General features: G+C 40.2%; 4 protein-coding genes across 8 annotated transcripts in view; 1 reads left to right on the forward strand and 3 right to left on the reverse strand.

Moving 5' to 3' along the window:
* LOC114668477 (serine/threonine-protein kinase WNK2-like) overlaps positions 1 to 16,752 on the reverse strand; it is a 264,794-nt gene extending 248,042 nt beyond the window's left edge. For all 3 annotated transcript variants that reach the window (XM_028824240.2, XM_051921400.1, XM_028824239.2), the window contains exon 1: positions 15,333 to 16,752. In XM_028824240.2, the coding sequence (XP_028680073.1) occupies positions 15,333 to 15,914 (582 nt within the window). In that variant the 5' untranslated portion in view covers positions 15,915 to 16,752. The remainder of the gene's footprint in view (positions 1 to 15,332) is intronic.
* Positions 16,753 to 41,838: 25,086 nt separating this feature from the next.
* ninj1 (ninjurin 1) lies at positions 41,839 to 80,889 on the forward strand. Its single transcript, XM_028825517.2, has 3 exons — positions 41,839 to 42,270; positions 76,883 to 77,123; positions 78,987 to 80,889. Exons 1-3 carry the CDS (start codon positions 42,238 to 42,240, stop codon positions 79,139 to 79,141), a joined length of 429 nt encoding a protein of 142 aa, XP_028681350.1. The 5' UTR covers positions 41,839 to 42,237; the 3' UTR covers positions 79,142 to 80,889.
* A 1,547-nt stretch (positions 80,890 to 82,436) lies between these two features.
* card19 (caspase recruitment domain family, member 19) lies at positions 82,437 to 103,827 on the reverse strand. 2 transcript variants are annotated; one of them, XM_028825515.2, is made up of 6 exons: positions 103,692 to 103,827; positions 99,752 to 99,891; positions 98,858 to 99,014; positions 89,068 to 89,136; positions 85,638 to 85,706; positions 82,437 to 82,984 (listed from the first exon to the last, which is right to left on the reverse strand). In XM_028825515.2, the coding sequence occupies exons 1-6, from the start codon at positions 103,696 to 103,698 to the stop codon at positions 82,869 to 82,871; spliced, it is 558 nt and encodes a 185-aa protein (XP_028681348.1). In that variant the 5' UTR covers positions 103,699 to 103,827; the 3' UTR covers positions 82,437 to 82,868. The 2 variants fall into 2 exon arrangements, with proteins under 2 accessions (XP_028681348.1, XP_028681349.1); XM_028825516.2 differs by lacking the exon at positions 89,068 to 89,136.
* Positions 103,828 to 111,891: 8,064 nt separating this feature from the next.
* Positions 111,892 to 127,875, reverse strand: LOC114668917 (sushi domain-containing protein 3). 2 transcript variants are annotated; one of them, XM_028824943.2, is made up of 5 exons: positions 127,782 to 127,875; positions 125,724 to 125,912; positions 113,299 to 113,446; positions 113,040 to 113,201; positions 111,892 to 112,766 (listed from the first exon to the last, which is right to left on the reverse strand). In XM_028824943.2, the coding sequence occupies exons 1-5, from the start codon at positions 127,792 to 127,794 to the stop codon at positions 112,571 to 112,573; spliced, it is 708 nt and encodes a 235-aa protein (XP_028680776.1). In that variant the 5' UTR covers positions 127,795 to 127,875; the 3' UTR covers positions 111,892 to 112,570. The 2 variants fall into 2 exon arrangements, with proteins under 2 accessions (XP_028680776.1, XP_028680775.1); XM_028824942.2 differs by lacking the exon at positions 127,782 to 127,875 and adding an exon at positions 127,475 to 127,694.
* Between the last annotated feature and the right edge of the window lie 16,304 nt (positions 127,876 to 144,179).

Consider the following 144,179-nt stretch of genomic DNA (forward strand, 5'->3'; position numbering starts at 1 on the left):
CACACTAAAAAATAAGAACTCGCATCCTGCGAGACAAGACTTTGTGCCAACAGATTTAACCATGCCCATGGCCAGAAATAAGAGTAAATGACAAAGACAGCTGCTGTATAGGCTTTTAAATGTTCGAAGCGCCATGAGAGATGCAGATTACGCAGCAAACCAGTAGCTGATCGAGCAAAGAGGAGGTAAAAAAGAAACTGTTTCCCATTGTATCTCCATTTAAAAGGGGGTTTTGGAGGAGCGACCATGTCTCCTTGGGGTGCATTCAGTCCTCCTCTTCACAACATAAGTTGCAGAGACGCAAAGTGGCTGGCGTGTAGCGCAGGCAAGGGGGGTTGGCGATACAAAGAGAGCAGGGGGTAAGCCCCCTAGTATGTATGTATGTATGTATGTATGTACATACATCTCAGAGGGTATCATTAGTCTTCTCTTAAATATACATATTCCTAGTACATGTAATCCTTGAACAAAAAAACTACACAAGATTATACTCATAACTAAAATCTTTATTGCTTAGAATGACAAACATCTTTTACTTTAACAAATTCAGAATGAACGAGTCACAGACTAAGAATTTTTTTTGGGGGACTCAAGTTTCCTTTGGTTTTGGGTCTCATGTTCAAAATCCCCTTCTCAAACAATCTGTCCAACTGTAATCGGTGTTTTATTCACCAAAGTTCTATAAAATGTATTTTTACTGAATCTATCTCATCTTCATTGTGCAAAACAATATCTTCAAAAGACACTGGGTTAAGCCCGGTCTGAAAAGTAATCATCAAAATTAGCTGCTTATATAATAAGTATGTGCATTCTGCCTTAAAAGAATGACCCACTTTTAGCCAAACTTCATGAAGTATAAGCTGTGCAACATGAGAAGGTTGTGTTTGAGTCCAACGGTAATCAACACTTATAAATTATTTTACAATTCACTGTGTGGAGCCACCTGAAGTAATATAAAATCACTAATGAAGTGATAAAGCAAATGTCAAAACAGGTTTTTCAGAGGGAGGGGTGTTTTGTTTTTTTGTCATTTTATGGAATTCAAAGCAGACATAATGTGCACTTCACCAAAAACCTGAAACTCCCATCTAAAAAATTAACCGTCCTACATTTGTTAAAGTGTATTTTAAGTACCGGTAAATCCATATTTATTCCTGGCATCAAACTATGCCTAAACAAGACTAATTACAGATAATCCTCAGTAGGAGCATATTCATGTATTTCTACTACAGTTACTAAGCAGACCCTTTTAAAAATGACAAATGTGTAGATTACGATTTGCAAGTTAAACAGCCAGTCTTATGACATACAGCTTTCTCTTCTAATTAATCTTCCTTGAACAACTTTGCTGAAAGTGATGTGTGTATGCAGGAAAGGCAGTTTCAATTTTAATATTCAAATACTGAGATCAATTTATATTAATATAATCCTGTAGCATTTTTTTCTTTAAGGAAAGTACTAGTTTATGGCCATAGACTATTAAAATGACCAAAGGTAAATGAAGCCAGTAAATAAGCATTTCATATTCATACATGATCAAGGGTGTAAAATGGTTATATTCATATTAAAAAGTAATGTTCATAAGCTCCTAGAAGAATAATAAGACTGTCATTCTACAGTGGTTTTTAATAATTTTATTAGGATAAACAAATATTAATTAATGCTGTGGAAGATCAGCTCGGACACAGACCAAGATGCAGACCGAAGTCCCAAAAGCACATACATTCATTTCTCTTCAAGGCTTTAAAGCACCACAATGCAAAGATCACCCACAATAGCTCAGTCTTTATCCTTTTTCTCTCTCCTTCTTCCCTCTACTCTACTACCTTCACTCCTCCACTCACAAGCTCTGTCCACCACCTCCCGACTCCAGCACCCCAAATGGAGTGAGATGGCCCCTTTAATGTCACACCCAGATGTGCTCCAGGCAGCACATGATCTTCCTGCAGCACTTCCTGGTGTGGTGGAAGTGCTGCAGTCCAGGGCTCCGGGGTGGTCCAGGTGCCCCCTGGTGGTAGCCATGGACCCCCAACAGGGTTGTTCCTCCAAGCTCGGCTTCCATGGCCCTAACGCCAACCAGGGCTGCTGCACTCCCGTGTCCCGGGGGAGATATTGCTTCTCTCCCGGTCCTTCCACTCTCCAGTAGTCCTGGTTAGGCAAGGGTCCCAGCCGTCCACCACAATGCAAAGGAAATTTTAAAAGCCACCACACAGTCTTAAACATTTGTTTAACCCCTTAACCGCCCTCTGCCGGATATATCCGGCACCGTTGTTTTATTGCTAACGCCATACTGCCGGAATTATCCGGCACATTTGCCTGTGGTTATATGAATGCCTGGCAAGTAGTATAACTGACGGTTTGGCGTGGGTATTATTACTACGTTGTATTTCGACAAGTCTGTGGTTGTTTTGGCCAGTCATGTGACGTGATTCGCATGTAACAGCTGTGAATATGGCGAAACGTAAACTGACTTCAAGTGAGGCTTTGCAGGCGATTTTGGACAGTTCTGATCATGATTGTAGCAGTTCTGAAGAAGATTTTAGCGACAGTGATGAGCAGCAACGTGCGCTGCATGATTCTGTGAATGAAGACGCATCGGATGACGGCGCTGAGTGGGTGTATCCCCAGCATCTCAGCTGGGCTGCTGCCCGTGGTGAACTACCTTTTCTGCATTCGTTTGAGGGAACGTGTGGCTTTATTGTTGATGTAAACAATTACACTGCTGAGCAGTTTTATGAGCTGTTTGTGTCACCTGATTTGATCAGACATTTTGTTCATCAGACAAATCTGTATGCAGCACAGTTTATTGAGAAAAATCCCAATTTACCTCCACATTCCCGTGTTCGTGCTTGGTTTGACACTGATGAAAACGAAATGAAAAAATTCATTGGGATTTTGATGTTGATGGGAATAATCAGAAAACCAGATATTGAGATGTACTGGTCTACAGATCCTATGTATGCAACACCTATTTTTGCAGCTGTCATGACACGTAACCGATTCTCTTTGCTGCTGAAATTCTTTCATTTGAATGACAACAGAAACGAGCCAGATAAGAAAGATCCAAACCGCGACCACTTGTTCAAGCTACGTCCTTTGATTGATCATTTATTTGAAGCATTTCAGTTGCCCTACATGCCAGGACCGTCAGTTGCAGTTGATGAAAGTTTATTGTCGTGGAAGGGCCGCTTACAGTTTCGACAGTATCTACCATTGAAAAGGGCACGGTTTGGTATCAAGATGTTTTGCTTAGCTGAGAATTCAGGTTACATTTATAGATTTCGTGTATACACTGGCAACTTGCACAACATTTAGTGGTCAATACTGCTTGAATAAATGTAAAAAATGTAAAAAAAATGTAAAAAAGTAAAAAAACGAAAATTGTTCAGATTTCGCCTGGCTTGGGGAATATTTAGGGAGTTGGCGGTTAAAGGGTTAAATACATAATATGGTGTACAACTGAGCTGTGACAATAGATCTAACTGCTCTGTGGATGATTCATTCAAGCATTTCAAAGTCAAATTCGTTGTAATGAAAGTATCTGCTGAATGTACTTCGTAGTAACACGATTTCTATAGACTCGTGTCATATGGGGAAACTGTCAGGACCATAAAAATACTTTGTTGTAATACTCTCTCACCTCGGTCTCTCTCCTCTCTCTGCGCCACTGCAAAGCCCCGCCCGCCAAGCATTCTGAAAAGTCTGAGTGAGTCTCCGTTGTTGGCAGTTCTCTCTTGGCCCGGCTGTCAGACAGCTGCGGCCCGGGGGTTGGGGACCCCTGAGCTAGCTACTGTCACACAAAATCACTAAGACCACTTACTTTATGGTAGAGACAGATTACATATTTTGAATCAGGCACAACTACAGTATTCAGATCCTTTAACGTGCCTTAAAAACAACAATGTTAAATAAACAGGGACCCGATACCCACTTAATGTGGAAATTAGCTTAAAACTCTTGAGGTTTCAGGACATATTGTAGCGTGCGGCTGGGGCTCTTGCCAAGCTGGGACGCCTCCACGCTGAGAAGACCGGGGTAGCAAGTGTGGCCAGGGCGTTACCCTCCTCGGGACGCTACATGGCAACCCCCATGGGTTGCAGCAGTGCCACAGACTCCCACAGGACTGCATGGGAGTTGGAGTGTGGTGCAGCCCTGTTGGGATCCACAGGCGCCACCAGGGGGTGCTGCAGCAGGAGCTGCTGAGCCCTTATGGGCAGTTCTTCCACCACACCCAGAAGTGCTGCCGAAAACAAGTAATCAAGCAGCTGGAGCACTTTCAGGTGCATTATAAAAGGAGCTAGCAGCTGCCACTAAGAGCCAGGGTCGGGAGGAGGAGCGACGAAGTTTGACCCGAGGACTGAAGAGTAAAAAGAAAGGAGTAATGTTGTGCTTGGACTGTCATACTTCTGGGAAACGCCTTCCCCGTTCCCCACAAGGGAAAAAAGAAAATAAACCTACTTTGCATTGAACTTGTGTCCCACACGTGTCTGTCGGGTTCACCTGGTGGACCACACTATCTAGTGCATTCTTCCATGAAAACAGTTTGACATCTGGATGCTGACAGAACTCACTAACATGATCAAAATAATGACTTTGCTGAACCTAAACTGTTATATACAAGGCAATGGCTATAGTACTACTAAATACAAATACTTAAAGTAGTGCAATCTTTTTTGTAAAAGTAACGTTCTGTAAACAAAAAGTGAAGTTTAAATCTGGTCAACAGTTTTTTTGTTTTTTTTTTTATAATGACGAAAACAAAATGCTATTATGGTTGTAGTACAATGAATTATCACAATGCCATTTGTAACAAGTATTGCAATATTTTGTAAACAGTATACATGAAAATGTTACATTAACATTCCAGTAACAACAACATGAATGATGCATTTTGTAAACAACTGTTCAGAAAAGTAACACACAAACAGACCACTAACACATTTAAATGTTTTGCGCAAATGCAAAAAGTGCAGAATGCATTTTTGTGACATTATGTCTTTGTAAATTTCAGATTTTTCAAAAACAGACTAGCATGTCAACATGCTCTTCTTGGGATGCAAGTAAGCCCTGATTAACTAAATACACTCTTTGAAGCACAGCTAGAAGTACTGTATATTAACACAGAAAAGAGAAGCACTACTGTTTTCGCAATTGAGCACTGAAAAGTTATAGCATCTTACATTATATGATAATGTGATCAAATTAAAAATTGCACATAAAATAAAAGTACCATGCTACTGCACCACACTTTGTGGACAAGATTTAAAAACTCCAGTGGTTAAGACTATTGCCCCTGAATGAACAACACAGAATAAAACTAGTATGCTGGTAAAAGTAACGGTAGAACTGTGACTCAATGCGTTAAATGTTTAACTGACTACAAAAAAAAAAAAAATAAATGTTTAAACCTGTAGAGAAAAAAAAAAAGTCCTCCTCCAAACAACAGTTTACAGGTTTGTTTGTTTTTTTTGTTGTTTCCGTAACTAAGAAATAAGGTACCACTCTAAATGACTTGAATGTTCCTTTAATCCGAGATGGTCAACCCATTATTGAGACATTAGCAAGCTGCCTTGGATACTCTATTGGTTACTCTCATCAGTTTACTTAAATATTTGAAAGCCAAAAACTGCAATTCTTGGTGAGTTTAGCCATATCAGGAATTTTATATACATATATATATATACACACATACATACATACATATATATACACACACACACACACACACATACATACATATATACACACACACACACATACACACACACATATACACACACATACATACATATATACACACACATACATACATATATACACACACATACATACATATATACACACACATACACACATATATACACACACATACACACATATATACACACACACATATATACACACACATACACACATACACACACACACACACACACACACACACAGAGTCACTGGCATGACATCAAAAAAAAAAGTGATCAAATTTAAAATGTTTTGGATAAAATTACAATTACCTATAAAACAAATACTATGAGTACAAAAACAAATATGCGCATTCAACTATATGTTTTACTTCTATTGGGAACAAAACAGTTTTGATTGGGCACCAGTGCAATACCAAGCTTCAGGTAACCATCTATAATATAAGTTGGCATCTCTAACGTAGTCACAGCTCCATCCATTAACTAACATTAAAAAAAAAAAAAAAAAAACAAACCCAAGCATACACATACACACACACAAACAGCATTGCCCCCGGAACTCTAACAACTTAGAATCTGATTGAAAAATTCAAGCAATTTTTGCCCCGGAATCCGAACGCCCAGCACATTGTTCATGTGTGTTTCTGCGTATGTTTCCCCGACCACCCATATGGGTGGTAAATTTTCTCTGAATTTACTGTCTTAATCTTCTTTATTTATTTATCTGGTTTGTACAATGCTATATATTAGTGCTGGGCGGTATACCGGTTCATACCTAAAACCGTTTTTTATTTTTTTTATGATATGGATTTTTCTTATACCGCAACACCGGTTTAAATTGCCTAAACGACGTTCGGAACGTGGCGCAGCGGGAAACTGTTCAATTGGGGACCTTTTTCACTGCTACACCGCTAAACACAAATTTGTTGCGCGGGGGCTCTTTTTCACTGCTACAACACCAAATAGGTAGCGGTAGCGTAGGTATTGCGCGGTGAAAATGGACAGAGAACATGCCGAAACTGAAGCTGACGATAAAGTTCAACATGATGAACAGAAGAACTTTTGCCGAAAAAAGGAGTCACGTCCATCGCCTGGAGATACTTTAGTTTTAAAAGGTCAGATGTGTAAATAATGTTTCTATACTACTGGATAATACTGCAAGCCAAGTTGTACTTGTTTTATTTGTTTTCAATACAGTGTAATGTACCTGGGTACTGTGTAATAGTGTGACGACATGTTGACTTTATTCTCGACATTTCCACTTTAATCTTGACGCTTATGACGAGAATAAAGTCAACATGTTAACTTTATTCTCGTAATTTGTCATTAAAGTAGAACATCGTAAACTAAACTTCACTCATAAAATGAATATTTAATTTACTAGATTTTCTCAAACCCCGTCATAAGTTATATAGCACATTAAACGCTTTGTGTTAAGTGTTCTCCGAGATTCTTAACCTGACTTCTTCTTGCACTAAGAGGAGGCGCCGGCAGCGATCGCCACACAGAATACATTCACTTAATGATCTTCCTGCTCTCTGAACATTTAGAATGCTAAGATAAATACTTAATATAATTTTCATGGTGAACTGCATTAAAGCATGCATTAATCACATGGGGGAACGGCAGCGTGCCTGCCTTGCATTTGCATGTTTTTCTGGTGGGTTTACTCGGCGCTTCAGTTTCCTTTCAAAGTCATGTAGGATGTGGGGTTTGGTTATGGTATATTGACCCTGCTAGTGTATGTTTTGCTTGTATTCATCCTGCGATGTGCTGGCGACTCGTTCAGAGATGGGCGCAACTCTGAATGGATGGAATAATTAAACATGTATAAAGAAGATATTTTTAAAGTTCTGAACACTCCGTGAGCTAAGTTTATAACTAGTTTTAATTTCACAAAGACGTTTATCGTGTGGTGATTGGTTATGTGGTGAAAGAAAAAGGATAGGATAGGAACTGGGGTTTTTGTACGTCAGAAAGAGACAGCATGTACGCAATAAAGATAGCCCACTCAGAAGAACATGCATTGAATTCTGTGTTCGTGTCTCCGACCACCAGATCACAAACCCAACATTTACACAATATTTAAGTTAAACCGGTGCGATAGCCATTCATACATCCAGTTTTTTGGAGCCTCGTCACACCTGCCATAAAGTTCTCTACACTGAACATACACCTGGGGACCCCTTACAGCGAGGGAGCAGCACTACCGCCTCACTACCGTGCATGTGTAATACCTGCTTTAATGCATTTCATCATGAAAATGATATCAAGTATTTATCTTAGCATTCTAAATTTTCAGAAAGCAGGAATATCATGAAGTGAATAGATTCTGTATGGTGATCGCTGTCTCCTCTTAGTGCGGAGGAAGTCAGTTTAAGAAGCGTAGTGATCAACAACTGGGTCGGGGAACGCAACACAAAGCATTTAATGTGCTGCATTAATTTATGACGGGGTTTGACAAAATCTAGTAAATTAAACATTGATTTTAGGAAGAAGTTTACGATATTCTACTTTAATTATGAAGTAAACTATGAGAATAAAGTGGAAATGTTGACTTTATTCTCGACATAGTTTTTTTTCTTCCCTGTGTCTGTATTGTTTTTTTCTTCACCGTGGCCCTAATACGATTCCGTAGGGCTATACCACAAAGAGCATTATAAATGCAACTTGCAGGTTTATTATTTATGCATATAGCTTAGCTTAGCTAGGTCCATATTAATGCAGTTTGCCTAAATGATGGTTCAGTTGGTAAAGATGTCATCACCAAGTTGCACTTGTTTTATTTTATTTTAATTTGGTGAATACTGTGTAATGTACCTGGGCTTGAAGTCCTGAAGTAATAGTGCAACTATCAGTAATAATACTATTTATTTTATTGTCATTATTTATTAATTTAAATATTATGCAGTTTAATGATGATAAAGTTGTTTAAAAAGTCACTAACGTGTCAGTGGACAGAGATTGTTAACATTAACGGAAAGTGTGGTTGGTTTACAAAAAATATTTACTATTTATTCCTTTTCTAAGACATTCAGTGCAATACAACTTTTGACAAGCACTTCTGGATATTTTACTAAGTCTAAATGCCTCTTTGTATGGTTGAAAATATGTTGTCAAAATTGGTTTTTATAAAATTTGTTCAATAAAAAGGTTCTATTTTTTGACTGCATCTGTCATGCAATGTGATACCTTCTCCATTAGTGCCACCCCCTTGAAAACTATCACTTTATGGGGCAATGCAAACCTGTATTAATACTTGCGTGCACATTAAAATGTTTTTTTTGTACAATGTACAATACTCTTGACAGTGGAATAGGTTATTCTTAGCCAGTAATTGCAGTGGAAAATGTGGTTAACATCCACTCATGCATGGGGAAAAAAATACCGTCGAATACCGTGAAACCGGGATAATTTAGAAAAACACCGTGATATAGAATTTTGGACATACCACCCACCCCTACTATATATACTGTATACTCTGCCGTTCTCTCTTAAACTCTGAAGTGCCTTGAGCATGGGAAAGGCGCTATATAAATAAAATGTATTATTGTATGCTTTGTTGTTCAGTTAGATGTCGGAAGCTGCAGTGAAAGCATCTTGTGTGATTTTCGCTGCTAATTTTATGCTTTTGTGTTTGATATTTAAAAAAAAACAAAAAAAAAAAAAAAAACAAACAACTTGGTGTATTAGCCATGGGTCCTAAAAAGTGTAGTGAGGATAAATAAGAGTAAGAGGAAAGCTGTTAGAGCTACAATTTTTAATTTTATTAATTTACATTTTTATTCAAATATTATTTGTTAATATTTTACCTTAAAATTCAGTGTATTTACTGTTAAAATCATTTTGAAAATTCAAGTTAGGGGAATAATTGTCTTGGAACTTTAACGATTTGGAACTCGAACAGGGTTCTGGAACGGATTAAGTTCTGATTCCAAAGTATCACTGTATACAGTACTGTGCAAAAGTTTTAGGCAGGTGTGAAAAAATGCTGTAAACAAAGAATGCTTTCAGAAATATAAATAATGATTATTTATTGTTATCAATTTACAAAATACAAAAAGTGAGCGAACAAAAGAAAAATCTAAATCAAATGAATATTTGGTGTTACTACCTTTTGCCTTCAAACCAGCATCAATTCTTATAGGTACACTTGCACAAAGTCAGGGATTTTGTAGGATTCTAGTCAGGTGTCTGAGCACCCAATTATACCAAACAGGTGCTAATGATCATCAATGTCACACGTAGGTTGAAACACAGTCATTAACTGAAACAGAAACAGCTGTGTAGGAGGCTTAAAACTGGGTGAGGAACAGCCAAACTCTACCAAGGTGAGGTTGTGGAAGACAGTTTCATGTCATGGCAAGACTGAGCACAGCAACAAGACACAAGGTAGTTCTACTGCATCAGCAAGGTCTCTCCCAGACAAAGATTTCAAAACAGACTGGGGTTTCAAGATGTGCTGTTCAAGCTCTTTTGAAGAAGCACAGAGAAACGGGCAACGTTGAGGATCGTAGACGCAGTGGTCGGCCAAGGAAACTTAGTGCAGCAGATGAAAGACACATCAAGCTTATTACCCTTCGAAATTGGAAGATGTCCAGCAGTGCCATCAGCTCAGAACTGGCAGAAACCAGTGGGACCCAGGTACACCCATCTACTGTCCAGAGAAGTCTGGCCAGAAGTGGTCTTCATGGTAGAGTTGCAGTCAAAAAGCCATACCTCCGACGTGGAAACAAGTCAAATCGACTCACGTATACACAAAAACATAGGAACTGGGGTGCAGAAAAACGGCAGCAGGTGCTCTGGACTGATGAGTCAAAATTTGAAATATTTGGCTGTAGCAGAAGGCAGTTTGTTCGTCAAAGGGCTGGAGAGCGGTACAATAATGAGTGTCTGCAGGCAACAGTGAAGCATGGTGGAGGTTCCTTGAATATTTGGGGCTGCATTTCTGCAAATGGAGTTGGAGATTTGGTCATGATTAATGGTGTTCTCAATGCTGAGAAATACAGGCAGATACTTATCCATCATGCAATACCATCAGGGAGGCATATGATTGGCCCCAAATTTATTCTGCAGCAGGACAACAACCCCAAACATACAGCCAAAGTCATTAAGAACTATCTTCAGCGTAAAGAAGTCCTGGAAGTGATGGTATGGCCCCCACAGAGCCCTGATCTCAACATCGAGTGTGTCTGGGATTACATGAAGAGAAAGAAGGACGTGAGGAAGCCTACATCCGCAGATCTGTGGTTAGTTCTCCAAGATGTTTGGAACAACCTACCAGCAGAGTTCCTTCAAAAACTGTGTGCAAGTGTACCTAGAAGAATTGATGCTGTTTTGAAGGCAAAGGGTGGTCACACCAAATATTGATTTGATTTAGATTTCTTTTTTGTTCATTCACTGCATTTTGTTGATTGATGAAAATAAATGATTAACACTTCCATTTTTGAAAGCATTCTTTGTTTACAGCATTTTTTTCACACCTGCCTAAAACTTTTGCACAGTACTGTACATATACACATATCAGGGTTGGGCAAGTTAACGAGTTCAGGGCTGGGCAAGTTAACGAGTTATCGTGTTAACGCATTGACGCCAACAATTATTTTATTGCGCGTTAGAGCAGTTTGTTATTATTTTGAAAGCCTCAGTCTCACTAGAGTTCTATAGAGATTAGTGATCTTGTTAGTGTTTTTCGATATGCTTTTGCCAGAAGGAAAGTTAGCTTTGTTGATTTGACCGCTATTCCCTACGTGTGCATGAGCACCGAAGAGCAAACAGCTTCTAAAATGACATATTGAGTGTTACCAAAGTGAATGCTCAAAGGAAAATAATCCGTGGATGACTTTTTTCATATTAATTGCTGAATCAGATTGATTTGTCAGACTCAGATTTTCATGCAAGTGATCTTGAGATGTACATCGAAAACAAAAGCTGATTGTGGTGCTAAACACGTTTGTGTTGCTGATGCACCTATGGCAACATTCGCCTGGGAGGACAGACACGATGACAGGAGGTACAAACCATATTACGTCTCGCTGCCACTGCCACCCTTTATGCACCTGTCTCTCAAAGACAGCCAGCCCACCGTGTATTCCTGCTGGCCGTCAAGCCCCAACACACAGCTACTGCTGCCGCAAACTGCAGACGTCGACAGCAGACGCAACAGGCAGCAACAGACATTTTATGTTGATTTATGTGTGAAACCATTGCTTTGTGCGCTTTCAGAAAACAGTTTTTTGGGAAAAATTAGCCCTCAAAGAGTTGCTACTGAACATAATGACGGTTTATGCTGCTCCCTGATAAAAGAAAAGGTTTCTGCTGGTATATGTTCAGATAAAAAAGAAAACAGATTTAGAAATGTTAACTTGCTGTTGCTCGGAAGGTGCCTGTTATAATGTTATGATCGTGGCTCTAGACTCTGAGGGTAACTTGTTCTTCTATAACAAGCTGGATAAAACATGCCCTGGCAGTGGCAAATAACTTTGGCTTTATATTTGATTACATTAATGTTTTAAAAAAAATATTTTAAGTGCTGCTATGTAAAGGGAATACTGCTATTAAAAAGCACCTTATTTGTTTAAAGTGTTTGCAAACCAAATACACGCACTACTTTAAGTTCGTTATTGAATAACTAGTCATTAAGCCCGTTACAATAACGGGCGCTAGAACAGTAGTGCATAAACATTAGTAGGAACAATTTATATTAAATGGCAAGGGAGCTTAATATTTTTGCAAGAAGCCTAAAGTAAAATAATAAAAATTAAATAGAAACATATGACAATACAGTAACTATAATATAACATTTATCCTCTCCTCTGTGGCTGTTGATTGATGTGTTGCGTCTGTTTGAAGATCTCTTATCCTGCCTCTCATTATTTTAGCTTGTTGCTGACGCAGTGATTTTCGTTCATCCGCAGTAAGACTTGCTCTCTTAGCTTGGTGTGTTTTGGCATTTTTCTGACGCTCATTTTCCCGTTCTTCAATAGATCTATTTGCTCAGCAATGGATTTTATGTGCGGGAAAATAAATCTTTTAAAAGTCATCCTATTGTAATCTCATGAAATTCGTATATTTAGGAAAACCCCTTCAATGACTGACACTTTACCAGACCACGCTTCTTAATCCAAATCTGACATCCTCAGAGTGAGGAATCTGGTCTCCGCGTCTCAGTACCAGATTGGATTTTTCGTGCGTTGTTTTAGGTCTTACCTCATTTACCGAAATCCGATTGGATCGGCCACGCGATATTTTATAGGTCCCGCCCTCTCTGTCTTGTGGGACGTATCAGGCAGCCTTTGAAGCATCTGCTAGAGGCCGGTGACTCTGACACTCATTCCGCCCTTCCCTGTACTTCCGCCTTGTCCGTAATATGCGTTGAAGAGTGCCCCGCGCATGCGCACTTCACCAGGACACACACACACACACGGACACATGGACGCACACAGGGGTTTTATTAAAGAGGATGTTGGGCATAATGTGATTGCAATTAAAAAAAAAAACGTTGCACAGCAACCTAAAGTAAATAAATACATACACACATACCTATACATACACACACACAGATACAAAGTGTACAAGGGGCTGTGAAGTGTGTGTTCTTGATTTTTTTATGGCTCATTTGCACTAGTCCATATTTGCATATCAAAAAAAAACACCTGATCACAAAAAAGCACCGCATTTACCTCATTAATCACTCTTGTATTTATAATGTTTCAAAAGCATGAACCAAGCAGAGAACTTATTTATAACCATTAGAAAGGAAGGAAATGCAACATTTTTCATCACTTGCTTAAGTTTTCCAATCCTACAGTTCATACTGATTAGAACTCTCAAATTCAGATCATGGAGGGCCACAGTGGTTGAAGGTTTTCATTCCAGCCACGTTAATTAGTAAATTACTGCTGCTAATAGAAAACACATCTTGCCTTAATTTAACCTTCTTGCCTTTTAAGATCCAGAACCTTGCCTCCTAAATCAGCAGTCAGACCTGCAAACCGAGCCAACAGACGACCAGCTAACTCAAAGGCAGTTGTTGGTGGGACTATTTTTTATCTAACCTCTTGCTTAATTTGAAGCCAATTTTTGATGTTAATTAAACATTAAGTACACAGCTTGTCATTGTTCAACATACCACACCTGTCTTTTCCAAAACTATCGATTTTCTTTTGCCGAGAGCACCACAGAAATGTTGTGTACCAGAACAGATTAATATGTCAACGTTTCGTCCATTTCAAATAATTTTATTGAAAACCAATACTGTAACAATGGACAAATAGGTGCAAAGATCACCTCAGACATCTGTTAATTTATTTAGCATCTCACTGTTTATTGTTTAAGAAGGAAAAATAAAAATGAAAGGCCCAGAATGTTAAAGCAATTCCATCAAAATTTTGATAAAAGCAGGATGTTCCATTAGCAGCAGCAAGGGTTTACTAATTAAGAAACTGGCTCAGACAAACCTGTGACCCTCCATGTAGAGTTTGACACCTCTGGATTAGAGATTGCACACAATACCGAAAATAATGTTCAAAATATCCTTAAAGTCCATTCACCACTTATACGGATGTAGGCTTTTTTTTTTTTAATGCAAGAAAGATATCCCATATTAAGAACATCCATTAATGGCATTAATGGTGAAGTGAAGTTCAAGAGACTACAGGAGATTATTCAAATACATACTGAATGCTTGAACAAGTGGATTGGATCTCACTTCTTGAGAAAAAAAACAAAAGTAGATTTGTGAATCACGCCAAAATACAATGGAAAACAGGCACAAGCATTATGAAATTCATAATTTAGAAAAGACTAAAACTACAACACTGGTCAGATAAAGTCAAAGGGTTTAAAAACCATTAAGTATAAGATACATGACCCTCCAAATTCTTTGCGTAGATAATTATAATCACAACGAAACAAATGGCAGAACTCAAAAAAAGCGACTGTGCAACATGTGGAGTAATTATGATTTTAAAAAAGCTCACAGGTTCTACGTTGAGTTTTGCAAGTTATCAAAACCTATCAGGCCAAAACGTATGCTATACCTACCTCCTGACAGGTTAAGAACAGCTCGGTGCATTTTTTTTTTTTTTTCTTTTTTAAATCACGGCCTACATCCTTGTGTAAAGCATGATGAGGGTGCGTTCCGTTATGGAACACAACATTCTACACTTTAAGCGAACGACAGCAATGCCATTTCTAATCTTTCTAGACAATATCTTGCAGAGCTTTGAGTGACACACAGTGCTACAATCGAGTGGACGGAAACACTTATGTTGGTGCAACTGCTTTCATGGACCACAGCAGCCCAGGACATCACTTCCACATGACACTCCCCTTTTCCTGAAGGAAGCCAGTCACAACTAGGATAGACCCCAGGCTCATCCCGTGCGCACCAAACGTGCTCCAAAGCCTGGCTATTACTTATACATTTACACAGAATAGGGGTATTTAATTCCCTCTTTTACCCTCAAACTCAGAATCCCGGGCGCAGATCTTGTCTACACTAGTTAGTCATATAGCCACCTCTCAAAAACAGTTAACATAAAAAGCAGAGATTTAACAGAAAACCGCAGCATTTTCTAAAGCAAACCTTTCCTCATGCAAGGCTATATTCGCACAGCATCACCATACCTGTAGTTCGCACCACGCAACCTCCACCGATGAGTCGGTGTCCAAGCCCTTAAAGACGGTCTTGAAAGAGCCCCTCCCTAGCTCAATGTCAAACTTGAGGAAGCGACCATCAGGAGAGGTAGCCACAGCTTTCATCTTTGCTTCATCCTCTTCATCGTTATCCTCTGTGGCAGACGGAGTTGCAGTATGGGCGCGAGGTCCAGGTAGTGCGCGGGGTTGCTGCTGCTGTTGCAGCTCCTCCTCCGCACTTGCACTGCTCTCAGTGGCGCTGCCCTTGCGTTCCGGGCGGCTCTCGGTGCTCGAGCCTTCCTCATGCCGCAGATATGACCGCTGTACCAGGCTGCGCAGGTGAATGTTCAGAGCTTTGCTCTTGTCACAGTAATCCGGGGCCTCAAATGTAATCTCCTCATTGTCGGAAAACAGCAAACTTCGACGAACAAAGCGCTGGCGCACGACTCTCTGATAGCCGGCCGGGGGGTCGCTGCCCCCACGAAGTATCTCTGCGGTGTCCGACTTGCTGAACACCTCGCAGGCGTGTCCCTCCGGTGGAGGTTCGGGGTTCGTGTCGCCTGCAGATTCCATTTTACAAGTCAAGCTTGCGATTTCCAGATGATAGTCGGCAAAAAGCGGGGGCTGATGGTGCTGACGCAGTCTGCAGCACGGAGCAAGACAGTTGGGATCACTACTCGCGCGTCAACACCGTCCATCCAATGAGTCAGGGGTTTGCGCTCCTCCTTTGAATTAATCTTTTAAGAATTAAAAAAAAGGACCGTCAAACATGCTAAAGTCGGGGGAGATGTCGGCAATAAATGTCCAGCAGATCTAAAGACAAGAGTTATGTGCTTTCTGGACTTGCATCCGAGTTCTAGCAATCACCAAGGGCAGAGGCCCTGGTGTCGGTCGTCGGAGAAAAAAAGGCAACAGGATAGAATTGAGAAGGTGCAGACACAAATCACTAAACGTAACACAACATGAAAAGGGCATGGAGTATTGAGGCGCTCCGAGTCTCACCTTCCCTAAAAATGTTTGTGTTCTTAAAATTGAAGGCTCTCCTCTGTCGAACAAACAAAACCACAATTTCATTTAGATTTTTAAAAAATTGGCACGCGTTTCATTAAAAATCCTTATTCCAGTTATCATGTCTGCTTTCCCCTGCCGACTTAGTTTTTCAACTGACTAATAATGACAGGTTTAATTGTGGTTAAAAGAAGAAAGGAAAATTCCACTCCCGTTCATTCAAAGAACCACAGCTCCTCTCCTCCTCTTGCGCATGCAATTTAAAAACTGTAAAAAAGACTGAACACTGGGCAGAACGAATTTTAAGTTTAAAAAAAAATACAAATCCTGCAGCCTTAGTCATGTCCGTTCTTTCCACAAACGTACATCACCACGTAAAGCAATTGATTAGCCTGAATTCGTCTAGTGCACATATTTTTACGTTTTGGTCCACGCCCCGGTGCATTTCCCCCAATCACGAGACAGTGTCTCGCGGTGCCAAACTCACCTTCCTCGCCGATTGGCTACCAAATAATTAATTTCTCATAAACCACGCCCCTTAGTTATCTAAAGTCACTCCCATTATGATGCCTTTTAATAAGCACCACCCATTAGTGCTATTGTGTGAAACACACCCTGGATCCTTCGGTTGGGTTCACGGTGAAAGATTTTGGAAACCTTTGTTGTAATATACAGTACAACCATGTCACGATATGATGTACAGTTAATGACTAATATACAGATATTTAGTCTTCAATTATATGTTACGTTATCTGACTAACACTTAAAGTTAATTAATGTACACTTTTCGTCTTGAGAGGTTTCTTAAAGGGGTCTCACCCGCTTTTATTGATTTTTTTTTCCTGGGCATTTGCTTTAGCATGATAATGAGGACAGTCTTTTAAAGGCACCAATGACGGATTGCTTACTCTGTTTCAATACCTATACAATTTACATGACAATATGTAACTATTTATTTAGGAATGGAACTTTAAATCAAAATTACCCAGCTCTGGCCTTAAGAGTGACCTGACCGAACTGTTTAAACTGCCCGTGTCCCAGTTAATAAAATACACCTTTAAATAACTATGCAATCTACACTTCCACTTTAAAACAAATCTTTACATATGCAATATGAGTTCTGGGTAACCGCGATAGTTCGAAAGCCGTAGAGCGCTTCCGATTAACGTCCATAATTTAGAAGCGTTTTTAAAAGTAACAGCTGCAAGAAAAATCGTGGAGAATTATAAGTAGCTGTTACTCTACATTGTTTCGCGTAATTTAAACTAAAATCTAAACAGTGAAAGTGAATACCGCATTTACCGTTTATCATAAAGTACTAAGCAGAAACGCACAGCTTGGTTTGGTCGGCTTAATGTTTTTATCAGTCAATTGTTATTTTTTTAACTTTCGTGTTTTCTTTAGGGAGTCATTGGGGCGAAGAAGACAGCCTGATTCAGTTTGACTCACCGCTGATGGAGCTTGCACGTCCTTTTAGTATTCTCATAGGGTTTATTTTGAAGTCTAGTGTCATCTCTTGTCATGAAGGTAGCTGTTGGGCCAACTGGTGACTCGAGTGTGCCCTGAGATGAACAGGCGTCCTGACAGGAGTTGGTTTTGTCTTCATTACTGCAGATACATGGTCCACATGACTCCATGACCCTATACTGAAAAAAAGTCACAAAATGGACTGTCACAGTTGACTACTAACAATGTTTTGGGGAGTATACATTGGTCATTGTATTTTTTAACATTAGGATCTGCTGTTCTGAATTACCCCTCTCTTTCCATGCACTATATACTGAGCTCAATGCTTGATTCATTTTGATTTTTCTGTCCGTCAATCTAAAATCTTGAACCTGCTTATTCTTTTACCAGACAATTTTAGAATAGTCAATGAATCTAACTTGTGGGTTGTTGAAAAGTGTGAGAAATTTTAATTGAAATATAATTGTGGTGTTGAACTGCTTGAAATTATTAGATTTTACTATGATTACAATTGATTGTGTCTGGATTTTTCAAAATTCCATTTTTTTAAAACTTGAGTTTTGTTCTGTAGTTCATAATATCCAACTTTGAACGTAGATGACTGGTCTTATGTATACAAAATAGGATGCACTATAACGCTATAATGTTATATATAACGTATCATAGTGAAGATGTTGTCTGTTTCTTAAATGATGATATAATTAATTCCAGGACAGTGTTCCATGAAAGCTGGCAATGGTGGGTCAAAACACTACCAAACAATCCAGTAGACAAATAAAGTTTGTTAAAGATGCTAGAAGCTTCCTAAACGACTAAATAACACAATGGGAGGTCTTGGCCATCTGTTTATCTGTAAAGGTGGATAAGTGACTCAGGATCATCTTGGTAAAGTGTATATTGAATATAGCAGCCTCTCTCTCTATAGGCCTGTATATATATATTAAGTTGCGTTTTCTAGGGCTCGTATTGTCGGCAAATTCTCAGGAACTTTAGGTTTCCCGATTTATAAAGGCACAATTTTTGCTATGCTTCTATCTGCGCGTTTTTTAACCGCTAAAATGAACATTCATTAAATAACGTTGCACATTTTTCTCTTAGCAGCGTGTTTCTATCAAACTGACCTTTACTAATAAAAATGATTTACGTAATTATACAATTTCCTAAAAAAAAAAAAAAACAAACAAAAAAACCTTCTGGGCCACTAGTATTGTTTTATTGGTTTAAAAAAGTTGTATCCATCCTGATTTTTTTGTAGATCACAAGTTCTGTACCATTGCTTTCCTAACTTTTCCACATTCAGCTTATTAGGGTGATAAAAAAAAATAAATTGATACACAGATATAAAGACAAATGATTAATATTTCAAATCCCACTTTTTTCCTTCCTGTTAACAAAATGAATTGTTTAATAGTTTAATGTTATGTATACTGTTATGTCTCTACAAAACTAGCTAATGGTGAGCTTATAAAAGTTCAAACTCGGGTCCTTGAATCCGCGAAGCAGCAGCGCTAACCTCTTCTTTACGGCTAAAGGTAATTACATTAGTTAGCCAACTACATGTCCATATTAGGCGCTTCCGGCTTCTTATCTCGCAAAACGTACGGCAGCCTCGAATACTGTATTCTACATTTTGAATTTTGGGCTCACTAATTGAAGTCTCTGGCAAACTTGGCACAATTGCATATCTAGCCCACGGAAGCTCAGAACTAGACCAATGGAGAGTCGCATCTGGCCACTTCAGTAGCCACCGTTTTGGAACAATAGAGATGTCCTTGTTAACATGAGTGGAACATTACCTGGCCAAACCTAAATATCCTAGTTTAACCTGACTCATTGGGTCATTTGAGATAGTTTTTATTATTACGTTTTTGACGAGGAGGATTCCTATGTTAAATTACAGGTTATTTTAATATTTTTTGGGGGGTAATCTGCCACGCTTGCAGTCTTGCGAAATAAAACACCTTTCAGTTTTACGGTTTTACACATCACACAGGTGTTGTATCCAGTTCATTCTCGTATGTTCCCCCTAGCAAAATGTCAATCAAATCACAAAATCAGTGACTTTTCACGTTCAGGGCTTTCACAAAAATCAATACTAGACTACGCCCTACTCTACGGGTCATTACAAGGTCCAAATTCTATTCTCTTAAAAAATTAAAAAGTTATTCGCCTTTATGAACGACCATCCCGCAGCACGGAACCCTTGACAACGAGCGTTTCTGTGGCTCATTCACAGATGACAGCAGCGCGCGTAGTGCTTTACTTTTTATGGTGTCGAGATCAGAATATTAACAGAAGGAAGCAAGCCTTTATTGTCATTGTACTAGTACCATACAATAGTAAAAGCTACATCTATAACCGGTGCAAGCACACTAACAACGAAAAAACAACATAAAAATCATACATCATACGACAAGTAAATATTTACATAAATAAATAAGGGACGGAAATTATTATTTACTAAAGTAATCATCGTACATACAGGGGTAAAATTTAGAACAGAACAGCTCTATGAGTTTTTAACATTTAAAATTCTGATGGCTCATAGATAAAAAAAAACTATCTGCAAATCTTTTTGTTCTACTTTTAATGCTCTTGTACTGCCTGTTAGAGGGCAGTGTTGTGAAACAGTGAGTGCCCAGGATGGGAAGGATCATTTAATGATTTTCTTGGCTCCGCAGAGGTACTGGGCACTGGAGATATCTCCCAGGGAGGCCAAAGAGCAGCCAATGATTTTCTCTGCCCTGGATATTACCATCAAAAGAGCTTTCCTGTCTGCTGCTGTACAGCCACCATACCATGCTGAGATTCAGTATGCTAAAAACACTCTGGATGGTTGAGTGGTAGAAGGTCAACAGCAACTTTTAATTCATTTCCACTTTCCAGAGAAGTCTCAGGAAATGCAGTTGCTGCTGGGACTTTTTGACCACCACCAGAGTGTTTGCTGTCCAGGACAGGTCCTTAGAAATGTAACTTCCCAGGATCTTAAAGGAGGTGACCCTCTCCTATTGATGTATAGACTTGCTGGCTCTGCTCTGTGCCTCCTGAAGTCAATGACCATCTCTTTAAGTTTTGCAGGTGTTGAGTGAGAGATTATTCCTGTAGCACCACATTGCCAGCTTCTGCACCTTGTCCCTGTATGCGGACTCATTGTCATCTGCTATGAGGCCTATCACAACGGAGTCATCAGCGAACTTGATGATAGTGTTGCTGGAGTAATTAGATGTACAGTCTTAAGTGTACAGTGCATAAAGAAGGGTGCTCAGTACACAGCCCTGAGGGGAGCCGGTGCTGAATGTGAGGGTGGAGGAGCTGTGGGTGGCCAGTGAGGAAATCCTTATTCCAACTGCAGAAGCGGGGTGGGGAGGGTGGAGAGTTCAGGCTATGCAGCTTATCGATTAGTATGTTAGGGATGATTGTATTAAATGCAGAGTTATAATCGAGAAATAGCATCCTTACATAGGTCCCTGACTGTTACAGGTTGCTCACCACTGTATGGAGGGCTGTACTGATGGTGTCTTCCGTGAATCTATTTGATCTACAAGCAAACTGGTGAGGGTCGAAGGTGGGAAGGAGGCTGGCTATAATGTGCTGAGCAATAAGTCTTTCGAAACATTTCATGATTGTTGACGTCAATGCAATCATTCTACAGTCATTAAGGTTATTGATAACTGACTTTTTTGGGACAGGGATGATAACAGCTGACTTAAGACAGGGGGGAATGGTGGTCTGTGTCAGTGACAGATTAAATAACTTAGTAAGGACTCCTGCCAACTGGTCAGAAATAGCTTTAAGTACCTTTAAGCATAGTTGGCTTTATACATTATATACTGTGTATATATATATAGCTATATATGAGATGAGACTTTGTGCTAAGAGATTTAACCACGCACGAGGCTGGAAATAAATGACAAAGAGTAGATGACAAAGTAGAATGTCATAAAGAGCTTCAAAAACATTGGCGTGATTCACATGCAGAGCAGGTTAGAGATGATGAAAGTACTAAAATTCGAAAGTCTCAAAAAAATGACAGTAAAGATCACATTAGCACAAACAAATGGAAATTACTACTCAGTGAAACAACAGAACAGCGAAAAGAGATTGAATATATTGTTCGGATTTAAACTTTAAGTTGGAGACATGTAAATCGTGTAATTCGTGTTGCCATCAGGGAAAAGTAGTGTTTCTTCCCAATGAAGAGGCGTATCTGCGAGAATTAAAAGATTTGTCATTTAGTGAAAGTGAAATCCACATACGCGAGCAGCAGAGGCCTGAAGTGGCTGGTGTGTAGAACAGGCCTAGGGGGGTTGGTGAGCAAAGCGAGCAGGGGGAAAAGCCCCCTAGTCTGACAAAAAGATCTAAAAACACTGAAGCAGCAAACTTTTTGTAAACCAATACTTGTGTCACTCTCAAAACTTTTGACCATGACTGTACTAGCTCACCACAGTGGACACTAGAGGGCACTGTTGCTCCTCAAACCCAACACACAGACACGGAGGACACAAGTTAAAAGCACCACAAGTTTGTTTATTCTTTGTCAGACTCTAACAGTGCTTTTCTCAGCAGTACAGCCACAAGTAAATAAATAATACTTCCCACATGATTATTCTTTCTTAATTTCTCTCCCTCTCTCTTTCTTTCTCCTCCGCTCCTCCCAGCAAGCTTTGTTCACCATCCACCCGAGTCTGGCTCCTCCCTGTGAGGTTGGTCCATTCCTTTTACATTGGCCAACCCGGAAGTGCTTCAGCTCTTCCGCCCATGGCCTGCCAGCTCTTTGGTTTAGGCGGAAACCTTGTGCCATATGGCTCCTGTATATTCATAGCACCTCCTGATGGCACCTATAACATGCAACAGGGCTGAGATGTGGAACTCCAAGTCCCATGGTGCCCTGTGGGAATCCGGGGCACTGCTGTCATCCAAGGGAGCTGCCATCTAGTGTTCTGAGGGAGGCAGTGTCCTAAAAAAAGCTTCCTTCCCCTATTCTTCCATTCTCTGGGCTGTCCCTTACTATACAGTATATACAGTACATCTGGAAAGTATTCACAGCACATCACTTTTTCCACATTTTGTTATGTTACAGCCTTATTCCAAAATGCATTAAATTCATTTTTTCCTCAGAATTCTACACACAACACACCATAATGACGTGAAAAAAGTTTACTTGAGGTTTTTGCAAATTTATTAAAAATAAAAATATTGAGAAAGCACATGTATATAACTATTCACAGCTTTTGCCATGAAGCTCAAAATTGAGCTCAGGTGCATCCTGTTTCCCCTGATCATCCTTGAGATGTTTCTGCAGCTTCATTGGAGTCCACCTGTGGTAAATTCAGTTGACTGGACATGATTTGGAAAGGCACACACCTGTCTATATAAGGTCCCACAGTTGACAGTTCATGTCAGAGCACAAACCAAGCATGAAGTCAAAGGAATTGTCTGTAGACCTCCGAGACAGGATTGCCTCGAGGCACAAATCTGGGGAAGGTTACAGAAAAATTTCTGCTGCTTTGAAGGTCCCAATGAGCACAGTGGCCTCCATCATCCGTAAGTGGAAGAAGTTCGAAACCACCACGACTCTTCCTAGAGCTGGCCGGCCATCTAAACTGAGCGATTGGGGGAGAAGGGCCTTAGTCAGGGAGGTGACCAAGAACCCGATGGTCACTCTGTCAGAGCTCCAGAGGTCCTCTGTGGAGTGAGGAGAACCTTCCAGAAGGACAACCATCTCTGCAGCAATCCACCAATCAGGCCTCTATGGTAGAGTGACCAGACGGAAACCACTCCTTAGTAAAAGGCACATGGCAGCCTGCCTGTAGTTTGCCAAAAGGCACCTGAAGGACTCTCAGACCATGAGAAAGAAAATTCTCTGGTCTGGTGAGACAAAGATTGAACTCTTTGGTGTGAATGCCAGGCGTCACGTTTGGAGGAAACCAGGCACCACTCATCACCAGGCCAATACCATCCCTACAGTGAAGCATGGTGGTCGCAGCATCATGCTGTGGGGATGTTTTTCAGCGGCAGGGACTGGGAGACTAGTCAGGATAAAGAGAAAGATGACTGCAGCAATGTACAGAGACATCCTGGACGAAAACCTGCTCCAGAGCGCTCTTGACCTCAGACTGGGGCGACGGTTCATCTTTCAGCAGAACAACAACCCTAAGCGCACAGCCAAGATATCAAAGGAGTGGCTTCAGGACAACTCTGTGAATGTCCTTGTGTGGCCCAGCCAGAGCCCAGACTTGAATCCGATTGAACATCTCTGGAAAGATCTTAAAATGGCTGTGCACCGATGCTTCCCATCCAACCTGATGGAGCTTGAGAGGTGCTGTAAAGAGGAATGGGCGAAACTGGCCAAGGATAGGTGTGCCAAGCTTGTGGCACCATATTCAAAAAGACTTGAGGCTGTAATTACTGCCAAAGGTGCATCGGCAAAGTATTGAGCAAAGGCTGTGAATACTTCTGTACATGTGCTTTCTCAGTTTTTTTATTTTTAATAAATTTGCAAAAACCTCAAGTAAACATTTTCACATTGTAATTATGGGGTGTTGTTTGTAGAATTCTGAGGACAAAAATGAATTTAATGCATTTTGGAATAAGGCTGTAACATATCAAAATGTGGAAAAAGTGATGCGCTGTGAATACTTTCCGGATGCACTGTATATATATACATATATATATATATATATATATATATATATATATATATATATATATATATATATATATATATATATATATATATATATATATATATATATAAATCTCAGTGGCTTTTTCACAGTTGTATAGCACAAATCCTCCCAAGTACAAAGGATCACTAGCAGAGGGGAATCTGAACAATTTCTCAATTTTATCTATAATAATAAAAGGCAAAGCCCTCACTGACTGACTGACTCACTGACTCACTCATCACTAATTCTCCAACTTCCCGTGTAGGTGGAAGGCTGAAATTTGGCAGGCTCATTCCTTACAGCTTACTTACAAAAGTTTGGCAGGTTTCATTTCGAAATTCAAAGCGTAATGGTCATAACTGGAACATATTTTTTGTCCATACACTGTAATGGAGGAGGCGGAGTCACGTATCGCGTCATCACGCCTCCTACGTAATCACGTGAACTAAAAACAAGGAAGACATTTACAGCACGAGTCACACGCGGGAACGAAGGTAAATTACGTTAATTTTTGACTGTCTTTTAATACTGTGTGAGCATACATATTAACACATGTGCAATTAAACGTGTGCATTTACGGGGTGATTTCTCAGGCTTAAAAGCTCACCTTTTATCAAACGCGGGAAGAAAGGTAACTGACGTTGTTCACTGTCTTTTAATACTGTGTAACCATACATATTAACACATGTCCAATTAAACGTGTGCATTTACGGGGTGATTTCTCAGGCTTAAAAGCTCGCCTTTTACTAAAAAGGTAAATGCAAAACTATTTTCAATCAGTTTATTGAAACGCTCCCGTTAAGGATTGCAATAACATATTCGCGAGATAAAAGAACGAAGTAGGGGGAAATGGAGGAACAGCCGCAAACAGCGAAGAGCAAAAAATTAATTAAACAATTGACAACGGAGCAAGTTAAGCATACAAGCATGTTCATAAGGGAAACAAAGCACGGTGTAAAACGTAACTTTAAATTAAGTTAATAGAAACGCTCCCGCTGCGGATTGCAATAACATATTCGCGAGATAAAAGTTTAATGAGAAGACACGAGGTATAAACGAAGCACACGCCGTGGCGCAACGTTAGGGGCAACACTTTCAACCATTCTATGATCTGCTTCTCGCAACTGAAAGACGGCACATGGCGGATGTTAGCCGACTTGCTGACCGCAACGTTAGGGGCTTCAACTATGGCGCTGACGCAACATCGCAGTGCCAACACTTTGCAGACTGTACTTAAAAGACACGCCCTCCTCACTGGACAGTTAAAAACACCAATCAAACTAACGATGACATCAAGTATTACCCAATCAAAAGTAGGAAAGGAGGCATATTCATAAAATGCGTGTGGGATGATTTGCATGAGACGCTGCTTTAAAAAAAAAATGATAAAAAAAATACGGGATAAATCCCGTCCAGTATTGATTCAAAATGGGACGCGCAATTTCATTCTCAAACGCGGCATGATTCCGTATTTTAAAGGACGGGTGGCAACCCTACAGTGCCAGGTAACCACCCATACAATCAGATTGTGATTCAGACTAGGAATGCAATGAATGTAATTACCCCGATCTACATACAAGGCGAAAGTCTTGCAACATTCAAAGATGATGGTTTGGGATAATTAGTACTTATTAAGTATAACATTGAACATAAAAGAGCTTATGAAGCCTTGAACCGAAAAAAGCAAGATCTGAGAGATCGTAAAAAAAAAAAAGGAGGTAATGTCGTTTTACTCGCTGTACATTTTAGTCAAACATTACCATTTATTCCACGAGGGAGACCAACAGATGAACTGAACGCGTGTTTAAAATCCATGCTTCTCCCACAGTCGGTTATATGTCGCGTGTTCTCGGGTAGGTACACCAAAAAATCTATACATTTAAGCATGTAATGGGCAAAGAAAAAATGAGGTATACCCGAAGGCACTGCAGTAGTACTCAATGTAACTTTACTTCTTAAATGTTAATGTTTTACTGTTTAATAATTTATACGCTTCTTATATATTGTTCAAATTCTTTTATCAAAATACCAGTGACAGCGCAATGCACGATAACATGGAGTGAATACACCATACGCATCTGCCCACGGCCGCCCTGGTGTGCGCAGATAGGAGTTGATTCTAAAATAAAATAAACATAAAAAGAGTAATACATTCATCACCCATAAAGCGGATAGCAGACGTGACGTATTATATGTGTACCAGATTTCAAGTCAATAGGTGAAACGGTTTGCAAGCTACAGGTGATTTAAAATCCTGGACAGACCAACGAAAAGCCACGGTAGCAAATTATAGAAGAAGATTTTACTGTTTAATAATTTATATTTATATGAAATGTGCTTCTTATATATTACTTCATATTCTCATATGATAATGATGTTAATGTTGTTTATATTGATTTCTATGTTATTGTAAGTGCATCTATGTGTGTATATGTATGTATGTGTATATATATATATATATATATATATATATATATATATATATATATATATAAAAAATATATGTGTATATGTATATATAATATATCTGTATATGTGTGTATATGTGTGTGTATATGTGTATATGTATATATATATGACAGCAACACTCATAACAATGACAACACAATTACATTGACAATCATGTTACGTTATTTTTAAAATGTTTCCTTTACTTTTTCATAACCTCTTTAACACACTACTTCTCCGCTGCGAAGCGCGGGTATTTTGCTAGTCCTTAATAATTCCGTCCATTAATTTACCTTTGAGGCACGTTAAGCTTATTGGCCTATAATTGCTTGGATTTGCCTGGTCACCCTTTTTATATAACGGGATAATATTTGCGATTTTCCACTTCTTAAATATATGTGTCAAGGGTTTATATATATACTCGCTAACCTCTTTAAGCACTTAAAATATTATCTGGCCCTGGTGATTTATTTGATTTCAGCCTATTTAATCTAAGCAGTACTTCTCCTTCTAAAATTCCAAAACACTCAGTACCTCCTTAGTAGTCCCTGTTACTGCTGGGAGGTTATCTACATCCTCAAATGTGAAGACCTCAGAAAAGTGTGAGTTTAGAGCATCTGATATTTCACTGTCTGTATTTATTAATTCCCCTTTACTATTCCTAATGCATGTCATCTCCTACTTGATGGTTCTACTATTACTAAAATACTGAAAGTAAAGTGTTATTAAATACAATATGCTCATGTCAAAATAGGGGATCTGACCCTTGTAAAATTCAACAAGTCTATTTTTTTTGTGCAGATGATCTGTTCTGTTCTCAAAAACACATTATAGTAATACATATGTACATAATTAACTGAGAAAAGACATTGCTACAAAAATATCACTTTGTTATTTTCATAAGTTAAGAAAACCAAGTTCTTACTGGCATATTCTTAATCAAAGTTTGAAAACTTGTTTTTAAAGATTTTTGTCTATTGGATTTTAACCTCCACAGATTCACCTCTGTTTTAATGGATTATTTATTTAAAGATTTGTGAAGCACCACGCTATTTATTTGGACAGTTTTTTTTTGTTTGTTGATTTTAAATAAAAGCACTTGGCACTTTTGCACCATCCTCTTGCTCCATTTGTTGTGCCTCACTGCCTAGCTCTTGTCGGGTTCAAGAGCTCCCAAAAGCTGCATGGGAGCCTGGAGTAGAACCCGCATTGTCATAGGCTCCGGCAACCTTCCAGCGTCTGGTGGACAAAGTGCTCAGGCCTCATAACTCGTACAGTGCTGCCTACCTGGATGACGTGGTCATCTATTCCAGCACATGGACAGAACACCTACAGCAGATAAAAGTGGTATTGCACACTTGGTGAGGCCGGACTTTGGATTAATCCCAAGAAATGTTTTTACTTTTACAGTGGATGGCCCTGCACAAGGAGTCAAATCCATGGGTCACCTGGTGGTTTCTTAACCTACAGCCGTACAAGTTTTCACTCGTTCATCGTTGGGGCTCCTTCCACACCAACATCGATACTCTTTCTCGGGTTCACAACCTCTCGGTCAGGGTCGCCTGACCCGATGGATCTGGGATGACCGGGGAGGCCTTGTAACACACATGTGCATGGGAGGCAGCTAAAGGGCTTGAGTAAGGGCAATTCCGTTTCAGACCGGGATGTGGCAGAGTTCACTGATTTTTTTTCTCAGTTTCCTGCAGACCATCCACGGGAGATTCCGTCTGGCCCTGTTGATGTTACTTCCGGGTCCGAGCCTATGTAGGAAAACCTTGTTGGCTCTGGCCCCTTTGATGTCACTTCTGGGCTCGAGCCTATGCCTGAAGACCCTTCTGAGCCCGAGCCTTCTGACTTCACTTCCTGTCTTTCCCTTTTAAAGCCTCCACCTTTTCCTTATTCCCTCAGTTCTGTTTTGGACTCGGTTTTCTGCACATCAGTGCTATCATTTACTTACAATTTTCTGCCAGGAAACCAAATATACTGTATGGGTGGCTGCCCCAAACCTTGCTATGGCTCTTTGTGGAGTTTGTGACAGCATATAAACTCTTACTCTGTTATCTTGTTTTATTAATTGAAATGGCACTTACCTGGATCATCTGTGGCTCAGTTACTCAGACAGATGAGTTATAGTTGAAACGTAAAGGGCACACACGCTGACAGATGTGTGAACCTTCTTATATATTATATAATTTCCTGTGGTTATTAACTGACAGGCTGTTAGATAGATAGATAGATAGATAGATAGATAGATAGATAGATAGATAGATAGATAGATAGATAGATAGATAGATAGATAGATAGATAGATAGATAGATAGATAGATAGATAGATAGATAGATAGATAGATAGATAGATAGATAGATAGATAGATAGATAGATACTTTATTAATCCCAAGGGGAAATTCACATCAGGTTTTGCCCTGCTATAATTTATTGTATAAATAAGAAATAAGAAATCAGTTTGTACATGTTTTGTATCATTCTTGTCTTTCATAATATAAAAAGAATAAACCTTCACTTTATTTCCTTTTTTGACCTGAAAATAAACTGATCTGTAGGCAGACTGATCTGTAAGCAATTTGAGTTCACTCAACAGATGTTTTATGTCTGAAATACAGATAATACACCAATCCTAAGTAAAATCTGCTGTTTTGAATTAATTTGGAGAGAATTTAAAAAAATGTATTTTCATCTACTGTACAGCAACATTTTGAATGGCCAGAAAAAGGGTTTTTTTCCCATCTGTAACAACAGGGATTTAAGGTGAATTTGTGAAAGTGCATTTTTTTCACAATAGGGTTAAACATTTAGAGCATTTTGTTTCAGCTGAGAGGTTACAGACTGATTCTGATAAGGTAGCTGTGGTGCGAGAAAGACCTACACCAGTTCGTTTAACAAATCTTTGGTCTTCCTGGGGTTTGCCAGTTATTGTTGGCAGTTTGTTGAAGTTTTTGCCAAGATGGCTGCACCATTGCATTACCTTGTGGCACAGCTTAGTGTCCTTAAATATAAAGGGAAGACTCCTTATGTATCACTGACAATGTCCTCGAATAGGTACTGAGAGATCGCCCTTCGGCCATTAAAAAGACTTTGATAGAATCTCCAGTTTTGGCATATGCCGATTTTCAGAAACCTTTTGTATTGGAGATTGATGCTAGCCTTGGGGAACTTGAGGCAGTTCTTTCCTAAGAGCAGGGAGGAGGGATGAAACCTATAGCATTTGCAAGCAGACAATTAAAGCTAACTGAGAGGAATATGAAAAATTACAGTTCCTTTAAGTTGAAATTTTAGGTCTTGAAGTGGCTGTTGCTGAAATGTTTCAGAAATATTTACTGGAAAGCCAGTTTACTGTGTATACTTATAATAATCACTTAAGCTATTTATAAATGGCTAAGCTAGGAGTACTGGAACAACAGTGAGCTTCACAGTGGGGTCATTTCATTTTAACATTAAATATATCCTGGGTGTTGTAACAGCAATGCTGATACTCTCTCACAATAAAATATGAATGACAGAGCAGTTGTTAGGAAAGGATCCTGCTGCGGAGATGGGGGTAATGAGTGAAGAGGTGCAGGCAAAGATAGTAGTTTTGCCTGACTGAAATCCTGCAGATATGAGATTGTTGTAAGAACGGGATCTAGTTATCAGGCCTTTATGGAAAAACTGGCATGATGGTCAAATCACTTCTGGAGAGGTATGAGAGCAGATGTCTCCAGGTAGTAAGAAGTTGCTTTGGCAGTGGCAATGGATGGTTGAGTCTAATGGAGTTTTGTATCAAAGAATTGATTATCTGGGTAAAGGTCTTAAATCACAATTATTATTACCCCAGTATTTACAGTAGTGAGTTTATTCATCTTTATGATTCTCATGGCCATCAAAGGGTAAAATGAACAATACAGGTGGTACAAGATTGTTGTTATTGTCCTGGCATGGCAAAGGATGTCACAATTGTAACAGATGTGTCTTGGCCAAGGTGGTATAGCCAAAAGTTCATTCATATATATATGTACATTACAGGTTACAAGGCCAAATGAGAGCTGGCTAGTGATTACAGTTAAAAGGTGTTCATTTTTACTGATATTTTTTCCGGGTATACACAAGTGTTATTGTGAAGTTTGTGAGATTTACCAGGAATGCTTATTGGATTCATCTACTCCCACCCTAGAAGATTGACACACACAAAGTGGTGGCTCTGTTGCTAAAGGATCTGGGCTCATAACTTGAAGGTTGCCGGTTCAAATCCTGACAGTGACAGAAGGAATGCTAGTCAGTTGGGCCCTTGAACAAGGCCCTTAACCTGAAATTGCTCCAGGGGAGCTGTACAAATAGCTGACCCTGTGCTCTGACCCTTACCCCCACCCCCACCGAAATAAACTCTAGGTGTGCCTGTGGAGAGTAAGTTGAGGTATGTGAAAAATGACAAATTCCTAATACAAGAAATTGTATGTGGCAATTAAATGGATTAAAACAACTAATAAAATATACATTGTGATCTTACCCAGACAAAGTCTCAGGTGATCCTAATTCCCGCAGTATTCCAGATAGGACACAGCTACACACATACACATATATAGAGAGATCCTAGCCAGACAAAGTCTCGAGTTATGCTAAATGCCAGTCACTCTAAGGGACTCACTAACACCAGCACTAACAAACATGCTGGTGCCTTTGCAACACACATAAAAGCACAACTCTTTTGGTTATATGCCTCTTACTGCAAACTATGTCTTGCTTTTACTGCAGTTGTTCTAGTTATTAAGGGGGAACCCAATAGCCTTAATAACCCCTTAATACATTATCTTGTTTTCTTTTTGTCTTCTAGATAGATAGATAGATAGATAGATAGATAGATAGATAGATAGATAGATAGATAGATAGATAGATAGATAGATAGATAGATAGATAGATAGATAGATAGATAGATAGATACTTTATTAATCCCAAGGGGAAATTCATAATTCTTTTCAATTTGCCTTTTAGGAAGGCATTCAAATTCAGGTTGTACTTACTCAGGTAGCATTTTGTTAAACATTAAGGGTTAAGGTCATCATTTAAGTTTAAACTATGCCATTATTTTTTTAATTCCTTTGACTTGATTCTATACTAAAATTTGTGATTCAGTAGGTATTTACTTCATTATTTATGTACTAATCTTATGATTACATATTTTAATGTTAGATGTGATTAATCGAGAAAAATTACATACATTTATGTGATTTATTAGTTAATATTTTTTTAATCGATTCCCAGCCCTAATATAAAAGCATTGTGGTATTTATTAACATATAACAATACCAAATAGAAAAAAAATATAATAGAAAATAAAACAGATAGCAAAGCCTGGAAATAAACAGTTTTAGAAAAGTTTACTGAAAGTCAGAAATGTCAAGGAGTGGATGTTGACCTGGGCGGCTTTTTGATTTAGTGATCTGTGTTCTTCATAGATTATGTTCTCAGATGTCAAGATGAAATAGTTACTTGTGTCACAATCTCTGGTGTCATTTCTCTGTTGCCCTTTCTGTCCTTTTTTTTGGTCTCTTGGACAAGCCCTATTTATGTTAAAATGCACATGTGGGGTTTCAGGACATGTGACATGGCAAATATAGGAGTCAAATCCATGGGTCACCTGGTGGTTTCTTAACCTACAGCCGTACAAGTTTTCACTCGTTCATCGTTGGGGCTCCTTCCACACCAACATCGATACTCTTTCTCGGGTTCACAACCTCTCGGTCAGGGTCGCCTGACCCGATGGATCTGGGATGACCGGGGAGGCCTTGTAACACACATGTGCATGGGAGGCAGCTAAAGGGCTTGAGTAAGGGCAATTCCGTTTCAGACCGGGATGTGGCAGAGTTCACTGATTTTTTTTCTCAGTTTCCTGCAGACCATCCACGGGAGATTCCGTCTGGCCCTGTTGATGTTACTTCCGGGTCCGAGCCTATGTAGGAAAACCTTGTTGGCTCTGGCCCCTTTGATGTCACTTCTGGGCTCGAGCCTATGCCTGAAGACCCTTCTGAGCCCGAGCCTTCTGACTTCACTTCCTGTCTTTCCCTTTTAAAGCCTCCACCTTTTCCTTATTCCCTCAGTTCTGTTTTGGACTCGGTTTTCTGCACATCAGTGCTATCATTTACTTACAATTTTCTGCCAGGAAACCAAATATACTGTATGGGTGGCTGCCCCAAACCTTGCTATGGCTCTTTGTGGAGTTTGTGACAGCATATAAACTCTTACTCTGTTATCTTGTTTTATTAATTGAAATGGCACTTACCTGGATCATCTGTGGCTCAGTTACTCAGACAGATGAGTTATAGTTGAAACGTAAAGGGCACACACGCTGACAGATGTGTGAACCTTCTTATATATTATATAATTTCCTGTGGTTATTAACTGACAGGCTGTTAGATAGATAGATAGATAGATAGATAGATAGATAGATAGATAGATAGATAGATAGATAGATAGATAGATAGATAGATAGATAGATAGATAGATAGATAGATAGATAGATAGATAGATAGATAGATAGATAGATAGATAGATACTTTATTAATCCCAAGGGGAAATTCATAATTCTTTTCAATTTGCCTTTTAGGAAGGCATTCAAATTCAGGTTGTACTTACTCAGGTAGCATTTTGTTAAACATTAAGGGTTAAGGTCATCATTTAAGTTTAAACTATGCCATTATTTTTTTAATTCCTTTGACTTGATTCTATACTAAAATTTGTGATTCAGTAGGTATTTACTTCATTATTTATGTACTAATCTTATGATTACATATTTTAATGTTAGATGTGATTAATCGAGAAAAATTACATACATTTATGTGATTTATTAGTTAATATTTTTTTAATCGATTCCCAGCCCTAATATAAAAGCATTGTGGTATTTATTAACATATAACAATACCAAATAGAAAAAAAATATAATAGAAAATAAAACAGATAGCAAAGCCTGGAAATAAACAGTTTTAGAAAAGTTTACTGAAAGTCAGAAATGTCAAGGAGTGGATGTTGACCTGGGCGGCTTTTTGATTTAGTGATCTGTGTTCTTCATAGATTATGTTCTCAGATGTCAAGATGAAATAGTTACTTGTGTCACAATCTCTGGTGTCATTTCTCTGTTGCCCTTTCTGTCCTTTTTTTTGGTCTCTTGGACAAGCCCTATTTATGTTAAAATGCACATGTGGGGTTTCAGGACATGTGACATGGCAAATATTTCATTGGCTATCTTGTCCTAATGACGAATGACTCTGAACAAAGTGTTTGATTTTTTAAATACCTCCGCACTCCTCCTTTCTCAAGCCCTAAACTGATTCTGTAATTCCTAAACATACAGTATATATTCTTTCCCAGGTTATAAATCAAATAAAACAGGTTCCATGACATCTGTACTTATTTCCCATTTCCAGGTAGTAAACTAATTGAAAATGAAACTGGCTGGAACAAGTGATTCAATTACTGGTACAATGCATGGAGAAAATACGAGAAAGGATGCTTACAATGCCTGCAGTTAAAGTCCCGTAAATTCAGATCATCCTGGTTCATCTAAGCAAAATAATAAAATTTAATATAGTTTAAAAATTGGAGATTTTCCACTCCAGGTCAGCAAAAAATCCCTACCATGCCCTTGTTTGACATTTGGTTAAAGAACTTTGGAATGGACAGTGCCAATATTTTAATCATGCATTGCATGACTTATTGAGAACTTTGCCTCCAGCACAGTAATGATATTGGCCTCGGTATCTTTCTCAACGTACTAATGCTAATAATACTATGGTGTATAATGCCAGAGGCCACGGCCCACATTATTTGATGTTTGGGTGGCATCAGCTGTTGCCAATAGATCTTCTTTTAGGTTATGAATGAAGAGGGAATAGACCTCCAGTGATACATGAATGGGTATTGGAACATCAGGAGCAGCTTTGGGTGGTATATGACCAAATGCAGGGACAGTTGGCTAAAAAGGCATTACAGAGTTATCGTAAGTATGGTGGAAAGGTGGAAGATTCTAGGTTGTTGAAAATTCATTTGGTGTATGTTAGGAATCATGCAGATCGGGGTCAACCCAAGATCCAAGATTATTGGAATTCTTTTTCATTCAAAGTAGTGTGATACCCTGAGAATTAGGGTGCTGTATATTCTGTAGCCTTGTTGGATAGTGATAGTCCAAAAAATGGGTACATAGACTTCACTTAAGGCCTGCACTTTGAAGACCTAACCCTGAAGAGGGTGTTTTAAATGTTCCATTATTGGATATGTATAAATGTTCTGTGTCTTCAGAGGAATCTGAGAGTATGATTGTTTGGAGGGAAATGGATTTTGTATCTGTAGTGAATATCCCAAGTTGTGAGATTTGAGAGTGACACAAGTATTGGTTTACACAAAGTTTGCTGCGTCAGTGTTTTCAGATCTTTTGTCAGACTAGGGGGCTTTGTGCCTCCGCTTCTCGCGTATGTGGATTTTACTTTCACCAAACAACAAATCTTTTAATTCTTGCGAATACACCTCTTCATTGGGAAGAAACACTACTTTTCCATGATGGCAACACAAATTAGACGATCTATAAGTCTCTGACTTAAAGGTTAAATCCAAACAATGTATTCAATCTCTTTTCGATGTTCCCTTATTTCTCAGAGTAATAATTTCTGTTTGTTTGCGCTAATGCGATCTTTACTATCGTTTTTTTCAGACTTTGGAATTTTAGTACTTTAATTATCTCTAACCTGCTCTGCATGTGTCTCGCATCAACGTTTTTGAATTCTTTACGACGTTCTACTTTGTCATCTACTCTTTGTCATTTATTTCCGGCACCAGGTGTGGTTAAATCTCTTGGCACAAAGTCTCGTCTTGCAGGACGTGAAAGTATCTCTCTGAAACAATCACGTCTTGTCCCAGGCTAAAAAGTCTCATCTCATCCCAGGATTTTTTAATATAATAGAAAGATATGAATCAGTGACTGTTATCCTGGATGAGCTTCTGGAGTTAGATTCCATTGAGATAGCCCAACTCAACCTTGTGATTTCTCAGAGCAAATATTGAATATCTCAAGGCAGGGATTACCTATTTGAGAGACACTTATGGGGTGAGGTGGAGTGGGGCTGGTGAAAAGAATTATAAATTTAATCTTTGTTCTCTTGTACCCTAAGGCACTATTGCCCAGTATCTTCCTGTAACCAAACAAGCGTCAGTTACTCTTGAGAAGGTTCCTAGATGTTTGGACCATGAAAAAAGACATAATGGCTATGCTAGCACATCATAATGTACTACCAAAGAGGTACCAATCCATTAGTGAGACTGATGGGTATAGCCTTCAAAGAGGGCTGTCATCAAGGAACATATGTGTGTGAGATGCTTGTGGACAGCTTTATCAAGGCATACAGCTTGCTTTCCTGGTATTGACAGCTGATGGATTTTCAGGGAGTAAATACCAACATTTTCCAGAATGCTTGTTCTATTCCTTTCCCTTTATGAAATTGTGAAGGCCTCCAGAGAGTTTACATGTTCAAGGCTCTGTAACTACAAAACTAGTATTGATAGTTGAAGATGACTGAAGATTCCATGCAGAAGACTTATGTCATCACCACAGAGGGCACCCAGGTAACAAACTTTTTTCTTTACAATGGTAAAGCCCATTTTCAGGGCATTGTGTACAAACATATTTGGGGAGTGTAAAAGCAAGTTTAGTTTTATTTATACTGTAAATGATCTGATTGCTTTCTTCCTAGCATAGACAAAAACAGGAAGGTTCTGGATGCTGTAATGAACAAGCTCTGCCAGGACCGACTAACCCTGAACATTCAGAAGTCTCACCTTGGATAGGCCTATTATCTGTTCTAAGGGTATATTGTGTCTGGTAACAGTCTGAAAACTCTGTGAAGGGTGGTTAAATGGTATACAAGTAGTACTACAATTTCATCCCACAAACTGAAGAGGTTGAAGTACTGAAGAAAACCTTACTATCACCTATGCATTTAGGATTCTAATTGGTGAAGAGTTGAATTATTCCACTTTGAAAGAGAAGAGTCTGGTGATTGCTGCGGCCACAGAATAGTGGTTCAACCTTCTGGGTTTGGTTTGAGATGTACACTGCCATTAATTATTTCTTTCCTTGAGATTCATCTGTCTTTAATAATATTCATAAACTGCAACAACTGCACAGACTGGTTATAGAGAAATTACATTATGCAAGGACCAGACTGAATAATTACTATAACAGTAAAAGAAGACAGGCTAAGTATAACAACAATGATCTTGTTTGGTTCAAAGGCAACCTCTCCAATAACTCTAACACATACCTATCAAAAATAGCCACAGAATGTCTTGACAATAATCAGGATGCTAATAATTATAGGATCAGATGATTTAAGGATGGAGTAACTAAAACACACTCATCTGATACAGTCAGTATGAAACTACACCTCCCTCATTTTGAGCTGCTAGCTGGAATCAAAATCTTTGTTTGAGGACATAGCTCTGTTTGTACTGTACTGCCACAGTATGATATGATCATACTATTGTCACTGTGGTGCTAATCTGTCGATTAATCTCCCAGTCTCCTCAGTCCTTGCTCATGAGCAAGACTCCAAGGAACCTGCACTCCTCTGCTTCTTACAGCCATTCTGCAGAGAAGAATTTACTCTTTTCTCTGAAGTCACATGGAGTTGCTGATTTTCATCATAGTCATGACACACTTCTACTGTAGTATGCACTAGAGATATTCTCAAACTGGACACTCTAAAAATCTTAGGTATCCTTTCCATGAAAATCAGAAATAGGAGAAAAGAAAGGGTGCACCATTTGCCAAGATCTAAACTTAATTTTAAACCTCATGCTCTTTTAGCACCTTCTACAGCATACACCAAGGAACACAGTAATAAGTTGTTTTTTTTTCCAGCCTACTAAGCACAGGTAGAAAAGATGGACAAACTCCCACAACTAATCAAATACCTTTTCAAGGACCATCTACTGTTCCATACAGTGTGGATTCAACATTGATCCACCTATATCTGAAGATAAAAAAACAATTGGACTCTAGTTCTTAGTACCCTTGTACATGCTTTCACTGGGAGAATTAGAAGTGAGACCCCTCAATAACATGAATACACCTCTCATCCCATTTTAAAATTAGAGATCTCTCCCAATGTGTCAGCCACAAGAAGCTGTTCAGACTTTCAATTAGGGAAATTTGAGAAATTTCTATACTTGATGGATATGTTCTTCAACAAAAGACCAAGCACCAGAAACATCAGTTGGTGTTGGGTCCACCTACATGCTTGAGATCACTGCAGTAAATAAAAAAAAACTCAGTACATCCATCAAGGATAATAAAATCTGACTGGAAATGCTGAAAGTACTGGAGATTGTGGGGGTCTCTGGGATAATAGGTCTATTCATGCTTAGGTTGCAAAATTAGAGTTATCTGGTTGTTGATTTGGTGGTGCTTTCCAGCTACAGGACCTTGACACCTCACAGTCCATCATACAATCCACTTCCTACCTAAGTTTTTTGTGCTGGATTGAACTCTACAGCAAAAAAGTTAGCGGATCAGAGTATCTCATATTATTCAGAAAAGTGCATTAGTGTGAGATTTACATCTACTGTAAGTACTGCATTGTTTGCTATATCTTTCAATGTTTAACTCTGTTGTGTTGTATTCTTTTTATTTTACTTTTTCTTTGGAGTTTCCTCTTTCATTTATATTTGACTACTAATTGTTAAGGAGCTGACACATAATGCTAATGGACAGTTATTTCACTATTTCCCACTTGTGTGCTTATTAGAAAATAATATTTTAAAATGACCTGAAGATTTAAAAAATGGTTATCAATGTAGCACAAATTCCTACTTAATTCTGTAAATATTTAGCCTATCCAGTTTGTAATTTCTGGACTGATAAAAAACACACAAAAACAAACTGAAAACTAACACCTTGCTAAATTAAAGTCCAAGTACAATTAAAAGCAGAAGCTGGTTGGGATGAAAACCTGCATCCACAGGTGACGCCAGACCTAAAACTTGAGAACCCTGCTGTAAATCAAACTCTTAGATCATAGGATGAAATGTACAAGCAGTTTGGAGTCCTTATTTGTCAGGTTAGTTATTATTTTGAAAAAAAAAAATTCTAATTTATTTAGTAAGTTTGAAAATCTCAGAATGGGCTGTGTGAAGAACTGTCTTCTTCTGTTTAATACTTTCATTGGCTGCTAAATTTGTCATTTTACTGGTCTTACTTAAACTTTCAGTGTTGTAATTTATGACACCATGACAGCTTTGTAAACATAATTTCATTATTTAATAAAGTGGCTTGATTTAAAGTTTATCTCAGATATTACTTTTACTTAAATTAATAATATAAATTATACTTGGTTCTGTTCAAATGTTTAACATTGGGACCTCATGGTATAATACCACCAAGACATTTTCAAAAATCTGAAGTTCATCATCTAAATTTTCTCTGCTCTACTTATAGTTCATGATTTATTGCAAAGAAGGCACCAGAGAACCCCTAAAATAGGGAAAGTTAGCTATAAAAGCATTTATCAGAATTTCTGGTTAAAATAAAATCATTAACCAGAACTAATGTATTTAATAACAACCTGATATTTAAAAGATGGCATTTTAAATGTTTTGAGATAAAGGAATCTTTACACTGCAAAGTTTTATATATAACACATTATAAACTAGTAACATACTGCAGTAACCGCCATGAACTGTAGCACACCAATGTAGCTGATGCTGCTCAGCCGTTTAATCACATTGGTTAAAAATTTAACCAGTAATCCACAGGAAAATTCCAGGATCATCCAGTGTCACAATTACAAACTTCAGTGCAAGACCCTCTGCTGTTTGAACAAATTGTTATCTTAAAGTGGATTAAGTTGAAAGGTTTTCTGACTTTCCCAACATGCTAGGCAAAGCTCATCTTATACAAACAACACACTTTTGTATTGGCTAACATAAAGTTTGCTTCTGCTTTATTTGATGCATGTCTCCAATTCTAAACCCTATTTTGACAGTTAGCTTTGCTATTCATTGCTCTGGGATGGTAAATCTTATTCTAAATCATTTACTATAAGAATACAGTTAGCATTCATAATAAAAAAAAACATACAGTAGCACAATTAATATCATTTGTAATAAAACTTGTAGTCATAGTATTTAGCCCTTGGCTCCAGTCCAGGCTTAGCGACTGTCTATATGGAATTTGTATGTTCTCTCTGTTTGCACATTCTCCTGCCTCTGTGTGGACTTTCTCTTAATACTCTGGTCTTCTTTTTACATCTCAAATTAGATGTGTGCTAGGCTATCTGGCAGCCCTTAACTGGACCAGTGTGAATTAAAGTGCCCTGTGATGGACTGCTACCCTGCATAGAATTGGTTCCCGGCTCATGGCTAGTGCCCTGTGTGACCGTGATCTGGACAATTCAGTTAGAAAATGAAAGAGGATGGATGGATTTAATGATATTACTATTCTATACAGAAATGAAAAAACAAGACCGTATGATAAACTTAAGGCCCAAGGATGTCAAACACAGTCAAACAGCTGGCCCAGATATGATTTTCTAGAGATCATGTTCAATCTCTGTTACAATTTCAAATGGAGAACAACCTAACTTTGTCCTTGTCCTTGAAATTTAACCAGCAAAGCAGTTATGTTTCAGTAATTATGCTGATACAATTTTAAATCAACATTCTTATTGTCCTTGAAAAACAACTAAAAGTACTAAGGATGGAAACAGATTATACATTTTCTAGCAGCATGCTACACAGCATATTACATATACAGCAGAAATATTTTGTCTCTGGTGTTTTCTATTTTTTAACATACGAATAAAAGTTCATGTTTTTTGTAGCAAGTGAGAATATAAGTTAAAAATGTAGAGAATTGCATAACTTATTTAAATGTAGACAGTCTTGACAAACACACAATATCAATGCCCAAACCAATGGTATTTATTTATTTTTAAGAAAGAAAAATTGAAGATTTGTTGTTTACACAGAATAGATATATAAAAGAAAAAAAACCCATAGTGCAGTCATTTCCATTATAAAGAATGAAAAGTATTGGAATAAATGGTTGTGTGTAGGAGGGCACTCTACAAAATTGATAATCAAAGCTAGAAAAGAATAAGCCAAGGAAAGCCCAAATGTAATATAAAAGGAATTAGTCATTCAGGCAAAAATGCCTTGGCGTGTTAAATAAACTTTTGCTTCACAGTAAAGTGAGAAACAAAAGCCACTGTTGAACAATATTCATAACAAATCTTAATAATAAATTGTAAAAGATACATGATAATCATAAAATGATTAGATCCAGTGGAAGAACATTTCTTGGTTTACTGAGATCGAAATGGACCTTTCTGGCCACAAAGCTAAGTGTTATGTTTGGTGAAGTGTTGAATTTCCCCCCATCCCCGCAAAACAACATTGCAGTGACAGCATGTGAAAAGACAAAAAGGATGCAATAACAGTACAGAAAATTCCTGCAGAGTAACATGCTGCAGAGTATCCCTTCAGGACAATGACCCAAAACCTAAAGTCCAAAGCCAGTTTACAATGGTTTAAAAATAACAGGTAAATTTCCAGGGTGCTTCAATCAAAGCCTTGACCCCTGTCCAGCAAAGAATATATGTCATAATACAAAACCCCTTCAAACAGGCCCTTTTAAATTTATGGTAGTCGAAAGACCGTAATAGTACATATAGTATTCTTGTATTTTTCATATTTATCAACGATTTACGATAAATACAAATCAAAGACGTAAATTTTAAAATAAAGCAAGGTTAACCAGTCCAAAGGATGTGAGTGGCGGACATAAAATGATTGAAAATAGAGAAAGATGTATTCTATGTGGAATTTTTTGCTGGGATAACAGTTTACATTTATACTGAAGAAACATTCTTGTGTCCTGAAATAAGGGTTTGACTTCGGCATTCGCAGTTTTCTTGGTTTGTATGGACACACCCGCAGAGGGCGCTATCGCTGACTTGTACACTTGTGTCCAAAATGTGTCTCGACTCCCAAAAGAACGTTTATGTACCCGAGGGCGTGCCTCTGCGCAAAAGACCGCCCTGCCTCTCTGAGCTACACGCTAGTGTGCATGTCCGGGATTTTCCGGCTGGACAAAGCGGGCATTGAAAACCTCGGCGAGATGTGGCTTCGGTGTGACGTCACTTGGCTCCTGCAGGCGGCACTCTGAACGGAAAACTCCTCCTCAGACGGAAGAGAAAAGAAGTTTTGTAGACGGCGTTGGACCGTGAAGATACTGGCAGCTCGTGTATTTACTCACGGAGCTTCAAGCAATGGACTCGGAACATATCGAGATGAACGGAGAGGTGAGGCCGGACAGCGGACTGGTTGTATTGGTGAGGGAAGAGGATGGGATAAAGAAACGGGCGTATACGACGTCGACTGCTCGGTTCCGTTACCCCGTGCAACTTCTTGTGCCGTGCGTGATAGCAAGTGAAGCGCGCGCATGCGTACCGGTTGCCACCCCTTCGACTGCCCGCGAGGCATCTTTAGTTCCAGCTGCGAGGTGCACCCAGCGGAGTGGTGTTGATGTGCTTGCCTTTGAGATCGGAAGCGAAAGCAAAATAAGGATAAACCACAGGTTCTTACACCTAGTACAGCTGTTTGCAGGGCAGTAGTAATTTGTTTATATTCCCATCTCTTTGATAGCTTTCTAAATCTAATCGCCTGTATGGATTTAAGTGAAAAAAAAAAAAAATTCAGGAGAAGCATATTTTGCATATTGACCCCGTGCCCAGTGTCACATTTCCCAAACTGCAAAAAAAAAGGAGGGTGGAGGCAGTCAGCAGAGGGAGTAGCCTTTTAAACATATATTTATAGCCGAGTCATTTATGCAAAGTGACGGACAAATTACCTTCTTACTTTTATTCTAATCTTAAAGCACTTTACTTGTGCCTAGAATATTTACTCTGGCAATTCTGGGTAACTTTTATTTCTAACAGCGTATGTAGCTATGTACGTACATCTGTCACTTGACCTATATTGATGTGATGTGATGTTATGTTATGTCCTGTGACTTGAAAATATTAACAGAATCTAGCTCAGTTCCACCGGAGAGTATCATAGGTGTGTATGGCAATCTACCACAATATGTGAGATTCACTCAGACTCTCAGAAATAAAGTCTTTCCTTCGCCTTGTTAATTTTTTGTAGGTAATTGTGTTTCTCCTGATACTGTTATCAGTAGGCAGCCACCTTCTGTATTTGTGACACATCACCAAATAGTGTGTTTGCTTCTGAGAACGGAATAGCTCTACAACTGACTCATCTGTAAATGCTGCACAGAGATACGCAATCGAAACGTCGTATCTTAGCTGCCACCAAATGCTAGGCCAACACTAATTTGCAGATTTTTGTACCATTTCTGGAACAGGTTAACCAGTTTGTCTGTGCCATTGTGTACATTTTCCACCAAATACATTTGTTATTGCAGTCGTGGTAACTCATGAATTTACATACATTTCTAGACTTTATTTTTATTTTGTTTATTAACTTTTGTAGATATTGGAAAATGCTTGGTTTCTTGTGATTTCAGCTGACTCATCATGTCATAAGTAAAGGATTTGAAACATGTTGGTGATGCTTGTTCTTAAGCAAAACTGTCCTTGGTAGAGCAGTCAAAAAATTACTTAGTTTAGGAAATACTGACCTTACCTTGACTCCTTGTCTTCACATTTCCCTTAGCCCTTAATCAAAGTTCTTTTAGGCTGATTTCACATAATAAAACGTTTAGTGATGATGTATGTCACATTTGCCGACCACTGTCGCTGCCCATATCAGATTTACTGGCCCACTGTTGACCTTGCACTTTTTTATGACAGCCAATAGTGTACTAATTAGCTGATTCTCACCAATGTTTTGGGGAAATTTGAAAATGAAATATTTACAGAATGAACTCAAAAATTTTGTTCTCATTTCCCCAGTTAATGTGTTAATAATATACTGTTGTTAGGTACACAAGGATTTCCCATTGGGATTAATAAAGTATCTATCTATCTATCTATCTATCTATCTATCTATCTATCTATCTATCTATCTATCTATCTATCTATCTATCTATCTATCTATCTATCTATCTATCTATCTATCTACAAGGTCACACAGCACTGCGTCTCAATGCCAGCTCTTCATCAGACAAGAGAATGGGAAACACATTGCCCCATTGAGCAGCTTACTGACCATGTTAGTAGCTATGTTGATGAAGAATAAAAAACGTGTAAACCAAAAATCGGGAGTGTGCTCCCCTTGACTTTCTTATATTACTGAGATAGAGGAAAAGGTCATCAGAACCACTTCCAGTTGCACAATATTTCTCAAATATCATATCTCTTTGTTTTTCATCATAACTAATTAATAATATTGATACACAATCATTTATCTCTATTTATGATCAAACTTTATATTATAATGATATTTTTGCACTTAGGGAGGTTGAAAAACGGTTGTGGAATTTTTTCATGATTACATATGCATTTACCTAGATTACGATCAAAGTAAAAAGAGTTATTAGTCACCTAAAAATATAGAAAAAGCGTTAGTATTATATAATATTTGTTGCATTAAATTGCTATAGGTAAAACTGCATTTAGCTACATTTAATTATGATAATGATGGCAGAAATGAAAAAAAAAATCATAAAATCAAATGTATTACCAGGATAACAAAAGGAACGTAGCTGCTTATTGTTCCCATTACATCTTTATATTTACATGGCATGTTCAATGCTTACACATTATTGTTAAACTGATGATGTATACTGTAACTTAAAATAAAATTGACAAAAGGTATTGAAAGAATATGCGTTATATTGAATACAGGTTTTAATATTGTGTATACATTTATATTTCCATGATGTAAAAAATTCAGATGGTTGTTTAAATAAAATACTACTTCCAGTTGAATAATTTTTCTCAAATGACATATCTGTTTGCTTTTTATCATTATTTTGATATAAAGCAGGTGTACAAAATCTCTTTTCGAGTTAACCCATTAACTGCCACGATCCCCATTTGGGGATCATGTACTTTAAACCGGGAGGAAATCCTTCTCCAAACCAGCCAAGAGTCGTGTTCCTGTTGATATCAGAACCTCTGGAACTGGTCACTACATTGAACGCACAGAAATGGGCAAACAAAGGAAGTGTGCAGTGTGTAAGACTAACGCAAGAAAACAGTGCTGCAAATGTAATGTTGGACACATGTTGAGTGTTTTCCAGTATGGCACCAACACTAGGTAGTATGTGTCATGATCCAAATTTGGGGATGGCCAAAATTTTGAAATGTTGGAAAAAGTACAAATGTTGAGATTCAAAATATATGTTTTCCTTATTAAGCAGATGTTAATCTATAACAATAAAGCGAAAATATTCGGAAAAAAAATTTGGCAGTTAATGGGTTTTAAACAGACACACAGACAGACATAATTTCGAAAATAGTATTTTCGGACTCAGGAAGTTCTAAAATGTCAAGATTCATCAAAATCTCAAGGTCAATTTTTTTCACAATTCCTATACTTTCTCTATACTATGTACAGGTGCTGGTCATAAAATTAGAATATCATGATAAAGTTGATTTATTTCAGTAATTCCATTCAAAAAGTGAAACTTGTATATTAGATTCATTCATTACACACAGACTGATGTATTTCAAATGTTTATTTCTTTTAATGTTGATGATTATAACTGACAACTAATGAAAGTCCCAAATTTAGTATCTCGGAAAATTAGAATATCAATTAAGACCAATGCAAAAAAAGGATTTTTAGAAATGTTGGCCAACTGAAAGGTATGAACATGAAAAGTATGAGCATGTACAGCACTCAATATTTAGTTGGGGCTCCTTTGGCCTGGATTACTGCAGCAATGCGGCGTGGCATGGAGTCGATCAGTCTGTGGCACTGCTAGTGGCCTTCAGCTCTTCTGAATTGTTGGGTCTGGCGTATTGCATCTTCCTCTTCACAATACCTCATAGATTTTCTATGGGGTTAAGGTCAGGCGAGTTTGCTGGCCAATCAAGAACAGGGATACCATGGTCCTTAAACCAGGTACTGGTAGCTTTGGCACTGTGTGCAGGTGCCAGGTCCTGTTGGAAAATGAAATCTGCATCTCCATAAAGTTCGTCAGCAGCAGGAAGCATGACGTGCTCTAAAACTTCCTGGTAGACGGCTGCGTTGACCTTGGACCTCAGAAAACACAATGGACCAACACCAGCAGATGACATGGCACCCCAAATCATCACTGACTGTGGAAACTTTACACTGGACCTCACGCAATGTGGATTCTGTGCCTCTCCTCTCTTCCTCCAGACTCTGGGACCTTGATTTCCAAAGGAAATGCAAAATTTACTTTCATCAGAGAACATAACTTTGCACCACTCAGCAGCAGTCGTCCTTTTTGTCTTTAGCCCAGGCGAGACGCTTCTGACGCTGTCTCTTGTTCAAGAGTGGCTTGATACAAGGAATGCGACAGCTGAAACCAATGTCTTGCATACGTCTGTGCATGGTGGTTCTTGAAGCACTGACTCCAGCTGCAGTCCACTCTTTGTGAATCTCCCCCACATTTTTGAATGGGTTTTGTTTCACAATCCTCTCCAGGGTGCGGTTATCCCTATTGCTTGTCCACTTTTTTCTACCACATCTTGTCCTTCCCTTCTCCTCTCTATTAATGTGCTTGGACACAGAGCTCTGTGAACAGCCAGCCTCTTTAGCAATGACCTTTTGTGTCTTGCCCTCCTTGTGCAAGGTGTCAATGGTCGTCTTTTGGACAACTGTCAAGTCAGCAGTCTTCCCCATGATTGTGTAGCCTACAGAACTAGACTGAGAGACCATTTAAAGGCTTTTGCAGGTGTTTTGAGTTAATTAGCTGATTAGAGTGTGGCACCAGGTGTCTTCAGTATTGAACCTTTTCACAATATTCAAATTTTCCGAGATACTGAATTTGGGACTTTCATTAGTTGTCAGTTATAATCTTCAACATTAAAAGAAATAAACATTTGAAATACATCAGTCTGTGTGTAATGAATGAATCTAATATACAAGTTTCACTTTTTGAATGGAATTACTGAAATAAATCAACTTTGTCATGATATTATAATTTTATGACCAGCACCTGTATACCCAAAAGTAAAAAAGAATCCAAAATATAGACGGTAGGTTCTACTCAGAAAAGTCATAAAGAGACATGAATAATGTGAATCTAAAACCATAAGGCAAATAAACAGAATCTAAAAACTGACAAAAAGGTTACAAGTTGGAATCCAAACCAGAAGAAAATCATAAGAGAAATCTTGAGTGAATTCAAAGGACAGAGCAAAGGTCAAAAAACACTAAAACACTACACAAAATCAAGGGCAGCACTAGGATAATGGCTGTGGAATGCAAAAGACCTCAAGTGAACCTAGACTCCCTTTTAAGCCAATGTCACATTACGCTGTACTTCTAGTCGTGTGGTATATCAGATTTGCTGAAAGCCGTCACTGATCTATTGCTGGACCATGTCAATTTACATGATGGAAAACAACTGCCCATGTCACATTTACCCTCCAGCACAGTGGTGCTTCTCCCTTTTAGTGAGAGCCAATAACGTGCTGCCAGACGGCGCTGGTACAGTATGGTGAGTTTAACCGCAGTCTCTACCCTTTTTCCTTTTTTCCATTCTATTTCAGTATATAAAATACGAGACATCAGAAAGACAAGCCTCACTTTTGTTTGCATGGTTTAAAACATGCATGTTCCTTCTTACCAATGAGGCTATCTTTAAAGACTGGAGTGTACAGTTAGTTGTTTTTGTTTTATATTTACAGGTGGCAGAGGTTTGGGCAAATGCTAATGAAATTGTAACTGTAAGACAAATAAGGGTCAATTAATTATATCCAAATTTCAAATTGGGCAGAATCTAAAATCCTAGTTAAGAGATTTTAAGTATAATCTATTATTTTTAAACAAAAGTGTGCTTTTATTCTTCTTAGCAAACAGAATTTTATTTTTAATGAGATTTCAGACAAAGTAAATCATGCAGACACCCCATCTTAAACAGCATGGCATCTGACATATTGTAAGTTGGCCCAAATGCAGTAGTACTACAGTGATGGGAAATGTCTGTAGATGCAAAGTGTGATTTAAACTGAAGGACTGTTGACCAGTATATCTCAACCTCAGCCTTTTGAATTCTAAACACTGAGTGCAAAGAAAGCCAACAGCTCGTCTTGACATCAGACCTTAGGAGCAGCTTGGATTTTGCTTTCAGTGGGTGGCACTAAATGCCAGGCCAGGGTGCAATAAACAGAAAAGTCGCCTGCTAACTCTGCCTGCCAGCAAGCTAGTACACACACAGAGTAATAAAAAAATGACAATACACTGAACCTGATACATATTAGGCTACCAGTTGTTTAAAAAACAAAGACTTGGGCTTACCTTTCAAAGGTAATCATCAAAAAAAGGCATGTTTAGACGTTGAATGGACTAACCACGGTCTAGTCTAGAGACCACCAATTCAGAAATTTTCTTTGTCTTAGCTATGGACAGGGCTGTGCATGTTTAATAGTTCCACAGGCACACAGAAGTGGCTTCAGCGTATACCACTTGAGCAGAGTCTTCACCTTTATATTCTTCACTATTACCTGAACTGGAATCTGTCATATAATGCAGTCACTGGCCATTTCTGAAGAACAGGCGCTAATATGACAAATCTTTTTTTTCTTCATGTGCTTCAGTTTCTGACAAGCCTACATTCCACCCATCTTGCTGCTGCAAAAGCCTTGTCAAAAGCACTCGGGGAAGGCTGTTTCATGCAACTAGCAGTGAATGAATTATATCATGGATAATACTGTAATAATTAGATTAAAGAGGGAGTGATTGGCCAGTGTAGAGACACTAATATTTATGTGATATACAAAGAACAAATATGTTTTCAATAAAGTTAATAAATATTGATTTCCTTGTAGGCCTCGGGGTGCTGAGCTGCAACCCAGTATAGCTTGTGCAGAAGTCAGGCCATTCTAATGCTCAATTATTATCCCAATATAAAGGGGTGCTGCAGCACTTCCATCCCATGTCGTTGGTGTCAGTCTGTTAGAAGGAAGCCCAGAAGCAAACTTAGAATATGCAGGAGGGATTGTGGCTTTCATGGGGCTATTCACTTTCTGGGAATTCATAAGGAAGAGTCAGATATGGTTGTGCAGATGGGTTGAGTGGTCATGACTTAGGTTCTTAATCTGAGGTTTGTAATCAATTTGCAAGATGTAGAAATTCAAGGCATAAAGAGCAGTTTGATGCAAAACTAGCTTAAATATCAGAAATCTGGTTATGGCAAAATAGCCTTATTCAACTTAAGTGACATTAAAAGTGATGTATCTGAAGAATCCATGTTGGAACCTTAGACATTTTTAATTTATATGAATGATCTAGAGTAAAATTAAACTAGAAATTTGGTTAAATTTGCTGGTTAATTAAACAAAGTGAATCAGTAGTAATCCTGGATTCAACAAAGTATTATAGGTGGACAGAATTCAGACTTGGGCAATTAAGCTAAATGTACACACATATAAGTATTAATCTGTAGATAATGAAATTACTACATATGTGTACACAAAGATGGATCTGAAACATCTTATGAGAAAGAGAGGTTACAGTGAACACTTCACTGCATGTAACCACACACTGTAAGGAAGAGAAGAGGTTGTGTTACCACAACACTTTGAGTTAGGTTGGAGTCAATGGAATTTATCCTTCAACTGTGTAACACTCTTGTGGGTTCTTACCTGCAGTAATTTGTACCATTATTTTAAAAAGATATAACAGAGCTAGAGGAAATCTACATAAAAAAACATTAGACATGCCAAAGCTGCAGGGTTTGAGGTATGAGTAAAGACTGAAGGAGTAAAATCTTTCCAATTTAGGCAGAGTTCCAGAGGTGATATGATAGAAGTGTTTAAAATTATGCAGAGAGGAAGAGTGAATGCCAGCTGTTGGTTTAAAATGAGATTTTTAACAATAACACATTGGTACAAAAGCTGATTAAGGGTAAAGGATTTTTGTACAGAGCAGCATAAACATATGGAATAAAGGTACAAAGCAGTGTAGTAGATAATAGTACTTTGAGGGATTTTACATCTTGACTCATTGATTTCTTTTTGAAAAAAGGTGAATAAGAAACATATAATTAAGTTCAGCTGAATGGCCACTTCATGATTAACCGTTTCCTATGCTAAATATGGAACAGCAGATACTTAAACTACCTATTCTTGTCACACTTCTACAAACAAATGTCCTTTCTTTCTTTTTAGTGAAGTAGGGGCTTTGCCCCCTGTTCGCTTCGCTCGCCAACCCCAGGCAAGCACTACGCACTAGCCTCTTTGCAGTTCTGCCGCTCGCATATGGGGATGCGGATGCATAATTTAAACATTTTAATTTTCATGTGAAGTGTTATATTTGCATCAACATGACGTATAACTGCCTGTGATTGAATTTCATTTCTTTCTCTCTATTAAATAAAACAACTTTTTCAAATGTTTGGCTCTGAGATTTGTTAATTGTCTTTACAAAAGCTATTCTAACAGGAAACTGTTAGTGTTTTAATATGAATGGCATATCAAGATCTCCTTTGTTGTCTAATGTTATCTGCAGAAGATGTACTATGTTACCTTTCTTGGGTACATCCTTTTCTCTACAGTAATTTAGTAATTTGTGCGGAGGAAGACCGGACACTGTTAATGGTTGTACATATTCTTCATGATATTGTAAGTTGATGTTTTCATCTTCCGCACGGTCACCACCAACTGTTTCAGCATAGTCTATTGATATGCATTTAACCATTTTGCCATGTTACGATCAACATTTTTGGCATAAATTCGTTCGACCTCCTCGTTTCTAGGTGCTAGGATTGCCCGTGTACTCATTTTTTCTATTGATAACCCTTCGTGATGAAATTCTTCAGTAAGATTTGGACATAATACGTCTTCTTTAATTGGGAACTTAAAGTGAAGAAAACATTCAAATTTATAAGAGCTGAGAGAGCAGGAAGTGTGTGTGACAAAAGCATTCACAAGACTGAGAGGTGAGAGTACCGTGGTCTTGTTTGAAAATTGTTGATAAGAGGGTGTGACTTGAAAAAATCTCATGGCAATATTTTCGTCTTGCGGGACTTGAAAAAATCTTGCCTCCTAAAAAGTCTCGTCGTGTCAAAAGATTTTTTTATATAATAGAGAGACATGGCTAGATATAATCAGGTCCATAAAAATTATGTTTCAAGTGCTTATTTTCTAAACTGACTTGGTGAACAGTTTAAATGACAAACAACACAGTCATATTAAAATTGGTTCAGTCATTACATTTTAAAGATATACTCTATGCATATGTCAGGATGATATTTTAAAGTGCATAATTTATGACATTGTGAGATATAAATACTTGGATAGATTCTTTCTCCTGATCATTTCAGCTTTGCCTTAAAGTCGCCCCTCATCACTAATTGCAATTGAGAAAAAAGATACAGATTTTAGTGCTTGCAATAGTGAGAGAGATTAAGACTGGCATACCCAGCTTCAGTTAAACAGAAGAATAACTAGCAACACAATCAGACAGAAGGTCAGTATCTGATCTGGGATCTGTCTCACCAAGAGTTACTGAGGTTTGACTCTTCTACATTCTTGAGAACAAAATGTGAAATGTTACAAGTATTTGGCCAAATATCACCTTGACACTTGTACAGTGACAAGATTTTCCTGCATTTGCAAGATGTATACACCATATTAATTACTTGAGAAAATCAGTGCTTTGGAAGAAGAAACAACAGTGTGACGTGAGTACACTGCAGTTTTCACCTGCTTCACAGGGCCTGCGTCTATAACCTCTTTTGGTTTGTGTTACAAAGCTCAGGAAGTATGCCATAAACAATTACAGTACTTTCTGTAATAAAGCAGGGTCATATCTTGCCTTATAGTTCATTTTCTTGCTGATAGAACTTTTTAACAATTGTGAATAAGCATTTCAGTAATTAAAAATAACAAATAAAAGGCAATCTTGAACCAAAAGTGAAACTGTATTACTTCCCACCTAGGGAAATCCCCGCTTGTAATTCTGCAAGCTTTTGGGAAATATCTTTTACAGAAATTGACTCTGAAGATCCATGATTGTGTAACTGCATAATGCAGAAGAATGATGACAGCTATGGCCAAATGTTTTTTAAAAAACCTACTGACCTCATTTGTGTGTGGCTATTGAAAAAGATATAGTAGATATTGTTGATCCTATCCCTTGAACCCCCATGAATCACTTTAAGCTAGAATAATAAAAATGTCTCTGAATGAACTGAATTGTGGGAAGAGATTTTTTATAATTATATTGTCAATGAAGTTTAGAGCTTTGATAGCCGTGTCCAATATGGGCCTTGCAAAACGTGTCTTTCAGAGTTTTGGGCTAAGAAATTGAATTATTTTAGTGCTCTGAAGCTGAATATAAGGGGCATCAGCATATATTTCAACACATAATACCTATCTGCAATTACAGATAATCAGAAATACAAGTTAAAATGTTCATAGTATTAGGCAGATTAATAGTTTACAATTCAGCAAGCAGGCTCACCCAGAAATGATTCCTCAAAATGTAGGAGAGTGGAAACTGTGATCAATGAGCATGAAATCATTCACCTCAGGAAGTTTGGTGTATGAAATGGAGCTGCGGAAGTGCTGTTAAGTTAATATGAAAGGTTTTGGTATGTTGTATATACAACATAGTAAAAAAAGCCATCTAGTAGAGGGATTTAGAATTGCTCAACAGGCAGTAGTTTAATCTCTCAGTCCCATTGTAATTGTGATCTATGAGAAGACCTTGTGTAGCTGTCGTGAAGAATGGAGTGAATGCATCATAGACAATGGATGAAGAAAAGACTTCTTATCTGGGAAGTTAGGTGTATGAAATGGAGCTGCGGAAGTGCTGTTAAGTTAATATGAAAGGTTTTGGTATGTTGTATATACAACATAGTAAAAAAAAGCCATCTAGTAGAGGGATCTAGAATTGCTCAACAGGCAGTAGTTTAATCTCTCAGTCCCATTGTAATTGTGATCTATGAGAAGACCTTGTGTAGCTGTCAGTGAAGAATGGAGTGAATGCATCATAGACAATGGATGAAGAAAAGACTTCTTATCTGGATCAGGAAGATTATTCATCACAAGCAGTGTATAAAAACTATATCTTGTACAAAATTCAGTTAAACATTTGTCTTTGAATTTGTCTTATGCCTTCCCTTATTCAAGTAGCAGGTATACCTTCATTAAATTGCTTTTGCCATATATTAGCTTGATTTCACAGATTGATTTATAAGCCATATAAGAGTTAAAGAATTTGAAAGATTTTAATAAAAGATTTACTAAGTGAAATCATGCTTATTTGGATTTAGAACAAAAGATTGACTTGACAAGGCTAAGTAGCTCTACTAGTTTCTGATGACCATCGTGGTCACAGTGTTTTGGATCATTGTTTTGCCACTGGTCAATGAATCTGTAGATATTGTCTTGCACAAAGTCAGATATTAGTTCATACAGATGTTTAAAGTCATTCTGCTGCTAGAATAATTAATTACATCATCAATAAAGATGTCTGGGCCAGTTCTAGAGACAGTCTAAGCCAAGACACTACTACCACCATGCACCACAAATAAAGTCCTATGCACTGAATCATCGACAGGTCATTCTATTCTTGGTGCTCTGTTTGTCTTAACTGTTTTTGCAGAACTTCTTATGGCTCACTGTGTTTCTGTAAATTTTAGGATATTTTAATCTTGCCTGCCTATTTTTGTTGCTGATTCGTGGTCTTTATCTTGAGGTGTTTATTATTCTGTGGCTGGAAATATTCTGTGAATAGTAGTTATACTGTTACACACTCCTGTACTGTGGAGGACAGTTGTTGTGGAGTTTTTCTTCATTTTTGAACCATCATTTTACTAAGGCTATTTTGTATATTGAATGTGACTGAACTCTTTTTTCATCTTTCAGAGTTGCTTTTGTGGACAGACTTTGGGTGGAAGTCACTGAAGTGAAGTTCCTGTGCAGGGTTGTTGGGTTCATTTTACTTTTTCTTCTCCAGCTTGACAGTCGTGGAAGGACCTTGGACAAGGAAAGGTTGCTCCTCCAGATTGAGAATAGTCAGTTGAGGTTGTCTAGGCACCTGGTGAGGATGCCGTCTGAGATCTTGCCAATTGAAGTTTTCTAGACATACTGTAGCTCATGGGCAGAATCGGTATATTTTAGAGAGCTTTCCTCTCTAGTCAGCCCAGTGGTTCCACAAAAAGACCTGACATCTGTGGATGGGGTTAGAAATGGCTAAACTGACCAATTCAGTCTTTTTCTATTGCAGCGCTTACACAAAAAAGCAGACCAAAAATTAGATGAGAGCAGAGGCAGAGGAAGTGACTTTGTGAGGAACACATAATGAGCTGTTTCTGAGTCTAGAGGTGGGAACAAAAATAGATACTTTGTGGTTTAAAGTTCAGGGCCTGAGCTGATACTGCCAAGAAGTGAGAGGCTACACTTTGTTAAGGACGGGGAGACATGCTGAGCAAGCGAGTAGCTGCTATTTGGCTGAAGGTAGGGACTCACTGACCAAAGGAGAGGCTGCACTGCAGCTGGAGGTGGTGCCTCTCTGCATAGGTACTATAATGTCCTTGCATCATCTCTCTAGCACTCTTTCACCAAATGTATAATAGTCATCATATATATTTGTATTTAAAGATGGATCACCTGCAAATGTATGCACATGTTAGAAAGAAAAAAAACTTAATTAAAAGATCTGGTTAACAGTAAAATTTGTACACAGCAATTATGAAGCTGTTTCTTCTGTATAAATGTATTGCAATTTTAAATTAAAACAATGCGTGTTATTACTCCGGTAGAGTGATACAGTGGTATGTAGCAGAAAGAGTCTGGGCACAGTAACATGAAAGCCATAATCACAGTGTGGCAAGACACTGCCATGGGCAAGGACATGACTAGGATGGCACAGGCACAGCAAGGCCTTAAGACAACCATGGGACAAGCAAAGGAGCCACATTGGGCTGTAGATACACAGAATCCACTAATGGGCACTACTTTTTGTACATGGGCAGTAGACAGAAACATCAGAGAAGCAGCCTGGATGGAAGCAAATAGTATTTTCAGGGGACACTAATAGATAGGAGAGTGGCATGGTGGCACAGTGGTAGTGCTACTGCCTCACAGTAAGGAAACCAGGGTTTGTGTCTCAGGTCCTTCCTGTGTGGAGTTTGCGTGTCTACCCCGTGTCTGTGTGCTCCAGCTTCCTCCCACACTCCAAAGATATACAAGTTAGGAGGACTGGCGATACTAAATTGTGTGTGGTTGGGGTGTGTGTGTTTGTGTGTGTGCATGCGTGTGTTCGTCAGGGTTTGTTCCTGCCTTGCACCCTATAGTAGCTGGTATAGGCTCCAGCACGCTCCGCAGCCCTGTTCAGGACAAAGTGGTTTAGATAATGACTGACTAATTGATAGATGACAACCTAGAACATTCATTCATTCATTTTCTACTTCTTATCTGAAGTCAGGTTGCGGGGGCAACAGTCTTAGCAGTGAGGCCCAAACATACTTTTCCTAAGCCACACTTGCTAACTCATACTGTGGGATCCCAAGGCGTTCCCAGGCCATCTGGGAGATATAAACTTCCCAGCAAACCCGGGGTTTTCCCCAGGGTCTCTTCTCACCTGGTTGACCCCATAAAACATCTCCAGGGAGCCATCCAGGAAGCATCCGTATGAAATGCCTGAATAACCTTAATTGGCTTCTCTAGATGTCGAGGATCAACAGCCCTCAGTTGTGAGCAAGACCCCAATGTACTTAAACTCCTGCACTTGAGGCAGTAACTCACCACCCACTTGAAGAGGACAGTCCACCTTTTTCCTATTGAGAACCAGAGCCTCAGATTTGGAGGTACTGATCCTCATCCCTGCTGCTTCACACTCGGTCACAAACAGTCCCAATGAGTACTGGAACAGGACCCCATCATCTGCATAAAGCAGGGACATGATTCTAAGGCCACCGAATTGGACTCTTCCCCGGCAGCCTGAGAACAGCCTGGGTGAATCCCTGCCTTTCTATTTGCCTGATGTTTTGCCAGAACCTCTTTCAGCCTGATCGACAGTTGTTTTCCATGGTCTCTATGAAGTCATCTCACACCCAGGTTTTTGCTTTCCCGACTACCAAGGCTGCAGCCCTTTTGGCCTGTCGGTACCTCTCTGCTACTTTGGGAGTCTCCAGTGCTAATTATACAGGGAAGGCCTCTTTTTTCAGCCTGATGGCATCCCTTACCTCTGGTGTCCACCATTGGGTCCTTGGGTTGCCACCTCAAGAGGCACCTATGGCTTTCAGGCCATAGCTCTTTGCAGCCACTTCCATAATGGAGGCTTTGAACAAGTCCCATTTGACTCTTTATGTCTCCAGCCTGCCCTAGGATGCAGGAAAAGCTCATTTGGGGGTTGGAATTGAAAGTCTTCTGGACAGGGACCTCCCTGAAATGTTCCCAGTCCAGTTTCACTTCTCGCTTGGACTTTCCAGGTCTATTCAAAGCACCCCCTAACCATCTGACCCAACCCACCGCCAGGTGTCCAGAACATACAGCTACAAATCTGGTGATACAATTATGAAATTGATCATAAATCTTAGGCCTAAGGTGCTCTGGTACCAAGTACACTTATGAGCAACCTTATGTTCAAATATGGTGTTCTTTATTAACAAACCATGCCTAGCATAGAAGTCCAATGACAGAACATCTTGGGTTTAGATCAAGTAGACCATTCCTCACAGTCACACCTCTCCAGGTGTTTCCATCATTACCCATGTGGGCATTGAAGTCTCCCAGCAGAACTATGGAATCTCCACCTGGGACCCTTTCCAGGATCCCCACCAGTGACTCCAAGAATGGAAGGGAGTTCCTCCCTCAACGACATTCAGCCGCACAAAGGTATCCCTATCATTCTCTGGGGCAAACTCAAAGATGGCATTAATCAAGTAGGGACTCTATAAAAAGCCCACTCCTGCCCAATATCCCCCAGGACAATTACAGAGTAAAGGAGAGTCCAGCCTCTTTCAAGAGGTTTTGTTCCTGTATCAAACAAGTGGGTGGACATGATCCTAACTATATCTAGTTGATAGCTTTCTACCTCACCTGCCAGTCCACCAAGGACTCTGCCTTTGATCACTGCACAGGTCACAGTATACCGGCCAGTATTCCTCCTGCAGGTAGAACATGTCCTGAACAAAATGTGGTGTAACAGCAACCAAACCTCAGAGTGGCAGATGATGATGCCATAATTATATATCCATGGATCTATTTTCTAAACTTTAACCTGAGCAGGGTGTGAGGGAATTTGGAGCCTATTTCAACAAGTATAGGGTGCAAGGCAGGAACAACCCCTAGATTGGGTGCTAGTCCATCAAAAGTAAAACTCACACACACCACACACGCACACATTAAGGCTAATGTGAAACCAAAATGGTAAAAATCATAAAAATGAGAGTAAGAACATCAAAACGTTATAATTAATGATTGAATCCAGTGACTTGGTGCTGCCTACTTTACATCTTGCCTGCCCTTATTCACCTCACTCTTTCTGTACATACAGAATCAGACATCCTTGACACCAGCTGTGTTCCTGTCACGTGCCGCTCTGGAGGGTGCCCTGGCCCTGCTAACTTCTTGCTGTTATGATCAGCTGCTGTTTTTACTTTTTTCAGGGTTTCCTTGGGTTTTAAATAGAAAGTATACTTTATTAAACTAGATTTTGAAACCTAACAAATTCATATTTAATTTTCAGATTTTAATGTCATGGTGGCGCAGTGGTAGCGCTGCTGCCTCACAGTTAGCAGACCTGGGTTCGCTTCCCGGGTCCTCCCTGCGTGGAGTTTGCATGTTCTTCCCGTGTCTGCGTGGGTTTCCTCCAGGTGCTCCGGTTTCCTCCCACAGTCCAAAGACATGGTTAGGTGCATTGGCGATCCTAAATTGTCCCTAGTGTGTGCTTGGTGTGTGTGTGTGCTCTACGGTGGGATGGCGCCCTGCCCAGGGATTTGTTCCTGCCTTGCGTCCTGTGCTGGCTGAGATTGGCTCCAGCAGATCCCCGTGACCCTGTGTTAGGATATAGCGGGTTAGACAATGGATGGATGGATGGATAGATTTTAACCTTAGCTATTTTTAACAATGCTAAAAATTGTGTTCTCCCATTACACCATTTTAATTTTTTAAAAGGCGCCATCATTTTTGTTTGTATGGTGTTGGTGTGTGGAGTCATCCTGACCTGTGCAGTGTGTAACATAAGTGGGTCAAAGGTATAAAGGTCAACATCATGCACTTCCTGGTTATCCAAGATTTTGGACACCTGAAACGTTTCTCTTGCACTGTCTTTGTTGTTTGACTTCTTAGCTTGATTACAAATTAGGGTTTTCTTATGGCTTTGACACTTTGAATTTCTGGTTACACATTTTTCTCATTTTTGACTGTGGTTTATCTCCTGATCCCTTACTTTAAAATCACTGCCACCTCTTTCATTTCAAAGAGTGTATTTGCTAGTGAGACTCCTGTTCACATTCAGAATATTGTGCATTTCTTAATAAAAGTGGATGTTCTCTCAATAAAGTAACAGAAATTCCACAGAAACTCTGTTTAATTTTTAATTAACCTCTTTTGTCAAATAAATTATGTGAGCAGGGACACCTCTGACTAAACATTGATGCTCATGATGCTGTCACCTTAGCAATGTTTCTTCATGTGAATGCGTGCTGGCCTAGTTTCGTAGAAAATGCTGCTCACATATTCTATTAATACAACAGTAACTGCTTTCCAGAATGATTAAAAAACTGAAATTGGCTGATTAAAAAATACTTTTTAGAAATAGTGAACACACCCATTTTAATGTTAAAATCAACTTCATCTCATTGTGTTTTTGCACAATGGTTTTTAAAGTGGCTGTTTGGCTTTTATAATGTGTTTGTAGATTTTTAAATATGTGGTCTGGACTGGAAAATGAGGACTCTTCAGAAACCACAATATTTGGCAGGCTTGGGTTCTGATGATTCATACTCGTTTTTTTATAAGCTTGCCACAAAGAGTAGGAATTGCTAAGGAGAGCAGTAAAAGACGAGGGATTTGTGGGCGATGAAACAGAACATGGCCTTTAAGAATAAAGGAGGAGGAGGAACTATCCAATTAAAGAAGGGGGCACTGGCTGCAAGTTTGTCACATAACCTATGTGGAGTAAGTAATGCACAGTAGAAGTAGTCAAAAGGGGGTCCTCTGCCAGCAGGTTGAGGAATGTGCTTTAATCTGGTGTAGGTTATCAGTTATACCTAAACCATTTCACCAACACAGGAGCTTGTTATTTACCATGTTAGAATCTATGAGAATTAGATGATTTTACAATGTTGTTTCACAAACAAATGAACTGGTAGTAGGAATCCCAGTACCTTACATTCACCTGCCTCTCTGGGTCTGTTATATGATAACATTTCTTACCCAGCAGTCACATGACAGAGGCATTGGGGGCAATAAAGGCCACATTAGGCTAATTTTTCAGCTATTTCCAGTTGTAGTCTTCATTTACATAATCTTATTGAGTCAGAGGCAGTTGACAGCATGCTCCCGTGAAGCTGATACCTCTTGTGACATTCTCCGCAACTCACACCTAATATCCTATGACTGGCTCAGATAAAATTGAACAGGCTTTCTGTTGTCTTTAGTCAGAGGGCTGGGCTCAGTGTGCCTGAGAGCTGACAACCAATGAATGCTCATCCAGAAGTACAGTGCATAGACTGTAGCGATGAGTAATAGGGAACACACATGTTTTGATCCTCCCAAACAGAAGAGAGACTCATCTTTCTGATGTCTTGTGTTTTACATACTAAAACAGAATGGAAAAAAAAAGTTGAGACTGGCAGAACACTCTGTACCTGTTAAGTTGTTAACCCTTTGTACAGTGCCAGCTCTGTTGTAGGCTCTCACACAAAGAGACGAGCATTACTGCACTGGAAGTTCGGCACTCATTAAATACAACAGGAACAGTGGCTTTCATTTGTGCAAACTGATATAGTCCAGTTGATGAGATCAATGACTGCATTCAGCAAATCTGACATACTCCGCGACTAGAAGTCACATAATATGACATTGGCTTAAAATGGAGTCTAGGGTAGTGGCTTTACTTGAATACTTGCCACAGCCATTACCCTAGTACTCCCCTTGACTCAGTGTAGTGTTTTAGTGTTTTTTGATCTTTGCTCTGTCCTTTGTGTTTATTCAAGTTTTCTCTTGTGCATTTCTTTTGGTTTGGATTTTAATTTTTAACCTTTTTGCCTGTCTTTGGATTCTGTTTATTTGCCCTATGGTTTTGAATATACAGTTATCATCTTTTTATGACTTTTCTGTGTAGAACTTCCTACATGTATTTTGGATTCTTTTTTGGTTTTTACATTCTTTTTTATCTTTCATCAACATATCTTCTTCATCAGGGTGATGCCCAGACCAGTTTTTCTTTTTGGGTGTGCACAGGCGGCTGCTCGGTGGAGCAGTGTGTTTCCCATTGGTCTCCCTGCCTTCTCTTGTCTGATGAGCTGGCACTGACAGGCAGTGCTCTGTGACCTTGTGCACCTGACACCAGTATAATATTAACACATTAACAGAGAAAATGAGAAAAAGAGTTGCATTTTTGAGATCATTCTGTAAGTATTTAATTTTCTGAACTTCTCAAAACCTTTGGAGAGAATTGAGAGGTATGAAATGACATCTGCACAACTGAGTGATAGATTTGTGCTGTTTATTGTAGTAAACCGGTAAAGAACATTAGAGTTGAAAGCAAACCTGAATACGAGAACCCTTTGTTCTTGAATCACTCACGCGACTCTGTGTCAGACAGGCCATTTTCAGATGCTGACGGCAGCAGTAAATAATTAAGAACTTCTGCATCTGTAACTGGACTCTGCCAAGCTTTTGTATTAAATATGTATTAACTATAAAAAATAAAGTGGATTTTCTTTTGAATTGCATTAAGCCTCAGTGCAGATCCTGTGGTATCATAGTCTTGGGATGCAAGAAGGGAGAGCTCAACAACTTTTGCCTTCCCCTCTCCCCACCATGACTGTTCAGTACTCTTACATTTTGTTCTTTGCGCTTCATTCTCTTGGGTCCCTGAAATTTTTGGAGTTACAACACAAAGTGCATGACCATTGCATGAGGAAGTGAAATAAGAGTTTGGATTTTTTTTTTTTGTAAAATACATTTCGATAGTGAAGGATACAAGAGAAAGCCAGTTGGGCAACAAGATATTTTTAGAGTAGCCGGTTTAGGAGGAAGGACAGAACAGGAACGTGAAGAAGGAATGGAGGAGTTAGCTGCATTGGACTAACCTGATAATATGAAATTGTAGCATGGGACTTACTGTAAGAATGGGTGAAGGTGAGGCAGACAAACAAATTAGGATGGAACAGGGAATAGCTGACTTTTCATTCTTATTTCTGCTTTCCTTTAAAACTCCTTTTATTTTGAGTAAAATTGCCCAGTTGAGATTAATTCCATTTATTCTAGTGTGCCTCTGCCTGTTTAACATTTGTCGAATTTAATTGACTTGACACTGCTGGCTCTTAGCTGCAGAGACCTGGGTTCATATTCAGGTTCATTCACTGACTTTGTGCGGTTGTCATATTCTCCACTTGTCCATGTGGGATTTCTCTTTGTGCTCTGCTTTCTTCTCACTTTTAGGTTAGGTTAGCAAGTATTTCTAAATTATGTGACTGTGTGCCCTGTGATGGACACCATAGCAGGTTTGGTTTCTTCCTTGCTTTGTCCCAAATAAAACAACCTGAATAGTTAAACAAGCCTCACTATGTAAAATAGCTACAGGAGGGGGATTTTCTTTATTTACATGCTTTTGAAAAGAACTCCTATTAGTTGCATGTAACAATAGGCCTGTTAGAAATCACAAATGTAGACATCTGGACATAGTGCAACACATGAGCTTTGCCATAAGATGCCATGATGTTAAGGGCACTGGGAGTGGTAACATTGTCAATAACACAAAACAACCAGCAGTGAATCATATCTACAGGTGTACTACTCTTGTGACACTAATATGGATAAAGTACAGTGTGAAACCACAGAAGATAGGAGTTACAAGGCTGATAAGTGGCTACCTGATCCCTGCTGTGGACAAACCTGTTGGGGATGGCCTGGCTCTTTCAGGGAGATGTAGGGCTCAGGATTGCAGGTGCATCCGGGGATGCTAGATGGAGTTCTGGGTGGATAGCCGCAGGAGTTCCTAACCCAAGAAGGAGACTACAGGCTTGCTTCAGAATTCTTTCTTGGTTGGCGGTTAAAAGAACCTTCAGGTCACCATACTAGTGAGTCTATAGTCAGTAGCATGAGTGTTGGCAAGAGCTCTACTGGTGAGAGAAAGAAAGGATAGAAGAAAAAAGACAGAGGAAATGAGAAGGAGGAGATACACAAATAGTATACTTTGTATAGGTAAGTCCAGAGAGGCGCTAAGTTGTTTTTTTCAATTATCATTTATGTTATATATATGCAAAACCCTGTATGCCTCTGTAATTCCTTATTTTTTATAATAAATGTCTTTTCTCATACTGCTATTTCAGAGCTGCTTGCCTTTCTTTTGAGTGCAGGGTCACCACAAGAGTACCCACTTCTAGCTACAAGGGATTTAGTTTATATTCAGAAATAATTATCTATCCATCCATCTCCTAAGCTCACTTTATTCATTACAAAGCCATAGGGGGAAGCACTGGGTAGAAGAGAAGTATGAGCTGAAGTTAAGATGCTAGTTCATCACATACCCATACACATTGACGCCAGGCCAATTTAGAGATACTAGTCAATCTAAAATGCATATTTTGGGATATTGCAGAATCCAGAGTACGCAGAGGAAACTACATGGACACAGGGAGAGTGTGCAAACTGCACACAGCCAGACACTAATTAAGAAGTCACTCCATGGTTTCTGGTGCTGAAAGGCTGTAGCATTAACTACTATGCCAACATGTCCCACTTAAATAACCTAACATTCTCAGACCTGCTTAGTCCAATTCAGGCTCATGGTGAGGCCGGGGCCAGGGCCTATCCCTGAAGCACTGAGAGTAAGGAAGGTGCCATTGCACATTCACACAGATGAAAATTTGGAATTTCCAGTCCACCTAACCTTCAAGCCTTCGGGGATGTGGGAGACAAATTGGACTACATGAAGGAAAATCCACACAAACAAGGGCAGAACGTGCAAAATCCATAGAGACAATGCCTGGCTTTAGAATTTGAGCCCACAACGTCAAGCCCATGAATGAGGTAACAGTGCTTAATACTGTATTGCCATGGTTTCATATTTTAAAATAATGTACATATGTCTATTCATAACTTTTATGGACAGAATTTCTAGGCGCAGCCAGGGTGTTGAGGGGGTCCGGTTTGGTGGACTCAGGATTGGGTCACTGCTTTTTGCAGATGATGTTGTCCTGTTTGCTTCATCAGGCCGTGATCTTCAGCTCTCTCTGGATCGGTTCGCAGCTGAGTGTGAAGCGGCTGGGATGGGAATCAGCACCTCCAAATCCGAGACCATGGTCCTCAGCCGGAAAAGGGTGGAGTGCCCTCTCAGGGTTGGTGGCGAGATCCTGCCCCAAGTGGAGGAGTTCAAGTATCTCGGGGTCTTGTTCACGAGTGAGGGAAGAATGGAGCGTGAGATCGACAGGCGGATCGGTGCGGCGTCCGCAGTGATGCGGGCTCTGCATCGGTCTGTCGTGGTGAAAAAGGAGCTGAGCCATAAGGCAAAGCTCTCAATTTACCGGTCGATCTATGTTCCTACCCTCACCTATGGTCATGAGCTATGGGTAGTGACCGAAAGAACGAGATCGTGAATACAAACGGCTGAAATGAGTTTCCTCCGCAGGGTGTCTGGGCTCTCCCTTAAAGATAGGGTGAGAAGCTCAGTCATCCGGGAGGGGCTCAGAGTAGAGCCGCTGCTCCTCCGCATCGAGAGGAATCAGATGAGGTGGCTCGGGCATCTGATCAGGATGCCTCCTGGACGCCTCCCTGGGGAGGTGTTCCGGGCACGTCTAACCAGGAGGAGGCCCCGGGGAAGACCCAGGACACGCTGGAGGGACTATGTCTCCCGGCTGGCCTGGGAACGCCTCAGGATTCTCCCGGAAGAGCTAGAAGAAGTGGCCGGGGAGAGGGAAGTCTGGGCATCTCTGCTCAAGCTGCTGCCCCCGCGACCCGACCTCGGATAAGCGGAAGAGAATGGATGGATGGATGGATGGACATATGTCTAATGTCCTCTCTAAAGGCTGGTTTGATGAGTGCAAATTGTTTTCCTTTATGAGCAGAAATTTAAAGAATGCATTTTAAAATGTATTTATTAAAGTGGCATGTTTATTTACACTATCGAAGTACATACTGTTTATTAATTCATTCCCGAAGCTGGACAAATATGCTGTGAACTGCCCACAACCAAAAGTTGGAAAGAGTTTCAAGGGAAACATGACTGTGTACTTTTTTAAACAGTGCGTTACATACAGATAGACATAAAAGCTGGCTTAAAATTGATACAAATTGCAGGTTTGTATTAACATCAGTGTCTAACAGCAGAGCTGAAGAGGAATTGAGTTTAGTTTATTCCTGTATGTCATTCATTCATGGACTGCTCCTCTCTACACACTCGAACTGTCATCCTGAATTGCAAATGTTTGAAGTCAGCTCCTGCACTATCAGTTTATTCTCCACAGGCTGTGTTTCTTTACCCAGAGGAGTGGAGGAGGAAGGACGGACACAAGTAAATTGGCAGAAGTTAATGGTTCATGGCAGAACTGTATATTAAATCTTTTGTGGTGGGGACTCTGATTAACTGCAGTTGCCTTCGTGAAACACTGCTCTCTTTTTAAGCTGTGTCTCACTGTTAGCTACAGGAGGTGCATGGTAAAGGCTGGAGCTTCCTTAGGGAATGACCACCCTTGTAAGCTGTCCACATCTCACCTGGTGTCGTGTTTTCATATTCAAATCTAAAATAGTACCTTGCTGTTCAGAACATTTCCCTTTCTGCCATTCCAGCATGCATCTCTCCCCCTGCAGACTTTCACCTACGTGTTTCCTCACACTGTGTCTGAATGATGTCCATAAGTGATGGTCATAAGACAAACTCATCATGTCAACTTCAGGATTCAAATTTGCCTATGGGATGTTGTACCATCCTCCCTTTGGAAATCTTCAGCAAAGTGGTACATTTCTTGACTCTTTTTTATGAACTATTGAAAAACCTTATGCAAAAAGCTGTGTGTGCACCATGGAGGGAATATTGCACATATTTCATATGTAGTTTTTGAAAAATGAGTGAAAGTTATAACCTAAAAATAGGTTCTAAAGCCTTGCTTTCGAGTGAGTTATACTCATTTAATAAAGGTGTGAGAATTCCTTGTTTATACCCTCTTCTCTTCCTACAGTTTTCTTATCCTTATTGTCTCTCTTTGTCTAAGCCCCTTTTAATTTCTTTTCTCTCTCCCCCTTCTCTAGGTCTTCATCTCCCCTTATCACTATGCTTAGTGTTATCTTTCCTACCTGATTTCTCCATTTTCTCTCCTCTGCTCTCAGTGGGTCCCACTCATGCCATTCACTTGTATCAATGTCTTCGTTCTGTTTCAATTTCATCAGTCTTTCTGTCTGTCTGTCTCTTCCTTTTCACCATCTACCTTTTACGCTGCACTCTTTTTAATCTCTTTTTTTCTTTATCGCTTTATAACTATTTTATTAAGTATCTTGAATTGCTTCAAGTGGTCCAGACTGCTGTCATTAACCCTTTCCTGCTCCTTGGCCATTGACGTTCATTCAAGAAGGCCACAATGAGGCAGGGACTCCGCAGTGTGCACTGTCAGAAGTGAGTCTCCCTAAATGGCTTTTGGTTTTGGGGCTCCTAATACAGTATGTACTCTCTGTTTTTTTGAGCACAGGGATTCAAACTAATTTTTTTTCCTTTTATCATTCACCATGTTAAGTTTTATATCGCAGGAAAAGGCAGCCCATTTTTACAATGTTCCAATAATGTTCTAAATAATATTCAGATAACTTAAAAGTAAGCTAGAAGAAAAGAACACTCAGTTAATCAGTTGATTTTTATGTTACGTAACACTGTTGGCAGCAAGTCTTAACACATGGTGCATTATAAAGCAAACAAACATAATTAAAACAGAAGATAAAAACTTGGATTATAAAATCATTTAAATTCAAGATAAATCAAAGGAGGTCATTGAGACATTAAGAAGAGCCAGGAAATTATCTAGCATTAAGTCAGAATAGAAAATGATGAAAGTGTAGGAGTCACTGGGGTTGAGAAGTGATAGACACAACAAAGCCTGCATCAGTACTTGAGGTAAAAAATAATGGAAGAAAATATCGGTACAGCAAATCTGAAATGGCCCTTCATTTGTGGATATGAATAAAAATGTAACAACTGGAGGCTGTCCCACAATTCAAATGCTCTTTCACATTTAATTTTTGTTTGTAAGTGTTCTCCAGAAGTGGTTTATAAGTAACATGAGATTTTTTATGGATGTTTTTGACATTGTTTGCTGTTGTCCAGTGCTGGTCATTATAGACCTATTTTATCAGAAACTGTTATCTCTGTTCTGCATGAAAACATGAGACTAAAGATTTTTCTGGTCCATAACTACAAAAAAATATACACATACTCCAGCAGCAGCATACTGATACAAAAAACAATATTAAATTAAAGAGTAATAAAAATGCAGGTAAAAACAGACAATAACTTTGAATAATGTTAATGTTTACCCCCCCCCCCCCCCGGGTGGAACTGAAGAGTTGCATAGTTTGGGGGAGGAATGATCTCCTCAGTCTGTCAGTATAGCAGGACAGTGACAGCAGTCTGTCGCTGAGGCTGCTCCTCTGTCTGGAGATGATACTGTTTAGTGGATGCAGTGGATTCTCCATAATTGATAGGAGCCTGCTGAGCGCACGTCGCTCTGCCACAGATGTCAAACTGTCCAGCTCCATGCCTACAATAGAGCCTGCTTTCCTCACCAGGCGTGAGGCGTCCTTCTTCTTAATGCTGCCTCCCCAGCACACCACCGCATAGAAGAGGGCGCTCGCCACAACCGTCTGATAGAACATCTGCAGCATCTTATTGCAGATGTTGAAGGACGCCAGTCTTCTAAGGAAGTATAGTCGGCTCTGTCCTCTCTTCTACAGAGAATCAGTATTGGCAGTCCAGTCCAATTTATCATCCAGCTGCACTCCCAGGTATTTATAGGTCTGCACCCTCTGCACACAGTCACCTCTGATGATCACGGGGTCCATGAGGGGCCTGGGCCTCCTAAAATCCACCACCAGCTCCTTGGTTTTGCTAGTGTTCAGGTGTAGGTGGTTTGAGTCGCACCATTTAACAAAGTCCTTGATGAGGTTCCTATACTCCTCCTCCTGACCACTCCTGATGCAGCCCACGATAGCAGTGTCGTCATCGAACTTTTGCACATGGCAGGACTCCGAGTTGTATTGGAAGTCTGATGTATATAGGCTAAACAGGACCGGAGAAAGTACAGTCCCCTGCGGCGCTCCTGTGTTGCTGACCACAATGTCAGACCTACAGTTCCCAAGACGCACATACTGAGGTCTGTTTGTAAGATAGTCCACGGTCCATGCCACTAGGTATGAATCTACTCCCATCTCTGTCAGCTTGTCCCTAAGGAGCAGAGGTTGGATGGTGTTGAAGGCACTAGAGAAGTCTAGAAACATAATTCTTACTGCACCACTGCCTCTGTCCAAGTGGGAGAGGGATCGATGTAGCATATAGATGATGGCATCCTCCGCTCCCACCTTCTCCTGGTATGCAAACTGCAGAGAGTCGAGGGCGTGGTGTACCTGTGGCCTCAGGTGGTGAAGCAGCAGCCGCTCCATGGTCTTCATCACATGTGACGTCAGAGCGACAGGCCGGAAGTCGTTCAGCTCACTAGGACGTGATGCAAGATGTTTTCCAAAGCCTCGGGACTCTCCCCTGTTCCAGGCTCAGGTTGAAGATGCGCTGTAGAGGACTCCCCAGCTCCAGCGCACAGACCTTCAACAGTCGTGGCGATACTCCATCTGGACCCACTGCTTTGCTGGCACGAAGTCTCCTCAGCTCTCTGCTCACCTGTGCTTTTTTTGTGGGTGGGAATGTCTCTCCTATGCTGGTATCAGCAGAAGGATGGGTGGAGGGTGTAGTACACCGAGGTGAGAGTGGGTTAGGGAGGTCAAACCTGTTAAAGAAGTTGTTCATTTGGTTTGCTCTCTTCACGTCTCTCTCGATGGTGGCATCCCGCTTCGAGCTGCAGCCAGTGATGATCTTCTTCCCATCCCACACTTCCTTCATGCTGTTATTCTGCAGCTTCTGCTCCAGCTTTCTCCTATACTGCTCCTTCGCCGCCCTGAGCTGGACTCTGAGTTCCTTCTGCACGCGCTTGAGCTCATGCTGATCACCGCCTTTAAAAGCCCTTTTCTTCTGGTTCAAAAGGCCCTTGATGTCACATGTAATCCATGGCTTGTTGTTAGCATAGCAGCGTACAGTTCTTACTGGAACTACAATGTCCATACAGAAGTTGATGTAGTCAGTAGTGCAGTCAACAACCTCCTCAGTGTTCTCACTATGTGATCCCTGCAGGATATTCCAGTCTGTAGTTCCAAAGCAGTCTCTCAGAGCCTGCTCTGCCTCAGCGGACCACTTCCTGAATGAGCGTGTGGTTGTAGGTAGCTCCCTCACTCTTGGTTTGTAACGAGGCTCAAGCAGAACCAGGTTATGATCTGCTTTCCCAAGCGCAGGCAGCGGGGTGGCGCTGTATGCATCTTTAACGTTTGCATACAGTAAGTCAATAGTCTTATTTCCCCAGGTGTTACAGTCCACATACTGGGAGAAGGCAGGTAATGTTTTGTCCAGCGTTACATGGTTAAAATCTCCAGCGATTAGCACAAGCGCCTCAGGATGCTGCGGTTATAACTTAGCAACAGCAGAATGGATGATGTCACCCGCTATCTCCACATCCGCCCGAGGAGGGATGTAAACAATAACAACAATGATGTGTCCAAACTCTCTGGGCAAGTAATAGGGACACAAACTTACGTCCAACAGTTCGATGTCCCTACAGCAAGTGGAGACTTTGATGTTAACATGTCCAGAGTTACACCACCTTGTATTGACATAGAGAGTGAGTCCTCCTCCTTTCTGCTTCCTGCAGGTACTTGCGTCTCTGTCCGCTCTAACTGTACTAAACCCGGGTAGCTCCACGTTAGCATCTGGGATGGTGGTAGTTAGCCACATTTCGCAAAAACACAACAAACTGCATTCTCTGTAGGTTCTGACATTTTTCACCAGCGTAGCCAGTTCGTTGATCTTATTTGATATTGAGTTCACATTTCCCAGGATCACAGAAGGCACCGAAGGCTTAAAACGGCACTTTCTCACAAGCCGCTTCATTTTTAGCTTAGTGCCGGCTCTGCTGCCTCGATACCGCCTTCTTACCTCGTCAGGTAAATAGAGAACCACACTGACACTGGCATTTGTTGTCAGCGCTTGAAGTTGACTACTTGAATAGATGAGTCTTGGCGTGTAAAAATCCATGTCCACGTTGTAAAAGTAAAAGTGTCCAGGGAACGAATCCACATAAAAGAAAGTGATAGGAGTGATCAATAAAAAAGAGAAAAATAAAAGGTAGAAAAATAAAGTCGTACACGGAGCTGCTGAAAAGGCTGCCACTCTCAGCGGCGCCTGAGTCATCAAAGAAGAACTGAGAAGCCAGTTTTAAAACGTATTGAGGAAAAGGCAGGTGTTCACCTTTAATTTTAATGTCGTAGTATCATTGGAGATGCTGTGGTCCATGCTACGTAGTAGTTGCAGAGACCCTAGTTTGATGCAGCTCGGCTGACGTCCCGGCATACTATATGTGAGTGTTTCTCTGGGTACCTCAGCTTCTTTCTACAAAGGCTGGGCTAAAGAAGACAGAATATGAGGGTGGTGGTGGTGGTACAGCTAGCATAGCTAATTGCTGTGTAAGTAATGGCACATTTTCTAGCTGAAGTAACTTTGGCATTGACTGCTTGTCTCAGCATTGTCATTTACAGTACGTTGTGTCCACATGCATATATAGTACAGTACTTGGGTTTTTAAAATGTGGAGTAAATTGTCCTCCCTGGGCACTGTATCCCTACAGTATACCAGAGGCTTTAGTAAAGCTTATCATTTTCTGGGGGCCACTGCTAAGAACAACACTGGAAAGACCCCTTAGTGTACTTCTAAGCCTTCATGTAATTAAATGGGGGGGGGGGGGGTTCTCCCCCAACAAAATGCTGAATTTGACAGTATGTTTGTTCATTTGTGGCATTCACCTCAAAAACAAAACACACATGAAAATATTTTAATATGTATAAATGATTTAAGCAGGAATAAAAGTAACAAGTTTGTAAGTCCACTGATGATACCTAGCTAGATGGACTGGCAGACAGTCTCCGTTGAATCATTTCATAGGGACTTGGACAGGATACAGGCTTGGACAGATTTGTGGCAGATGAAATTTAATGTATGTAAATGGTATTATACATAGGAAGTGTAGAAGAAGAATGTTCTCCTCAGCACCATATATAGTTAATTAGAATTTTATAACAACTAATTTATAACTTGCCAGTGAGAGACGCTTTGGCTTATGAACTAACAAAAATATGTTATTCCAGGGTTCAGGAGAAATAGTGTCCACATGAATAAAATGTAAGCTGTTTCTTGTTTTCCCTTTCTCAGAGTGAATGTTTCAGGGACAAGGTCACAAGGCTGCAGAAAGTACATGTAGTTTATGCAAAGGCGTCTCTCCTGCGCTTAGCTTTGAGAACACAGATAATGCTTAGCTCAACAGACATATTGTTTAATTCTACTTAGATGATAAGAATGTTTTTCTGTCTTATTAATCATGAGATGCTGAAGTATAAAAAACCCCTCCTGGCTTTTGATCAGGGTTCAAATTGAGTTTTGCGGCAATAAGTTATGCTCTTTGAATCTCTACTTACTGTGACTCCGAATGAATAATAAAGAGAACTGAAGAAATATTATCTGCCTGATTTCAGTGTGCCTTTTTCGTCCACAGAAGTAAAAATGTTGGGTTTGAATACAGAATGGGAGGTCTGGAAATTGAAAGTACACCTTATGAGAAGGATTTAAGTGTCGTAGTACACTCTTTGCTATCAACTTCCAGACAGTGAAGGCTAACAGAATGTGAATGTGTGCCCTGATGTGTGGAATACAAGTCCAAGGAGGTTCTGCTCAAGCTTTATAACGCACTGGTGAGGCCTCATCTGGAGTACTGGGTGCAGTTTTGGTCTCCAGGCCTACAAAAAAGACATAGTAGCACTAGAAGAAGTCCAGAGAGGAGCGACTAGGCTGATTCCAGGGCTACAGGGGTTGAATTATGAGGAAAGATCAAAAGAGGTGAGCCTTTACAGTTTAAGCAAAAGAAGATTAAGAGGTGACATGATTGAAGTGTTTAAAATTATGAAAGGAATTAGTACAGTGCATCAAGACTGTTATATTAAAATGAGTTCATCAAGAACACGGGGACACAGTTGGAAACTTGTTAAGGGTAAATTTCACACAAAATTTAGAAAGTTTTTTTTTCACACCGAAAACCATAAACACATAGAATAAGTTACCAAGTAGTGTGGTAGACAGCAGGACTATAGGGACTTTCAAAACTCGACTTGATGTTATTTTAGAAGAATTAAGCGGATAAGATAGGTGAGGTTTGTTGGGCTGAATGGGCTTTTCTTAATTTGATTGTTCTAATCGTCAAAAATATTTTTAATGTAACATAACCATTCAGTTGTCTATAAGTCTTCAAACAGAAATATTTGACAGAATTCTAGATGATCATACTGATCAGATGTTAAAAAAACGGTCATATCAAGTAGGGGATTTTAAAAATTCAGAATAGAGTTAATAAACAAAATGAGATGCCACATAGAGATGGGACTTCAGGAAAGCCAATTTCCTGAGTAGTGTTGGCGCATTCCCTTGATATTCTGGGCCCACAGTCCAGAACTAATGGCTGCAGATCAGTAGGTTAACAGCTCAGAGTGGTCCATTTCCAGCTGCCCTTTGGTCAGCTTTTATTATGCTGGACACAGTGAGCCTTGCACCGCACTGCTGGTCTCCACTGTCACAGCTTGATTCTGTGTAATTGATCAGGCTCCTTTTGTACTCAAGATCTGCATAGCCAGGACAGATTGTTCATATTTACCCCTTGAGTCATTTTAAGTCCTGAGGAGATACTTAGTAGAATATTACAAGGAGGCCATGGCTTCAGAAGTCAGATTTGGGGCAGAGGGCAGTCCTGGAGTCTGGTTAAAAAGTAACCACTTAGATAAAGGTCATCAAGCCTAAGCAGCCAGTCACTGTGGTCACTGGTAGTATTTCAGTTCTCTGGAATAGTTGACTAGGCCATTCTGCTCCTCTAGGTACCTCAGATAGCACTCTGCCAACATACCACAGAGCCTCTCAAGACTGATGGCACCTTGTTGTGGAAAAGACACCCTGTTTCTAATTGCCTGTAGATATCATTAATTCCACTCATGATACATTTTGGCTTTGCAGCATGGTGGCACAACATTAGTGTTACTGCCTCAAAGCTTCAGAGTCCCGAGTTTCAATCCTGGTTTGGTCACAATGTGGGGCCCTTCATGTACTCCCCATGTCTTTTGGGTTTGGTCCTGGTACTTCATTGTTTCTCCCACATCCAAAAGACATGAAAGTTAAGGCCATGTTACATTTGACGACTTTTCCAGCGCCTTTCAGTCGTAGCCTTCATTTACATAATCTTAGTGAGTTGGAGGGCAATTGCACTTCCATGAAGGCCAGTCATGTATTCTGACTTACCTGCCAACTCACTCCAACAAAATCAAACAGGTTTTCTTTTGTCTTTAGCCACAGAGGTGGGCTGTGTGTACATGAGAGCTGACAACCAATGAATGCTTATCTAGAAGTACAATTGTGTCACAATCCCTCCTAATCCCCTAACAGCTGTGTTTGGTGTACTTCCAGATGGGCTTAAGGTGGAGAAAGACAAACAAACTGTAACTGCCTTTACTTCACTATTGGCATGTAGACTTATTTTGCTCAACTGGAAGAATCCTAACTCTCCTCTTTTGAGTCAGTGGGTAACTGATGTTATATATTATTTGAAATTGGAAAAAAACAAATTCTCACTTAGAGGATCTGTGCAAAACTTTTTTAAAACCTCGCAGGATCTAATCAATAACATTTTAGAATAAGCATTTAAATTGAGGAAGTGGATTCTCTTCCCTTATTTATTTTAATTATTTTTATGTATGTATTTATTTACAGTGGAACCTCGGGTCACAAACGTCTCTGAACACGTACAAATCGGGTTACGACCAAAAAAGTTCCCCAAACTTTTGCATCTATTCACGACCACACACTCGGGTGACGAACAAGCCAGTTTTCCTTCCGGTTCGTACGCGCCGATGATTTCCGCACGTGTTCAGTCTCTCCCTGTGCAGTGAGCGAGAGAGAGAGAGCGTGAGCGAGCATATATATATTGTGATGGACGACCGGCTATGGACTCCGGTCGCCACCCCCAGGCCACTAGGAGGAGCCCTCCGGACAGCATGATGGTGCCCCGAGTTCCAGCAGGGCCTTATGGACTTTGTAGTTTCTATACACAGCCCTGCTGGATACCTTGGGGACCACCGGGAGTCGCTGTAGGGGGGCTAGTGGGCTCTTGTGTGCCCTATAACCCGGGAGTGCGTCAGCTTCACGTGTCCGGAAGGAACGACGTGCTCCCGGGATGAAGAAGAGGACTGTTTGCCCTGACCCGGAAGGAAATGGACTTGTGGGTTGTGCCAGGAACCACTTCCGGGTCGGGAGCTATAAAAGGACTATGTGAAAGCCCAGATACTGAGCTGAGCTGGGAGGTAGGGTGGCGAAGTGTCTGGGAGTGGAGGATTGTATTGGTTTATTGAGAGTATTGTGTTTATGTATAGTGTGGTGGAAAGGGTGCTTTGTGCATGTGAAGACAAGAAAATAAATAAATCTTGTGATTTTACAACGTGTCTGGAGTGGTACCTGAGGGTTCAAGAGATGGACAAAAGCCTTAACTGCTACAATATATATTTACATACAGCTCGTACGGTCCGGAACGGATCAGTTGTATTTACATACAATCCTATGGGGGAAATTACTTCAGGTCACGACCAAATCGGGTTGTGACCAGAGTTTTGGAACAAATTACGGTTGTGACCCGAGGTTCCACTGTACTTGTTTTTCCTACTATTAAAGTTTTACTCTGTCGGCATAGCCCACTTTCTAATGGGTGGGGGTTAATTTAATTTGAACTTAGTTTTGTAAAATTTTACTTGCTTGGATGGAATGTTATTTGCTTTCAGTAAATTATATAAAATGTTAAAGAAAAAAATGGAAGTACAGTGCTTAGAAAAGGCTTGTTTATACTTACCGTGTGAAGCCTGCATGCAGACCACAATGCAAAGCGTATATGCGCAGTCAGTGGCTAAAGCACATTCTTACTTGTTGTAGGCAGTTTGATCAGAATGCCGATAGTCAGGAGGTGACAGTGTTTAGTCAATGCTGCATATCTGACATTGTCACAGCAGTAGAAGTGAGACTCCGCTGATGAGAGAAGAGCTGTGCCTGCTAGTACTGACTTTAAAAGGAAAAAATAGAGAAGGTAGAGTGTCGGACCTATTGACCAGTAATGAGGAAGGAAGGGTGAGTATAATATTCTCATGATAAACAGACACTCTTCAAATATTCTTGCATATCTACATTGCTCTTTGATGACATGTTGCATTATATTTAGCCTGTAATTCTTTATTTTGGCATCCACGTAACCAGCCTCTGGTTGAAATTCATCATTTCGGATACACAGTGCCACGTATGCATCGCCGGAAAGTTAGAAAAAATTCTGTGCACAGCGCAAACTAAAAACTCTAGCCATGTGCAGGAGCCATTCTCCATGTCTGATATCATTTTTGCTGTGTAGCTCTCATGTACAGCATGGACAGGTCGAGTATAAAGCAGTCGTGGTCTCCTTAGCATTACTGTATATTTACCCTGGAAAAATGAGCCAAAGCTTTGAATTTTTTTCAACAACAAAAAATGGTATCGTGTGTAAGAGAAACACGTAAATAACTTGTTCTTGTTCTTTCGGCCGCTCCCATAAGGTGTTGCCACAGTGGATCATCTTTTTCCAAATTTTCCTGACCTCTGCATCTAAAATGTCAAAATAATCACGGTAGGACGGGTATGTCTAGTGTTCACTGCTGTACTATTGCAGATTTAGTACACAACCTTCATGTGATATGTTTTGAAACAGTCACCAACCCACACAGGCACTGCTCTAGCAGATGTGTACCCAGAGCTTGGTTTGCACAGCAAGTAGACCTTGACACCAAATTGTGCCCACTTGGTCCATGACAGCCTTCTGTTGTAACCCATGAGACTTTCTTCAGTACTTATGTCATGACTGGGAACATACACCTTATGCCTGTTTTTAATGATCACCTGATACACATCCCACAGCTTGTACAGTTTTAGTACTGCATGATGGGTTTCTTAGTGAAATGCAGGTATTTCATAATGAGTGAAAAACGACACTCATAACTTCATTGAAAATGGGTCCCTGCAACAACCAGTTTGTGGTCCAGTACCATCTCAGGATGCCCTGCCTTGCACTATCAAGAGCAGCAACAGGCTGCTAACAACTACAAGAAGCAAATGGTCTACTGTGACTTTTATGACACTGCCATTTGTTTCAGCAACTATTTTCTCCATCAGACTATCATTGACAAATCATAAATAATCCAGATAATCACAATCAACAGACATCTTTAGGTCAGGATTATCCATAAATGTGCAACAAGGAGGTGCAGGATTGTCAGCAGCAGTATGAAACCGAAACCATACGTGAACATCACCAACATCTGGCAGGTTGGAATCTGCCGAAAAGGTGCAGGTTTCACTGTCAACATCTGGTGACCAATTCATATCATCATCATCACCACTCAGTTCAAGCAATGGTTCAGTTTTGGTTTGTTCTAAAACTGGCTTTATGGCTTTTCATTTGCCACTGTGTTTGTTGTTGAAGGCTCCACCCAACTCATAAATATTGATGAGTTACCATAAAGTGGCAGAATGCAGAGGCATATTTGTGATTTTTTGCTGGATTATGTTATTTTATCTAATATATGGCAGCAGATTTCTGTTCCAAGAGTTACTTAATACTGTAAAGCTGATCGATACATGTCACCCTGAATGTGACTCAGGCTTTACAGTATTAAAATAGATTGCTGATCCTGAATCACACTTAGGATAATGCTGTGATGAGGAATATGGGACAAGGTGTTTTGGAGCTCATAAACATAAGAAAAGCTCGTCCATTGTGTTTCATGTTTTACGTACCACGACAGAATGCAAAAAAGAAAAAAAGATGAGATTGTGACTGAACTCACCACACCTGTTAACTGTCTTATAGCACTGGTTTTGTCAGGCAGCGCGTTATTGGCTGTCAAGAAAAGGGGTGAGCACAACTGTGCTGGAAAGTCATCAAGTGGTCTCTAAATTGGATGTGCCCATTGATTTTCAGTTGTGCAAATTGACATCTGATGACAAGATCGACAACTGCAGTCAACAAGTCTGACATTGCCAACAAATATAAGTCATGTGACATCATCTTAGGGTTAAATGGTGACTGTACATGGCCAAGTAAGGGTGTTTGCCTGATACCGCCAGGGTTGTCTCTGTTCTTTCTTCAACCTGAAACTGAATTATTCAAGTTTGGAAGCAGATGACTAGACTTGCAGACATTTTCCTTAAGTGTGGCTTTGTCTCCTGCAGCCTCCTTCTTCTCCTTCCCGTCGCAACCGAAGACAAGTTCCACTAAATATGAACCACTATGCCACAAAGAAGAGTGCAGCGGAGAGCATGCTGGACATTGCACTGCTGATGGCTAACGCGTCCCAGCTCAAGGCTGTGGTGGAACAGGGCAGCTCCTTCTCCTTCTACGTGCCTCTCATCACCCTCATCAGTATATCGCTCACGCTGCAGATCGTTGTTGGTGTGCTTCTCATATTCATAGGTGAGTCCTAAACCATTCGCTGAACTAATGGTGGTCAAGGATTTGCAACTGTGCTATAAAGATTTATAGGGACATTATTATCATACTTAGAGAGTACAGTGGAAGTCTTACTTACATATTCTAATCAACATGCAACACATCATCATGATTAGCGAGTATAACTACCTTACCTCAAAATTTTGTTCTTCCTTATTTGAAAAATCTCAACTAATTCATCATAAACAGATAAACAGAGTAAGTAGGACATAAAAGGCCATTCTATACACAAAGAAGGACCAGAATTGACCACCACTGTGGGACGAAGTTCCAAATAATCTACATCAATGGCCAAGGAGTGGCACATGTGAGGTGAGTTATTGACTACCTGTGGTCACCAGTCATTTTTTAACCTGGTGCTTTCCCAAGAATCCTTCTCAGTTCATGGACGTTCAGCACTGGCGGTGATGCTAACAGGCTTTACTGCAGACCTTCCACTGACCTGAGAGAGTGACCGAGTACTGCACCACCCTGGGCTATTAACTACGTACGTACATACTGTACATGTGTGTGTTCTGACTTTACAGCGTGGTCTGTGGTGAATGGCACTGTACGACACAGAAAGGCCCATTTCAGTTGCCAAAAAGTGGGCTGTAACTTTCACTCTCTGCCACTTGGCCCACTGCGGTCCTCCCCAGTATAATGTTTGCTCTTTCTTTGAATAGTCAGACCACGTGAGCCACTTCATGAATTGCTAGGGTTCAGAATTCAGTTCAGTTTCTTCTTGTCTAGCTTGAAGAAATATGTAGATGGGTTTGCACAGTTCCCCATTTTTCTGCACTAAGTTGGAGCTTGTCATCATCTTTTACATTTCATTGAATGGTATGCGTCTTGTTTTCTTTTACCTTTGAATTTGCACCTTATAAGAATATATTGAAACTGAATGGGATGAGACAGACTCGGCACTGCCATTTTCCCAAATCCATTACGGGATCATGGCATGCCAGTTCTTGTTCAAATCCACACTTTCTCACAAAAAGACAATTTGTAGTCAGTAATCAGTCAAATCCGCACACATTTTGGAAGGCAAGGTAGGCCTAAACCTCAATGTCAGAGGAATTCAACGTGAACGTGGCAAGAACACGTAGACTTCACACAGGATTAAGGTGGGATTTCAAACATCATCTCCTGAGCTGTGAGACAACAGTGACACCTTACCAGCCTCCCATGCTACATGTCTGAAAATGTTACATGTATAAAACTATATATCTTTGTGTGATACATACACACTGTAAAGATATAAACATACAGTGCGAACATTGGCACATGCACATTTTCGATGTCTTTCATATTTTCATGACCCCTATAGTAAATAAAAGGCAGTTTAAGGTAAAGTAAAACAAAGTGGATCAAGATAAGAGTAGCGTGCACTGAAGGAGAGCAAGGGAAACTCCAGTTAATAGATCTGAGAAATGTACTATGGGTACTGAGATGGGAAAAAAGCCAAGTGAAAGTTTCGACTTTGTAGGGTTATAAGAAGACATCTCAAAACAGCTGCAGTGAACAAGATAAAGAAGTGAAGATTAAGCTGAAAGGAAAATAGGAAATTGCAGTTACTTCTGTTAAATAAGTCATGCTGTGTGAATTTCCTCTGAATTAACTCTGCGGAAAACCACAATTACCACAAGGGTTAATTTCAAGGATGCACTGCAGTCAAGGGCAACTTTCAGTACAGAGTGGACATGGCTGTGCTGCAGGCCAACCTCTCACATACAGTGTCTTGAGTGTAAATCCTAACTGGAGTTTAGACCGACCAGGTGCATTTTTTTTCTTTCATCGTATTCAGTATGACTTAACATTTATTTTATTTGTATTTTCCCCCCTCAGTGAAGTATGATCTGAATGACGAGCAGAAGCAATCCAGACTGAACCTTCTGAACAATATTACAACTGGACTGGTTTTCATCATTGTGGTGGTCAATGTTTTCATAACAGCTTTTGGGGTCCAAAGGCCGAACACAGAACACACCAGCATGAACTAAGCTTCCAGACGTCTCCACGAGGAACCGTGCCAGTGCACCGGTCACTGTACTGGCTTGTTATATCACATGTGCAGCACAAAAACTGCACACTTCCGTATCAGTCTTTGGAGTCCACAAGGAAGGGGCTCCACTGTGCCTCACTTGCTATGTTGGCCTTAGAGCAGTGGGGCTAAGAACCTCACCACAATATTTTCTGCTGCCCCTGTAACTAGCTAGATTTGACATTGCAAGTTGCCATAAAGGACACAGGCTTGTCCTATGTAGGCCTTGCTTTGACACTCAGGCTTATTTGGTTGATATTTTTAAATGCAACTGTCATCACAGTGTATCCAAGAATAACGCTTGAGAAGAGCAGAACAATAAGAGAGGTGGAGGCAAAGACGTGCCGACAGTTCGGAGGAGGGAGTGAAAGCCGAGGTCCTGATGGCCACTGTTTGTCACGACTCCTTTAGAAATAGCTGTGACTCTCTGGTTGCTTTGTTTAACACATCAGCGTCTCTTTATGTTGCCCCTACAGTTCTCGAAGTAAAAGCATACAAGTACTCCACTGACAGAGCTACTGTAGCTCTGGACTGTTGGAGGGCTTGGCAAACTCAGGAGACACTTTCATTAAACGGTGGACATCAGTTTTTAATCTTATGACTGTCTGAGCCAGGCCTTCAGCTGGTTCTTTTCTTGTCCGTTTTTATTTGTGTGTGTAAAACCTTAGGAAGAATTATATCATGGGCATATTTAGTTAAGTGCAGTACCAATGGTTTGAGAACTTTACTAACACCTACAGCTCTCTTGTATTCACTTATCATCAGCTGGTTTGATGTCAGCTAGTGGAAGATTAATTATTAATACAGCAATCATGAATGACTTTCCTTCTCCCTCATCTGCTAGTACAAATCTGTTGAATAGAGGAAATGCTTCTTCTTTGCTCCTCCCAAGTGCCTGTGCACAAGGAGTTCATTTTGCTGATTTACTGGTGCTAGAGCGCCCTCATCAGGCCTGGACTCTTGCTTTCACTGGCAGAGATTCTAGTTGCTGTAAATGAAGCCTACTGAGATCTCTTAATGCTTTCCAGTTATGTTAAGTACATGTAATACACATAAAGTACTTCTACAACAATATTTTAAAAAGTCCATGACTGAGTATGTTTTTGCTGTCATTTGTGAAGTTTTCTATTCTCAGTCCCGGAAAGAATCAAACCGCTTCATGAATAATATTAGACGTGGTGTTGGCCCTCACAATTCCTTGCTCTGAGTGAGCGATAAAGCATTGCTAACTAAGCTGCACTTCTCAGAGGTCATGTTCTCTGCCATTTATTCATCCTCTGTTTTACTATGATTTTAAAAGCATTATGGCAGTTTATTCATTTTGTGTTGTATATTGTGTATACTGATAATGATCCTTATAGATACTGCATCAAAATATTACATTAAATGTCATTATGGTTCATTATAATTTTACCCCTAGGGTTTTTTTTTTTAGTTACCTCTTACTCTTATCATACTAACTTCCAATAACAACAGAAAAATACCTGCCAAAGGTGCACAATTGATATTGTCAAACATGACTAACATACTGTAACATGGACAGTTGGCTTTGGACTGATAAGCAGGCTGTTGTTTGTCTACAGGGTGCGACATGCCTCTGTAAGCCAGAACAAAACGCAATCAAAGCACTGATCTCCTTTGTAATACAATTAGTTTGCACAAATCCAATGTATAAAAGACTTTTTAAAAATGAACAAGTGTAAGCTCTGATTTTTGAAAAGAACAATAATTGTGTTTGATGTTTGTTCTCTTCAATGTATCCACCAGTTTGTGAGACACAGGCCAAGTAAATGGTACAGGAAAATGAAAGAGAAAAGCACAACACGATCACTTCAGCCAGTCGCTAACTAAATGAAACTGCACGTCAGCACAACCAGTTCACTCTGTGATTTATTAAGGAGTGTTTTTTTTCCCCCAAGTCAAATTGATTCCACATGAATTTATTAAAAAAAGTGAACAACAAATCCAATCAGCATTCAAACAAGGCAAAGTCTGGTCCTACTTTTTTTAGAAACAGACCCATTTTAAATTCAGAGTCATAATAACACAAACCCTTTTTAGATAAAGAGTTACAATAATGCACATAAATAAAAGTGAGCCAGGTACACGGAATGTTGGATATGTTTCACTGTAAGAAATTTAAATACACAGTCAATTCACAGACATGTAGATAATACTGTTGTATTGCAGCATCCTATCTGATAACAGCAGTCACCAACGTGTAATGATCCTGATGGCAACTGATCAGAAGTGAAGGCACCCTAGATCAGAAACACTGATTCTTGTTTAGATCAACCTACTGAAGATGGCGGCGAGGATAAGCCAACTGAGGCAGTACCACAATTTTGGTGAGTATTTTTAATATCGTGTCGTCTTAAGGACTTTTTTTGACTTTGTGTGTTCACTTAAGGGATTGTGAGAACAATTACAGCTTAAAGCAACAAGTTAAAAAGTGATTAACACAATTCAGTGAATAATTTACCATAAACATTCTCTGCATGCCATATAATGGATGCTGGATTTTGTGAGACAGCCATGCCCATTACACTGGGAAATCATCTTTATATGTGTGTTTATACTAGCCTGGTATTTTTCATTCTCCTGAAGCAGAACTTAATGAGAACTTACATTCACTTATGAGTTTTAAAAGCAAGTATTAACAATGCTTCTTAAGTGTATGATTTATACTTTAACTAATCATCGAGTTCTTACCTGAAGAAAAGTAAACACAGGCTCCATTTCATGCCTTCAACTGATTATTTATGAAATGTCTATATAGCATTAATAACTGAATTGAAGTCACGGCAAAATAGATTGAAGGATGCACTATGATATCCAAAACTGTTACTTAAAATTGGGTACATCTGCTCACTGTTGAAAGGGCAATTTTTGCACAGAATAATTACAGAATTAGAATAAGGACAAAGCATTAATTCTAAAAACGAAGCAGATCTAGCTCAGCCTCTTAAGTGGCAGTCGTTGCTCAAAGTAATGTCACTCTAATACCAAAGGAGTGCAAGCTGGCAGCAAAAGCAGCATTAACAGACTAAAGTGGACATTATCGATACCAGAATATCGAAGGGTCTGTAACAGATGCAGCCTGTCCTTACCACTCCTCACCTTTGCCTGTGTGTTTAATTTTTGAGTCTGGCCTGATTACATTTTAGGTGGTTGAGCTCATCTAACAAAGATAAATCAGTTGGACCTCCGAGTCTGACCTCCAGGTAGAGTGAACAAAAGCCACATTACAGAGATTTGGTTTCAAAGTGAGAGCTGCATACAATTTACCCAATGCCCAAAAGAGTCATAGAAATATAGTCATACATTGTAATACAAAACAGTGCACACTGTTGGAAAACAAATGACAGATACCATAAAATCATTTAACTATTAATTTAAAAAAAACATATGCATAGCAATATATAAAAAGGCATAAAAGTGCAAAGTCATGAATATAAGGCACAAAGGTGTCTATTATGCAGTAAAAACGTGACATAAAACTATTAGTTCTATTTACATGCTACAATATATAAATATATAAGTACACTTAAAAGTGATCCTTTGTTTTTTATTGCTGCCTTTTCAGGTCCAGTTTGAATTTGGTTTTGGTGACATCTTGGATTTGTATTTTGTCAGCATGTCATTTTCAGTAGACGTGAATCATGAAAGACGTGGCATGAGTGCTGCTATTTCTGTTTAAACTGGTCCTCTGCATACGATATTAAGAGGTCCTTTGCACGTCTGCCAAAGCCTAAAGCTGAAAAAGCTAATATCTGCTTTGCATCTCCCAGTGTTTTGTTCTCTGGAGGAAAAGAAAATATAACAGAATGTGTTCAGAGTACAGTGTGAAATGGGTCTCACGCACCAGTCTGCATTTTGGATTCTAAGACGTAAGAACATGACCTACTTAACGTACTAAAGACAAAGGGCATTAGATGAATGCTGAACCTATACAGAACAGTGAAAAACAAAATATTAAACCAGAATTATCACAAAACATTAAATAATATACACATGGAAAAAAAAACCTTTGATCTTGGACTCAAAGCAGAGTTGGCATATTTTTTATAGCATTTTAGATCACATGATTGTGTTCAATATTTACAGTGTGTAAATGAAGTAAATGTGATTTATGACCTGGAATTTTAATTTACCTTTATAATTTATGAAAAACTGAAAGACAGAAAAAATGGCTACTTCTGGCAAAACAACTCATATCTGTAAAACACGTCACAAATAACAAGATGAACAAAATTGTTATTTTGTACTTAGTACCACACATTTTGCTGCAGAACTTAGAATTAAATCATCTCTTTAACTGTGTATAGGCCTCATTCCTGAATTAGACCAACATTTTCAAAGCTAACAGACTTTTCCTGTGGTCCTCTTACTTAAATTTAATCGTTGATATCTAAAACGTAATTTTAACAAGTCTAAAGACAGTTGACTCTATCAGTAATTCCAACTCATCAAAACTACAGATACCTGCTTATCTGCTATTCAGTTTTGGCTCCTCAAAATTTAATTGCAGATAACTTTTAAAATCAGATACATCTCAAATTGCCACTTAGTCAAAATGTAAATATAGATATCTAAAGTCGATATCTCAGTACTCAATGGGAAACCTTCCTCAGTTGCATGATAAAGTACATTGTGCTTTGATATCAAAGTTTTCACTTGCTTAGATATATCATTTCTTGCAGTGAAGCACATTCAGACAATTCAAATTTTGTTTTAGATATCTAATATAACTGACTTGTCAGAATATAATTATGATTACACATACACGCATACAAACAAACAAGTGTGTCTCCTATAGTGAATGTAGTTAAAGTGCAAGTACCCACACAAGAAAAAACAGTTAAGAGTTGAATCTTACAAGGGAGCTTGAGCTTAATGGCACTAAAGAGAGCTGCTGCATTTCCAGTTTAAGTCAATTGTTGAAATAAATCACAGTTAAAAAAAATGATTGGCAGTCCTTAAAAATACCAAATCATAGCACACATAAACATTCTTTAGCTACTTCTGCCTTAATTAATTGTACCTTTCTTTTCCATTATGCAGCTTGAACACCAATCTCCCAGAAACTGTCAAAAGTGACTTAAGGGTCACTGATGCCATGTAAGGTTTATTAAAGCAAAGCTGCACGAGTACCCGCTTAAGATGGAAGCATCCGTAGATGAAGAACAGTTAACGGCTTACAACTGCAGGCACATCAAAGGAAAAGAGATAGCCGTGAGCTTTACCAGCTAAGGTGCTGAAGGTAGACCCAAAGGACACCACTCGGAGCCACAACGTCAGTTTCATACTAAGAGTACCATGTACACAGCACAGCGCACCTCCTCGAGTAAATCACAGGTCTCCGTCTTTGACCCGAGTAATTTATTGCCGTGCAGTTTAGTCCTGTCATCTATTCAATTGATCTGTGCTTTTAAATGGAATTCCATTAAGAGCCCGTAACAAAACAAGGACATTTTTAGAAATCCACCAGACTATTAATACTGTACTGGCAAAAAGACCAGTATGACAGAAAAATCTAGTAACCCTGGACTGGCAGACTACTGCCAGTTTTTGCCCTGATTTAAAGGAATGGATAAGCCACTTAGTAAGATGTTGTTTGCCACTGCCACTGTCTAAATCAAATATAAGGACCAGGTCCATTATACAGAAGACTTGGGTTGCTGAGTGGGTCAAATGGTGCTCTAATGGAAGCTTTACAGTGCCTCCTGATGATTTATTTATGTCTGTTATGTTATGTAGTTACATTTACTAATGCTGAATCATTTAAAAAACTTAAAAGACACTGTAAATGAAACAGAAAAATGACCACTATTTAACAGGTCATTTTAACTTTGCTTGTTTGCTTGTATCTTTGAATCAAAATGATACAGGAAAATATGCTTTTTAATCACAAGCAATGTGGACCATATGAAGTCTTGGGCCTTTTATCCTAAAATAATTTTTCATGATTTTCCACCACCAATAAACTATTATCTATGTTGCTTGCTTTGACTCCCTTCACTTTAAAACCTTATTTCTTTCTTTTGCACTACTGCTTCCTTGATTATTTTGTCCAATTATCTTTTAATTGTAATAGCATGCAAAGTTTTTTGTGCTTCATTAAGTGTTTGCTTTATACAGAACTGATGTTTTTATGTAAATTGCATAAAGTCTTCATTTAAATTGTAATGAATTTTAAAATTCAGATTTCAGAGTGCTATTATGGCTTCAGCCCCAGCCTCATGATTTTCTTACAGAAGCATGTGGAACATTGAAACTATGACTATGGCAAAGATCACACAAAAGCATGACATAGAAATCACATTCAGTCCAGACCACAAGTTGCAGTTTGGTTTGAATCTGTGATAGTCAATGGAAAGTAAAGACTAAATCACTAATTACAGACCAAAGTAAGCAGAGTTGATTTCCCTTGTAGTGAAAAGAAATGTAATCACCTTCATTGCAGTAATAAAGAATAGCCAGTCCAGCAACCAGACTGAAGCAGGTGATGTAGAACACTGGACCTGAAAAATAAAAAGTACAGTTAACGTGACTGTTATGACAAAAAGAAAAAAAAACAAATGCACGAAAAAGTGCAGATAACTGATATATTAAAATGCTTGTGTAAAGTTATGCAATCAAGTGCATCAATTTAGACAGCTCTGATTAATTTTCATATCATAGCAGAGCTGAATTGTGTATTTTTTCTACAAGATAAAGAGCCATTTAAATCATTTAATGTTAGCCTGCACTTCTATGGTAAATAACTAATGTGGTAATATGGCAGTTGCCTCTCATTATCTTTGTACATATCAAACAAATTATAATTTTGGCTCATGTAATTACTTTCACCAAGGCCCAGACTACTGAATATTAATACTCAGAATACACATTCAAAAAATTATAAGTAAATGCATTTACATGTGATTTAATAACCTGGGGCCTCATGCATAACGCCGTGCGTAGAATTTGCACTATAACATGATGTAAGCACAAAAGTCAAAATGTGCTTACGCACAGAAAAATCCAGATGCAGTAATCTGTGCGTTCGCCAACTTCCGCGTTCGTCCGCTACATAAATCCTGCTCAGCATGGAAATAAACGCACATGCACGCGCTTGCTGTCCCGCCCCAACTCCTCCCAGAATTACACCTCTTTGAATATGCAAATCAATATAAATAGCTCTTAAGCCCAGCGTTCTGTGAAAAGGCAATGGCAAAAGTACGAGGAAAAATAGAAGAAATTCAGCAAATACCAAATGGAGGCAAAGAAAAACGTACTATTTGTTGGTTTAAACAGTTATATAAGCAACAAAAGGAAGTTGATCGAGTGACATTGCGTGTCGGAGAAACTCGAAAGCTCAAGTTCACAAAGTCGCGCAGTGCCTGAAGTAAAAAAGTTCTCACATATCAAAGTCAGCGTGAAAAGGAGACTCGTAGCCCACCGTCTGAGTGTCATATGAAAGCTTATTTGAGTACAGTGAAAAAAAGGCACACAGTGTGAAAAAAGCACGAAATGTCAACTTTAATCTCGAAATTTCCACTTTAATCACATAGTTTATTTTGTCATTAAAATAGAACATCATAAACTTCATCTTAAAATCGTTTAATTTACTAGTTTCTCAAATCCCATCGTAACTAAAGTAGCACGTTAAATGCTTTGTTGTGTATTTGATCTTATATGTGCTCTATGTGCCTGAATCACTACGTGCTCTTCCTCCGACAGGACACAGAATCCATTACGTTCGTAATATTACAGCTCTCTTGAATAATTCAAATACTGAGAAGTATACGTGATATAATTTTCATGATGATATGAGTTAAAGCATGTTATTAAACATGGGAACATGGTGGCGCAGTGATTGTTCATGTCTTACAGCAACAAGATGCTTACTGCGCCATGCGCGACCTTCAATGAAATGCTAACTAACCCCCAATTCCTGTCCTTACTTTTCTTTCTCCAAATACCCAATCAGCACACAATCAACTCTGCAATAGACGTTAAGCCATCTGTAAGCTTACAGTAGAATGCAGATTTTTCAAAACTTTTAAGGAACATCGAAATATCTTCGTAATGTTTAATTATTCTATCCCTCTATCCTTCCAGTGTCGCGCCAGCCACAGCATGAAAACAGTGTGAGGCAGGAACAATCCGTGAACGGACAGCCAGCTCCTTGCTAGCACTGCGGCACCATGCAGTTAAAGTTAATGTTTTATCTGTATAATATAATCAACATATTTTGCTGCATTTCATTTTAAAAATGATATTGTCATCATATGTAAATACGCACTTTATAAAGTGGCTCAGGTTGTGCAATATTATAACTCTATCATAAGTACAATTACCTCATGGTAACTTGCAAGTACAAACAGTTCTACAAGGAGCGTGTGTTTAGAGTTCTTAGGATGGAACTGTTTGTGAACCGCGATGTCCAAACAGGAAAGGCTGTGAAGCGTTGGTTGGATGAGAGCAGTTCAAATAGCGAATGGCTGAGGCAGAGAGTGCTTGATGCTGTATACCGATAATTCTCTTTCCGATCAGCTGCTGTAGATCTGTGATTCACACTCAGATACAGTGATATAAATACTCCGAGTGGTGCAGTGTGAGTAATATGGAAAAAGATGATCCGCTGTGGCAACCCCTAACGGGAGCAGCTGACAGAAGAAGAAGAAGGTGCAATGAGAGTAACAACGCTAAAGCAGTTATGGTATTTAGAACAGTTTGACCATTCCATGGACCAATATATTGTTACAGGTTAATTACAATCAGATGCATTAAATTTATGAACGATATGCATTAATTTCAGTGTATTTGATAAAGCTGCTGTTGTGGATGTGGATCTAAGAAAGGGTAACCACACAGGAACAGTAGCACTGCTTTGACGCTGGGTGTCGCCAGTCTGCAAAACCGAGCGGAGAACTTGCGTACGACAGGGTATGAGGTACTGTGGAAAAGTGCGTGGCTTTACGCCAAGTGTAGGTTTTATACATTGCGATTTGAACGTGGAAACGTTCTTATGCAACATTTCTGTGCGTACGCACCGTTTATACATGAGGCCCCTGGTTATTCATAGAAAGCCAATTTTAAAAATGCCAAATATACCCTTATTCCAGTTGGAGAAGCGAACCCAAGTAGATGTCTCTGTGAGTAACCCAGTTATTTGGGCATGTAAACCTTGCACGTTGCCATTAAGAATAGTCTGGGCTTGTCTGTTACACTCTGCTAGCCTGTGCTTGTCTGTTTGCTTTGCAGATGCCTCCAGCAGCCATGGGTAGAAAACATTGGAAATGTCCACGAAGGTAAAGTTCCAGAGGCAAATGCTCAGGCAATCTCATTATTCCTTCACGTAGGTGAGATAAACTGTCTCAGTATTTCAGAAAATGTTAATGAGCAGAACGTACTGTGCTAAGCTCAGCAGCACAATCTCAGGAGACACAGGCTCCATGCTTATTAACCTCATCCTGGTTTTGTGAGACTATTTAAATGCATTTATTGACAAAAGAGATAATAGACAAGGGTAACATGGGGTTTGCAAAGTGTACTACTGCTAACAGGTCCAGAATCCTGAGTTCAAATCTTTGCCTGGCTACTATGTGGAGATTACATATTCTTTCTATAGCTACATTGGTTTTCCTCTCACATTTCAAAGGCTTGTGTGTTAGGTTAATTGGCAACTCTAAACTGATTCAGTTTAAGTGAGTGTAGATGTGTGCACTGTGATGGCCTTGGTGCCCTTTACTGACCCAAGTAGAAGATTTACTCCCCATGGAAAAAGCAGCAATGAAGAGAAAAAACTTGATCAAAAAGAATGCTTTAATACTAATGGCCTATAAATATCTTAAAACAACCCCGGTTACAAAAAGAGAACCTGGATGATGCTTTTACCTCTCTCATTGAGCACACATTTCTCCTCAAAGCTTGATGATATTTTAACTTCTTTGCTATCAGCAGCATCTAAAAACAAAACAATTTTTTAGACCACACAAATCAAAAAAACAGTGCAAAAAAGTTGAGCACAAATTGTAGTCATCTGACACACTAATGAAGAGTACATGAATGTGCTCTTCCTGACCTCGTGATTATAGAAAAGCACCTATTTATCTCCAATATTTTTTAAAGACCTGGCAAGTACTGTCAGATGGAATGCAAAAAAATATTTGTAAATTCAAGTACATTTATAAAATTTGCAGTTTATTACGAAGTTTCCATAATAAGGACAGCAAAGAAAGTCTTATTACAATAACTTAACAACACCAAGAATACTCATCATATATTTTTAAAACTCAACCAAACAGTAGATGCATTATTTAATTGATCTTTACTTGTACCCACATTTTTCAGAAATAAGCTGCTTAATATTCCATAATAAATTCTGATTTATTTTGCATTGCTTCTTGGCTGAAAACAGCATTCATATTTTTAGATTTGAAAGTTACAAATTTACTCTATATTGCCTTTAACATGTATTGATAAAATAAAATACATCAAGTCTATGGAGTCATTTTGGGATTAATGTTTTTTGGTCCGCTGACAGCCAGCCCCCTCTACTTTACACTCCCCTTTTGCAGAGCAGAGGATAGGAACAGATGTCACAACACTGAAGTGGCACAAGAAACATTCCTCAAAGGTGTTTCACTGACAGATAATACTAAAGCAGACTGCAGGAGAACTGCCATCATAAGCCTTAACAACACAGCTAACATTAAATCATGCATTAAGAGTCCAAATAAATGAAAACTGAGTCACTCTATTAGCACATAAAAGAACTTTACTCTAAGGTAATTACATGTGAAATCTATCTGCAAAATGTTTCTTGATCATTATTGTTATTTAAAAACTGATCTATTATATATATATATATATATATATATATATATATATATATATATATATATATATATATATATATATGTATATATATATATATTTTTTTTTAAAATTTTTATAAAGAAATACATTCATATTTTGATATCTCAAACTTCCAGTAGACCTGTTTTTAAATTATATATACAGATACAGCTTGTTTTCTGTAACAATGTTCATTTCACAAATAAGTGGCAATTTTTCAAATTTAAATAGCTTAACTAAACACAGCAGTGTAATATGCCATATACACAGCATCAAAATATTTCAAAACATAAACTACACAGTATATATGAAAAATGCCCAGCTGAAGAGGTTTTCAGCCTTTGCAAATGCAATGGTGTACGTGAGGTGCTTTGTGCCTTGGTTCACAGTATACCAATCTAGCAGCTGAAAACAGTGATGCTAACTTTCTTTTTATCTTTACTATCCCATGAAAAATTACTTTCTGTTTATAGCACACTTTTACTTACTGCAAGGTTCTAGGAAACCATTTGTAAAAAGTTCAAATGAGCAGATAGATAGATAGATAGATAGATAGATAGATAGATAGATAGATAGATAGATAGATAGATAGATAGATAGATAGATAGATAGATAGATAGATAGATTTTATTTGTCCGAGGGGTAAACGTTGGCTCTCATTACTACAACAGTGTTCTTATTTGCAAAGGATTATTTTCAGTAATAAGTAATAATAATAATAAGTAATAAGTAACAAGATAATGGAACTTATAGAATGGTTCCTGAAACATCAGCTGTTTGCAGGAGACTATCACCAGCTAGTCTACAACAATTATGGGACACACAAGATTGATACAGGACAATAATCCTGTGCACACTTTTAACAACATGTTCAGTTCATACTTTGAAACATTTGAGTTTATCTGGAAAGAACTGTGGTATTCATCTCTTTCTCTGTTAGGGAAATGCGAATTAATGTAGTTTCCAATTTACCTACGTTTACTATGAAGTCAAGCAAAATGACACCTTTTATTGGCTAACTAAAAAGATTAAAATATGCAAACTTTCGAGGCAATTTAGGCCCCTTCTTCAGATTACATCTTGCCTGAAGAAGGGGCCCGAGTTGCCTCAAAACCCTGCATATTGTAATCTTTTTTTTGTTAGCCAATAAAAGGTGTCATTTTACTTGACTTCTCACTACATTCATAATAGCTAACACGGTACAACACCCTAGTACTACCTACATTTACTAATAATGTGAAGTTTTGGCTAATGCACGCACTGGCCAACAGGTGGTGCTCTTAACCCTACAAGAAGTCCAGCTCTGATGTTCATCTCAGTTGGAATTGTATTAGATACTAAAGAAACAGAAACGCACATGCAGTGACTGATAAGTTAAATTGTTGAGAAGGCTAAGGTGTATGGGCTCTGCTTTACATGAAAATGAAAATAAAGGCATCTTTGCATAACAGAGTAGAACAGGCCTTATGTTCCATCTTCCTTAATCAAATTCTCTCCCCTTTCACCTTCTCACTGTGTTCTGTGACTAGTATTCCTTTTCATTTCTAATTTCATACTGTCATAGCTGGCTTTTTATTTCATTTCACTATAGCTTTTTTAACTTTTTCTGAACATATTTTAGTGAATATAAACCATCTGAAGAATTTAAAGTTCAGTTGTCAATTAAAATTTTGAAGACATCAATGATCTGAATGTAACTAATTTCTCTGAAGCACAGAAAACTAAAGATGAGTTATGGAAATGCCTGGGATTCATGCTAAATAGCTAATTGTGCTTAAATATTTAAACCTTTCCTTGATTTTATTCAAAGTGACATATTAAAAAACAACTTAGTTAGAACTGCATGATTAGACCCACACACACACGCACAGGTCACTGCTCTGCCAGTGCTATAGCTGCTAATATCTTAGCCTGCAGGCGAGATCAATGAAATCTAGAGACCCTCCTACTATCACTGCACAAAAACGCCTTATCCTTCAATAAAATAACTTCCCTTACTGCTGGTGTCCACCAACTGGCTGAAAAATGTTGCTAGGCATAGGGAGGCCTCATCAGTCTGGCTTAGATTTTAAACCATGACCCTCACCAGAAAAAGAAGAACTTAAATGATAATGATGACCATAAACACTGCATATACTCATACAGAATTGTTACAACCAGAGCACATACATGCAAGGTGGCTTGATCAGGGTCACACAGTGTGTTATTAAGTGGTGTGGACTAATTAAGAAAATTTTAGCTTATTATTTAACACATTAGTCACCCTTAGAATCAAACTGGAAAAATTCAGATTTTAGACCACTTCTTCCTTATAAGCATGGACACCAGTGGCCTCATTAAAAACGCTGTGCGTAGAATTCCCACTAAAACATGGTGTACAGACAAAAGTGGAAATGTGTGTATGCACAAAAAAATTCAGATGCACAAAACTGTGCATAAGCCAACTTCCATGCACTTCAGCTCCATATATCCTGGTCCGTCTGAAAAGCAACGCATTTGCACATGCCTGCCACCCCACACAGACTCCTCCCATAATTGTGTATAGTTTAATATGCAAATCACTATATCACCTTTCCCATTCAGTGTTTCGTTAAAAGGCAATGGCAAAAGCATATGAAAAAACAGAATTTCAGCAAATGTGAAGTGGAATCAAGGAAAAACATACTATTTGTGGGCTTAAACTGTAGTATAAACAACAAATGGAAGTTGATTGAGTGATATAGAGTGGCGGAGAAACTCGAAAGTTCAAGTTCAGAAAGTTGCCCAGTGTCCGAAATAAAAAAAGAAGTTTCAGATATCAAAATCACCGCGAAAAGGCGAGTCGTAGCCTACCGCCTTGAGTGTCATATGGAAGCGTATTAGGGTACAGAGAAACGAAAAAAAAAATAAGGACACAATGAAAAAAAAGGTCAAAATGTCCATCTTAATTTCCTAGTTTACTTTGTTATTAAAGTAGAACGTCGTAAACTTCATCTTAAAATCAATGTTAAATATACTAAAGTTTCTCAGATCCCATCGTAACTAAAGTAGCATGTTAAATGCTTCGTATTGTATGTATTCTTCTGTGTGCACTGTGTGTGTGAATCACTAGGTGCTTCTTAAACGGGCTTTCTCTTACGCTGACAGGACACAGAATACGTTACATTCATGATATTACAGCTCTCTGAACAATTCAAATAGGAAGATGTGTACTTGATATCATTTTCATGATGTAATTAATTAAAGCATGTATTAAACATGAGGGCACGGTGGCGCCGTAGTAGTGATAAGCTGGCACCCAGTCAAAACATTTTTCCTGTCTCCCACAAGGTGCTTGCTGGGATGTGCGTGACCCTCGATTAAATAATTTAATGCTGCAGTACTGTCTCTTTCAAACGTACCAACTTCCAGGTCCTGTACTTCCTTTTCTTTCTCCACGTAACCAGTCATCACACAATAAGCTCTTTAATAAATGTGAAGCCATCTGTAAGCGTAGAACGCTGATTCTTCAACACATTTAAAGAACATTGAATATCTTTGTAGTACATGTTTAATTATTCCATCCATCTATCCATCCAGTCCCAGCAAGCATACAGCATGAGGCAGGGCCAATCCCTGGACGGGTCTCAAGCTCATCGGTACCGCTGCGCCACCATGCCCACACGTTTAATTATTAACAGTATACATTATTTAAATGAAGTTAAAAATTTAGCTACACATTTCTTTCACTATTTTCAAATTAGAAATTTTGTTAAACAAAAATTGCCCTATTTCCCCCACCTCGCACCCTCCACAATGCTGTAAAAAATACTGCTCAATTTTGAGGAATTAAACACCATTTCCGCATTATATAAAAGCCTATTAGAGTCCCTACCTTTCAAAAATCCAAGAGGACATTGGGAAGAAGATCTCTTAATCAATATATCAGAAAAGGAGTGGAAGATGGCAAAGCAGAGAATTCACTCGAGCTCCATATGCGGAAAGCATAGAATTATTCAACTAAAAATTATATATCGAGCTCATCTGTCTTGCTTAAAACTGTCCAAAATGTTTCCAGGGCAAGATCCAACCTGCAAACGCTGCAACCAAGCTCCTGCCTCACTGGGTCACATGTTCTGGTCCTGCACCAAACTAACATAATTTTGGACCAAAATTTTTAAGTGCCTTTCAGAGAGCCTTGGAGTCACAATCCCTCCTAACCCATTAACAGCTGTGTTCGGTGTTCTTCCAGACGAACTTGAAGTGGAGAAGGACAAGCAAACGGTGATTGCATTCACTACACTTTTGGCACGCAGACTTATTCTGTTAAATTGGAAGAATCCTAACTCTCCTCTGATAAGTCAGTGGGAAACCGATGTTTTATATTATTTGAAATTGGAAAAAATCAAATTCTCAGTTAGAGGATCTGCACAAAATTTTTTCAAAACCTGGCAGGATCTAATCAATATTATTTTAGAATAAGAGAAATAACTATTATCGCATTTAATTCCCTTCTCCATCTCTTATTTACCTATATATTTATTTCTCCCTTTCTTTTATTTATTGTTGCCTTATTAAAAAGCCCTAAGCAATTCTCCTTTGGCTTAGCTCTCCTTCTCAGGGGTGGGGTTCGATTTGTCTTCAATTTTGTTTGGTTATAAATTGATCTATTTGTATGGAATGATTACAATAAAAATTAATAAATGAAAAAAAAATTATCTGTATAATGTAATATACTAGGGGCTTTGCTCCTTGCTCGCTTCCCTCGCCAACCACTTCGCTGTTCCGTTATTTCACCGAGTAATAATTTCCATTTATTTGCACTATTGCGATCTTTACTATAAATTTTTTGAGACTTTTGAGACTTTTAGTACTTTCATTATCTCTAAACTGCTCTGCAGGTGTATTACGCCAACATTCTTGAATTCTTTACAACTTTCTACTTTGTCATCTACTCTTTCTCTTTTATTTCCGGCCCTGGGCGTGGTTAACTCTCTTGGCACAAAGTCTTGTCTCGCGGGACGTGAAAGTATCTCTCAGAAAAAGTCATGTCTCGTCCCAGGCTAAAAAGTCTCATCTCATCCCAGAATTTTTTTATTATAATAGAGAGACATACTTTAATGCATTTCATGTTAAAAAATTATATCAAGAGCTCCAAGAAGGTAGCTCTTGGAAGTCTAAATCGACAGGCCAGTCGTCATCATCTGTAAATATGTACACTCTTCTATTGAATTGAACTCCTTTATTGTTATTGTATGGTACAATGACATTCAATATGCACATCCCCTATAAACTTATTTTCCTATAAAATGATAAAATAATATGATAAAAACAATGAAAAATATACAATATGAAAGCTAAGTACAATATACATGTACATATAATGCAGATAGTGCAAATGGTTCATAAATTGACTCAGGTTGTGCAATATTACAACTATAGTGCAAGTTTACAGTGAGGTAATTGTATTTATAAGTACAAACAATTCTACCAGGAGCACTTGATGGACTGATTGAGTGCATTTTTATAGCTGTTGGGAGGAATCGGTTTCTGTACCACGAGGTTTGTGCAGGACAGGGCATTTGCAGAATGGGAGAAGTTCAAATAGACTATGCTCATGGCTGAGGCATCGTGTGCTGTAAATGTTCCCCAGGGTAGATGCTGTATCCTGATAATCCTCTGCAATCTCAACACAGCCCGCTGTAGAGCTTTCTGACCAGCTGCTATACAGCTGTGATTCCACACTCAAATACAGTAGGTTAAAATACTTTGAGTGGTGCACTGAGAGTTAATAACGCTAAAGCAGCCATGATATTTGGAATAGTTTGGCCATTCCGTGGATCATTATACTGTTACTGGTTGATTACAATCAGATGTCTTAAATTTATAAATAATATGTGGTTAATTTCAGTGTATTTGATAAAGCTGCGTCTAGGATGTGAATCTAAAAAAGAATGGGAAACCTCACAGGAACAGTAGCACTGCTTTGACTCTGGGTGCTGCCAGTTTGCAAAACCAAGTAGAAATTTGCGTACACACAGGGTAGGGCTAGCATGACAATGTGCGTGGCTTTACTCCAAGTTTAGTTTTTATACACCTCAAAGTGAGCGTGGAAATGGGCGTACACAACATTTTTGTGCATATGCACCATGTATACATGAGACCTCACTGCTCTACGATTTTTTATGTAGGGTGTACTGGAGCCTTTCTTCTCCTCCTCTCCAAACTGCTCCATGTCTATGCTGACAATAATGGTGGTCATGGCTTGTAGCTTTCCATCAGCCTTTCCCTTCATTGTTGCCTCTAGAATTTTGTCGACATCTTTAGCAAACTGTTCCCACAGGGTTGTTATGTTTGCAACAGGAAATTTTATCCACCTCCTGTTAGACTTGATGCTGGAGGGGTTGGTTTGCAACACTTGGAGGTTCCAGGCACTATGGGGTGACTCCGGGCCGGACTCCTCCTACGTCTCACCAGGTTGAACACTTACATATTGATAAATGGGGGTATACACTGTACATTATAAATATACTGTATTTACATACACACCCTGTTTTTCTGTACTTTAACTATGCTATATTTGTAAAAATGTGCAGCACTTTGTTGCTTGTACATGAAAATGTACAATATTAAAAAACTGTTTTGCACTGAATATTTTTGCAAACACAACCACGCTACACTCAAGGATATGGAATAAATACTACACTTAGGGGTTACCTGTCTTCTAGATGGTCACAACAGTTACCCTACATTTCATATTACATTTTGACATATACCTTAAAACAACAATCTCCTTGCAAACATTAAGGCAACACCTGAATAAATACATTCAATACGAATTCCATTCATTGTTGTACAGCATACTTTTATTCATAAGCCTAGAGCACAATAAAAATGAAGGAACATTCTCAATCCTGTTTAGTCCAATTGAGGGTCATGGGAGCTAGACACTATCCTGTCAGTATAAAGAGCAAGACAGGAAACAAATGCGATGTGAGTCCATTACAAGACTCATTCACACCTACACTATCAGTTAATCAATAAAAATTCCAATTAAACTTGTATGCATGCCTTTAGGACAAATGAGGAAAATTACAGTTCCCTGAAAAAGACCCCCTTCTCTCACAGGCTGAGTGTCTCTACAATAACAATGCAAAATACACATTTTAACAAAAGTAGCTCTAACTGCAATCTGACTCCACTATACACAATTATTATAGCATGCATTTTCTGCAACACGTTTAAATTAATTCAGTTGCTAAAACAAACACACTGTCAGTTTTAGTACATGTAGCCTATATGCATCTTAACTGTACATGAACATTAAAATTTAGCTATGGTAAGGTGAAGACTTGTGTGGATGTTGCAGCTTTGTACTAGCATATGTTGTGCTGTGTCAGAATGACACATAAAAAATCGACTTCCTAATTTGGTCAACTTGTAGTACAAATGATACATGAGTATTTCTATAGGTGTCCTGGTTCTACCAGTGTACCACCCACCTCTAACTCACAGCTCATACCCCAATGGAATTAATCTAGTAGGTCTCCTCCGGACTTTATTTTGTGCTGTTATGTCTCTTTACATATGGTAGCCATAACTGCACAGAACATTCCAGATAAGACCTTGTAAGTCCACTGTATAGTTAAAGAATAACCTTCCTTGACTTTTAATAATATGCTGTGATAAAGTACTATGGAAGTTGACTATTCAGTCTTCAATTTTATCCTATCTATTTTATTATGTACTTACATAATTACAATATAAAATATAAATGTTAGGGAGGGGATGTCATACCTCTTACTGGATCCTAATTTACAAGTGTATATGGTATGTAAGCACTCAGGTATTTATTGGAACATCATCCTTGCTACTGAAACTGCAAAAATTGGTGGTGCTTCAGTTTTTTAACATAATGGCTCTATAATCATTTTCACTGCCCTATGCCACCAATATTCGTTGTGTGTAATGTAACTGTAAAATGGTATATTTCACATAACAAACCTTGACAGTATAACTACTGAGGTCAGCGAACAATCCCATTTTATCATCCTGATGCAGGTTAACCCTTCAGAAATGTGATTCTGGCAAAATGCAAAACTATCATACTAAAACTAAGGCTCTGCTCTGTTCCTTTTGATAAATGCTTTAATTTGCGATTAGTGCAAAAATGTCCATTCTAACAAATATTTTACTCTTACATACAAGAGACTTAAGGTTAACATTTTTACAAAGGGGTAGATCAGACTAAGCATTTTTCCCCTTGTATTTCTACTATTTTCACAAATGGTTTCTTGAACCGCCAATGAATTATGTGGCTTGATAGGTAAGTGGAAATTTCTTTGGTGAGACAGTAGTAAAATGAAAGTCACTGTTTGATTTCAGACTGGTTCATCATTACGATAGTGTATTCAAAGTATTTCTGTTATAGATCCTGGTTTTCACACATTCACTTTACCTGTTTGAGTCAGTTTTGTTTTAAGTACTATATAGGTCACAAGCATAGTGGATTATGGATGATGTGCTTATCATTGTTTGGGCTAATGACATTAATTAATGCAACAAGGTGACTTTTCTCTGTAACAATAAAAAAAAATAACACTGTTGTGTGTAGAGTACGCCTGGGAGGATACGTATTTAAAACTAAAACAAGTGTATAAAAAAGCAGCAAAAGCAACTCATGAGAATGTGTAAGCATTTTGTATTTTTTACTGAAATGGAAAATTAACTGGAACCATGCTGTTAACCTCGTACCCTGTGGTTGCAGGTGGATCCTGATATTAGTGAAAAAGTGGAGTAAGAAACTTCAGCATGCAGACACTGGAAGATCCACTTCCCAAAAACATTACCATTGATGTGTAAAACTCACCTCTCCTGGTTCTTCTGCTAGGCAGGTTGAGGTAAATGTGTTCTGCATGGATCTGCAAAGCACGGTAGAATTCGTGACAAGCTTCTTCTCCTTTGTTTGGCAAGAAATCAAGCAACTCTGCCAGCCTTTTATTGGTTGCAAACTTTAAGCTACGGAACTGGGAAAGGAGCACAGCACAGATCGTAAATGTTTGTGTTATCCATGTCACCTTGAGTCTTCAGCAAGTGAGTAATACGAACCTTAGCAGAACAGATGGGACTTGATATATTCAGAAGAATCCAAAGTCAGTTCAAGAACAGATTCATCTGTAAACATACCTACCATACTCATTTGCCAGGTGTACAGTACATACCATTGTAAACTTAAAGGAGAGCAATGAATTAGGTATGATAAAAATGAATTAGGAATATGGTAAAAATGTCTTAACTACAGTGTAAATGAATGACAATGCAATTTATTTAGTGTTATAGTGATAATAAAAAGAAATTAACAGAGGTCAGAATAACTATTAATATATTCTGTATTCTTGAAGGCGCTTCATAAATATCAACATTTCACAGCTCAAATACAAAAACTTTCTCTTTTAGTTTCTCCAAACACAAGATTTTCTTCACACTGTAAAAAATCATTATATGATGCACATTGGCTTTGGTTATATTTGCCAAACTTATATTTCCTTCTCTATGTGGGTTAACACAAATGCTTTGTTGAGGCACCAAGACTGAGGACAGGATGTTTCTGTTGCTAATTAAACATGTATCTGTATTAAAAATATTTATAGATTACTTGTTTATGTGCAGCTGCATCACTGCAACAATACACAAATTTGTTTTAACGCAGAGAGAAATGTTTGTAGAGATCTAGAAAAATATAAGCAGGGCAATAGGAGCATACCTTGTGTGCTTCCTTGTCTGTTAAAATTTGAGGGTAGATCCTATTAAGCTGCAGAACCAGCTTATCAAGTAGATCAGTACTTAAATGTTGTTCTTGCTTCAGGAACAAGGCATCTAGCAGCAGCTGATCTCTGTAACTATCTAAAGAAGAAAACATCAATGGGGCATACAAATTACTAACTGGCTTAACAGAGGTAGGCAGGTAATAAACAATGTTAGCTGTCGTACATTGTTCAGTCTCACATTATGTTAAGGTACAATTCCTAGTCTTCTCTTTACGGCACTAACAATAACCAAACCTAAAAAAATATATTAAAAAAAGATTTTTCAGTTATACAATTTTATTCAAAAATGCTCTAAAAAGTAAAAAATACATTTTTGTTGTACTAAGATTTTGTTGGTCATATGTGACTAAAGATAAAATTGTGGGGTGACCACAAAAGAATTAATTTAATTCAACTAAAATGCATAGATTGGTTAAAGTGAAATTTCTAACCAGCTTAACTATGAAAAGAAAATGACACATCATATAAAAATTGATTAAAGTACAGTATGGAGGATAATGGATTTAATTGGAGAAATTATGAAATTGTAGGATTTTTTTTTATCATTTAAGGAAGCATTCCATTTAATTCTTTTGTAAAAACTACAGATTTAGATTGCCTTCCTAATATATGCTTTCTTTAAATATATTGATGGTGGAAATTAACAGCTTGGCCTGAATCACTGACACGCAGAATGCAGGTTTTTACCTTGCATTTGAAGATTCTGGATAAGCTACAGTCTCGGCTGCAATGAAGCAGAGCAAGTGGGTCTGAAAATGTCTCAACAGGTCTGATAATCTCAGTGTTTTTTTTGCTTTTACAAGTTCGGGTAATTTCTTACTATGTCAAATGTACAAATCTCCTTCGGTCTGCATGGGTTTCCTTTAGAAAGTTTAATAGCATCACATATCCCGAGAATAAGAACGTTCAACTAAATGACGACTGCACACGCTCTCTGCAAGTGCCTGTAGGTATGTGTGAGCGAGTCCCTTGTTGGATTCAATTCCCCACAATGGATGGATGAATATCTTACAAAAAAATGAAATGCCATTAAGTAGTGGAATTAAAGTGCACTCCATCACAGATTTTTTTTCTTCCATCCACAGCCTTCTTATAATAATACAAGTAATGGCGCACTGCACAATAACATGCAGTGAATACACTTGACTTGAGCATTCCTAGTTACTCTTCATCCTCTTTCTCTGTACGTTTTGCATTCGTTTGCTCAGAGGTTGATGCGCTTGCTGCTTCCTGAGCAGCTCGTCTTTTCTCTACCCTAGCGGCCCGCCTCTTCTCTTCTTTCGTTAAGTCAGTGTTTGTATTGCAATTAGTTGGTATGCTTTTATTAATTTTTCACTTAAGCTGACACTTATGTCTTCAATCTGCCTCAAGAATGATGTAAGATATGAAAGAGGTAGGGGAAGTGACGGCAAAGGTGGTAGGGATGAGAATGGCGCCCATACGCATGCGCCACACATCCGCCCTGCTGGCCACTGCCGAGAGTTGTTTCTACAATACAATAAAATTAAAAAAAGGAGTAACCTTGGAGGTTATTAATAGTAGATGCCATGTAGTATATGTGTACCGATTTCAGGTCAGTATTTCAAACGGTTTGCGAGCTACAGGTGATTTAAAATCCTGGACAGACAAACGCACAGCCACAGTAGCATATCTCTCTACATATAAAAGAAAATCCTGGAATGGAAAGCAAATGCAAGGCTACAATACGTGATAATCTCGAAAGACATTTTAAAGACCCGCGAGACCAAGGAGACTTGCCACGGTGCGTCTCGCGGGGACCATAAACATGAGACTTGGTGCCAAGAGATTGACCCAGGGCCATAGCAAAAAGGACAACGGCTGTACAGGCTTTAAAAAGATCGAAGGGCAGCGCAACAGCAGCTACCCCAACCGAACGCGAGCAGCATTATACATCCTACAAGAAAGAATTCAACCACGCCTGGGGCCAGTAATAAAAGACAGGTATTGCTTTTACAACGTCACGCGAGACCAGGCAGCTAGCCATCATTTAAAACAAGTCAACAGACCTCTAAGCTAGCAGTTGTTGGATTGCTTTTGGCAGGCAAGCATCATGTGCTCCGAGCTCTTCAAACAGCGACATGCGACAGGCAGAAGAGGCAGCTAGCAAGCAGCAAAAAGACAGTAAATGATCCAAAGGCATATCCTTAGCGTACCTTCAGTCGCAACACCCTTCACAACACGAGCAGCATTATATGTCTGGGAAGAAAGAGATGGAACCTCGCGCGGGGCAGGAAATAAAGAAACAAGTATTGTTTTTACAAAAGTTTTTAAAGTAAAAGTGAAAATAATGCATATGTAACAATTCACCAGAAAATAATCTCTTTAAATTGTAGATTGCCTGCCTAAGGTAAAGTCATCCCAGATGAATGGGGACGTGGGAATGAGGGGTCCTTTCATCGGATTAGCGCTATTTCAGATGTGGAATGGCAAAATGGGGGAGGCAGCTTGATGAATGAGGTCTCCAGGACTTAAAACAAATCCAAATCATATTATGTGATATCATCTAATGTGAAATTCTACTCCGTACTTATAGAATTTTTATTTTTATACTGTATTGAGGATTTATTCTGTTCTATGTATTGTACTGTATTGTATTGACCCTCTTCTTTTTGACACCCACTGCATGCCCAACCTACCTGGAAAGGGGTATCTCTTTGAACTGCCTTTCCTTAGGTTTCTTCCATTTTTTCCCCAACAAGGGTTTTTTTTGGGGAGTTTTTTCTGGTCTTCTCAGAGGGTCAAGGCTGGAGGGCTGTCAAGAGGCAGGGCCTGTTAAAGCACTTCTTGTGTGATTTTGGGCTATACAAAAAATAAATTGTATTGTATATCCGGTAAACCAAACACAGGGGTTGGCGAGGAAGCGAGCAGGCCCCTCTAGTTATATAAGAAATAAAGATGTTAATCGTGTAACGTCTCAGCCAGGCTGAAAGCCTTTTGGAGTGATGGGGCTAGAAGGTTGGGATGTGAGGTTACGAAGTCGGCGTTTTTCTTTTTCTGTTTTGCTTTTCTTTAACGGCGTCCCTGAGGACCTCAAATATGAGATAAATATAAGTGACTGTAAATAGTTCAAATACAAAGCCGTTCATTTTTTTGCCGTTACAACCCTGTATTTTTTTCTTCTTTACTGTACAAGTAAACTGTTTTCTGAACTTTACTTCGCCCGTCTGTTTTTTTCTTCTTTTTTTGAACCTGACGTGGTGGTCGCTACAATATAATATGTTCAAGGTTGGTTTTGATATTGTCAGAGACGGCTCAGGTTTACAAAGCGTATGGATGATCCCGTTTATCACTGCCTTACATTTTTATTTTCATCACCTCAATCAATGGACACCCACGCAGGCACTTGAATGATTTTTTAAAGAGTAAAACAGCCCCCCGGGTCGAGGCCCCGCCCATTACGTATACCAGCCGTAACCACACCTGTTAGCCCACAGGACTGCTGGTGGAGCCGCCAAGCAAGTCACAGCAGAAACCTCCGACTGGCGACAACAAGAGCTAAGCCCAAACACCGCACTAATTTCACCGGAAGTGCACCAAAAGAAATCACTCGCGTGTCGTTCAAACTTGACAGGCACATACGCGGAACAAAGTCAAGCCGTCATTAATTCCAATTATACAACGGAGTGTAGAAGTTATGTTGTACTTTGTCTGCCACACGAAGCCCATGGCGTGTTCATGGGACCCTATCGCATGCTATCCTAAGCCGATATTCGGAAAATGACAAGGTCCCGCGCTGTAAGGTCACCGAAATACAGTAATAAGTTTAAAGCTGTGCCACTCCAACTAGTTATGGTTTTATTTTCAGGCAAAGTACATATAACAACTGCAAAATAGTTGTCTGTAACCATTACTAACCTGACATTTCTGTTTGGTAATATTTTGTTCTACTGTGATATACTGCTCACGGACTCTTGCGTCCCAACTTCCTCACTTCGGCGACCTTATCATGATGGCGGCCAGACTGAACCGGAGTCATGTTTCAGAGACGCCCGCCTCTCTCCTGGGTGTGGTACGAACTCCTTAAGGTGGAAGAATTATACTAGACATCGTACCGGGACTGAAGCAGGAGGAGCTCATATTAAGGTGGAACTGCTAAACAGTGCAGAAAGAAATACACCCTTCCATTTTGTAATTCACATATCCAGTTCAGGGGCGTAGATGGGGATTTGCAGGATGATAAGTCCAGCGCAGATGAGTACCCAGCACCGGACTGCAGGGCAAACCAGAAACTACACTTAATCTTCCAGGACCCAACGGTCAACCATGTTGTGAGGGAGGACTGATTATCCGCATGACACCTCACGCAGAAATGCTCAAGGAGATTACTAAAGAGCATTTTTCTTTTGGGGCGGCACGGTGGCGCAGTTGGGAGATCTGGGGACCTGGGTTCGGTTCCCGGGTCCTCCCTGCGTGGAGTTTGCATGTTCTCCCCGTGTTTGCGTGGGTTTCCTCCGGGCGCTCCGGTTTCCTCCCACAGTCCAAAGACATGCAGGTTAGGTGGATTGGGGATTCTAAATTGGCCCTAGTGTGTGCTTGGTGTGTGGGTGTGTTTGTGTATGTGTCCTGCGGTGGGTTGGCACCCTGCCCGGGATTGGTTCCCTGCCTTGTGCCCTGTGTGGGCTGGGATTGGCTCCAGCAGACCCCCGTGACCCTGTGTTCGGATTCAGCTGGTTGGAAAATGGATGGATGGATGGATTTTTCTTTTGGTAACGAGAAAGCTTCATAAATATGGTAAACTTAAAATCATTCCAACTGTGCCAAAGTTACCTTTTTATTTTTGCAAGCGGCATCTGAAATATTCCCAATATCTGAATGTAAAAGCAAGGTTTTATTGGGACAGTTTACTTATTAGCTGAACAAATGAGCTCGATGGATTGAATGGTGGTCTTCTGTTTGTCAAATTGCTTATATTCTAAGGCATTATTATATTATATTCTTCTATGCTGTTTGTTGTCACCTCTGACTAGAATCATCTCTGATTCTGCCTATTTAATAATTAATATTTAATTCATTGGTTTTTAAGATTCAATATGAGAAATGAACGTCTGACCTACTTAACTGTGATATTAACTATGCAGCAATCAATGCTGATTCCCAAGTTGTTATTTTTAATTCTTTTTCACACTGTACACGCTAGAAATGTTTCCATTGCTATACTGTAAAATCTCTTAGGTATATAAGATGTTCTAGTTTCCTCTGAGATCTTCGTAGTTCAGGGTCTTTGTGAGGGGCAGTTACTTCTGCAATGTCCTGTACATAACTCATTTTGTGTTTTACTTGTACTCCCGCATTCTCAATTCTTAAGATGCGTCTTATTCGAGGTTGGTGGTTATTTCATTTCAAGACCAATTTACTTACGTACGCTACTGTATATTCTTTTCTCTGCATACAGTTGTTGTTTGCTGCCTGCAAAGACTTTGCTCAACAGATCTTGTCACTAATCTTTTAGAAGTTAGCATAACTTGATACTCAATGTGCCGGGCCCGAAGCACAATCAGTAAAGCGTTGAATCACATTTGGTCTTTTACTAAGATGACTAATTAGCACTACTGTACAGCTCTTATTTGGTGTTCTTTTTTTACAGTGCTGTTTTAATCGACTCTTACTTTCACTGATGTGTGGATGGGTTGTCACTAAGGTATGTCCTACTTTCATCCATTTCAGCACTTCTTCTGGATTTGACAAAGGCATTATTTACTTTCTTACCAAAATACAGTAGATTTTGTAACCAAAGGCTTTTTTTGATAATTTTTTCTCCTCGTTTTGTGACTTGAATGTGACAAGATGTGCTACATATAATTAAAAAGCCATTCAGTTCTTTAGTGGCCTTAATATGCACCACTGCCAAAAGGTAAAGTATCTGGCGTTGGACAAAATACAGGTGCTGGTCATAAAATTAGAATACCATGACAAAGTTGATTTATTTCAGTAATTCCATTCAAAAAGTGAAACTTGTATATTAGATTCATTCATTACACACAGACTGATGTATTTCAAATGTTTATTTCTTTTAATGTTGATGATTATAACTGACAATTAATGAAAGTCCTAAATTCAGTATCTCGGAAAATTTGAATATTGTGAAAAGGTTCAATATTGAAGACACCTGGTGCCACACTCTAATCAGCTAATTAACTCAAAACACCTGCAAAAGCCTATAAATGGTCTCTCAGTCGAGTTCTGTAGGCTACACAATCATGGGGAAGACTGCTGACTTGACAGTTGTCCAAAAGACGACCATTGACACCTTGCACAAGGAGGGCAAGACACAAAAGGTCATTGCTAAAGAGGCTGGCTGTTCACAGAGCTCTGTGTCCAAGCACATTAATAGCGAGGCGAAGGGAAGGACAAGATGTGGTAGAAAAAAGTGTACAAGCAATAGGGATAACCGCACCCTGAAGAGGATTGTGAAACAAAACCCATTCAAAAATGTGGGGGAGATTCACAAAGAGTGGACTGCAGCTGGAGTCAGTGCTTCAAGAACCACCACGCACAGACGTATGCAAGACATTGGTTTCAGCTGTCGCATTCCTTGTGTCAAGCCACTCTTGAACAAGAGACAGCGTTAGAAGCGTCTCGCCTGGGCTAAAGACAAAAAGGACTGGACTGCTGCTGAGTGGTCCAAAATTATGTTCTCTGATGAAAGTAAATTTTGCATTTCCTTTGGAAATCAAGGCCCCAGAGTCTGGAGGAAGAGAGGAGAGGCACAGAATCCACGTTGCGTGAGGTCCAGTGTAAAGTTTCCACAGTCAGTGATGGTTTGGGGTGCCATGTCATCTGCTGGTGTTGGTCCATTGTGTTTTTTGAGGTCCAAGGTCAACGCAGCCATCTACCAGGAAGTTTTAGAGCACTTCATGCTTCCTGCTGCTGACGAATTTTATGGAGATGCAGATTTCATTTTCCAACAGGACCTGGCACCTGCACACAGTGCCAAAGCTACCAGTACCTGGTTTAAGGACCATGGTATCCCTGTTCTTGATTGGCCAGCAAACTCACCTGACCTTAACCCCATAGAAAATCTATGGGGTATTGTGAAGAGGAAGATGCAATACGCCAGACCCAACAATTCAGAAGAGCTGAAGGCCACTATCAGAGCAACATGGGCTCTCATAACACCTGAGCAGTGCCACAGACTGATCGACTCCATGCCACGCCGCATTGCTGCAGTAATCCAGGCCAAAGGAGCCCCAACTAAATATTGAGTGCTGTACATGCTCATACTTTTCATGTTCATACCTTTCAGTTGGCCAACATTTCTAAAAATCCTTTTTATGCATTGGTCTTAATTGATATTCTAATTTTCCGAGATACTGAATTTGGGACTTTCATTAGTTGTCAGTTATAATCATCAACATTAAAAGAAATAAACATTTGAAATACATCAGTCTGTGTGTAATTAATGAATCTAATATACAAGTTTCACTTTTTGAATGGAATTACTGAAATAAATCAACTTTGTCATGATATTCTAATTTTATGACCAGCACCTGTATGTGCGTAAACAGTCACCACTGAAAGATGAAAAGGTTGAATTGGCTGCATATACAGTATATTCATACAATGTGAATGTGTGCCAGTAATGATTGGAAACTCTTTCCTAATAAATGGACTGGCACATTTTACCTCCCCCAACGTGATCTGTTGCACCAGTTCCAAGTGTCTTTTTGCATTCTAATACTTCAAACTTTCACTGTATTTTACACACATTAACAATATGTTTGCCTTCCTAGATGACTTCTTTCATTAGTTTGTGAAGTATCTGTAAAGTATTGACTATTTAATGTCTCGCTGTACAAGCCTTTCTCTTGACTCTACAATAGTAAATTCAAAACACAACGGTTTGGATCTTAACTTCTAGTAGAAAATACAACCATATACAATACCTCGAGGTCTTTTACTACCCAACCCCCTCAGTTAAGTACAGAAGCCAGTTTTCCATTACTTTAGGTTGTATACATTTTAGCCATACATCTTAGACCTGCTTATTACTTTAACGAAAGGTGCAGGCCTTTTTAAAGGTCTCATAATGAATGAAATTGATGTATAGGCCTGAGCCTTTAACTCTGTTTTTATCCAAACTGTGACATAATCTGCCTACCAGTACTTGAAAGACCCCTTTGTGCACATGTAGGCGTATCTTATCTTATCACACCATTGCTTTTTTAATAACTGCAGTAATCATTTTGATTGGTTGTAATTCAAATCTTTTTTAGTGTCCTGCAGTGGACTTTGGGATAGATGTGTAATCACTAGTGACAGACCAAGTGTCAAACTTCCTGCCAGGACTGTTAATGTCTGTCTACAGCATTGTGGATGGCTGGGCAGCTCACTGAACTGGCTGGCTGGCTGAAGATGTGCCCACTAGGTTGCTTGGCAACTATAAGATAGACTGGCATGAGTGTGTGGATGTGCAAGTGTTGCCAGTGATGGATTAGCACAGAGGTCTGCAAAGTCAGCCTGGTGAGCCATAGTGGTTGCAGGTTTTTGAGCCAACCCAGTTTCTTAATGAGAAATCAAGCATAGCTGTTGAAGTACTTACTGCTGAAGGAACATTTTAAGGCTTCGTTTTACTTGTCTCACTTGTTAAGCTTCCCCACCTTTAATTGCTTATTTTAGTCTTAAACAGCCACATTCATTGTTTTTAATTGGTCCACATTAGCAATATCTGACAAAGATAGCAGCACTTCTCGAACTCATTCTCATTTGCACGTGTGTGTATTAATCATGAACTATCCGTTTTAATAAATTATTTGAGGGATTGAGATTTATTTATCCACTTCAGGTTAGATGTCATCTGGATTATATCATTGGAAAACATCTATGATACAAAAATTACCTGACATGGCAGAATGAAAATACTAATCAGGCCTTAAAGTAAAGAAGATCTTGTATGGGCAGGGATTGGTTTCTAATTAAGCAACTGGGTCAGAACAAAAACCTGCACCAGTACAGCCCTCCAGGCACGACTGTGCAGACCCCCTGGACTAGCACCTTATCCAAGGCTTGCACTCAATGCTGCTCTGATATACTTTGACTTCCCATGACCCTAGATTGAATTAGGCAGGTCTGAAAATAAGCAAGTGTATATAAACCAGAGCTATACTTAACACTTCACCATTGAGGCCTCATGTACTGTGTGCAGTTCTAGACACAGTGCTAAACAAATGATAACTGTACACTGAAAAGCAAGTAGGGACATTACATGAACCAGAGGGCAACAGCCTTCTCAAGAAGACTAATGGCAGTCAATCTCTTCATTATTAAGTGGACAACTTTGTGTCGTCTTAATCAGATCTTAGAAACCATTGTAGGAAACTCAGAGAATTCCATCTAAATACAATCAGAAAGATGTTCTCAAAAAATCTCAAGGAGGATTAAAAGGACGTAAAAACATGAGAGAGAGCACCCTTATGTTGTTGGTACAGATTGCCTGGCATTATTTAATATTGACTGGAAGGGATGGAATACGAAGTGATGCCAAACAAGTAGTATGGTCTTATTTGTAAAGGGTAGCAGGTTGTAGATTTACTTAGGGAATCTTTGTGTTTACTGGTATCTAACAAGGCAGTGCTATGTCTATTGTAATCTCTGGGTCTCAGAAAATAGGACGTAGCACACTGGATTCCTATGGACAACTGTGAAATGAAGGCAAAAATGTCTGTTCCTGGCAGACATGCAATAAATGTATGATAGAAAAGGGATGAGGAGACCTGCTGTGTGCTTAAAGGAAAAGTTTATTTTTCAAGTCAAATGCATCACAAAAAAAAATTATATAATATGCATTTGCCATGCAAAACTGTGTTCTAAAATTAAGTGTTTTCTATAAATTTTTTAAAATATCTTGTCCACACTGGTGCTTCTCAATGGAGGCAATGGGGCACGAAGCACCACTGGTAAATAAAAGCATAAAAACTTACCAAGTGCATCAATGTTTCAGGCTAAGACAGTTGTCAAATAATGATTCATGTCTTGCAATTACACTCACATTGTAAAATAGTTTACACATGGGGAAAAAAAAAACAAAAGACACACCAATATCATGAAATTCAGTCATTTTAAAGGAAGTCCAGGTGTGCACGCTACCTCTGTGTTCGTCTTCTTCCACAATAACCTTTCACCCCTCTGGGGATGTAGTTTCCTCTTGGAACACAAAATCACAATAAACTATTTGTGGCACATAGTTCATTTTGTTTTACTTCTCTATTCATGCAAGGGCTCATTCTTACCTCAAGAAAAATACTACCACAAATCTTAATACATAATTCGCCAGTCTCTTCACTCACTCACTCACTCACGTCCGTCCGAAGCCGAATGCGCAGTCGCCTTCTGCGCAGCTGCCCGAAAAACCTTATGAGACCGACATCGCGGCAGACGGCGGATTTAGGGCCGCGAAAATTCAAAGAGAAAGGTGACTTCGATTAAAGCTCTAGAGGCATGAAAGGCGATTTCGACTACAGCTCGAGCCCTAATTACGCATTCATTCAATACACCTATATCAGGTTTGTGGTGTGGAATGCGCAGTCGCCTTCTGAACAGTTGCCTGAAAAACCTTACAAGACCGACATCGCGGCAGGCGGTGGATTTACGGCCACGAAAATTCAAAGAGAAAGGCGACTTCGATTAAAGCTCTAGAGGCCTGAAAGGCGATTTCGACTACAGCTCGAGGCCTAATTACGCATTCATTCAATACACCTATATCAGGTTTATGGTGCTTATACTTATTATATATTATACATACTATTCCACTCGTGCCCGTTTCATCTTACGTTGTCGAAACGGGCTCTTTGTCTAGTTTGCAATAAAATGATTATCTACAGATCCCTTTTGTTCCCACTAACATGCATTGGAAACATGTTTTCTTATATTGAATCTTTTGCTGCTTCAAAGATGGTATATTTAGTAAGTTTTTAGTCTACCTTTCCAGTGCTGCTTCATGCTCCATTTACATAGTAAAGCACCAGTGCAGGCAAGATATTTTTGTAATTCATAGAAAATACTTAACTTTACAACACAATTTCACAAGGTAAATGCATCTACACTATATTTGTGAAGAAATAACTTTGACTTGAAAAATGCCAAACTTGTCCTTATCTGTAAAGCCCACGTCACATTAGACAACTTTTCCAGTGTTTTTCAGTCACAGCTTTCATTAAAATAATCTTAGCTAGTCAGAGGCAGTTGGCGGTGTGCTCCCATGAAGCCGGTCGCCTACCGTGGCATACTTAATAACTGAGACCAATTAGTCTGTGACTGGCTAGGATAAACTCAAACATGTTTAATATTCTTGTCAGTTGGAGTGGTGGGCTGTGTGTGCAGGAGAGCTGACAACCAAATGAACCAGTGAATGCTCATCCAGAAGTACAATGCATAGAATGTAGCAACGAGGTAAGGAACGTGTGTGTTTTGATCTGTCTGATGTGTCATATTTTCTGCGGTGGGTTGGCACCCTGCCCGGGATTGTTTCCTGCCTTGTGCCCTGTGTTGGCTGGGATTGGCTCCAGCAGACCCCCGTGACCCTGTGTTCGGATTCAGCGGGTTGGAAAATGGATGGATGGATGATGTGTCATATTTTACATACTATGACAGATTATAAAAGGAATTAAGGACAGAAATTGCTTCTGGACTCGCTGCAGCTGTTAACCCTTCATAAGGCACCACTACATCAGAAAAAGAGGCAAGCATGACTGCACTAGTAGACTGGCACTCAAACATTAAGTGTGAAATGGTGCAGCGATGGGATCAGTGACTGTCATTGGCCAATTTGACATGGCTCACGACAAAAAGCCTCTTAATGTGACATCAGCTAAAAATGCTATGTCCCAGCCACCTTTAGTTTTTCTGGGCCAGCCAGCGAATGTTACATTTCATAAGGCAGCTGCATGGCAAGCTAAGTGAGAAGTGACATGACAACAGCGGCATTGCATAAAATGCTAGCAGCAGTAACCTGGAATCAATGGTGTGTACACAAGCAGGAAGAAAAACAATGGCAACAGGGAGAAAAAGTGGCACATAGCAGCAATACTGAAGTGGCCCATCTAAAGTTGGTCTCGTGATTTTGAGACGATGCATTGTGAACAAAAGTGAAAATCACAACCCAGATTCTTTTCTGTGGTGCTGTAGCTCATTTTTTAAGTTGTGAATCACAACGTTATCAACACAGTGCCTACTACTGACTTGCTGCGTGAGCCTAAACCCCTTGATTCATCGATGAAAAAACATACATAGACAATTTTAGTAGAATTCTGTACTTTTACACTTCAGGGTAGTGTCTGCTACAAATGACACTACACTGAACATCTTTGTTTTTGATGCACACACATTTACATGCACGAAATGTAGACACCGGCTCAGTCACTGATACATTCAGTCACAGTTTCACAGTCAGATTAGTAAATTAGGCAAAAGGACTCCAGACAATTTCCTGAGAACTTGCACTTAAACACAAACCTTTTAAGAGTGCACCCAAAGTCTCATCTACAATCTTAATGGCCAAGACACAAACTGATAGTATTCCTTTTGCTAAAATGGCTCAAGCTAACCCACTTCTGATCCACGTGAGAGACGTAACGAGGCATTTCTCAGCTCCCACACTGCTAACACAATCAGCCTGAACAAAATGATCAAAAGAGGGTGTTCTGGTCCAAAGTGTAGGGCTGAGCTCTGTGGAAAGCTCCCAAGTTTTAAGGCACTTGCAGATAAAAAAGAGGTGCAGTGAAAGGTGATGAAGGTCAGCATCAAGCATGGAGACCCACAGATAGGCTGACAGGCGACTGACAGCGATGTCCATAGATGTCCACCACATGAGTTCCGCTAACTGTGGGAATGGTGCACGGGACGTGCTTGCTGCTCTGGACCACATTTAAACCAGCAGAGCGCGCTTGGTTGCTGCATCCTCTGCTAAGAGCGATGGCCTTGCAGGATTCATGGATTCTGTAGGAAACAGAGGTAAACAAGATTTAATTACTAAAACCCATTTCTTCTACTGGTCTGAGTGGTTAAACAAATGTCACCAGAAATTCAGATGTTGAAGTTAAATCAATGTGCAATACAGAGCCAGTGCCCTTGAGACTGAACACACAGAACCCAGTGCAGATCCTGGCTGTAAAAGCACCGTGTCTGTTCACCTCCCGAACCTGCTACTTAAACCCATGTGTCACAGTCTGACATTATCTGACTACTGCAGACATTATTGTTATGGCAGACCTGCAGAAGCCTCGGTTGTCAATCCCTGTGTCATTCAGCAGCCTGGCCTCATGCTTTTTGGCTTTGTTATTGTTGTTGTTGCTGCCTTCTTTACTCGTATGGAATTCTTCTGTGCACTCTTCTAGGTGACTGCTCTCATTTTGGTGACACTGCTGCACATCCCTGGAAGGAAAAGCAGATGTGTAGCTTTTTGCTTGTGTGTTACCTTATTTCTGCAAAGAATCCCCAGGAGACACCCAGGTTAGCTCTTCACACTTACCTTTCACTCCTTTGTCTCTCTCTCTTTTTAATAAAATTCAGCAGCCAACAGGTGAGGAAAGCCACAGACAGGAGGAGAATAATGGCAGAGCTCACGATGGAAGCAATCACTGCCACCTTAAACCCCAAATCTTCAAATCTGGAAAGTTCTGCAATGAAACAACATGGCCCGAAACACAGCAAAAGGTCAAACCCACATACAGGATTAAAGATCCTGAACATGGATGGCCATTAAAACATCTGAAAATAGGCAACATACCAACTGATGTCAACTGTGGACTTCAGTAGAATGTGCACACTCAAAACATAAAACACACAAGTATGGACACACAACACGGATATACAGACGGGCATGGCTAAATATGAAAATGTATTTAAACAAACAAATGTCCACAGAGACACAAACGTTGTCATGTGGGAAAACCAGGCACGTTTGGACTCTCCTCCGTATACAGTGGCCGATAAACAAGGACCCAGCTTCATGTACTTTACTTGGCTCACTCATTAAGCTTTTTTATGGCCTTTGTTTCAATTACTTTGTCATTTTTTTTACCCTTATAAATTCTTAAGCTATAATCTGTCTTTAGTAGATTTTTTTTGGTAATGGTGCCAGCCACTCTTGACTCAATACGTATGACCAACTCCTCTTCTCGATTGGTTAGGTGTAAACATTAGAACAATCTAGACGAGAACAGGCCATTTAGCCCAACAAAGCTCGCCAGTCCTATCCACTTATTTCTTCCAAAAAAAACATCGTTGAGTTTTGAACGTCCCAAAAGTTTTACTGTCTACCACACTACTTGGTAGCGTATTCCTTATTCTATTGTTCTTTGTGTAAAGAAAAACTTCCTAATGTTTGTGCGAAATTTACTCAAGTTTCCAACTGTGTCCCCATGTTCTTGATGAACTCATTTTAAAAGAACCGTCTCGATCCACTGTACTAATTCCCTTCATAATTTTAAACACTTCAGTCTTGTCACCTCTTAATCGTTTGCTTAAACTGTACAGGCTCAGCTCTTTTAATCTTTCCTCACAACTCATCCCCTGTAGCCCCTGAATCAGCCTAGTCGCTCTTCTCTGGACCTTTTCTAGTGCTGCTATGTCCTTTTTGTAGCCTGCAGACCAAAACTGCACTGGAAAGGAAAAAAATAAAGACTCCACATCACTGGGGCTGAGTATACTACAGTGGAGATACAGACACCTCCAGATTTACTTTCTAGGTGTCAATCCTCTCTCCGGAAATCCAACAAAGGGAATGGGGACCACATCAGCAGCATATATACAATAAGAAATAGAGGGACACAAAGCTTATGTGGACAGACTGGAGCTGCCAGCAAGTGTTGGCTAAATGAGGCAGACTGCGGTATTTTTGACTAACCTTATAAGATGTAAAAATGTAAAGAAACATGAATTTAACATCAGCTGTCTGTCAGCATCAATCCACATTTCAGCTGCAGGGGACATTAAGGTGGGATACACTAGAGGTTACACTTACTATAATTTAAAAATGCTCCATCCAAAAATGACTTTTTTATCTGTTGCTTAACCTGTGTTGTTTGTAGAAATAGCTGAGAAAATTGTTAACCTTCTATTTTCATTGAGAACGGAGATCACAAAGTTTAAGCTTTAATGAAGGTCTGCGGGCCAATAATGAACAACAGTAAACAATATTAAATCAACTTTGTGTTACTCATGTCGCATAATCCACTTGTCACTTATATGCTCATAATATCTAAAGTGCATGCATTTTTCTGCTAAAATATTGTTACATAACTACCTCTGGAAAATCAGAGTAGCACATGAACAAGACGTTTGTTCAAATGAGATTGAGACTCGCCAGTGAATGAAGGGGAGATCCAGATCCCCTGCTTCCTACTCGGAGTTTAAAGAAGCATGCATTTAGCGATATTTTAGGAAAAAACATGCAAGTTGTTTGGATATTGATAGAATACTAGGGGGCTTTGCCCCCTGCTCGCTTCGCTCACCATCCCCTGTGCCTGCGCTACGTATTAGCCTGTTTGCGGTTCTGCCGCTCACGTATGGAGATGCGGATGTACAATTTACTAACTATTTTGCATTACAGCAAGTATTTAACCATATTAAATAATATTAAAACATAATAATTTGAATGTTGCGTTATAGTTATTTGTTGAGTAATACGATTTTCTTCTGTATGGCTTTGAAATGAACACTTTTACTGTAAAACTTAAAAACAATTTTTTAAATTAAATTTTTGTCAATATTGCATTGAATTGCGATTCTGTGTTTGGAATTTCATCGTGACAACGCCACGTATAACTGCCTGTGATTGCATTTTGTTTCTTTCTCTCTATTAAATAAAACGACTTTTTCATATGTTTGGCTCCGAGATTTGTAGATTGTCTTTGCAAAAGCTATTCTAATGGGAAACTGTTAGCGTTTTAATATGAACGGCATATCAAGATCTCCTTTGTTGTCTAATGTTATCCCCTGAAGTTGTACTACGTTAACTTTCTTGGGCACATCCTTTTCTCTACAGTAATTTGTGCAGAGGAAGACTGGACGGTGTTACCAGTTGTAGATATTCTTCATGATATTGTAAGTTGATGTTTTCATCTTCCGCATGATCACCACCAACTGTTTCAGCATAGTGTATTGATACGCATTTAACCAATCTGCCGTGTAACCAATCGTCATTTTTGGAGTTAATTCGCTTGACATCGTCGTTTCTCGGTGCTAGGATTGCCCGTGTGCTCATTTTTACTGTTGATAACCATTTGTGATGAAATGTCTCTTCTCGTTGGAGCAAGAACTGTGTCTGTCAAAGCATTCACACGAATGAGAGGTGAGAGTACCGTGTGGTGGTTTTCTATGGTTGAGAGGAGGGCGTGACCTGAAAACATCTCATGGCCAAAGTCTCGACTCGCAGGACTTGAAAAAATCTTCCAAAAAGTCTTGTCTCGTTGCAGGACTTTTATTATTATAATAGATAGATAGGTGTCTGTATAACTGACGTGGATTACATGACACGAAAGACTTGTGATTGTTTCATTAATGGTTTACTGTTGTTTAAAATTGTTCTTATTGGCCCCCAGCGGCCCCTACTGAAGCCACCTTGTGATCACTGTTCTTCATGAAAACATGATATTAAAAAGTATTTCTGGTCATCACTACTTAACAAGTATGTAACAGATTTAATAAAAAACTAGGGGGCTTTGCCCCCTGCTCGCTTCGCTCGCCAACCCCTGTGTTTGGTTTACCGGATATACAATTTATTTTCTGTATAGCCCAAAATCACACAAGTGGTGCCGTAATGGGCTTTAACAGGCCCTGCCTCTTGACAGCCCCCCAGCCTCGACCCTCTAAGAAGACCAGAAAAAAACCCTTGTAGGGAAAAAAATGGAAGAAACCTAGGGAAAGGCAGTTCAAAGAGAGACCCCTTTCCAGGTAGGTTGGGCGTGCAGTGGGTGTCAAAAAGAAGGGGGTCAATACAATACAATACAATACATAGAACAGAATAAATCCTCAATACAGTATAAAAATAAAAATTCTAGAAGTACGGAGTAGAATTTCACATTAGATGATATCACATAATATGATTTGGATTTGTTTTAAGTCCTGGAGACCTCATTCATCAAGCTGCCTCCCCCATTTTGCCATACCACATCTGAAATAGCGCTAATCCGATGAAAGGACCCCTCATTCCCACATCCCCATTCATCAGGGATGACTTTACCTTAGGCAGGCAATCTACAATTTAAAGAGATTGTTATTTTCTTGTGAATTGTTACATATGCATTAATTTCATTTTTACTTTAAAAACTTTTGTAAAAACAATACTGGTTTCTTTATTTCCTGCCCCGTGCGAGGTTCCATCTCTTTCTTCCCAGACGTATAATGCTGCTCATGTTGTGAAGGGTGTTGCGACTGAAGGTACGCTAAGGATATGCCTTTGGATCATTTACTGTCTTTTTGCTGCTTGCTAGCTGCCTCTTCTGCCTGTCGCATGTCGTTGTTTTCAGAGCTCGGAGCACATGATGCTTGCCTGCCAAAAGCAATCCAACAACTGCTAGATTAGAGGTCTGTTGATTTGTTTTAAATGATGGCTCACTGCCTGGTCTCGCATGACGTTGTAAAAGCAATACCTGTCTTTTATTACTGGCCCCAGGCGTGGTTGAATTCTTTCTTGTAGGATGTATAACGCTGCTCGCGTTCGGTTGGGGTAGCTGCTGTCGCGCTGCCCTTCGATCTTTTTAAAGCCTGTACAGCTGCTGTCCTTTTTGCTATGGCCCTGGGTCAATCTCTTGGCACCAAGTCTCATGTTTATGGTCCCCGCAAGACGCACCGTGGCAAGTCTCCTTGGTCTCGCGGATCTTTAAAATGTCTTTTGAGATTATCACGTATTGTAGCCTTGCATTTGCTTTCCATTCCAGGATTTTCTTTTATATATAGAGAGATATATCACTTTTTTGGGTGGAGTATTCCTTTAATAAGCTGACAGGCACATGGCCTTTTAAATTAAAATCAGAGATTGTAGGATGTGAATGTCTAGAGGGCAGCATCATGTGCCAGGTTCTAGTTGCCTGATTTACTGGACTAGTGATTTATCATCTCATCCCACAATAGAGCATAAAAGTAGGTCAGGTATAATTTTAAAAGTCATCTTGAAGTTAGTTTGAATGGAACAAAGGTGCAACATCAGGACTGAAGAAAAACCCAGGATGAAAGTGCCATGTCTTTACTTCGGACAGACCTCTTAAGATTTATTTTAGAAAGAAGTGACTAATACGTACAGTAATAGATGTTTGAATGCAAACATAATGGAACCACACCGTAAGAAAGCGGGTGCATTTACATGAGCTTTACTTCACAAAAACCCAGTTTCTAAAATGTCATGTGAACCCTTATCCTGGTTAGCGGACCTGGTTTATTGGTCCCTGAGAAAGCAGATGAACTTGATTACCCCGTTTATGAAGCCGCGTAAACCCTTAAGCGCATTACAGTTAAGGATGTTACACTCTGAGCATAGGACTTGCACTCTCTGTCCGCCTGCGGATGTGTTTGCTTTGCACACATATTTGCAGCCACGGGTCGAGAACAGTGGATGCGTCCACAGGATAAATTTTCTGAGGCAAATGCTCAGGCAATCAAATTATTCTTTCTCCCCACTAACGTCAATATTTCAGAAATCCCTACATTTCTGTTGATAAACTGAATGTACAGTGCTAGGCTCAGCAGCATAATCTTGAGAGCAGTTCAACATGTTAAAGGTATGTAGTCCAAATACATTTTAAAGTAACGAGTAACCTAATCCAATACTTGTTTTTATTGAAGTAAAAATACCTTTGTTATCATTATTATTATTATTATTATTATCTTAGCAGCAGTGGATATAAGGCAAGGAGCACACCTGCCGTTACACTCGTCCTTTGCAGAAGTCAATCGCTTAGCCAGAGAATACTGCGCTGCATGCAGTCCGGTAACAGAAACATTAATAAAGTGTCACTTTAGCTTTCAACCACCTACTCACTACAGATACGTTGAAACAGTGTGATCGAGTGACAAAAACGTTGAATCTTCAAAGGCTCAGATGTGAAAAGGAGATGGAAGTAATTTACTTTAGTGCACCCGAAGGGCTAAACATATTTATAAAACACAAGAAAATAAATGACCACAGGCTCCATGCTTGTGTTTGGATTCATGACGGCCAGTGATGATGTTTAACTCGTTTTCTGTACAGTTTAATGATGTCAGGGAGTTTTGCCAAATGTGAATTCTGCCTTAATCAGGTTACAGTTTTGTGTGTGCGAGTAGCAAATAAATACACTTTGTGTGCTCATTCTGTCACTACCCACCCTCCATTTATACAGCTAGCACTTGATGTTGATTGACAACAGCTTTTATGTCACGCACACAACATCGTCACCATCTGATTCCACATCTAAACTTCACTGCTGTGATGAAGCAAGTTCTGTTTCATTCCTCTCATTCATAGGATCTCTTTAGATGTCCTGTGCTAGCCCTCCTCAAATCCGTTAAACTTTCATCTTTGTACTTGTTCTTCACAAGGCCTTAGTCCATACTGTGTAATGTCCCATGCCTGGTCATGTAAAAGTATTTATGCTGGAACTGAAAACCAAGAGACTTTCAAGTTCTCAACACAAATTCCTTGATAAAATGACTGATCCCTTGTGCTCATTTTATGGTAATGTTGGAATGCTGGCTGTTTTCAAGTAGAGCTGAATTAGCACCACACCATTTAATATACATTTAACTCTCAGTTTATATAAAACTAGACAAAGAGCCCATTTCGACAACGTAAGATGAAACAGGCACGAGTGGAATAGTAATAAGTATAAGCACCACAAACCTGATATAGGTGTATTGAATGAATGCGTAATTAGGCCTTGAGCTGTAGTCAAAATCGCCTTTCAGGCCTCTAGAGCTTTAATCGAAGTCACCTTTCTCTTTGAATTTTTGCGGCTGTAAATCTGCCGCCTCCCGCGATGTTGGGGTTGGATGTCGTTCGAAGTCACCTTTCTCTTTGAATTTTTGCGGCTGTAAATCCGCCGCCTCCCGCGATGTTGGGGTTGGATGTCGTTCGAAGTCGCCTTTCTCTTTGAATTTTTGCGGCTGTAAATCCGCCGCCTCCCGCGATGTTGGGGTTGGATGTCGTTCGAAGTCACCTTTCTCTTTGAATTTTTGCGGCTGTAAATCCGCCGCCTCCCGCGATGTTGGGGTTGGATGTCGTTTGAAGTCACCTTTCTCTTTGAATTTTTGCGGCTGTAAATCCGCCGCCTCCCGCGATGTTGGGGTTGGATGTCATTCGAAGTCGCCTTTCTCTTTGAATTTTTGCGGCTGTAAATCCGCCGCCTCCCGCGATGTTGGGGTTGGATGTCGTTCGAAGTCACCTTTCTCTTTGAATTTTTGCGGCTGTAAATCCGCCGCCTCCCGCGATGTTGGGGTTGGATGTCGTTCGAAGTCGCCTTTCTGTTTGAATTCTCGCAGCTGTAAATCCACCGTCTGCTGCGATGTCGGTCTCGTAAGGTTTTTCGGGCAGCTGCGCAGAAGGCGACTGCGCATTCGGCTTCGGACGTGAGTGAGTGAGGAGACTGGCAAATTATGTATTAAGATATTTTTTTAAACTCTTGTTATAAAATTTTCTACATTTTTTAGCCAAAGAAAGTCGGTCAGTCAGTCAGTCATTGTCCAACCCGCTATATTCTAACACAGGGTCACGGGGGTCGGCTGGAGCCAATCCCAGCCAGCATAGGGCGCAAGGCAGGAAACAATCCCCGGGCAGGGTGCCAGCCCACCACAGGGCACACACACATCAAGCACACACTAGGGACAATTTAGCATCGCCAATGCACCTAACCTGCATGTCTTTGGACTGTGGGAGGAAACCCACGCAGACACGGGGAGAACATGCAAACTCCACGCAGGGGGGACCAGGGAAGTGAACCCGGGTCTCCTTACTACGAGGTAGCAGCGCTACCACTGTGCCATCATGCTGCCCCGCCAAAGAAAGTGCTTATATGAAATGATTCACTCCATAACTCTGAGTTGGGTCACGTGGGCTTGAGAATGTTTTGTTAGGTAAAGCTAAAACAGCTGCTGGTTCAAAGGTCCTTCTCCCAATTCCCAAAATGTTGGTGTACTCAATATAAAAGAAAACAAAGTCTCCGCATTCGACCAATTTGAGGTGGGCTTTTGAGTTTGTGGTTAACCATAGGACAAGTCTTATCTTGTTGTGCCCAGCTTTGTGGGTTATCTTTTGATATCAGGTCCCAGCCTTTCTCAATATCCCCTATGCCCTTTGTGCTTCCTGCATTGGTGACCTCTGTGTACATTTTACACAAAGTTTTCTGCAACACTACATTTTGTCTTAGTCGCCTTGTACTGACCTGTACAACTATTTATCCTCTCTCTCTGCTTCTCTTTCAGAAATGATGGATCAAATAATGAAAAATAGCTGCATTTGACTTTCACATTTATTGAAACTACAAATGCTCACAGACACCTAACTGATGGTGGACACAACGGGCTACTGACACAAAGCTTTATAATTTGTAACTGCACTCTCTTCTCTTACAGATCTCATGCATTGTGGGTGCCAACATGTCCTGATAGCAATATATATATATATATATATATATATATATATATATATATATATATATATATATATATATATATATATATATATATAAATACTTTTTAAATACCATGCTTATATTAAATTAAAAAGTGTACTAAAAGTAAAAAAATAAGTCTCTCATATATCACTCGTAAAATAAAAGATGGGCTCTTTTGCTAAGATTTTAGTGTTTTTCAAATGTTGATTGATGAAAAGCACCCACGCTTTTATTTTACGAGTGATGTATGAGAGACTTATTTTTTACTTTTTAGAACACTTTTTAACTTAATATAAGCGGTATTTTATATATTTTATTTTCAACTTTTTAGTCTTTTGTAATCAATATTTCGCCCTTCCTGGAATTTGTTTCCTGCTTTTCGCCCTGTGCTGTCTGGGATTGGCTCCAGCAGACCCCCGTGACCCTGTGTTAGGATATAGCGAGTTGGCCAATGACTGACTGACTATTTTCACACTTCCTTTAATATTCTTATCCGTTACTAACGTTTAACTATTCCTCATATGAAAATTTCATTTCTTAATTAACGTGGATTAATTGATCAATTAGTGAAACTGATTATTGATTCATCGGAAGTGAGTAAGTGTGCAAAATTTCAACTCATTTGGACAATAGGAAGTGGCTTAAATATCAATTACAAGATGTGTACCAGACAACAAACAGGTGAAGTTAAAATAAGCGTGGTAATAATAAAATAATAAAACACACACAACAAGGTAGTAATTTTGGTCCACACCTAGTTGGTGGGATTAGTTTGACACACGCACGCACACACACACGTAGCAACAAAACAGACACGGTTGAAATGAGTCCATGTAGGCCACTGACACTTAACCTGCAGTCACCAAATGATTGCATTGGAATCGCCGCAGAATGAGTTACACAAGGAGAAGATGAACTCGAATCATCTCGTCTCCATTTAGAAAGGGTAAAGGAACCCCAAGTGTACATGCACTTTCCCTCAACTCAGACCATAACCATGTATATAGTTTTATTTCTTTGCCTTACTCATACGTACTAGGGTGTTGTACCGTGTTAGCCATTCATTATTAATGTGGTGAGAAGTTTTGCTCGATTTCTCGCCTTATTCATAATAAAGACACCCACAGTGCAGAGTGATCCGAGTTGATATCATCAGGTGTTTGCAGGCCAATCTGTGCCAGCAGCTCTACCATTTCTCCTTTGTACCACTGCTAACAGTATACCAAATACAGTATTCCACGGTGCTCTCACACACCCCCCAGACTTTGACATCCATTCTAAATGCAGTCATGGTTATTCTTGGTTATTCGGTGAGCTTCAGCTACATCTTGAAATAAAGGAATGTGAAAAGGGGCGATGCTTTAACGATCCACCTTGCTTCTATCTACTGACAGGTCATGCCAAATATATTTAGTTGGTTGATACCGTCTCGTGCAGGCACATAGGGTACTGCTGGAAGGCTCTAGTGATGGTAATTCCCTACTGCGCCTGGGGTAGGCGCTGTGTGCTAATGCCTTTTTTCTTCCTCCCTCTGCACACCAGACGATTGACAGCTTTACCACCAGCAACGTCACTTCCAGTGTCCATCCACTGGATCCCATCTGTTCCTGTCAGAATGACGCAAAACCAGAAGATCTGCCGTCTCGTGCCAGCTCTTTTATGGACTCGTGTCTGTGAAGATGTTTCCGCAATTGTTGCATGTTTTTCTTTGTTTACAATCTTTCAATTATCTGGCATTACCAGGCTGGTACCCCAAATCTTGATCATGGTCTTGTCTTTCTCTTAAAATACTTGACTTCAGCAGTAAAGCAACCATCATGCTTGATTTGTAATCTAATTTCCTAATACAGGGCCCAATACTTTCCTGGGATTAAAATGGAATGAAGCAAAAATAGCCTGGGGTATGTCGGTCCATCATATGTCACATTCACATACAGCACTTGCTCATTCTGGGCCAATTTAGTTTCATCATTCAAAGGGACAGCATCTTTGTGGACTATGTGGAGAACCCAAACCTCATGAGATGGCTGTGAACATGGAGAGAATGTGCAAACCACGTACAGAAGGCACGCAAAATGAAAATTAAACTGGGATCAGAACCTGCGAAGTGGCCACACTACCTAGGGGGCCCCAAATTATTTCCACTGTACAGTAACCACTTAAACACAGCAGGTGGAGCTCATTGTTCACCTAGCATTTGAATCCAATTGTTTTTAATGCTAATATTTTTATCTCAAATTCAAATACAGCAGATGGCATGTCACTGGTTTAATTATGAAAGAGGCAGAGTTTGAATACAAAGAAACAGAATAATCGATCATGTAAGCTTAGAATCATTGACAAGAAAGAGCTTTTATAGGGAGTCCTTGAATTCTTTTATCTGACAAAGAGTTACGGCAGCCCATGGCGCGTATGTAGTGTGGCAGATCGAGTCCATTGGACCAGCATGGCATCACCATTGAATGAGGTCACTTAAGAGTCATGTAACTGCTCAATGCTGATTACTTGCAACACCAAATTGGTTGGATTAGCTCGTCAAGCCTTGAACTTCATAGACAGGTGTGTCCAATCCTGAGATATAAAGGTATTTAAGGAGGTCAATTGCAAGTTGGGCTTCCTTCCCTTTGACTCTCCTCTGAAGAGTGACAGCATGGGATCTTCAAAGCAACTCACCAAAGATCTGAAAACAAAGATTGTTCAGTCTCCTGGTTTAGGGGAAGGCTACAAAAAGCTATCTCAGAGGTTTAAACTGTCAGTTTCAACTGTAAGGAATGTAATCAGGAAATGGAAGGCCACAGGCACAGTTGCTGTTAAACCCAGCAGGTCTGGCAGGCCAAGAAAAATACAGGGGCGGCATATGAGCAGGATTGTGAGAATGGTTACAGACAACCCACAGATCACCTCCAAAGACCTGCAAGAACATCTTGCTGCAGATGGTGTATCTGTACATCGTTCTACAATTCAGCACAATTTGCACAAAGAACATCTGTATGGCAGGGTGATGAGAAAGAAGCCCTTTCTGCACTCACGCCACAAACAGAGTCGCTTATTGTATGCAAATGCTCATTTAGACAAGCCAGATTAATTTTGGAACAAAGTGCTTTGGACTGATGACACAAAAATTGAGTTATTTGGTCATAACAAAAAGCTCTTTGCATGGCGGAAGAAGAACACCGCATTCCAAGAAAAATACCTGCTACCTACTGTCAAATTTGGTGGAGGTTCCATCATGCTGTGGGGCTGTGTGGCTAGTTCAGGGACTGGGGCCCTTGTTAAAGTCGAGGGTCGGATGAATTCAACCCAATATCAACAAATTCTTCAGGATAATGTTCAAGCAATAAACATAAAACGCACTAACATGTCCATGGCTGTGAGAGAGCAGAGAATGGAAGGCTTTTAGTTTTAGAAAACTGTAACTCAGAAGGTCTTCCCCATTGTATTTTATCACTGCAGTTAATGAATGCGCGATCAGTTTAATGTCATCCGGACTGAAAATGACTTTGGTTACCTCCAGGCCCTCTGCTCGGGGAGCAGCTGCACTAGCTGGCCTGCCCACCCATCCACCCACACCCTTGTGCAGCCATCCACCTCAGGGTGCCCACTTCCCTTTCAGGAGGCTTCTTCCCTACTTGAGATTGCTCAGCATGCTTACAACGTCCCCCGAGTGCCTCTCGTTTACTTCCTCTCTGGTCACTTTACTCCCATGGCTTATTCATCATTTGTATGCTTGAAGGGATGTGCCAAGGCATTTTGCATCTCTTGTGCTAGAGATCACAATGACATGTACTCTATATAACAAGGGAATATGAATAACACTTCCATTGGATCATATAATGTGTCCCCGATCTTACAGAGGGAATCTTCAAAACGAAAGGTACACAGCAATGTGTCTTTATTTGATAGAGCAGGTTTCCTGCAGGGTAGGGTGCAGCGTACCAGGCCACACAAAAGGGTCTCCCGCTAGGGGTGCTGCACAGCGTACCAGGCTGTGTGAAACAAGCCAACCAGGAGTGAAGATAAACTACAGAAAACAGGACCCCCTTACTAATTTGCGCTTGGCAGACTTTAATGGGTGTGTTCCACAACCCGTGCCAAGCTGTGATTGCCTATTATTAGCATTTTCTTCCACAAGTCTATTTCTGAAACATTCAAATAACAAGAAACACCTTTTTAAAAAGAGAAAAAAAAGCACGAAAAACTTGATACATCAAAAACGTTCAGTAACTGGAAATGCAAGATGCCAATAGTCGGCTCGGGGCAGTGATGACTACACAGAGAATGGCACAACTCGGTGCACCATTGAACTTACGTCTGCAGGTGGGGACGTCCCCTGTCCAAACTGTCTGGTTGCCCTTCTGAATGCAGGAAATGACTTCTTTTCCCAGAAGCCTGTGCCTGACTGGACATTCAAATGTGATCACAGTACCAATGCTGGTGCCATTCCCTTCAGTGACCTCAAAGCTCCCGAGATGAGGGGCCCATACAGGGCTGCATTGTCCTGCAAAACATAAGCAGTCATCGGAGATGAAGAAGGTAACACAAGTTAATGAACATCATGGAGTGGTTGTTTTACTCTGTTAATATTTCACTGAGATGGAATTCAGACAGAGGGAGGTTATGGAAGTATAATCCCACCATGAACAGACCATCCTCACCTGCAGAAGCCATGTCTCCAATGCAGCTATGGTCTTCTAAAGCTTGATGGCTCGCCCAAAAACCTTCAGAATATATACTGTATGCTCCTCAAGCCAGACCAGCTGGGCAAAATGACCTCCAAGCACATACAGGGTCAACCTTCACAGTGCTGAGCACCAGGCATCCTAGTTTGCTGGCATTATATCACTTGAGGTAAATTACTGACAAACTTGGCATTCTAGTCGCTCGGGTTAAAGTGTGAGCAGTGAGACGACGTCCATGCCATCAGACATCAACACAGACAGACGTTGTCAAGGGACTCCACTCTGCCAGTAAAGCCGAAGATCAAAGGCTCTCTGGCACAATTCCTCACAGTTTTTGTACCCGTCTTTTACTTTTTTATATTTGTGCATCCATTCACCTACAAAACCTGTGTAATCCAATTCAGTTTGGGCAGCATTGCAAACAAAGCAGAAACCAGCCTTAAATAGTCCACTGAAGATGAAGCTCAACAACACGGGTTCATTTAGAATTGCCATGCAAGCCAGAGAGCCAAAAGAAAACTCTAAGTAGACACTGGGAGAACATGCAAGCACCACAGAGAAAGTGACCACCAGGCCTGGGCTTGAACCCGATCTGCAGGAGCTGACCGATGTGCTGCTTTATTTCTTTTTAGTGGTGGCTTGTTTCACACCTTTGGCTGGACAGAGTCAATCTGGGCAGATACTACCGCTACGACACTATGTGGGTGAACCGGCAACTGGCAGACTGACCCTGTGAACCTAAGGGTCAACATACTGGTGGTAGACCAATACGTATTGAAAAGGCAGAGTGAAGCCAGTGGCCACAAAACTGCTTGAGGGCAAGTGTGTGGCTGTAGGCTGACTAAGAACGACGACTCCTTTTCAACATGCCAGTTGGGCACACTGCCACGATTTTGACTAAATTAGTTGGTGTCCTGCTGTGGAGCATCACATTAGCGGAAAATGCGGTTTGCAAATGTGCAGGTGACCCAGTGACAACGAGGGATAGATACATTCAAAATCGGAACCTGCGGGGTCCAATCCAAACATGCCCGCTACTGGTTAACCATTGCAGAGGCACCCAATTACAATTAGAACATGGAAGACCCCGACTTGCACACTACGACCCAGCACCACTAAACAGAGCCGCCCTCCCGATCCTGCTCGGCACCCCCTGACAAGCCTACTCGTCAGCCTGCAGGTTTAAATCGCCACAAGTTTGGCCGCTTGTGAACTGCAGGTAAATCGGACGTTTTAAAAAAAAGTTTGCATCCCGAACCGTGCGACAGCCCTGCCCACCTACACCTGACAAAAGTTACACCTTCAGCTCCGCCGGCTTGCCCAAATTCGCAATGGCGCCGCGGAAGGACCCTTTCCATTCCGAATAGCGTATCCAGCTCACCTGTGTGTTTGAGGGCAGAATTCCGGTGTTCAGAACCCACGATTGTGCTGGAGACATCAGCGAGGGATGCGGTGCCGTTGCTCATGTCGCACACGCCACTAAATAAAAAGCGGCGCGATCAATAGTGACGGTAAATCGAGAGGAAACGGCCACGGGCGCGCCGCAGCGGATACATCACGCCGCCACTTCCCCCTCGGAGTTTCGCCACTTGCGCTCGCGCTCCTCCTATCGCTTACAGAGGGCTGCGCGCGGGGTGGGGGTATGGATGGCACGGTGGGCTTTGAGACGCCGCTTGGGTTTTGCTCACCTTGCGCCGGCATCTCTCCGACTCGTCCTTCCTGTTCACGGTATTAACGTGGTGGGGCGCTCCGGACAACCTGCGTGCTTATCAAGAGAGAATCGGTGCAAGCCGTCCTTTTGTCTAGCAATTTAATTACCTAGGCATTGATTAAAAATAGAAGACATAAATCATATTAAATATACATAAAAATAAAACAAAGCTCCTTTAGGTTTGAGTAAATCAAGGTGTTCTGCAGCTACACAACACACAAATTTAGACGAATGTCAAGTTTATGCATAAAATTTCAACTAAACTTTTTTTGTACAGACTATATGTCCTAGTATACTATATGACTGACATTCGATCATGCGATCTACTAGGAAACTAATGAGGCTTAAGCTTCAGGGCCCCCAGAAGCGACTTTAGTGAACATTTCTTAAAAATTTTGGGCGTCTACTGTATGACAAAGGGTTTTTAAAAAATAATAATATAATCTAATTGAATACAAAATAATAGTTAATATACAAATTAAAAGGTAATTAAACTGTCATGTAGGCTAGCCATAAACAAAAAAAAATGTTCAAATTAAGGATGTTTCATTCTAGATAGAGATACTTTATTAATCCCAAAGGGAAATTCACAAATATGTAAAATATATATTCTAAATATGTAAATTAATTATAAATAATTTAAAACACTACTAACATATATGACAGAAATTACATTTTTGTTAAAATTACCTTAGGCTAGCCGTGATAAAAAATAAACAGAATACTTCCTTCCTTGCTTGCAGTCATTGTAAAGGACAACATTTCTGTAACCTTTCATTTGGACAAAAAAATCTTATTAAGATTTGTGATGTTCTGCCATATTGAAGAAAAGAACGGCGGTTACCCAGAACTTGTTGCTGGACCTCCCATTTCAGTTCAAGTTTCAGAGCCCCAAAAATGGCCTGCCACTGTTTGCGCGCCCATTCACTTTGGACTGCCCGAGTTTTAGCAGGTGTGTGTGACGATTGCAGAATAAATTCAAGTGTATTGAATGTTTGCATTTCAGCACATAGTACGAGCGCTTCCGTATACACCAAAAGTTTCATTATATGGTGTAGTTGTTTCAGTATATAATGCTTGTGTGTCACTATAGAGTCTATTAACAAACTACAGTGCAAGCATTTCAGGATATAGTGTATTATGGAAGAAATGCTTAGACATACATACATACATTCATGAACGCATCGATTATTTACCGTGAAAAAGCATCCGCAAAAGGCACTTTAGACCCTAAGGCTCCTTTTTATACTGGTGGACAACTGCAGAAGCCTAAATTGTTAGCCCTGATTCGCACGTACTTGTCGATTAACTTTGACTCCGCACTGATGACCTCAAACACAAAGCCGGCTGTCCGGGGCGGGTGGGACTGACTGGCCGGCGGGCACCGCTTCGGTTCCTTACCGGAGTCTACAAGCCGCTCCGCTCACGAGGCGTCCCTGCCGGGGTTTGCAGACGTGTCGATCCGCCCGTCATCAGATTGAATCCCACCAAAGGGCTGCACTTGAGAATACCCACGCACACAAGGGGCGCGCCTGACGACTTTTTCTTTCTCAGACAGCTGCCTTTGGAATGCCAAGGGTCACGGCAGGCCGAACTCGAATCGCTACTTCGGAAAGAACTTCACCTGAGCCGACACAGCGTTATGTTAACACTCAATATCGATTGCCAAATGCCAGTAAACATGAAGACAACTTTAACGAACTGACACCTAAACTTTTTTTTTTTTTGCATAAATACCTGGCGTAAATGCTAGATGTGAAAACATACAACCTGAGCGATTCCAGTCAGGGCCTCACGGCAAGCCTCGTATCAGGTGGCAGGTTTAGCGTTTGTGGCCTTTGCTTAAGCGGTGTGAGTGTCCGCGTTGAGATGGCAGACGGCAAAACATTTGTCTTCAGTGTCTGTCAGTTAGGATGACTCTAAACATGCTTTTTAAAATTCTTTGGCTTTAGAGTGGGTTTTTGTCAAAAAAAGGACAACCAAGGAGTTTCCATGGTTTGATTGATAGTTAAACTACTTTTATCTACACATGAAACACGTTCATCTTTACGCAGAATTCGTGTCTATGTCAATTTGCCTACACCCCAGAATTTTATCTAGTCCCGGATTCAACCGAGTAGAAAACTCGCTTATGAATTATTAATGATTGGATAAGCTCATTTGTATCTTCGTGTTCTTTCAGTTACAGAACGTTTTGATTCAGAATATGCGCGCAGGTTAAGAGCTTTTAGCTAAACAATTCTCAAAACCAAAAATAAACATTACGAGTCATATTCAGCATCCTGTAAGAGCATAATTTAACAGCATTACAATTCTGAAACGTGACACTAAAGTATAGCAAAATGACATTAAATGTGTCTTTTGTTGCTTATTTATTTATTGCAGGACACTGCACACAATATGACATGCGCCTGGAAATGCGAGCTGCCATTTTCAGCTGTCAAAGCTGAGGGGGTGGGCTCAAAATCTCAAAATCAAAATCTTAAAGTCAAAATCTCCACTTGTTGCAGGGACATCGAACTGTTGGCCATAAGTTTACGTCCCTACTACTTGCCCAGAGAGTTTGGACACGTCATTGTTGTCATCGTGTACATACCTCCTCGGGCGGACGTGGAGATAGCGAGTGACATCATCCATTCTGCTGTTGCTAAGTTACAAACGCAGCACCCCGAGGCACTTGTGCTAATCGCTGGAGACTTTAACCATGTGACGCTGGACAAAACATTACCTGCATTCTCCCAGTATGTGGACTGTAACACCCGGGGAAATAAGACTATTGATTTACTGTATGCAAACGTTAAAGTCGCATACAGCGCCACCCCCGCTGCCTGCGCTTGGGAAAGGAGATCATAACCTGGTTCTGCTTCAGCCTCACTACAAACCAAAAGTGAGAGTCCTACCTGTAACCACACGATCATTCAGGAAGTGGACCCCGGAGGCTGAGAATGCTCTGAGACAATGTTTTAGAACTACAGACTGGGATATCCTGCAGGGATCACATAGTGAGAACATTGAGGAGGTTGTTGACTGCACTACTGACTACATCAACTTCTGTATGGACACTTTAGTTCCAGTAAGAACAGTACGCTGCTATGCTAACAACAAGCCATGGATTACAAGTGACATCAAGGGCCTTTTGAACCAGAAGAAAAGGGCCTTTAAAGACGGTGATCAGCATGAGCTCAAGCGCGTGCAGAAGGAACTCCGAGTCCAGCTCAGGGCGGCGAAGGAGCAGTACAGGAGAAAGCTGGAGCAGAAGTTGCAGAACAACAGCATGAAGGAAGTGTGGGATGGGATGAAGATCATCACTGGCTGCAGCTCGAAGCAGGGTGCCACCATCGAGAGAGACGTGAAGAGAGCAAACGAAATGAACATCTTCTTTAACAGGTTTGACCACCCTAACTCACTCTCACCTCGGATTACTGCACTCTCTACACATCCTTCTGCTGATACCAACATAGGAGAGACATCCCCACCCACAATTACAGCAGCGCAAGTGAGCAGAGAGCTGAGGAGACTTCGTGCCAGCAAAGCAGCAGGTCCAGATGGAGTATCGCCACGACTGCTGAAGGTCTGTGCATCAGAGCTGGGGGGTCCTCTACAGCGCATCTTCAACCTGAGCCTGGAACAGGGGAAAGTCCCGAGGCTTTGGAAAACATCTTGCATCACCCCAGTCCCAAAGGTATCACATCCTGGTGAGCTGAATGACTTCCGGCCTGTCGCTCTAACATCACATGTGATGAAGACCATGGAGCGGCTGCTGCTTCACCACCTGAGTCCACAGGTACGCCACGCCCTCGACCCTCTGCAGTTCGCATACCAGGAGAAGGTGGGAGCGGAAGATGCCATCATCTATATGCTACATCGATCCCTCTCCCACTTGGACAGAGGCAGTGGTGCTGTAAGAATTATGTTTCTAGACTTCTCTAGCGCCTTCAACACCATCCAACCTCTGCTCCTTAGGGACAAGCTGACAGAGATGGGAGTAGAGTCATACCTGGTGGCATGGATCGTGGACTATCTTACAAACAGACCTCAGTATGTGCGTCTCGGGAATTGCAGATCTGACATTGTGGTCAGCAACACAGGAGCGCCACAGGGGACTGTACTTTCTCCGGTCCTATTCAGCCTATATACATCGGACTTCCAATATAACTCGGAGTCCTGCCACGTGCAAAAGTTTGCTGACGACACTGCTATCGTGGGCTGCATCAGGAGTGGGCAGGAGAAGGAGTATAGAAACCTCATCAAGGACTTTGTTAAATGGTGCGACTTAAACCACCTACAACTGAACACCAGAAAAACCAAGGAACTGGTGGTGGATTTTAGGAGACCCAGGCCCCTCATGGACCCCGTGATCATCAGAGGTGACTGTGTGCAGAGGGTGCAGACCTATAAATACCTGGGAGTGCAGCTGGACGATAAATTAGACTGGACTGCCAATACTGATTCTCTGTGCAAGAAAGGACAGAGCCGCCTGTACTTCCTTAGAAGACTGGCATCCTTCAACATCTGCAGTAAGATGCTGCAGATGTTCTATCAGATGGTTGTGGCGAGTGCCCTCTTCTACGCAGTGGTGTGCTGGGGAGGCAGCATTAAGAAGAAGGATGCCTCACGCCTGGACAAACTGGTGAGGAAGGCAGGCTCTATTGTAGGCATAGAGCTGGACGGTCTGACATCCGTAGCAGAGCAACGGGCACTCAGCAGGCTCCTATCAATTATGGAGAATCCACTACATCCATTAAACAGTGTCATCTCCAGACAGAGGAGCAGTTTCAGTGACAGACTGCTGTCACTGTCCTGCTCCACTGACAGACTGAGAAGATCATTCCTCCCCCAAACTATGCGACTCTTCAATTCCACCAGAGGGGGTAAACGTTGAACATTATTCAAGTTATTGTCTGTTTTTTTATCTGCATTTTTTATTACTCTTTAATTTAATATTTTTGCTGCTGGAATATGTGAATTTCCCCCTGGGATTAATAAAGTATCTATCTATCTATCTATCTATCTATCTATCTATCTATCTATCTATCTATCTATCTATCTATCTAGCGAATGCTGTTTTTTGATTGGTTAATCGGTGGAGCGCGCATACATTTTCGGCAGACGGTTTGTGGCAGACTCCTCGAGATTCATTCGGGGCTTCTTGAATGAGAGGAGACGCTTTGTGCAGAAATTCTGGGCAGCTTTTTCTTGCAGCGTATCATGGATGTGCGCTGTCACAACTTTTTGCATGTTCTTTACCAATGAAGCAGCTACTTTGATTCTTTAATCTGTAGAAGTCTGTATTTGAAGTGTCTGCCGTGAAAGTGTTACTTGATAGCCGAAGATTTACAACCATGCTACTGGTCCAATTAGAACACAGTATTCTCAAGAGCACACCCTCTCACGGCCACTTTAGTAGGCGCACCTGTTCAACTGCCAATTAATGCAAATATCTAATCAGCCAATCAAATGTCAGTATTTAGGCACGTAGACGACCTGCTGAAGCTCAAACCGAACATCAGAATGGGGAAGAAGCATGACAGGGAATTTGCCACACAACCATCTCTGGGGTTTACAGAGAATGGTCTGGAAAAGGGAAAATATCCAGTGAGCAGCAGTTCTCCGGGCAAAAATACCCTTGTTGATGTTAGAGGAGAATGGTCAGACTGGTTCAAGCTGATCGAAAGGCAGCAGTAACTCAAAAAACAGTCGTTACAACCGTGGTTTGCAGAAGAGCAGATGGGTTACAGCAGCAGGAGACCACATTGGGTCCAACTCCTGTTAGCTAAGAACAGACAACTCAGGCTACAATTTGCACAGGCTCACCAAATTGGACAACAGAGGACTGGAAAACATTGCCTGGTCCCATGAGTCTCGATTTCTGCTGTGACATTCAGATGGCACGGTTAGAACTTGGTGTTAACACCATGAATGCATGTGTTCATCCTACCTTGTATAAATGGTTCAAACTGCTGGTGGTGGTGTAATGGTGTGGGGGGTATTTTCATGGCACACTTTGGGCCCCTTAGTACTAATTAAGTATCATTTAAATGCCAGAGCCTACCCAAGTATTACTGCTCACCATGTCCATCCCTTTCTGACCACAGTGTACTCCTCTTCTGATGGCTCCTTCCAGCAGGATAACGCGCCATGTCACAAAGCTAAGGTTAATGCAGGTGAGGGGAGGCTGGCGCACGCATGTTGTTGCCGCTCCTCCCTGTTAACACTTTTTGCAAAATTCGCCTTAATTCTACACATTCTTATTCTTGTTTTATTTCTTTTATTTTGCATATAGTTCGTGGATACAGCTGACTCGAATTGCATGGATTTGGCTTAATTTTTACAGATTTTATGGACTCTACTTTGACTGGGAACAGCTGAGTCTGTGGATTACGGGACGTGACCTACGGACATTTCTTTGTACCTGGCGATCTAGGACCTCGGGATGATCTGTCTCCGTGATTCGCTATGCTGGTCTGCTCCCGATTCATTTTACAGTACTCTACGACTAAGAACTGATCTGATGTTCATACCCACTTGGCTTGTGGCTCCGGGGTGATTACGCCTGTAATACCCAGCGTTACTGTTTGTGGCTGTGTATTGGAACCTCCAAATCCTGCTACCTCCTCCTGCTATGCTTTCTTCTGCTTTGCTATCGCTGCTCATCTACAGTACCGCACCTGCCTGTCCTACCGGCTCCGCTGTGCTGTGCTGCTTCTCCACTGCTATCAGATAAGTATTGCTCAGTATCATGCTAAAATACTCTCGCGACAAACTCCTTCATATTAAACAGTTTGTTCAGAGCAAATGGTCTGACTGGAACATCCTAAAGGACGCCGGTATTTTGCAGCGCCCGAAATACTGTATATACATCGTGGGTCAGGTCGACGGCACCACCGGGCTGCGAATGAAAAGACCACCGGCGACATTTGCTCAGGAATACGCCGTCCTTCTCATGGCCCTGGAAATAGAAGTGTCAGTGTGCCAAATTTACATTATGTGAAAACAAGCTCCGATCACGGCTGTGTACAAAAAGAAGCCTCATTAACTAATATTGCATTGTTTAATTCGAGATCTCTTAATGGCAAAGCATCAGTGCTATCAGAATTCATCACTGACACCAAACTTGATATTCTGTGTCTAACGGAGACTTTGGCAAATACCAAATGAATTTACGTCTCTCACGGAGGTGACACCTCCTGGATTCACTTTCCACACAGAGCCTCTCAGCTCAAGACAAGGCGGTGGACTTGCAGTAATTGTCAGAGCAGACTTAAACATTAAACAAATCCCGATTGACTGTCCATTGTCTTTTGAGTGCCTGGCTCTTAAACTAATAACGGAATCAGGTCCTGTCTCACTCATTGTTCTTTATCGTCCTCCAAAATACAATGCATCCTTCTTATCTGATCTGATTGAACTTTTGACCCACCTAAGCTCTCACTCTCAGGGAATTGTCCTTCTTGGTGATTTCAATATCCATATTGACATCACCACATCTAAACTGAGAAATGAATTCCTATCCTTACTGGACTGTTCTGACTTGACACAACATGTTGATTTTCCCACCCACTCTGGCGGTCATATACTGGATCTGATCTGCACTTCTGGACTATCTGTTGCCAACATTTACAGCACTGATTCGGGACTCTCTGACCATAAAGCAGTACTTTTCACTGTCTCACTGCCTTTCCCTCCTCTTATCTGTAAACGCCAAATTTCTTACAGAAACCTTAAAAATATCTGTCCCTGTATCCTTTCTGGATCCATTTCTGATCTTTTACTGTCTGCACCTACTCCATCAACACTAGATAGTTTTGTTCACCACTATAACACAGCCCTTCATTCAGCATTAGATAAAACAGCTCCTTTAAAACATAAGGAGGTTTCCTTTAAACGCTCAGCTCCTTGGTATAACTCAGAATTGCGATCTATGAAAGCAGCTGGCCGACGCCTTGAGAGAATGTCACATAAGACTGGCCTCACCGTGCACATCCAGGCTTTCTCTGACCACCAAAGAGCTTACAGAGAAGCACTAACTTCTGCCAAGAACACCCATTATGGCAGAATAATAGAAAGTGGCCACGATAACCCAAAGGTTTTGTTCTCTGTAGTTAATAAACTACTCGAACCCGCATCTGGTCCAACTACCTCTTCTACTGAAGTCTGTGAGGAATTCCTCCACTTTTTCCATAACAAAATTAAAGATCTGAATAATCCAACTAACATAAATACATCATCTGTTTATATCCTTCTCTGCTTTCCCACTCCATCCAGCTCCTTCTCTAAGTTCTCACCAGTCACATCTGCGTTTGTTAATAACCTGCTTTATAAGATGAGGCTGACTACTTGTGTACTGGACCCCATCCCCACCACACTACTTAAATCCTGCTTTCATGCCATAATCCCGACTGTTACAACAATAATAAACTCATCCCTTGACACTGGCTCTGTGCCGATCACTTTTAAAATTGCTTCTGTAACCCCAATGTTAAAAAAGTCTGGTCTTGATGCTGACGATCTTAACAATTTCCGGCCTATTTCCCACTTACCTTTCCTGTCAAAAGTTCTTGAGCGTGTTGTAGCTTCCCAGCTCACCAATTACCTAACCTCTAATAATTTGATGGAACCCTTTCAGTCTGGTTTCAGGGCGCGGCACAGCTGTGAAACTGCTCTGCTACGGGTAACCAATGATTTGCTTATGGCAGCAGACTCTGGACAAACTAGCATATTAATTCTGTTAGACCTCAGTGCAGCATTTGACACAGTCAGACATGACATCCTGCTGTCCAGAATGGAGAACATGCTGGGTATCTCTGGCACTGCCCTCCAGTGGTTCAAGTCCTATCTGACTGATGGGCAAGAGTTTGTTAGTCTTGGCAACAACAGATCTTAGGCATGATCTGATAGGCTTGTAGGCATGGAGCTGGACAGTTTGACATCTGTGGCAGAGCGACGGGCACTGAGCAGGCTCCTATCATTTATGGAGAATCCACTAAACAGTGTCATCTCCAGACAGAGGAGCAGCTTCAGCGACAGACTGCTGTCACTGTCCTGCTCCACTGACAGACTGAGGAGATTGTTTCTCCCCCAAACCATGCGACTCTTCAATTCCACCCGGGGGGATAAACATTAAAATTATACAAAGTTATTGTCTGTTTTTACCTGCATTTTTATTACTCTTTAACATTCTTTTTTGTATCAGTATGCTGCTACTGGAGTATGTGAATTTCCCCTTGGAATTAATAAAGTATCTATCTATCTATCTATCTATCTATCTATCTATCTATCTATCTATCTATCTATCTATCTATCTATCTATCTATCTATCTATCTATCTATCTATCTATCTATCTATCTATCTATCTATCTAGCTCAGTGCCAGTCACACAAGGGCTCTGTCCTCGGCCCTCTTCTTTTCTGTATTTATATGCTTCCCTTTGGCCATATTATCTATAGCTATGGACTGGGTTATCATTTTTATGCAGATGATACCCAGCTCTACTTCAATGTTAAAAGTGGAACTTCATCAGAGCTTTCTCAGCTCACAACCTGCCTTAGTGAAATTAAAACCTGGATGGAGCAGAACTCTTTAAAATTAAATTGCAACAAAACTGACCTCCTGCAAATTGGGACTAAAGTGCAACTTAATAAAATGAGCTCCTTCCCAGTCCATCTTGACGGTGATCTCATCAGACCTGCCTCTACTGAAAAGAATCTTGGTGTCATTTTTGATTCCTCCCTCTCTTATTCTGCCCAAATAAACCACATTGAGAAACTTTCTTACTTTCACCTCCATAACATATCCCGTGTTCGCTCCTTCCTCTCCTTCTCTAATGCTGAGAAACTTGTCCATGCTTTTATCACATCCCGCATCGATTATTGTAATTCCCTACTGGCAGGTGCCCCTTCTAATCTTCTATCACAGCTCCAGCTTATTCAAAACTCAGCTGCAAGAATCCTTACTCGAACCAGCAGCAGCGAGCACATCATACCCATCCTGCTCCGTCTCCACTGGCTCCCTGTGTCTTACAGAATCGAATATAATATCCTACTAATAATTTACAAAGCCTTAAATAACCTCGCGCCAAACTACATCAGTGACCTTCTCCATGTGCCTGTCCACCCACTAATGTCCTCTGATTCTGGCAATCTTATTGTGCCCCCCACTAATCTACACTCCATGTGTGACAGGGCCTTCAGCTGTATAGCGCCCAGACTCTGGAATGACCTACCAAAATTAATCAGGTCAGCTGACTCCATGCATTCTTTTAAAAAACAACTCAAAACTCATCTGTTCAGGAAGGCTTTTAGCTCTACTTGACTTTATTACCCTTCTCTCAGTTTACTTCTCTGTCAAGATGCTCATGTAACCTGTGTGTGTGTGCGAGACCATCAATTATGTTGTCTGTTAGCCTTTTTTTTCAGAATTCACTGTCGTAATCTTCTTTATTTATTTATCTGGTTTGTACAATGCTATATACTGTATACCCTGCCGTTCTTTCTTATATTCTGTAAGTGCCTTGAGCATGGGAAAGATGCTATATAAATAAAATGTATTATTAAAGCTCAGATCATCTCAAACTGGTTTGTTGAACATGACAATGCATTCACTGCACTCAAATGGCCTTCACACCCACCAGATCTCAATCCAATGGAGCACCTTTGGGATGTGGTGGAACAGGAGATTCACATCATGGATGTGCAGCCAACAAATCAACATAACTGTGTGATGCTGTCATGTCAATCTGGACCACAATCCCTGAGGAATGTTTCCAGCAACTTGATGAATCCATGCCACAAATATTTACGGCAGTTCTGAAAGCAAAAGGGAGACCAACTTGGTACTGGAAAGGTGTACCTACAGTTGTGCTTGAAAGTTTGTGAACCCTTTAGAATGTTCTATATTTCTGCATAAATATGACCTAAAACATCATCAGATTTTCACTCAAGTCCTAAAAGTAGATAAAGAGAAACCAGTTAAACAAATGAGACAAAAATATTATACTTGGTCATTTATTTATTAAGGAAAATGATCGAATATTACATATTTGTGAGTGGAGAAAGTATGTGAACCTTTGCTTTCAGTACCCGGTGTGACCCCCCTTTGCAGCAATAACTGCAACTAAACATTTCCGGTAACTGTTGATCAGTCCTGCACACCAGCTTGGAGGAATTTGAGCCCATTCCTCCGTACAGAACAGCTTCAACTCTGGGATGTTGGTGGGTTTCCTCACATTAACTGCTCACTTCAGGTCCTTGCACAACATTTTGATTGGATTAAGGTCAGGACTTTGACTTGGCCATTCCAAAACATTAACTTTATTCTTCTTTAACCATTCTTTGGTAGAACGACTTGTGTGCTTAGGGTCGTTGTCTTGCTGCATGACCCACCTTCTCTTGAGATTCAGTTCATGGACAGATGGCCTAACATTTTCATTTAGAATTCTCTGATATAATTCAGAATTCATTGTTCCATCAATGAAGGCAAGCCATCCTGGCCCAGATGCAGCAAAACAGGCCCAAACCATGATACTACCACCACCATGTTTCACAGGTTCTTATGCTGGAATGCAGTGTTTTCCTTTCTCCAAACATAACGCTTTTCATTTAAACCGTAAAGTTCTATTTTGGTCTCATCTGTCCACAAAACATTCTTCCAATAGCTTTCTGGTTTGTCCATGTGATCTTTAGCAAACTGCAGACGAGCCACAATGTTTTTTTTGGAGAGCAGTGGCTTTCTCCTTGCAACCCTGCCATGCACACCATTGTTGTTCAGTGTTCTCCTGATGGTGGACTCATGAACATGAACATTGGCCAATGTGAGAGAGGCCTTCAGTTGCTTAGAAGTTACCCTGGGGTCCTTTGTGACCTCGCCGACTATTACACGCCTTGCTCTTGGAGTGATCTTTGTTGGTCGACCACACCTGGGGAAGGTAACAATGGTCTTGAATTTCCTCCATTTGTACACAATCTGTCTGACTGTGGATTGGTGGAGTCCAAACTCTTTAGAGATGGTTTTGTAACCTTTTCCAGCCTGATGAGCATCAACAACTCTTTTTGTGAGTTCCTCAGAAACCTCCTTTGTTCGTGCCATGATACACTTCTACAAACATGTGTTGTGAAGAGCAGACTTTGATAGATCCCTGCTCTTTAAATAACACAGGGTGCCCACTCACACCTGATTGTCATCCTATTGACTGAAAACACCGGACTCGAATTTCACCTTCAAACTAACTGCTAATCCTAAAGGTTCACATACTTTTGCCACTCACAAATATGTAATATTCGATCATTATCCTTAATACATAAATGGCCAAGTAAAATATTTTTGTCTCATTTGTTTAACTGGTGTCTCTTTATCTACTTTTAGGACTTGAGTGAAAATCTGATGATGTTTTAGGTCATATTTATGCAGAAATATAGAAAATTCTAAAGGGTTCACAAACTTTCAAGCACAACTGTATGTCCTATACGGCATCTTCTATAGCTGCAGGACGTTTACAGGATTGGTAGGGTGAAGCACCAGGACCCCTCCATATTTATGGAGCACCCTTAACCCAGCAGCTTTAGGTACAAGGCCATAACCTTTTCTTAATGGGCCACCAGTCCACTGCAAATCACAATTTCCCACACTTACTAGTTTCTAGATGACAAATTCTTAGCGTGCACATTACTTTTGGGATGGAGGAGGAAAATTAGATAAAGGATACTGACTGAGCTGGGCTTTGTACCCTGTCCCACAAACTGTGAGGCAGCAGTGCCCATCACCATCCCAATCTGCCAACCAGTCCCAAAGGGGCCTTCCTCATGGCATACATTTAAAGCAGGGGTCTCCAACTCCAGTCCTGCAGAGCTACTGTGGCTGCAGGTTTTCATTCTAACCCTTTCCTTAATCAGTGACCACATTTTGCTGCTAATTAACTCTTTGCCTTAATTTTAATTAATGAACAACGTAAGACTCAGGCCCCTTAATTATTTCTTTTGTCCTTAATTAGCAGTCAAACAATATTAAGGCACAAAATGAACCAACACATAAACAACAACCTGCGTCCATCACACAATAACTGAAAATAAAGAAAGGTGAAGGCCTCGGTAATGTTGATCTGCTCAGGTCCACAAAACATTGTGACAGCCAACGCTCTTAAAAAAGAAAATCAACAGTTTTGGAAATGTCTGCCATGGCAGAATGAGCACCATGAAATTAAATCTTCTTCTTCTTTCGGCTGCTCCCGTTAGGGGTTGCCACAGCGGATCGTCTTCTTCCATATCTTTCTGTCCTCTACATCTTGCTCTGTCACACCCATCACCTGCATGTCCTCTCTCACCACATCCATAAACCTTACTTAAGCCTTCCTCTTTTCCTCTTCCCTGGCAGCTCTGTCCTTAGCATCCTTCTCCCAGTATACCCAGCATCTCTCCTCTGCACATGTCCAAACCAACGAAATCTCGCCTCTCTGACTTTGTCTCCCAACTGTCCAACTTGAGCTGACCCTCTAATGAACTCATTTCTAATGCTATCCATCCTCGTCACACCCAATGCAAATCTTATCATCTTTAACTCTGCTACCTCCAGCTCTGTCTCCCGCTTTCTGGTCAGTGCCACCATCTCTAACCCATATAACATAGCTGGTCTCACTACCGTCTTGTAGACCTTCCCTTTCACTCTTGCTGATACCCGTCTGTCACAAATTACTCCTGTCACTCTTCTCCACCCATTCCACCCTGCCTGCACTCTCTTTTTCACCTCTCTTCCACAATCCCCATTACTCTGTACTGTTGATCCCAAGTATTTAAACTCATCCACCTTCACCAACTCTACTCCCAGCATCCTCACCATTCCACTGACCTCCCTCTCATTTACACACATGTATTCTGTCTTGTTTGTACTGACCTTCATTCCTCTCCTCTCTAGAGCATATCTCCACCTCTCCAGGGTCTCCTCAACCTGCTCCTTACTATCGCTACAGATCACAATGTCATCAGCAAACATCATAGTCCACGGGGAATCCTGTCTAATCTCGTCTGTCAACCTGTCCATCACCATTTCAAATAAGAAAGGGCTCAGAGCCGATTCCTGATGTAATCCCACCTCTAACTTGAATGCATCTGTCACTCCTACCGCAGACCTCACCACTGTCACACTTTCCTCGTACATACAGTATCCTGTACAACTCTTACAAACTTCTCTGCCACTCCCGACTTCCTCATACAATACCACAGCTCCTCTCGAGGCACCCTGTCATCTGCTTTCTCCAGGTCCACAAAGACGCAATGCAACTCCTTCTGGCCTTCTCTAAACTTCTCCATCAACACCCTCAGAGCAAACATCACATCTGTGGTGCTCTTTCTTGGCATGAAACCATACTGCTGCTCACTAATCATCAACTCACTTCTTAACCTAGCTTCCACTACTCTTTCTCATAACTTCATGATGTGGCTCATGAATTTTATTCCCCTGTAGTTACTGCAGTCCTGCACATCCTCCTTATTCTTAAATATTGGCACCAGTACACTTCTTCTTCACTCCTCAGGCATCCTCTCACTTTCCAAGATTCCATTAAACAATCTGGTTAAAAACTCTACTGCCATCTCTCCTAAACACCTCCATGCTTCCATAGGTAAGTCATCTGGACCAACGGCCTTTCCATTTTTCATCCTCTTCATAGCTGTCTTTACTTCCTCCTTGCTAATCCGTTGCACTTCCTGATTCACTATCTCCACATCATCCAACCTCTTCTCTCTCTTGTCCTCTTCATTCATCGGCCTCTCAAAGTACTCTTTCCATCTGCTCAACACACTCTCCTCGCTTGTGACTACGTTTCCATCTTTATCCTTTATCACCCTAACCTGCTGCATATCATTCCCAGCTCGTCCCTCTGTCTAGCCAATCGGTACAGGTCCTTTTCTCCCTTCTTAGTGTCCAACCTCTCATACAACTCATCATACACCTTTTCTTTAGCCTTCACCACCTCTCTCTTCAACTTGCACCTTATCTCCTTGTACTCTTGTCTACTTTCTGCATCTCTCACTATCCAACTTCTTCTTTGTCATCCTCTTCCTCTGTATACTCTCCTGTATTTCCTCATTTCACCACCAAGTTTCCTTTTCCTCCTTCCTCTTTCCAGATGTCACACCAAGCACCCTTCTTGCTGTCACTCTTGCTACATCTGCTGTAGCTTCCCAGCTGTCTGGTAGTTCTTCACTGCCACCCAGTGCCTGTCTCACCTCCTCCCTAAACTCAACCTTGCAGTCTTCCTTTTCAACTTCCACCATTTGATCCTTGGCTCTGCCCTCACTCTCTTCCTCTTCTTGATCTCCAACATCATCCTACAGACCACCATCCTATGCTGCTTAACTACACTTTCCCCTGCCACCACTTTGCAGTCTTCAATCTCCTTCAGACTGACTCTTCCGCATAGGATGTAATCTACCTGTGAGCATCTTCCTCCACTCTTGTACGTCACCCTATGTTCTTCCCTCTTCTTAAAATACGTATTCACCACAGCCATGTCCATCCTTTTGGTAAAATCCACTATTATCTGACCTTCTTCATTCCTCTCCTTGACACCATACCTACCCATCACCTCCTCGTCTCCACTGTTCCCTTCACCAACATGCTCATTGAAATCCGCTCCAATCACCACTTTCTGTCCCTTGGGTACACTGTTCATCACTTCATCCAACTCACTCCAAAAATCTTCTTTCTCCTCCATTGCACACCCAACTTGTGGTACATATGCACTAACAACATTCATCATCACACCTCCAATTTCCAGCTTCATAATCCTCAATCTGTCTGACACTCTTTTCACCTCCAAAACACTCTTGACATACTGTTCCTTCAGAATAACCCCTACCCCATTTCTCCTCCCATCCACACCATGATAGAACAATTTGAATCCACCTCCGATCCACCTGGCCTTACTCCCCTTCCATTTAGTCTCTTGCACACACAATATATCAACCTTCCTTCTTTCCATCATATCTGCTAACTCTCTCCCCTTACCAGTCATACTGCCAACATTCAAAGTTCCTACCCTCAGTTCCACTCTCTTTACCTTCCTCCTCTCCTCCTGCCTCTGGACACGTCTCCCCCCTCTTCTTCTCCTTCGGCCAACAGTAGCCCAATTTCTGCCAGCACCCTGTTGGCTAACAGTACTGGTGGCGGTCGTTATTAACCCGGGGCTTGACCAATCCGGTATGGAAATTTGTATTGTTGTCCGCATATTGGTTTGGCAAAATTTTACACCGGATGCCCTTCCTGACGTAACCCTCCCCATTTATCCGGGCTTGGGACTGGCATGAAGAAACACACTGGCTTGTGCATCCCCTGTGGCTGGGTTAGCACCAGGGAATTAAATAACGGGTTTAATTAGCAACGAGA

The sequence above is a fragment of the Erpetoichthys calabaricus genome, chromosome 18 (genome assembly GCF_900747795.2).
Source record: "Erpetoichthys calabaricus chromosome 18, fErpCal1.3, whole genome shotgun sequence".
In the NCBI taxonomy this organism is placed as follows: Eukaryota; Metazoa; Chordata; class Cladistia; order Polypteriformes; family Polypteridae; genus Erpetoichthys; species Erpetoichthys calabaricus.

Excerpts from the sequence above, each read along its gene's own strand:
- ninj1 (XM_028825517.2), top strand. The coding sequence starts at position 42,238 with ATGGACTCGGAACATATCGAGATGAACGGAGAG. Across the intron at positions 42,271-76,882 it reads ATATCGAGATGAACGGAGAG|CCTCCTTCTTCTCCTTCCCG; the intron begins GTGAGGCCGGAC and ends TGTCTCCTGCAG. Across the intron at positions 77,124-78,986 it reads TGTGCTTCTCATATTCATAG|TGAAGTATGATCTGAATGAC; the intron begins GTGAGTCCTAAA and ends TTCCCCCCTCAG.
- card19 (XM_028825515.2), bottom strand. Across the intron at positions 85,707-89,067 it reads ATGTGTGCTCAATGAGAGAG|GTCCAGTGTTCTACATCACC; the intron begins GTAAAAGCATCA and ends TTTATTTTTCAG. Across the intron at positions 82,985-85,637 it reads TCTTTATTACTGCAATGAAG|AGAACAAAACACTGGGAGAT; the intron begins GTGATTACATTT and ends CTTTTCCTCCAG.
- LOC114668917 (XM_028824942.2), bottom strand. The coding sequence starts at position 127,559 with ATGAGCAACGGCACCGCATCCCTCGCTGATGTCTCCAGCACAATCGTG. Across the intron at positions 125,913-127,474 it reads TTCTGCCCTCAAACACACAG|GACAATGCAGCCCTGTATGG; the intron begins GTGAGCTGGATA and ends TATGTTTTGCAG. Across the intron at positions 113,447-125,723 it reads GGACGTCCCCACCTGCAGAC|AACTTTCCAGATTTGAAGAT; the intron begins GTAAGTTCAATG and ends GTTTCATTGCAG.